A 105,895-nucleotide genomic window follows, 5' to 3' on the forward strand; every position below is an offset into this window, starting at 1 on the left:
GTGAGTTACTGCAGAATGAGGCAAGGTGTGAATGTGGAGCACTTTTCCCCTTGCATAGGCAAGCCTTTAATTTTTCTTCAAGAGCAGACTCTGGGATGTTCCATGTATTTTGTTCTCCCTAGTCTGAGGTCTGTAGTGGACTTATGGCTAAGTCTGTAGAAGCTAAAACCTGTATCTAGTTTATGTGAATAATCTAATTGATTTTAGTAGTCTGCTTTTGTAAAGAGAGTACACCACATGTTGGGTTGTGGCAGGACTGGAGGGCTTGCTTGTAAGTCTGTTGTGGGAGATACTGCCTGTCATAGATGTTCAAACAGAGCTAATTTTAACATTGTAACAAGGTCTCTTGATGCTACTGCATTGTACATTAAAATGAGAAGCGCTTTAAGGGAAAAGGAATTGGAAGAATATGGATGTTAGAGTGTTTCTTTGTAGTTTACACTGTAGAAGAATGCCTGAGTCTTGTCCATAAAACAGCATAATCAAATAATTAAAAACGGAAGGTTTACATTTCACAGCAGACATAAAAAAGGTCTTGAGATTAGAAGTGGGAAGGGTAGTATTTCTGCTTTGCCACATTCCTATGGGTGAGATTTCAGGAGACAGCTGAGCCAATCTAACAGTTTGTTGTGATTCAGAGGAGTGGTTTTCCTTCCTTCTGTACCAGCCATGAGATCCTGTTCTTTTTCCTGTGTTGTCTCTGTTGCTCATCTGACTCTGCAGCACAGAGAACACAGAAAACTGTAGCAGAAATACGCAGCTGACCCCTTTGACCATCTTGTAAAGACTTGTCCAGTATGACTTTGAGTAAACTGCTTTTTGTTCCTCTTAAATTAAATAGACATAAGAGTACTACCCTCCCTGCAGGCTGTTAGGAGCTGTAGTATGTTTTAAGATGCTCTGGGGAAGAAGAGGCAGTATATACAGATGCCTAGAGTACATTCTGATTCACCTGCCTTCTAGATCATGCAACTAAATGTTTAGTCTCTAGGCTAACAATTCTTGAGAATTGTTAAATTCTCAAATTCACTAGTTTATTTTATCCACTTGGATTACTGCTTTATGCTTTTCGTGTGTGTGTGTGTGTGTGTGTTCAATTGTGCTAATGTTTTCTGGACAATGATAACAGTCCTGGTATGTGTGAGCTTTGTGTCCTACTTATTCCTGCCTTTTAGGGTCATGTAGGAGTTGCATCTGGCTCCACGTTTTGTGGTTTTTGTTGTTTTGTTTTGGTGTTTTTTTTGTTTGTGTTTTTTTTTTTTTTTGAGAGGGTGCAAATATCTGTTTGGTAACCAATCAATTTAGGCAGTTGCATTTTTTGAAGGAAAGAACTCTGTCTGCATTGCATTTTTGATACAGGTTTCCAAGATCATCTTGTATGACTTGCCGTACTCGAGCAGGCGCGCTGGACAAGATGACGTCCAGAGGTCCCTTCCAACCTCTAGCATTCTGTTCCTCTACCATAATCAAAGAAGTCTTAATGACTGTGGTTACTTTTTGTCATCATGGATATTTCAAGCTGTTGTTGCACACATGCCAATCTACTTCTAGTAACTGAGGCTAGAAGATACATACCCTAATGAAGAAAGTAGCAGCATCAATTTTACACCAGATTAGTATATCTTAAAAATCACACTGAAACCTCCAAAAATGCTTACTTAATAATAGATATGTTTGTCTCTATTTTTAGGCCTGTGAAGCAGGAAGTATTTAATGTGTCCTTTGTATACCAAATTTGGATGGAGCTCTGCATTTGTTTTTGGCAAAAGTGAGTGACTGTGATTCCCAGCCATTTCAAGATAAGGTATTTTATGATTAGGGATTATAGAAAACATACTGTGCCAGGATTTCTAAGGATAGCTGACATGTAAAAAAAAAAAATAGACCAGAACATGCACCTGTATTGGGCATCAGTGTCTAAAATGAAGGCCTGTGGTGTTATGAGAAAATTAGTAGTAAAACAACAGCTTTTTTGAAAGAGGGGAAAATTTCATGAAAAAGCAGAGAAGGAAATCCTGAAGGTGTGTGAGGGTCCACAATGTCCAATTACACAAACGAAACTGCTTCCTTGCCACTTTGCATCACTTGGATGGGAGTGATGGTAATTAATGCTGTTGATGTCTTTGCTGTATAGTTTCCTTAATGTATTGGTAAAGTATCCAGGAATATACTTAGCTTTGGTTTAAATATGGGAGTGAAAGTTACACAGCCAGCACATGAGCTAAAAGATGATGTACCAGCGTGGACAAACTGAAGGGAGCTGTATTGCTGCCTCCTTCGCTTGTAGACTTGTTTCAGCCTTGTTTTCAAACTCCTGAGTGGACCAACTGTCAACTATCACAAAAATTTTCCTCTACTGAGAGACTTTCTTACCATCTGTGGTGATCTGCCCTGCTGATACCTGAAGACTGTGCGGCACTGGCTTTTGTCAGGCAGTGTATGGTGCCAGTATGTATCAGTACTCTGTAAATTCAGCAACATTTTGGCTGGTTCCCTTTCCTATTGTTGTATAGAGTAATTCTGTCAGGAAAACTGTCCATGCTTACTGTGAACTTGCTTCTCAGTGGATGAAAGATTGTGGAAGAAGCCTTCACTTCTAGACAAACATATTTTCATTTTATGTCCCACAATATTTTCCTTGAGTTGTATGCATCTATTAATTAAATACTGTCAGGTTTTGGTAGTGCCTGCTTTGGCTTCGTAGCAAATGATTTCATTTACCATTTGGAGGGAATTTGTTTGTCTTTTCTGAAAGGATCATCAGTCTGTTAAAGTCATTAGAACTCAGTGATTTTTTTATTCTGTTTTATTTTAAACAGTGTCATTTACTAATAAATAAAAATAATAAATAAAAATTAAACAGTTTTATTTATATGAAGTGGCACGGCTGCCAGACTAGCTACAGTAGATGCAGCAGGTGGCACTTGAGGTATACAGAAACATCCCCTCTCTAAAAGTGTGCCTGAAGACTGTCATGCTGCATGTTTATAAATAGTATAGTGGTAGAATCATCTCATTTTGAGCAAAGTTTCTTCACATGTGGAGCTGCCTCATGGTTTTTTTCCTTTGTTCTTGTTTTGGTTTGCTGGTTTGTTATGTGTAGCTTTGTAGACAAAAGAAACAAATATGGAAATCAGTGTTTATTGGACCACATGCTAGTTTAGTAGGTCTGGAGGAGACCTGTAGCATCAGATCACTTCGAAGTCACGTTTGTTTGTTTTTTGTTTTTTTTTTTATATTGCCTAGAGTACTGTTTTGAGAGCTGCCTCATCTTACCAGTGTACTCCACTGAAATTCTCAAGACATTGCTTTGGTCAGGCCTAACTTTCTTGGGGTTTTTAAATATTGAGGTTGAGAAAATCTCAGTTGGTGTTCTTTGAACTGAAAAGGAATAGAAGTGGCAGCTTTGCAGGCTCTGACTTCAAATACACATCTTAAATCTGAAAATAAGACTACGTACAGGCACGTTGATAGGTTTATGTAGGATATGATTTCTCATCTGCAGTTTTTGGTAAATTGAAAGCGTTAAGCAAGTTGAAAGTGTTTAGCCTAATAATTTCTTCTAATAAAGTATTTTATGAAATTAAATCCCTTTACATGAGATAACTTCCTTAAAGCCTTAAGGTGGTTGAAATATTTATTTGTTTCTCTATGTCAGCAATAGTCTAAAAGCCACAACCAACAAGCAGATGGTGGTTTGCCTATCTCAGCTGCAGTAGTTCATTTGCTAAGCTTATGGATTTTAGTGGCATTTAGTAAGTCTAGGAAAATTAAGTCATCGGTATTCAGCCTCACTGGGTGGACTGTATAATCTTCCCAGTAGTGATGTATGAAAGAAATGCAGTATTCACGTACTTGCCTACTGTATGATGGGAGAACTTGTCCATCCTTTGAGGGGAGTCTGATGGTATGACTTAAAGAAAACTGAGTTTTGGTTAAGCCAGTTCTCTCCTGGAATATAGTAGACAAATTCTGTGTATGCTGTCTGATGGGAAAACACTGACCATCTTAAAAAAAATGTCATGTACTGAAAATTGATAATAATTGAACTGTCATGATGTCATTTTGCTGTCTGCTAAATGAAATCTAGTGCTTTTCTCCTGTGGAGGAGAGTATAGGAATTGTATGTACAGCTGTAGGGGAGACAGTTTGTGAGTTCTAAAGCATAACAAATCCAATATGCCAGGTAGTGTTTCTTAATCAGCTGGTAGGATTGCGTTGCCATGCACAAGAAATGAGCCATCACTGGGCTCAGAATTTTCATGTGGTGAATACATCGCTCCTGATGCTGTAGGAGAAATTGTGTTCTTCCCTTTGCTGTAGCACAAAGAAGAGAGGATCCCTGATCAGAAATAGGTGTTACGTAGCCCTTTGAAAATTCTGCCCAAAATTATTACAGGTTTGATGTGTAGCCGATCAGTTTGGTACTATTATAGGAAGTTTGTAGGCTATCCTATAGTAATAAAGTTTTTTTGCAAAGTAGGTATTACTTCTGATACTGCTTGACTTTAACACTAAAAATATTAGTTACATCTAAATTGATTTCTTCTGCTTCTTCCCTCACTTAACTTTCTAGACCATAGTGATTCCTTAATAGTACATGTGGTTTCACAGGAGCTGGAGCAGCTTGCTTAAATACATATTGCAAAGACTAACCCATACAGGCTGCATGTTGAGCCTTTTTTAAAGACATGGGGGAACCTACAACTGTTCTAATGGCTATACTAGAAACTGTATAATGCCTGTCTAGTCCAGAGACCACAGTCTGTTAAAATGTTGGGTCAGTTATTGCAGATACTGATGTTCTGTCTTTCCCCATTTTCACTTTGCTAGATCATCTTGTCTTCAGTTTTCTGGGTCATGAAACAATGTCTGGAATTGCAGCAGTATGGAGGAAGCAGGTTTAAACTGATGTAGAGTGGTGGGATGAAGGAAAATGGTTTTGCCTGCTGAGTTGCGTGAACTGCAGCCTGTATAATGTGAGATGGAAGCATTCTGCATTACAGTTACTTTTGGCTGCTTGGAGTGAACCATGTTTTACAAGCAGCTTGCTGACATTCACCTGGAAATTAGGACAGTTGAGAAACGAGAGGTGCATTTTATTTCAGTACGCTTCATCTTCCATGCTTTCTGGAAAGGATGGTGCTGTCATACCTATAACATACAACTACTGGGTAACAGAAGATGTGATTACTATGAGTAATAGGGTTAGGATTTTGGTTAGTGTGGTTTTTTTTGTCTTCCTTGCATTTTCTGTGTGCTAGTAAAGCTGAAATAGCAGTTCCTGACCTAGTTTTCATACAGTTATAGGCTCTTGATTTTCTGCTGACATGGTGTGTGCAGGGTGTCACTTCTGCCAGCTGGAAGGTGGTGAGTTTTCTTGCCTACTGTTTTGCCCTTTAATAATCGATTTTGAAGCAGAGGGTTTATTGCTTTTCGTTTCTTAATATGGGAAGATGGAGAGAGATGGGATAAAAGTGGCCATTATGACAAAGGCAAGGAAAAATGTACTTATTTCATTTTCATTCATTAATTTAATTTCCATTTATATTTCATTTTCCTTTGCTTCCTCCTGCCTCAGTGCAAACTGGCTGTGATGCCCACTGGTTCTGGGGGATTGCTGGCTGGGATGCTCATGACTCTGTTTCCTCAGGACTTTTTTTGAACCCTGGTGACATTATTTCATTCCGGAATGCCCCTGCCTAGTGACCTGCCACTTAAAGGGAGGGCAGCTTTTTATATTTTCTGTTTTGTAACCTTTTTATGGAGGTGAGGATTGTTGCTGAAGACAAGCAGTCTTCCTCTTCCTACCTGTCATCATTCTGCTCTCACCACACCCACTGACCTCCTTTTGGCCCCTGAAGTAAAAACTTGTTTTGCTGCAGTCTATGCACACTGATCCCTTTCTTGCAAAGTTGGAGGAGAGATAATTCATTGGATTTAGGAATAAAAGGCAGTGGAATGATAGAATGTAATTTACTTCTGTGATAGCTAAAAATAAAACTGAAGGGAGAAAACAATCCTGGTGAAAGTGGAGTTTAGGCTAAATGAGATGAGACTGGAAGAGCACAGTGGATCTTTTGATCCTTTGAAGAATTTGACGGTGTCTTGTAAATGACAAGAGCTAGAGGGGTGAGGTTCAGAGAGAAGCCTAAATAGCAAGGATAAATAATTCAGTAGAGCTGAGAAGCAGAGTTTTTTCCTGGGTTTTGTCAGTTTGATTTGGATGTGGGGTTTGTTTTTTTTTTTTTTTTTTTGTCTCTTTCTGTTTTTCTTTTTTTGTAGCTCATAACTGAAGAAAGGGGAAGTTCTGTAGAAAATGATAGGAAGGTATGATCTTGGCATTTCTCTGGAGGGGCTTGGCTGAATGGGAGAAGAAAGGGACAAATAAATTTGTGTACAACCTCATCTGTAGTCAGATATTTTTCATATGAGAAACAGCTGCAAGTCTTTAAGATTTTATGGCTCCTCTGTTGACAACTGCTGCTGTTTTTCCCCAGCATGGACAGGCAAATGATTCAGCTGATGATTCTTTATCCATATCATTGCTGAATCATTCAGGTTAAACAGGTGCTTATGACCTTTGAAGTTAATATTTCTGGCTTGAGAATGTTCTTCATCTGCTTCAGTGCAAGATCAATTTCTTCAGTGCTTCAGGGTAGTAACAAGTAGCTGAAGAACGGTAATCTTTAAAACTGATAAACAGTAATTTCGCCAGTATCTGGCACCTGACCAAGAACATTTAGACAGCAGTCAAGTGAAGACACCAACCATCTTTTCCCCTGCATTGATAGTCCTTGGAGACACTGGCCAAAATAATCAGCAGTAGGGTAAAAGAGTAGTAGAGCAGAAGACTGGGTGGTTGCAGGATAGAATAGGTACTTCTGTGTCATCTGGGAAGTCAAATCTAGAACCAGACTGGTGGGAAAAAAGCTACCGCAAAAGCACATTCTAATAGCTTACGTGATAATGAGATCTTTCTCACGCTTCCTCATCTTTCACCTCTTTCATTGTATTTTAATAGTGCTTCAGGGCAGAATTCCACTATTTAGAAATGAACAGCAAATTGGAAACCTTGGTGTTCTTTTACAGTGTCCTGTTAAATTGATGCATAGCTTTCAGGAGTGTCAGATAAGAATGGGGGGAATATCTCACAGGTAAGATTAATAATAATTAGGTTATTGAATAAGGATCAAATGCCATATAGCTTGTCAATTCTATATCTGCATTGATCTCCCTACAAAAGAAAAGGGTAAAGACCATAATTGTAAAATAATTTCAATAACAGCTGGTTAACTTCAGTGAATTTGTTTGAATTTGGCTCAATACAGCCCATTGGAAGGATTAGTTTATTTGACCTCTCCAGAAGCGATTGATTCTTATGGCTGTATCTCTGAAAGTAACCCACTGTGATAGTAATGTGTCTAAAACATGCATGCTGGTAACCTCTGGGGAAGGTGGACAAAAAGTTAAGAATGGGAACAAAAGCTATGAATCATCTTGTTACTGATGTTAGTATCTGTTGGTAGTTGCCATACGTGGAAAATATTCTTATGCAAGGAAGTTGCTGAGTTTGAAGGGAGACTCACAGGCAAAGTGAAAATGTGGAGACATGTTTTCTTCTGTCTTCCTGCTTTTCAAAAGGTATTTTGTAGATAATGAAATACACAAAAGTTTACTTCATTCTTAATCTTTCACAAATTAAGTATGTCTATGCTCCCAGCAATTTACATAACTTGCCATTTGTATTTTATAAACCTGGTCCTCTTCTGGAGTCCCTCACTTATAAAAAAGCTGATCATAATGAAGTCTTAAATTGAAGGACTTCCTGCCCCTTCCCTTCATGCTCTGAGTATAAGGCAGTTGTATGAAATGTCGTGTGTGTCTGAAGGCGACAGTTGAACTGGTGGGACGGCAGCACCCATTTTAAAATGTATTTGACATGAGCTACGATGGGGGATCTGGTTTTGTAGGCAGCTACCATATTTTGATTGCATGAGCAAAAGCATGTTGAGGTATTTTCCTTCTTATGCAACATTATTGATACTGACCCTTGGATAACAAGTCCACATCTCATACCTTTGAAAAATGGAAATGACAGTTAAAGATTTTAAAATGCCTTGAAAACCTAACTGAACAACAAACAAGTGGTTTCAGGGGCAGAATTTAAAAACTGGAACTAAGAAAACCTAAAACTGAATTGTTTACCAAAGCAAAACAATTTCAGTAGCTGCAAACTTTTGAAATCTTAGTGAATGATTTTCTTTAAGCTTAGTTGTGGGGAAAGCAGAAATACAATGTGCTCAGAAAAGACAAAATGCCAGCGTTAACTGGAAAATACCTTACTAATACAAATATCTTTAAAACAAAACAAGATCCAGTATCCCATGTCTGTTTCAAGGGATGAGGAAGTATACAGTATTGCTGTTGTCCTGGGTTCAGCAGTAGCAGTCATTTTTTCTCCTTCTTAGTAGCTGATGCAGCGCTGTGGTTTTGACTTTCGGCCTGAGAACAGTGCTGATAACACCGATGTTTTTAGTTAGTGCTCAAATGTTTGGTTTGACCTAGGACTTTGTGAGTCTCATGCTCTGCCAGGGAGGAGCGAAAGCCGGGAGGAATCAGAGACAGGACACCTGACCCAAACTAGCCAAAGAGGTATTCCATAACACAGCATGTCATGCCCAGGATGTAAACTGGGAGTTACCCGGAAGGGCGAGTTCACTGCTTGGTCAGGCTGCGTATCGACGAGTGGTATTGTATTCTCTTCCCTTGTTATTTCCCTTATCATTATTATTATCGGTGGTAGCAGCAGTGGTTTGTGTTATACCTTAGTTACTGGACTGTTCTTATCTCAACCCGTGGGAGTTACATTCTTTTTGATTCTCCTCCCCGTCCCTCCGGGGGGCGTGGGGAAGAAAATGGGGGGAGTGAGCTGGAGGGCTGCTGGCTGACTTACGGCCTGGGTTTAAACCATGACAGTTCTTTTTGGCACCCAACGTGGGGCATGGAGGATTAAGATAACAACAGATCTGACCGGAGTGTATCTAATCGTATTTGTGATAAGCATTCATTGTTTCGTGTTAATAGTCCCTCATCACAATGCTGATTTATTGGCTCTCAAAGTTGTTGTTCCTGATCTCACAGTTTCAGTATGTTGTACCTTACTTACAGCTGGCGTGACCAGCAGGTCAAAGGAGGTGATCCTGCCCCTCTACTCTGCTCTCGTGAGACCTCACTTGGAGTATTGTGTGCAGTTCTGGTGTCCTCAACATAAAAAGGACATGGAACTGTTGGAACAAGTCTGAAGGAGGGCCACGAGGATGATCAGGGGGCTGAAGCACCTCCTGTATGAAGATAGGCTGAGAAAGTTGGGGCTGTTCAGCCTGGAGAAGAGAAGGCTGCATGGAGACCTCATAGCAGTCTTCCAGTAACTGAAGGGGGCCTACAAGGATGCTGAGGATGGACTCTTCATCAGGGACTGTAGTGATAGGAGAACGGGTAACAGGTTAAAACTTAAAGAGGGGAAGTTTAGATTGGATCTAAGGAAGAAACTCTTTACTGAGAGGGTGGTGAGGCACTGGAATGGGCTGCCCAGGGAGGTTGTGAATGCTCCACCCTTGGCAGTGTTCAAGGCCAGGTTGGATTAGGCCTTGGGTGACATGGTTTAGTGTGAGGTGTCCCTGCCCATGGCAGGGGGGTATAGAACTTGATGATCTTAAGGTCCTTTCCAACCCTAACTGTTCTATGATTCTGTCAAGTGGGGGTTTTGGGCTAAGGTTCTTGTCTCATTGTACTTTATGGTAATGACTTGTAATACAATAGAATCATTGATCATGGAACTGATCTGGCTTATGTTCCCAGTGTGGTCGCCACCTTTATACTTTGAGAGGTATATAATAGAAGTGCTTAGCAATTACACATTTTTTTTCTCCTTTTTGGGTGGTCAACCTGTGAAGGAGACATTCTCTTACCCCCTCCCCTTTTCTCCCCCCCCCCCTTCCCCTCCCCCCGCTGTTGAGCTCAATCAGTCTTCTCAAAGTGTTAAGGATGGGTATGAATAAATTTTTTATCTGAAGCTGAAATGCTTTTGAATACCTGTCCTAAAGCTTTACAGTTTGTGTAACTAAGTTTGGTGTTGGGCTTTTTGGTTTGGTTTGGTTATTTAAAAAAACACATAGCTTATTTGTAATGAGGATTTTGAAACTGTAATATTTGGTTCTTTTTCTAAATGGTTCAAGTACACATGTTTGTGGAATGTGAATGAATGTAGAAAAGCCTAAGGTACTGGCCTAAGGACAGTTTATTTTGTTGTATTTTTCTGCCTGCTGAGAGCCCTTAGGGCTTTGTCTCTCCTTGAGTGTAATTGATATACCAAAAGGTGAATTTCTTTGGAAGTGTTTTATCTTTCATTTTTGCATTTTATAGGGGAGAAAGCAGGAAATGTACTTTGCTTCCAGATAATGGGCAATTTTTGCATTGGCACAGTATGTGTCTCAATAAGCAACTGTCTCGCGTGCCATTTCTGTTCTGTAGTGGAACAGATCCTTGGAGAACCAACTGTCTGCACAGCAGGGAAGTTGTCCTCAATTCCAAAAAGAGAAAATCTAGGATGGAATTGTCCTTGATTCCTTTTGTTTGATCTCTTATTACCCCTAACCTGTATCCTAAGAACAGGAGTGATATATACTGTAAAATTTCAGTTCTGTATCAAGCCTCTTTGTTCTGCCTAATAGGAAATTTATACTTGCCATGTTTGCAAAATAAGAAAGTTAAATATAATGTGTTTGTATAAGTGTTCTGTCTCTTTTTTTTGTTTTTGTTTTTATTTGCCACTCTGATCTAGCTATGTAGAATATTGTACTCAGATTCTGAAATTCATTAACAACTCCAAATCTACCATTGCATAATGCAGACTTTCTAACATGGCACATGGTTAAAGTATGGAAAAGAAAAGAAAAATATTTGTATTTAAAAAGGAGAATGCAATAAATATATTTGGCCTTCTGTTTTCTTTGATGTCTTATCTCAGGAGGTAATCTGGGAGAGGGTGTTTGTGTATTTAGATGCTTAGAGATATTTTTCTTTCCTTTTGGAGTCTAATAATTATAATTTTTTGATCTTGTAGTACTGGGAGGCATATGCCATTTAAAGTAAGAGTGAGGGAGGTAGAATGTACTTTTTACTACACTACAGCTTCTGTAATGGTTTTATTCTAGTCCATGCTGTTCTCCTCAGAGGCAGAAAGTGTCCTCTCTGTAGCCCCTGAGCTGGTTTGTATGCTGCCTCTGCTAGGAGTTTGATCTGAGGTGAGTTTTGTTGGACAAAGGGAACATATTTGAACCAACCTAAGGGGTTTACTGTTGTATTTCCTGCTATTCCCATCCCCCTCCCTCAGTATGTTAGATACATTTCAAGGCAGTTCTCTTTTTTGGAGTGTGAGGGGGGGTTATCCTTTAAAAGCTGTACATGCAGTCTAATGGCCTACAGGATGTATAGGCTCAAAGGGAATAGTGCATTGTAAATGGTACAGTGTGAAATGCATGCAACACGTGGTCAGGGGTACAAAGGCTAAATAGAAGCCAGTAACTAGTGGTGCACCCTGTTTGTCAGTATTGACTCTAATCCCGCTCAACATCATCATTAATCACAGAAGGGCTGAGGTTGAAAGGGATTGCGGGAAATCACCTTGTCCAACTTCCCTTCTCAGGAAGGGTCACCTAAAGCCACTTGTCCAAGACCACATCCAGATGGTCCTTGAACACTTCCAAGGAGGACGGGAGGCCCTACAACCTGCCTGGGCAACCTGTGCCAGTGCTTAGGCACCTTTACAGTAAGAAGGTTTTCCTGATGTCCAGAGGGAACCTCCTGTGTTTCAGTTTGTGCTCATTGCCTCTTTGTTCATTGGATTACTCCTCACACCCATTACTTTTCCACTGGCTATTTTTAAGCTCACATTTCTCTTTGAGCTGCTAAGGAAGGTTTCTTTAGCACTGCACCTGTTCAAGATGCTTTAAATGCGGTTTACGATTACCATATTTTTCTTAAGAAAGATCCAGTTCTCTTGCATCAAGTGTTATTGTCTTCACTTGCAGTAGGCTCCCCCCATGATGATCAGCTCTGTGAAGCCAAACTCTTTAATAATTACGTTCTTGTATTTGGTTCCGGTTGCGTTACACCACTAAGCTGTATCACTTTTGGAAAGAAAGAAAAAAAAAACAACAAAAAACATGCCCGTATCTCTGTAGGGCAGACCTAGATGAGACATGCTCTGTGAACTTTAGCAGCACTTCAGGTGCTATTTCTTCCTTTTTTGTGTGGTGATACCAGTTGAATTTTAATAAAGTCACTACTGTTCAGCAAGACTTTAAAGATTTTAAAATATTTGTAAGTAAAATTTACCATACAGCATTGGGGTTTGGTACAATATACACTGAGTAATTGTAGAGGAACCATTAACATTTCAAACCCAGGCAGAAGTTGGGAAATGCCAAATTAAGAATGTCTCTGCAGCTCTAATTTGACTTCCCATTCTTCTACATACACTTTATGCTTCAGCCTTGAATTATATGATTGAACACTGTTTTCTTCACTAAATGGTCTAACAACCCATGAATGCTTACTAGTAACATTAAAAGCTACAATACCGTTGAGTACAATTACCTCAATTACAATGTACTGAAATGACCTGAGAAAATTTTAACTTAAGGGAACTGTCCAATTACATGTAAAGATGGGTTCCAAAGAATGCAAGACCTTCAAGTTGTAAGATTAAGGTGAAACTTGTATATCTAGGTTTTTGGACAAATGACCAGTGTTTAAATATGAAGCACAAAGTCTATGATCATTCCAAACTCATGCAAGGACCAGTATCTTAATGGTGTGAAGTGACTGGAAGGATTTGAGGTGAATCACAGCAGTTGCTTTCAGTTTTTGTGAGGTGGTTTTGTTTGGTGGTTTGGTTTTTTGTAGGTTTTTGTTTGTTTGTTTGTTTGTTTCTCTGTGGTTTTTCATAGAATCATAGAATCAGCTAGGTTGGAAAAGACCTTTAAGATCATCAAGTCCAACCTTTATGCCAGGACTGCCAAGACTACTACTAAACCATGTCACTGAGGGCCTCATCTGCATGGTTTTTGAACACTTCCAGCGACAGTGATTTCACCACTGTCCTGGGCAGCCTGTTCCAATACCTGATTATCCTCTCTCTGAAGAAATTTTTCCCAATATCCAGCCCAAACCTCCCCTAACGCAGCTTGAAGCTGTTGCCTCTTGTCGTAAACCTCTTGTGGGTTTTTTTCTTTCTTTTAAGACTTTTGTATTGAAATTAGAAAGACCCTTTTAAAAATGGTGATCAGGAAGGTAGGAAAGAGAATGCTGGTGCTGAGTTTGGCTGATAGGTAGGAAATGGCTATTACAGCTGTCCAGTAGCAGTGCTGTACTCAGCAGTACTTTTACACAGTTCTGTGATTTAGGAAGCATCAGAGAAGCCTGGTCTTTGAGCAAAGAACGTTCACTGCAGCACTTGTAGTAGTAAGTTGTACAGCTGAAGTATATGCAGTGCGCGCTGGATGTGCCTGTTTTTACAGCCACTGCTACCCACATGATGTGCACAAGGAGGAAGCTATTCTGAAAGAATACTTAATAAACTTGGGAAGTGAACCATTTGGATTTTAGAAAAAAATATGTTTAAGGTGTTTGAGTGGTCCTTTGCCTCTGTGTGTGATACTGGCCCTGTGGTGGAGCTAGGAATGAAGTGTAGCATTCCGGGGCCCAGGCAGTGTGCAAGGGCATTCCTAGGTTAAGCAAGGTCTTAGTTTGCATCTGGCTGTCCTTCGTACCAGGGGAGCAGACAGGACATGCTTACAGAATGGAAGATTCTAGCACAGTTTATGCATAAAAGAAGCACAAATTTTGATTGTGTGATCCAGCCTTTAAATTTCTAATTTCCTAACTTCTGTATTACTTGGTCTGTCAAGAGTTGATATATAGGATAGATTGTTCCCTTCTGTGTAACAGTCTTAAAATATATAACAGGCTAATGAGGTTAGGTCTCTCCTCAAGTCTTCTGCTCTTAAAAATACAATTGCAGTGTCTAGACTGATGATCTTTGGCATTATCTTCTACATTCCCTCCACCTGCTCCAGACCTGAATTCTGGAGCACGCAATGGGACAAAGGCTCCTCCAGAGGCCTCCTTAGTACGACACAGAGTGGAATAATGACTTTCTTTGTTTTAGGGGCTGTGCTGGTCTTCATACAACTTATGAAAGTGGTTTATTTTCTTGTATCATCAGGCTGTTTCCAGCTGACTGTGTCTGAGTCTCTCAGAAAATCCTTTTTTTTTTTTTCTTTTTTTTTTTGTAACTGTGTACCCGAGGCCATGACTTGTTTTTCCTTGTTACTGCTTTTTGTGAGAGCTGTTGTGTAAGGGAGGAGTGCTTCTTTTTGCCTTTGCAAAACTAGAAGAGATTAAGTACTGGGAAAGGGGAAGCGAGTGGGGAACACATGGTGAGTGAGAGTGGAGATACAGTACTTAGCTGTCTTTCTCATCCCCCAGTAATTAGCTGTTGGGGAACATGAAGTATATGGCATTTCAAAGGAAGTGACCAGAGCTGCAGCTAAATTTTGCTTTTGCTTTCTGTGTGCAGTCCTTAGATACTTTGCCCAAGACACCGCACAGAAGGTAGCGTGTTTGCTGCAGGCTTGCCATGTGATCATAGAATCAACTAGGTTAAAAAGACCTTTAAGATCATCAAGTCCGAACCCCATACCCCAGGACTGCCAAGTCCAGCACTAAACCATGTTACTAGTGGTGTGATGTGTGATCCTAAGGAGTGTAACTCATCATTACACCTTGCTTGAGGTGCTGCTCTGCCACACGAAAAACAGCCACCTGTGTGCATGGAACTGACCCAGGGATCTGGGCATTAAATACAATACAGGCTTGAGAAACCTCACAGCTTTCTAATGAGTATGTGTTGTATGTGCTTCAGGTTATTCGTAGAAGCTTAAGAACCGTGTTGTACCAATTTTTCTTTCTGCTTTATTTCATAAAGAGAAGTGAACTTTCTGAAGAACCCATATTTTTTGAATGGAAGACTCTTGCTTTTCCTGTTGATTCCATGTGGGTTTTATGGCGATCCATTATGTAAACCAGCATAGTCAGAATACTTTTTTTTTTTTTTTTCCTTCCTGTTGCATTTCCTATGCTGGAGGCTTTTTGGAATTTTTTTTTTTCTTTTTTTGATAGAGAAAACAAATGAAATTAGAATTTTACAGATGCACCAGAAAGCTTTTTGGGAAAGAAGTGGCCTTCATAATTCCTTTTATTCTGTTTTCCTAGCTTTGTGACTGAATATACTTATGTGAAGCAGCTTAACTGTCTGCCAGGTTTACATCCTGAATGTATTTTTTCTTAAAATTATTAATCCTCTGTAATTTGCAGCTGCTGCTCACTGTAAGTTGATTGTTAAATTTGAGATGTGGAAGGCAGAAATGTGTGTGCTCACAGGCATGGATAGATGGGCACAGGGGCATGTACATAGCAGGGCAGTGATGTAGGGAATTTATTCAGCTGTTTCTGTGTTGGTCAGCAGTGTGTTGCATATAGGTAAGGAACAGTTGTGTGGTGATACCATGTTCCATGTCACCCATCTGTTCCACACACCTGCAGTTTGGAGTCTCCAGCTGGCAGCAGGTTTCCAACATGCTGCTTGCTCCTCTGACGACACTGATAAACTCCCGTCAGGAGTTAGCCCTTTATTCTGCTTTATTTTCACCAGTGTCTTTCCCTATCTTACTCCGTGTTTAGCTTTATAGCCTTAATTATATGTGGAATGTGGAGAATGCTGTATTATTTTTCTGTATGAGAAGACAGTGAACTCTAATTGCTTAGTTCAAATATTGAAACATTCCTTGTGCATCAGGAATTTGCTTAATCAAGCTACGTTGTAAAAAATAAATGTAACTATCAGAAAGTTTCTTCTGATTGCCTCACTGTTTTGTTTGCATTGACCCTATCTTTACTTTGTTTGGTTTTGTGTGAATGCATGTTATTAATGTTACATTTATTTTTGTTTCTGTTTGTTATCCTTTAGGAGCAACATTTAAAATGTTAAAGGCAGTTTTAAAAAAGAGCCGAGAGGGTGGAAAAGGGAACAAGAAAGACTCAGGTATGAATATTAATAACATATTTCATGATGTAGATGAGTTGTGCGTTATAAATCCAGCAATTAAATGTATTCTGTCCCAGCAATGATGGCCTATCTCAAGGGCTGTGGGAGACTCCTGTGCTGACGCCAGTGGCAGGGAGGTCTGTCAGCCCTTGGCCCTCTGCTCAATTTTGCCTGCATTGCTCACATGCATAGCTTAGGAGCAGATCTGAAGCTTCCTGGAAGGTGTATCCAGTGCAGTCCTTCCCAAATCGCTGCCCAGAAGGGCAGATGGGAGCAGGTTGCTCTTGGTTCTTATCAAAGAATTACTGAGGGCTGTGTGTATTGTTCTGCCAGCTTAAATATGGTCCAAAGCCAGAGGTTCAGAACCCTGAACTGTGGAAATATATTTAAAACTACTTAATTATATCATAGAAAAAAGCCCATATGTGTTATGTGGGATAGAATTTTTATTATTCATTAATTTAGACAAAAATTTATTGACAACAAATTTAGTGAAAACATTTTAAGTTGGTTATCAAACTTCTGTCATATTCTAGTCTTTGATTTAACTACAGAGATTTTTGAAGGTTAAATCGTTAATAAATTTTACTTTAAAGCTTACTTTACTATTAATCATAAATTTAGAAAGCCACTACTTACCTGTATTGCTTTTCAGGAAAAAGGGTAACTAAGAGCTGTTTAATTGCCATTTTTGAGTGCAGCGAAGTAGCAGCAATATCCTTTGAAAAGGAACAATAGTTACAGAAGTGCAGGTGCTGGCAGTTGAGCATTAAAACTGCAGGCTCTGTGCAGGCCATGATGAAATCTTTGCTGCAGTAGCTAGAAGGCTGACGGACCTGAGGGACAGTTATCTCTTCTTCACAGTTAAATTTTTAACTTCAGACTGTTAATATTGGCTAATACATCTGATTTTCTGATAAGTTATAGCCTAAATTATCTGTAAAGAATGACTTTATGCTGTCTGGCAATACAAATTTATTACTCTCAGAATAAAAAAAAGAATAAGCCATATATTCCTTTAATATTGTAAGTAGAATATAGACTAACCCATTCATGCTTTTTAAGGCTTTTAAAACAATGCAGTCGTATTTTATTTGGCAAACAAGTTATATATGTAGGTTGCATTGCAGCTTTTAAAACTATACTGAGTTATTCTGAGCCCCACAAGGGGACGGCATTTTGAGTGTTCTTTTGCAAAAAGCAGTTGTGTTCATCTGGCAGGTAATGTGTTCTTCAGGAAATTCTTGTGGTCCTCTGAAGTTTACACTCAACCAGGGTTTCTTTCTGAGTGACTGAAGGATGAGAGCTATCCTGAAAAGAAAAACCATTGACACTAGATCAAAGATGCACAGAAGTGATCACAGAGCAAGACGAAAGGCATCCTGTTAATTTTGTGTATACTGCTGACTTGAAGTTACCAGCTGGAGTTGTTTAAACATTGTGGGCTAAAGATTCCTGTGGTGAGGCTTTCATTGGTACATTTTTCCTTAAAATGCTAGATGGAAATTGGTTTAAGCTCAAAAGGAAAATCAGGCTGTTTGGAACAGAGCTTCAACCAGGCTTTGATTAAAACCTGAAGCTTGAAAAAGCTTTTTCCTGTAGGTCAAAAAGCAAATATTCATTTTTTTTATTTTAGGATCTCATCACATCTGTCTGGATTAATGTGAGCAAAGAAAGGATTTTCTCCCGTTGTTTTTGGAAACACAGTGATGCTGTATTTCTGAACACTAAGGGGAGTGTTAGAGTGTGGGACTCCTTGGTTTCATTTTTGTGAGTTTTTTGGTTTGGTTTTTAAGCAAAGCTTTAGAGTTTCATGTATGAATTGAATGTTAAGGAATCCTAAGTATTGGCAATAATAATGCTTGACTGATGAAACCTGGAGTAAGAAGGAGTGCAGGACTCACTTTTTGAAAGGAAGTAATTTATACAGTATATTGCAGAGATTTTGGCTTATTTTGCATTTGAAGATGTTGTGAAAAGTTTGAGAAGAAATGTGTGCGTTCCATTCTGTTACATCCAGGACTTCCTGCAAAGTTGTATTCAGTTTAATAGTTTTCTCTTTTGTTCCAAAGGACCTTCCAACTCTTTCAGCTGTAAGACATTTCTCAGCTTTCAGAAAAGATGTGAAGCAAGCAAAGGAGCCATTAGGCTTTGCAGAACTTATTTTTTGCTTGCTCCTCTCCCTGGTCGTTAAACTCAACAATGAGAAATGGGATTTTTTTTAATTGTAGAGTTGTCCCATTTCATGGTCCTTCAGGTCTTCATTAACAGCAGCTGCTCTTAAAATTTACTAAAGAACTCTGAAGATAGTGCAAATGCATGCTAATGATGGAAGCTGACCTGAGAGACAGTTAATGTGGAAACATCCTCCCTTCTAGCTACCATTTAAGAGAGTAATGAAGTAGTAAGTTTAGATGCTTCTCTCAACTTTGTGGACACATAGGTTTGATTTTTTTGCTTATGAAGTTTTGAAGAAGTTTTCAGGTTTTTCAGAATGTAGTAGGAAGTAGATGAGTGAACACAGCTCAGCAGTGCCAGACTAAACTTGATCAGGAAGACTCCTGTGATCTGTTTTCACTATGTACCCAGTTTAGGAATAATGCTGAACAGCTGGAAGGTAGTAATATTTTAAGCTGCCACAGCTGTTCCAGAATTGACTGTGTGAGTGTGCTTGCAAAGTTCTGCTAAGGTGTTTTTAGTAAATCTCTCATACTTTGTATCCTAATAGACAGATGAGAGATGCTGAGGTGTTGAAGAACAGTAACTCCTGAAGTCTCTGGCCAGACCACTGGGATTGTTTCACTGTGACTGAAGTTGAATTGGAAGAGGTTTAAGCTAAACTGCAAAAGCTTGTTCTTAAACTGAAGTAAGCCCTGTTGTCCCATGGGTTTACTCGTGCATAAAAGGAATGCCTGGAAGTCTGTGTAATTCAAATCTGAGTGGGATGATTCCTGTTTTACTGAATAGAGCTTCCTGTTTGTGCATTAACTGTATCTTATTGGTTTTACATGTGTTAGCCTTGTGGAACCAGTGCAAATAGGAGTGGCATTTCTTTTCCTGGATTGAAGGCATAACTGTAGCATTGAAGTCTTTAAAAAGGTTGAAGAACAAAAAGAAATGAGGATTGTTTTTTTTTTAAATAGCTTGTATGGATTTTGATGTTGGAATTTCCTCATTTGCCCAGATGTAAGGGCTCAAGATCTGAAGTGTGCATATAATTTTTGAAATCTAGCTGCTGAGTATGTTAATTACAATTTTTAATAACTTTTTTAATTGAGGGTTATCTTGGAAAAAAAGGGATGCAAGACTTAGGGTTCCTGCTTTTTGGTGGAGACTGAAGTGCTATGCTAAAGACTGGTGGTTTTTATAAACAACTTCTGCCTAAATCAGATGGAAGACTGTCACGTGGAAATCTCACTTTTGGATAGAAAAATGGCACCATAGGCTGCTCCAGTAGCAGTATGTTAGTAACGCATAGTTGGGCTCAGACCCTGCAGTTTTTTCATGAGTAATTCTTCTTCTTTTATTGAAATGTGTTGATTTAGGTGTTGCTGGGAGGCCTTGATAGGTAGGTGGCTGTTGTAGGATTAGGTAAAACCCGAATGAAGCAAAATTTGTGTGTATCTGCAAACATAGATGAGCGTAGATGAAAAGAGGCCACTAGTGACAGTATATTGTGTATGCATAGAACAACTTTTCAACACAAAACTTACTAAACTTACCTCTAAACATGGATATGAAGAGAAGGTGGTTGATACTGTACTTGGGTAAGCTGATGTGCCAAAGGAACAGAATTTCAGAGAAAGGAGGTTTTTGACCCAGGCATCTAACTTTTACATCCAGCTTTTTTCAGGTTTTCTGCACTATAAAGCAACCTGTCTTTACACCCCTTCAGACAAATTACTTCTATTCTATGAAAATAAGTATCTGTAGATTGATTTTTATTTTGTCTTGTCTCCCTTCCTTCCATTGAAGTTATGTGTACATACTTAGTAAAGGACAGAACTCAAGGGGGAAAACCCTACAATCTGCACCTGTCAGATCGAACTAATTGAAAGCAAATCTTTTGTGAATGTTTGGAACCAACCAGGACGAGGGCAGACAGGAACATTAACTTTTGTGTCCTAGAAAGTAATCTCTGCTTTTATAATACCTCATGTACACTGAGCTGGAAATACACAGCAGTTACTCTCTCCATTTGTCTTTTGTTTCTCAAGGTTTTAATTCAGTCTCAAAAACAAAGTAAAAATTTGGTATTTTGTTCTCTTTGTCAGGTTGTAAACATCAAATAAATATTATCTCTTTAAACTCTGTAAGAGTTATCAAGTCCTTTAGAGATTCCTTCAAAGGTATCTTTCTATTAAGAAGTGGCAGAACTAGTATTTTTGATCAGGAGCCTACCAGAGTGACTCTCAGTAGTCCTTGTCATTTCTGCTTAGGGCACACCTTTTCTTCTTCGTTGCCTTTTGTCTGTCTTTGTTTAATTGACTTAATTTTCTAGATTTAAGATAATCTCATCTCTTTATTTCTACCCTGTGTTTCTTTCTATGTTGGAAATTTCTTTCTGCTCTCTTCTGTGGTGTTTTCATAGTTGAAAGTGGGTCATATTTTCCTGTTTATTTCCTTGATGTTTGAAAATTCACCTTTGTAGCCACTGAGAGATTCTCTGCCTCTGGCCTCTCTTGGAAGGAGGTGACTTTTTTTTTTTTAGTATAGCACAGAAACTTTGTATCTTAGTGTCACAATTCAAGAAATCAGGGCCAGAAGACTGTTGTTAGACCTCAAGTCCTGCAGGGCTACCTGCAAGCCTTGTCCGTGATGAGGTGACAGTATAAAGAATATACATGAGTTTCAGAATATACACAAACAATAGCTTTTAATTGTGATTCTCTTCATCGAAGTTCTACTCAACTACTTGTTCTTAAGTGCTTTAAAATGCGAAAGATAGGTCTGTATTAGTATTTCCTGTTGGTTTTATATGCTGCCAGCTCCTTTGCAGTCTGTAATTATGTTTGTTTTGTTTAACTGTCCTGAACTCAGCAACTTGCCTTTTTTTACTTACTAAGCAAAAGGCCATTCAATATAAAATACTTGTAATGTATTTCAACTTAAAAAGAAAAGAAAATTCCCTATATGAAATTCCTGCAGAACATGCCTAATTATTTCAGATGGCTTTTTAGTAACATGAGCATTGTCATTCTGTTGACCCAGTATCAGGCCTGAAGGAACACAAATAATGGAAGTATTGTGCTTAGTTTGCTGTATTCTTCGTGCACTAAATCCCATCAGAAATTTAACTTCAAATGGAGTACATGGTATGCATGGAAACTTTATTGATTTCAGTAGAAATTAATGCGGTAAGTAATTCAGACTTTCAGGTTTTCCAGTTTAAAGGCTTGTTATCCATTCACATGGTACTCAATTAACAAGGCACAAACTATAACATCAACAAAAAGATCATGTTTAGAGTGCAGTACTATAGTCCTTTAAAGGTAGGTAATCTGGAGAAATGAGATCAGTGGTTTTACTTTCTGGATGCTGAAATAAAAGGTATTGAAGTGCTTATGTATTCATATGCATCAGACTTTCAGTGATTGACTTCATATTCAGATTTTTTTAATTTGGGCTACAAAAAAGTTCCATATTAACAGATCTTTATTAGATCTTGTCTGATTCTCCTGTAGATCAGACTTAATTTTTTTACAATGCTCTTTTGAGACTTAGTTTCCTTTGCCTTTTCATTGTCTTGTATTCCAATATCTTTATGTAAGTATCTTTGACCTAAATATGAGTGTACAAAGTTTTTGAACATTAGGATAGAATGGGTGCTTTTATTTCTGCATTATGTTCTGTTGTAGATTAGGATACTCTTAGTTATTTTGTTTGTATGCCGTGCTCTTTATCAACATTATATACTAAACAAGCTGGATGCAATGTGTGAATTTGAAATGTCTTCCTTTTGACCTATGATCAGATACAATTAAGAAACTGAAATTATGCTAATATTCTTTTTGAAAAATAAAATGGCTCAGATGCGTGAACTTAGATCACTTGCAGAATGTTCTGCCAAAATGTGTTTTCTTTTTTTCCTGTTAGCATAGGCTTCTGTTACCAGCCTGACATAAATGTGCTCAAATTCTTTTCTTTTTGGTTTTTTTTTTTTTTTTTTGGTTATGGCAACTAAATTGCTACTTTAAAGTAAAAGTGAAGTTTCTGTGCAATCTTTTATTAAGACCTGCTACTTATTCAAGTGGTTTTGGAGTTATTTCCGTGTAGCAGTAAAGGTTTCCCTCTCAGCTGAACTTGTTAAGTTAAATGTGTATTTGAACCCACCTTTCTTGCTTTATGTTTTATTAAGGATTTCTGTCTGACTAATATACTTATATCCAAGCTGAGAGCATCAAGATACTCAGATTCGCTTCTGGGAGACTGAAAGGCTTGAAATGATTGAATAAAGTAAGTTTGCATTTTAAAACTAAATATGCAAATTCAGTTGGCTTTTTTGTCCAAAATCTCTATGTCCTAGGCTTTGAATTTTCAGTGCAAAGGGACTTTCTGGTGCATAAAATACACATCATCTAGCTGGAACATTGAACTTGTACTGGAATATTTTCAAGCTTCAGTTCGACTTTTGTTGTTACTCTAAAAATATCTTGTAACAGAAGAAGCGTTGTTTCATGCATAAAATATGGACCTGGTTTTGATTACCCTGTGTTGCTTTGCCCACTTTCTGTGGCTGTTGACAGTTATTTAAGAATTTAAACTCCTTTTTTTGCTGAGCAGTGAGGATTTAATGTGGTAAATGTCTTTTCCCAGAAGCTAATTCCAGTGATATATCCCATAAATGGGGAGAGGGGGAAAGGGGGAAAATCCTGCCCTTGAAACATATAAGAAGAAATTACTTCAGTATTTCTTAATAACCTCTGTTAATCTTTAAAAATTGGTTGGGTTTTCGTAAGTAAGCATTACAAGAGAACATTAGTATTTTGTGTACTGAAAAAGTAATTCAGAGTTCAGAAAGAAATGCCAGAAAGTGATCAAATAATGTCACGTACGAGCATAGTTGGCAAAGATTGTCCATTTGGACCTTTTATTCTGATCTTTTCTTGGTTTGTTTCGCACTCAATGCACTTCGCTTCTTCTGGTACTCAGGCTATAATGAGTTTTCTTCTCATTCCATGCCAGTTTCTCCCTTTCCCTGGTCTCTCCAGAGTCTCAAGAGTCAAAGAATGAAATGTGGATCTTTGCTAATGCATGATTTTACATGACAGAAGCCTATTTTCTCATCCCAGAACGCTAGCTGATGAACTCCTTCACTTACCATGAATTTTTCTTCAACTCCTGATCTACATTAGTAGTAGTGCGAGTGGTTACCTTGTCTGAACTGGAAAGCCCAAATCACTTGGCTCCTTCTGTCCTCCTAGACTGACTCACTATATTGAACTGGCTGTGTATGTACAAATACACAAACACATAAGCATTTTACTTTTGAAGGGCATAGATCCTTTAATGAGCAATTATCAGTGTTTTGCAGTTAATATAAAACACCTTATACACAGTCATTGAACCGTGCTGCAGAGTTCTGTCTGTAGTTGCCTCTAAATTCTGTTGAAAAATAGGATGGAACTTAGAAAAAAACATTTTTAAAATATCGAAACCACTGTGTTTTGTAATCCTTCAACAGTTTCTTACTACGTAGGCAGAGTGATGCCTCATCCTCGGAAGTGCTTTATGACTTTCCTCATGCCATATAACTAACTTCTGTTTCCCCACTCATTATTTCCTTCTGAACTTGTTTGTAAAGTCTTACCTTTATTCTGCTTCAAATAAAGACTGTCAGTAGTAACACGTGGGCACGTTTACACTGTGGATGTTTCTGTTTGCAGATACAGGCATCTGCTTGTAGACGGGAACAGTTTGCTCCTTGTGCTGTTCTTCACAACTCAGCGGTTTATGCAGAGGTACCATGGGGTGCTTGGTGTAAAGAAAACAGATGCCTTGTGTAATGCTGTTAAAATTATCAGCAGTAGGTACTGTTGTTAGTCTTTTGCACACTCCCTGTGTAAATGTTACTTAATTCTGTCTCAACTTGCACTGTAATGTCCTTTCTAAAATAGCAGAGCAATTGTACCTCTTAAGGTCACCTTTTCAGCATTTGATGGCAGAGATTCTCCACAGAGCTTTATGGGAATTTTTGGTGGCTGTGTATGCAGAAGTTATCACAGAACTGCAGCACTGTGATGACCCAGGACTCTGCTCAGCTTCTGAGAATCTCCAGAGATGGGGGCTGTACAGCCTCCCTGGACAACCTTTTCCACTGCTTTGCCACTCTCGCAAGTTTTAACAGCACACCAAATACACAAATACACAAAGGCTAACAAATAGAGTCATTCTCCATTCTGACAGAAGTGTCAGGGCAGTTTGCAGACAGAATATGGGCATGTAGATGGAGGCTGAGCCAGCGGCCAGGTTTAATGCTGATTGTATTCTCTGTGGAGAATACTGATTTACGTCTTGTCTTCACTGTGTATTGATCTCTGAGGAGTGTCAACAAAAGCCAGCAGTGGCCTTGGTCGACACACAGCCACAGACCAGTCCCATTAACATTCTCTCTTCCCAAGGAGAATGAGCAGTGGCTATAGCAGTATGTATAGCAGTGTTATAGAAGTGCAAAGTTTGCAGCTGCTACATGGCAAAGTGTGTTTATGGCTGCTTTGCTTTAAAGTTCATGCCAGAGTAATCTGATCAGAGCTGGGCTGTTACAGTCAAGTTCACATTAGTTTGGGAGGTGATGTCAGTAGACTTCACCCCAGGGTGCTTGCAAGGAGCCTTTTTCAGCAATAGGATCCTGTAGTGTTAACAGTTAACCTTTTTTCTTTTTTTTTTTCTTTAAACATCTTAAGCAGAACTGCAGAATTTTAAGATTGCCTCTGCTGTAGCACTATTTTATGTCAGATGCATTTTTTTAAGTGTCTTGAGAGTCTTTTGTTTCACCTTAGTAGAGAGCTTAAGGGGAAAAAGACATAATCGGATATCCCAGAAATCCATACTGAGAGAAGTCTGTGGAATGCTGTGGAATGCAGTCACTGTCAATATTCAGACTGAAGGAGTCTGCGTTCTCATTGGTCTAGCTTTTGCTAAACCTTTGTTTGGAAGGTTGCTGTCCTATTCCTTCATATTCAAATAATCCAAATTCCTAATCTGCACTAAGCTCCAGTTTACATGTATTTTGGTAGTTAGCATTCTTCTGATTTGTAAGCAATTTATACTGAATGAAGAATTACTGACATATCCACTGTAAAGGTTTTCATTTTAGTTATCCTCTCTATTCAATAGAAGGATTAGCTTAATCTTACAGTTCAAGTTCTCTTTCAGGATATTAGGCTCTACAAAATCATTACTTTAGTCAGCTGTCCTTGTATTTTTTTGTCTCTTAAGGAAGGGGGAAAAAAAAGTAGTTTGTTAATCAGATTATGCCTTTCAGTTACATCCTTAGGTGCAACTAAACTGGGATTTGATTTCCCTTCTCAAAGCTTTTTGTGTGTGGTTTTTGAAGCTATTAAGTTGTTTCCGTGGTTACTTTGACCTCTGGATAAGAACTCTGGTGTTGATTGATGCTTATGAAGAGTTTTTGCCCAGGGGCTGCTTGGCACTGGAAAATGTACAGCTTGGAGGTTTTAAAAATAAGAAAGTGGGATTTCACAGGACCTGTCCTTATGTTTTAGTTTGTTATTAAAAAACTTGTGAGAGGTCATCTTTCTCCTATTCCAGAACTGATGTTTGTTTGGTTTATGTTGGGATAGAGACTAAGAAATGTCATGTAAGTTTAAAGGATTTTTCTGGTAGCTAAAATATTAGAAATTACTAAGCTTTAAGTTAGTAACAAATAATTTTGGTTCTCTGTGTGCATCAGTGTGTGGCATCTGGCTGTAGTCAGTCATTGTAACAAGTTGCATTTTGACAGCTGTTACTCATGCATTTTCCTAGTATTGTGTCCCTAATATCAAGTGGAAAGTACCTTGTGGATCCCACAAGCTTGTTAATTTTGTGTCTGTCTTATCATACATGTAGATACAAGTATTTTACAGCAAAATTCCCATAAATTGAATAAAATGCGTGGATTTGCTCATCAGCCCAATTATACAAAATAGAAAATGCAGGATTAAATATAAAATTAAATATACAGGATAGACTCCGAGACTTAGGAAAGAATAGTTTTAAGCATATAAAAATGAAGCTTGCCATCCTACATTGCCACACGTGTAATTTAACTATAGCCAGCCATAAGTAACATTATTTATGTGGATATAGAACTTCCCTTCATGCTGTAGTGCAAGAATGATAAATTTTGTAGGTCCAATTAGAGAGCCCATAGGACAAAGAGATAGAGGTCATCTGCCTCTGTTAGGTTTTGTCCTGTCACTCTCACTGAGGTATGGACTCCTAAGCGTATTATGAAATTGCTTATGTCTGAGGCAAGTGCTTTAATATTCAGTTGAACTGGTTTGTCTCTGTGGGAATGTGGTACCTGGCAGTCTTAAGTTGGCATGAAACAGCTGTTCCTCTAGCTATGACTCCCGTCCTACATGATGAATAAAGGTGAGCCTCGTCCTAGCATCAGCTAGAAACAGGGTGTATTTCCAGATCTTCTTCACAGTTCTGCCTTCCTACTTACTTATTTCTTGGTTGCCTCCCCCCACATCTTCTTTATCTCTTTCTCCATTTTGGGGTACTTCTGTATGGGAGAAACCCAGGGGGAAGGATAGCCCTGAGTAGCTCTGTAGGGAAGAGGAAAGAAAACAAGCAGCTGTCCTGCTGAGCGTGTCACCAGTGGCTCTCCATGGACCTGGAGACTTCCTCAGCTGGGAGCAGCTTTTAGTTACTAGCAACAGTTTTATTCTCTGGAAACAGCCGCTTGCCATGTAAAGTTCAGCATCCCAGCGCCATAGGCTTCCATTTGCCATTTGTTAACTTTGTTACTTAATGAGTCTTTCTTGGATCATGGAGGTCTTGGGGAGTTGCTTTCCCTGGAGATCTGGTTTATGCCTATGGCTGGGACAGTATCTGGGGGTTGTGGTGTTTTTTCCCTTCTGCTCCTGCTGTTCCTGTTTTCTGAGGTCACAAATGTGGGGTTCGTCTGTTAGCTAGTGTTGCATTTAGTTAACAGCTTTTTAGAAACTCAGCTGTGCAGTTTCTGCTTTCTTGGAATGATTTGTGTCTAACAGCTGTCTGCTATTCCATAGTGTTCTCACCATTTTTCATGTGTAACAAGCTTTTTTCTGCTTCAGTAAAACACATGACTGTTTAAACATGTGCATATGCAATAGAGAATGATAAATTAAAATCAATTCAGAATTCAAAAGCCTACTAAGAAGACAATGAATTAAACATTGCTTTTTTGTGTCCTAGTAAAAGGAAAAATAGAAATGAGGGAATTGTAAGTGGAATTACTAATCCTGAAGGTGGAGGAGGTGATTTTTGTTTGTTGTTCTCTTGTCTCTTGCACCCCCTCACTAGCATTCCAGCTGGAATACTTAACAATTCCAAATTCCAACCTTGGCAATGTATCTAGTAAGAAACTCTAACAAGAATGCTAGTGTTTTCTATTTGTAGTTTGCTGCATTACTGTGCTGCTTCCTGGCTTTATGCTTACATTCAAAGATAAAAATGGAGTATCTGTGTGATTTTGAACAGTTTACAAAGCAAGCCTGCATGTACTATGTTGAATAGTAAATAATAACACACTGAATGTTAAACCTGTGTTTGAGAACAGCTACTGTGAAAGTTTAATTTCTAAAAGAACCGAGGAAGAAAATTCTTAGCCTCTGCATTTTCACTGAAAGTGAATGGGAACTCAGTAATTTAGATATCTTGGTGTTTCAAAAAAATCTCATCTATGTGATTATAGTGTTTAAAATAGTCTTTTTCTTCTAAATGCATGCTTAGACTGTACTTTTATTTAAGAATGGTGTGTTACAGCTAGCTTGCTAAAATACTGATTTTTAAACCAATAGTTACACTCCTATAATAATTGCAATGGACTTCAAAAAAAGAAGATAAAGTTACAGTTACTTAGTTTTTGATTTCCATCTTGACTTCATGAAACTAGAGTTGCTTCCTTAAAATCATTACCTGTTGCTATGAATTTTGTTTGAACAAAGAGGAGAGGAGGACTTCTGGAAGGTGGTGGTTTAGTTTGTTTCAGTGGAATAAGAAAGTAAGTTTTACGGTTACAAAATGTTAAAGAAAAGTTTGGATTTAGCATAGCGTTCTTCAAGGCCATTTGTCATATGTAGCCCTCCCATGTGGTTCTTTTGAGGAAACAAGTATGGCTAAGAGAAAACCCAAGTAATCTTAAATACAGCGGACTTCTGGAAATAGAGAAGTAGACTTATCATTCAAGCATGCTTGGCTTTCTTACCTTCTATGCATACCTCTAAAAGAAAGAGAGCTGTAGTTAAATAGACAAAACTATTTTGCTCTTCTCTGGAGGTTAGGTTTGGTTTTTTTTTTCCTTCTGACACACTGTGGAAGTTCACTGTATGTAGTTAGTGCTTCCAGTACTCGCATCTGGTAGGAGAACAGCTGTTAAAAATTGAAGACAACAATTGAACAACAATAAAGTGAACATGAGGTATGTCTTGTAGAGCCACATTTATCTGAAGTGTTTCTTTAGTGTAAGAAAATGAACCTGGTGTGAGGGATTCATATCTGAAAAGATAGTGCTTCTCCTTTGTTTGTCAGTCCTTCTAGTTGTACTTTGTGTTCCAGTGCGTACCCATGCTAGTTGTTGCACATGGACTTGTCTAAAAAATGTTCTGGCATTCTCTTTCCTTTTTGCATCAATCTTGTTTTGCTGTATTTTACCTTTGGCCATACTGGTTCAACAGTAGTTCATGTAAATAATTAAGCAATATCCTAATTTGGGTATAAAACCAGGCTGTATTTAATTGTTAACCTTTGTATTTCAGCTCTGTTTCTGTCATCTGAGTAGGAAAAACCTGGCACTTTCAACTTGTATTTCTCCTGTCTTTGAACCATTACTGTGAGCAAAATATTTCTCTGTTTTTTGAAAACGTATTCTTGATTTGGCTGAAATTGCATTTTCTGCACCAGCAAGAAATTTCTGGTTTGAGTGTGTTTCCCTGTTTTGATGTACCACTTAGTACATTTTGAACCAATAGCTTGTTTTTTCCTTAGATTAAAAAAAGTCACTGTTGCTGTCAAATTGCACGTAACTGGATCCTCTGTTTAAAAAAAAAAGATAAAAAACAACAGAAAACTAAAGCTTGGGCTGGCCATATATGAGTGTGCCTTTTAGCGATCTACCTTTTAATTGTGTGTAAGGGGCAACCGAGCAAAATTGCCCCTTTAATAAGTTAAATTATTTTCAGATGGTCTTGACTTTCAGATATCACAGTGATCCTAAAATAAGTTTTCAGCTGTAGAAATACTTTTATCTTATTAGAAAACTTAGTTTTACCTCTAAGGATGAAATCTGAAAAGTACTTTGTTGAAAATGAGTTTTTACTTCCAGCTTGTTGCCTCTATTACAGTAAAACAAAAGCTTGCATACTTGTGCATTTAATTTTTTCTGGATTCTGCAGTGGAGGGTGCACAGTAACATGAGTCATGCTGAATTGTTGCTGGCAAATACGTTTTCCTGTGTTAAATACTTGTATTTCAGTGCAACTGTCTGGTTTTTATTTTGGTATATCACATAATGGATGACAAAAATTTATTTTTAGCAGGTGACTCCAGCCCAGAGAATGCCTTGCAGGTTATAGCAGCATCTGGCCACAATGCAGATTTTCCCATTGGCAATCAGCCAGTCTCCGAGGACACTTATAGAATGAACTTGGCTAAAGGAGTCTCAATGTCACTGCCATCTTCACCTCTGCTGCCACGCCAGTCCTATTTGATGCAGTCAAGATCAAACAAAAAATCTCCAGGTAAAAGGAAGCTGATGAGCAACTAACAACACCTTCATGGCACTTAAACTCAGGTTTTGGTACAATTTATACATAAGTAACACAGTAAAATCATGTTAATCTTTTGCAATAAGACCAAGAGCAGTGAATGCTTTTTGCGTGTTCCCAGGGATTTGGTGATCAAATCAAATATATTATTTCATATGGCAAAGAATTATTCTAACTGGTATCATGAATACCTGTATTGAAATGTATGAATATGTTTAAAACTGGTTATTTACGATTAGTACAGAAGTTGGGTAGAAGACAACTGCAAAAACCTTTGTTTATGCATATATTAGTGACTGTAAGAGTGTTGTTTGTGGCTTATACAGTACATTTATTTGATTCGTATCTGCAAACATGAATGTATTAGTAGGCAAGTTGCTGCTGAAGTTGTGACAAGAAAGTTGTTAATTTTCAGTGGTTGGGTCCTTAGTAATGACTGCATACCTATGTGTGAGCTTTGCTAAATAAGGTACTCCATCTGGTTCCCCTTTTATCAGCATTGTGCACATATATATCATTCCGACACACTAGCATCACTTGGGTTCATCCAGGTCAGAGCTTGAGTGTCAGGTGAAATTGTCCATATTCCTATTACTTGTGGAGACACTCAACAGTTTTGGGTTCTTTGTTGTAAAGTTTATAAGCTCTAGGAACAAAAAGTGTTGAATGTTGGGTTTTGTCAGCGTTGAGAAATGTCTTGGTTAATGACCCATTTGACATAAAATTAAAGAAAAATGGTGCTCAAAGAATTTCCACAGGATAGTAAATACAATTTTAACAAGTATTCTTGGTTTAAGTTGCCTGTCAATATTTTTTTTTTCCTTTCAAAGTTTAAAAATAATAATCTCACTTCACTCTTAAGTAATTTGGGGTTGGTTTTGACAGTTCATGTAAAAATTTTGAGCCACTGAATGATATTTCATTATTTCTCTCTTACTGCAACTGACTGTCATCCTAAGCAATTTTAAAAGGTAGGGTGAAGTCCTTATAATGGGGAAGGAAATGGGATTTTGCCAAAGACTTAAGAGGTCGGGATCTAACTCTTAGTTTTGTTACTGGTGGGAAAACTTAACTGCATTCTTGGTACATTTGAGTACATGAGGTATAACCTCCCCACTCTATGATTTAGTTTAGTGACATACATTTTTAAAAGCAGAGTGTAGGTTGCTGTTTCTCTTGGAAACATTCTCTGCTGTTTCTTTGATTTTCAACAAACTATACCTGGTAGAAGATGACTTAATATAAATTACCTGTCCAGCATCTGGAGTGGGAGTAATAAAAAGAGAATATATTAATGTACTGATTTCAAAGCCCTCTGGTTAAGTAGCTTACAAATAGCAAGTTAAAGATTTTTCAGGAGATGGTGAATGAAGGAAGAAAAGATTGCACAGAAGGTGAACAGGGGATTCTGAATTTAAGATGTAGTAATGAAATTATCCGACTAGCGATAGAGTAAAATTCTAATTTTAGTCCTCTCAGTTAAGAGATAAAGACAAAAAAACTACTTAAAGATGTATTTTTCAATATAAACCATACCATTAAGATTTTTTTCAAGTCTTTGAAACTCTGTAATTGAGCAGAGGATGTACTGTGGGAAGCTTGGTGTTTTCTGTCCATTTAGACTAAGAGGATTTGTTCCATCATAGGCATATTTGTTCTGTGAATAATGTAATTATCAGATCTCAGATTTGGACTCATCTTGCTGAGAAGATCACTTGGGTACCTCACTGATTAGGGAGTTAGATTTATTTGTTCAGACCAGGTTTGGAAATTGCTGGTCTGGGGAACCCCTGGGCAAACACAAAACTTGCCGGTTTTGGTGGCTCTTTGAAACTGCTATCCTGATCTCTGGCACACCACATTCCATTTCCTTCCTGTCATCTGCTACCCTTCATGGTAGGGGTTCAGGCCTGAGATCAAGCTGATGAGTACTCATATACTAGGAGACCGCTATGTTGGCGGTGTTAGCTGTTTTATTGTTCCTATTGCTGTGGAAAGGCATGGTGACTCATGTACGCAACTGAGAGGGTGTCTTTGCTGCAGTGTGTGTGGTCATAGCTGCTTTTTGCCCATCATCTGAAAGCAGGTCAGCCACTAGAACCTCCTAACGCATAGGCAGGAAAATCCACTGGAGAGCAAGCTAATTTCTTCACTGGAACATGGAAAGCTGCACCATCCCGTTTGCACAATCTGCTATGAGTGACATTATGCTTCAATTATTTGCATAGGAGGAGCTTTTTCTTTGTGAGAAGAGCTTGGAAGAGTACCAGTGTTTCTGGCCCTGGTTCAATCCTCAACTCTAACTATAAAAGGAGGGAAGAGAGAAACTATATCTTAAATTACTAAGGAGCCTAAAATTATTGGCAGAACTAAAGTGACTGGTTCATTTGGACTCAAAAGCTTCCTTAATGAAATAGTTCATTGAGGAGGAGGTGGATAAAAGCAGAAACAAAAGAACAAGGAAAAAGTTGTCAGCAGGACAACTCTGGGAAGGGAAGCAGTAAATTAAAAACTGTCACAGTAAGTTGTATTTCTTATACTCATAAACCTGGAATGAGCATTGCTTTGACTGGTACTCTTACAGGTATGCAACAAACCAATATTTATGTTCTTAAAGGGGTAATAGTTGATTATGCACTGATTTAGGAGGATCAGCTAAAAGAATGAAAATACTGATTTGTAAAGGAGATGAAAAAAAGTTGGTTGTTGGAGTTTAAGGTGTGAATGAAAGATACTGCTACTGCCCTTGGAGCAAATGTTTGCTGACTTAATTACTAATACCATCATGCTTGAACAGAGAGGGAGGCAGCTTTCCTTTTAAAGACATCACTGAATGCCCAGGAGGCCTGCTGGAAGAGTCTTCCATAAATGTGCAGCAGAACTGTTAGTTATTTTTTAAATTAAACTGTAATTAAAACTTTTTATTAATAAACAAGTTAATCAGCATACCTGATACTTGAGACTAGACTAGACTAGGTAAGAGAACTGGTTTCACCTAAGGCTTCAGCTTTGTGCATTGATCTTGAGAATGTGGGAAAGCAGTTCCTCTTGCATGCAGTAAGTTATCCTAGTGGAAGGTCCTGCATGTGGGTCGGGCAGTCTGTCAGTACAGACACAGAATCAAATATTTAATGCTGATGTAAAGGAAAGCTGGTTCAAAGCACAAGTTACAGTAATTTCTTGGAAAGTCAGCTCTTCTGCAATCAGAAAAACATTAAAAATCAGGAAAGCAATAGATCATAAACAACGACAACAAAGTGTCATTATAGAATTCTATAAATCTGTAGTTCATCTACACCCGGAAGATACTGGGGTAGCTCTGGTGATACCAACTTGAAAAATGTACACTAAAGCTAGAGAAGGGCTGCAGGAGAGACTAAAGGTGTAGAATGGCTCTAAAATCACTTAAATAGATTCAATTGGTATTGTTCTGCTTGGAAGAAAGACAATTTTAGGGAAAAGGAGACAGTATGATTACTATTTCATGCAGTTCTGGGTTAACTTGTGGATAGTGCAGATTGTTCAAAGAAGGCAGGGATAAATTCTTGGAAGGAAAATCCATCTAGCACTGTTAAAATAGAAAGTGACCACTTACGACCTGGGAAATGATAAGCCACTTAACACAAGTCACAAAAAGTGGACCAAAAAGTATGTTTTTTCCTAACTTAGATTTTTCTCTGGCTTTTGCTGCTAATGAAACACTGTTCCAGATGAACCTTTTATCAGACCTGATTCAGTCATTTTATACTTTGAGAAGAGAGCTTCCATTGTGCAGATACAGTTCATCTTTAAATGGGTCCTTTTTCATCCATGGAATAATTCATGTCTCCTATTCTGGATTGGCGCATGAAAATTAACTTACTATGAATTTTCCTAGTTATTGCGATGTTGTGCACCAGATTTGCAAGTAGTGTAGGTTACTTCCACAGTAGTTTGTGAGACAGAAAATTCAGTACAGGGTCTCTTCCACAGCTTGAAGTGTGAGGGTTAAAAATATGTCCTGAAGATATTTCCATTCTGATCTATTTTTACATGGCTGATACATGTTGCTCTGGTTCTTCTGGAATGGTTGCTTTTTGGTCAGCTCTGACATATGTAATTGTACTTGTGCTTACAAATGACCAATTTGGACTATTGTCACCTTAAATTATGTGAGTTTTGTTTCAAAAGAATATATTTTTAGCTGCTTTCACCAGGGCCAATGCCCCATGTATTTGTTATGAAATAGCTTTGAAAGAGCACCCTCTGGTGATAGTTGGTAACTAAGCTATCTTTTAGTTTAGAAAATGTAATCATCCTATAGCCTTTAGGTAGAAACATAAAACTGTGTTCATGTATGACTTACATTCCCTGCCCAGTATTTCTTAACTAAGAAATGAGGTTATCACCATATTCCCATATTGCACTTTTAGGTGGAGATCTGAAAGAATAGGTCGGTCCCAAGAGGAAATGCGTCTGTGCTCCTGTAGAACCAGGTTGTACCTGGGGCAGAAGGTGCAGGCTGTGGTGTAGCAGGCAACGCTTCTCTTAGGCCAGCTGCAGTATGACAGGGCAGCATGTTGCTTTGGGGAGCTTGAGGCCAAAAAGGGGAGAATTGCAACTTGACTTTAAAAGCAGACCTCTGCCTCGAAGGACTTACGAAAATGAACAAAGATCAATGTAGTTTTTAGAGGCTTTATATAGCATCAGAGGCTGCTGCCAGAAGGATGTATGGGACACTATATGATTGCAAGTGTCATAGCCTAAATATACTGTGGTTTTTAATAAACAAAGTTTGGAATGTCTACCCAACATAGTAGTAGAAAACTACCTTATTGAGGGTGATGTGGTATAGTTAGCTTAGCATGCGTCCTGCAGTCTCTCTTCAGTGCACCCCTAATGGGATTTACTTTGTTAGCAGGGGAGATTGCAGACAGGAAAAGGAGCAAAAGTTAAAAGCCTGAAGTGCAGCCCTGAGTTACGTATTAGCAACAAGGAGGAGGGAAGCCAGCCTATTGGAGTTGTTCACAGTATGCAACTTGCACACCACATACTAAGAAGAATTGGCAAGCTAGTTATGTTTTATCCAGCTGTTGCAAGTACTTTCAAAGGAGGGAGAGAGGCAAGTCCTTCTTTTGTTACTAGTGGGAGGGAGGAAAGTGAGACCTGAGAAGCTGCCGTGGCGGAGTAGTGCTTAGCAAGGCAGCAGCACACCAAGCCAGTTACCCACTAGGTCTGAGGCTCAGTTTGTGCCTGTTCCGTTGTTTGTTGTTTTGAGGTCTTTCAATCATTTTTTCTGTGATTCCAGTACATTATATCCTATTCTATTTTAAAACTCTTCTTTTGTTATTGAGGATGTATTTTTGTTGTCATTGTTTAATGGGACATTCACCTCCTTGGTTTTGAAAACTGTACCTTTGGTTATATTTGTATATTTAACTTAAGGAAAGAAGCCAGCTCTGTCCTTCATTGTTTTCTTGAAATCTTACTGTAAAACTAATTAGAAGTCATCATTTGTCAAATGCTGCAGTAGCATGTGTGGATGCAATTAGCTCCTGTATACTAAAAGAGTTAGTAGCTGTACAGGTGCACTGAGGCATGTTCATGATTGACAAATGTTGGCTTCAGAAATAGTGAAATATTACTTTTACAGTTATTTGGGAATATACCAGTAGCCCTCTACTTTTATCTGCTGGAACTCTTCTGTGTCCTGAAACTTAAGCTTCTACTTGATAAGCATGTGAACTTCTGTCGGAATTAAAGATCTTGCTTAATAGCTTGATAACTAAGGCCCTTTCTCTGTTGGCTTTTTTTCCCCTTTTTTCAGCTTGGTGTCCATAAGAAATGAGAGAATTATGCTTGTTTCATATCTATCTATATATTTATTTTTTTTTTAAACTGAAAAGGTTATATTTTTAAAATCAGCTTTTCAATCTGGCACTTTATACATGGTATTATAGTTCCTACATAAAAGAGTATTTTTTTTTTCTCCTTTCTTTTAAAAACTGCATGATTTAAACACTATGAACTGTAATTTAAAAACCCTTTTTCTCTAAGTTTGAGTTTATGTAAAAACCAGTGTAAGCTACATTATGAATATTAAATGCTTCCATCAAAAACATTGCTATTTAAAGGTTCCTTTAAGATTGTAGCAGGCAAAACTCATGATGATGCATTGGTTAAAAATGGGCGTAAGCCTGTGAAATCACGGTGTGGGCTTATGAATCATTAGGACACAGTTTTCATTAACATTAATTTTGTGCTGACTCTGTGATTCTCTAACCAGATATCAATATACTACTGTGACTATAATAAGTAAGTCGGGAAAGTTTAAAAATGTGCACAAAAAATTTCAAAATGCCCACAATTTTGTCATCTTTACCAATGATACTCAAGTGCACAAAAGAGTGTGATAAAACGTGGACTTAGTGCATCTGTAAATAAGGAAAATATCCCCTATGTTACTGTGGTGTTCCTTCATAGCAGCCTGTAAAATGTCCTGTCTTTCTTCAGTGGATAGGCTTCCCAGGGCAGAGAGAAACAGATACTGTCAGAAGGGGTGTCTGAGCACAGCTGCTTACTTGTGAAAGTATTCCTGATCCAGGACATCCTGAGGGGATGAAGGACTAAATTCATTCAGCTGGTTTACCAGCAGCTCAGTTTAGAGGTGGGGATGGAACATAAAGGACATGTGCCCAGAAGTGTAACTAGCTGTTGCTCCACAGGCATGCTGCAAACTGCCCTTGGGTCACACGCAAGTGCATCTAGCTTTCTTGGAGCTTCCTGGCTTCTGCACCGTCTTTCTTTGGAGGCACTGATCAATGCTCAGATCCAAAGTGCTGGCATTCCGCAGTTAAAGTGTGGACACAGAGGTAACTGGAACTTGCATCCCAGATGTCAGCATTTCCTGGCCTGCTGCCATTTTGTTTCTCATAAACTGTAAGCTAAACTGTTAGCAAAAGACCTTCCACCACCAGTCACTAGTTCTGCAATGTGTGCAGAGTTGGGAAGTGAAACACCTTGAAAATTGCAGAGTTTGGTAATAATAAAATCCCTTTTCTGCGGCAGCGTTGTAGGTCTTCTGCTTCAGAGGCTTGGTGGTTTTGCCTGCTGTATGTTGTTTTATTAATTTTTTTCTGCTTTAAAAAAAATATACATATCTGTAACAAGGTAGTAGCCTACTGACAAGTTAGCCTTTTCAGGAGTTTATTACAGAGAGATATAAGAAATAATTAGTACTTGAATTCATCACCTGCTTTCAGTATGGGCTTACTGCTGATGAAAGATGGAGCTTGGAAACACACCTTTATTCGAGAGCTTCAGTTGCTTAACAGCATGTCAGTGCAAACTTAACCAGTCTGACTAGGGAGGACACATGGCTGAGATCTTAGGATTTTATTTTGTTTTCAAGTCTATCAAATTTTATTAAATAAAGGGTCTAAAAAGAATGCTTTTTGAAAACCAAGGACTGGCATGACTTTAAAGATGAAGTCACTGTAGCTTTAAACTTTCTTTTTGGTAAGTGCTTTTAAAAAAGACTTCTGAAAGTAGTTCTAATTCTGGGTTATAAACAAAGTACATAACTTGGAAACTAATGTATATGATCAGGTGAAGGATCTGGGGAAAAAAGCATGTATAGCATAGTGTTGATAATTATTAGCGCTTGAGGTTTTAAGTACAATTTAGATGCTTCTGATAAGACCAAGATCCTGGTGTGAGAAGGTCTTGTGTCTTTTCTGCTGAACTTAAACTGCAGACTGAAATATTCTGGGAAAGGGAGATAGCGATACAGTAGGAAACCAAGGGGCAAAGAGCTTCCTCAGAGGAGAGGAGTAGGGAAGTAAGAGAAACTGAGGCCTGGCTGGGGAAATCAAGTTGCACTGTGATTATGTGAGGAAGTACAGCTATGACAGGATGCCTTTGGGTTGGACCTGATCCTGTAAGGAGAGTTTGGAATGGGTGGTGTGAAACGAAAGTTTTTTTTGGAAACCTCACATTCCAGCATCTGGAAGTGCTTCACCAGAGAGGACAGTAGTCCTGACAGCTGGTATTTCAAACTGTCCAAGATTCCTTTTGTAGTGCTTAAATGCTGCTTAATTACGCTTACATTAATATTTTTCTACTCCTCTGGCTTCTTTTAGTTTGATGAGGACATATGAGGCTCATTTAGTAAGCACTTGTATTCAAGATTTTTTCTTCTTTTTATTGTTCAGTATGAGTTTCCGGTACCTTCTCTGCCTTAGAATCATGGAATATCTCAAGTCGGAAGGGATAATGAAGTCCAAGTCCCTGCTCCTTGCAGGATTGCCTAACTAAACCATATGACCAAGAGATAAGATACAGTACAGTATTTGAGCTGAGTTCTAGCATTTCAGCTTCTCCCATTTGAATTTGACAGAATTCAGCTTTGAGGTTCTTTGATGGAAATAAATAAATAAATGTGACCACAAGTAGTAGCACAAGAAACGTTTCACATGAAATATGCCAAGTTCTGCATGCTTGCATTTGAGGCTCTGATTTTGTTATTATGATGAACAAAATATTGAGAGTAATATATAAACGTGCAAGATGCAGAAATGGAATGCTGCCAGTAGCATGGTTTTCTCTTGTGCTTTGTCACTGTGGCCTAATGTACATATTTAAAAATAATATGGCTGCAGCGTGTTGGACATACTTGCAAGTGAGGAAACTTCCCTACTCTTACAATGATGTTATGTAACAGAGAAAACTTAAGATTATAGCTCTTTAGTTTAACAGGAGGTCGTATTTAAAGAAGAAGGGAAAAATTACTGTGTTGCCAAAGATGGTGAGATCCACAGAAATACCTTTGGTTTAATATTTTGTTAAGCCCAGCAACTAATAGTGTTTGTAGGCACTTCCAGCTAATAATTAGGTGGTTCTGGATGAAATACTTGAATTACTTATCATACCTTAAACTCACTAAAACTTTGAAAGTTTCGAGTGGCTTTTTACACACATGGCAAGAAATTGGGATTGTGTTAAGAAAAATTTAAGACAAAATTTGGGGTTGAGTTTTCAGTACCACTAATGACGATGTTTCCATTCTGCATGCCATTTACGTATCTTAGCTTTCCAGTGTGTAACTTGTCAAGTTTCACTGTTCATGCTTTTTCAAAACTCTTAGGTTGCAAATGCTTTTATTGATACAGAAGTCTTGCATGTGAGTAAATATATGATGGAGTTTGAGGTTTATGACAATACTGTGCGTTAGTGTAAGCAGTGTAGCTGCCTGTGCTATCTGTTGCTGACTTCAGAATTTCACCCTGTGTTTGTAGCTCAAAGTGTTGATTGAGTAGTACCCGTATACTTTTCCTGGTAAACCTTTAGAGGGCAGCACCTCTCCCTTTTGTTACTCAGGTTGCATACTTTACATTTTCTGTGGTTGCTACTAGACCATATTTAGCAAATAATAGGGACATAAACAGCCTGAAACCAAATCATGATGCTAAAAGTGAGAGGAAAGAGTGAATCAGACAAATTTTTTTAGAAGTGTGTGTGTGTGAATTCATCTTATTAATTCTTCTGAACGTGGTATGTTTGAACTTAGTATGTATGTCAACATTAAACTGCTGTTTAATGAAACCAGAAACCATTAGTAGCCACCGATGTTTTCTTTCGGTTTTTTGAACTCATCTTCACCATTCCTTATGATTGGGGCATGTGTCAGTATTTGGAGGAAGTACACTGTAATATAAAACATATTTGGTTTTAATTTGTGTCTTGGTGTTGCAGGCTGCCTAGTGGTAGTCTTTCTCTCTTGGCTTCAAAGATGCTGATAATAAAATTATTTTCCTGTTTCACTGGAAAATAAAAGCTATGATCTGAGGACGCCCACTGAAAGTTGTCTGAGTTTGAACTTGAAAAAGTCACTAAGTTCATATATACAGGATTTTTTTTCAGTCAAGCAGATTGGGTTTGTTTTCCAGCAGGATTCACATTCCAAAATGCCTGAAGAGTGTTATCTCACAAGAATGGAAGTGCAGCAGCTTCCTCATCTTTACAGTAGCAGCTGTGTATGTAAAAAATAATTCCTCTACTTATTTTGCAGAGGATAAGCAGTGTACCTGTGAAACTTGTGGTCCATCTGGAAAAAATTAGTTACACTCAGCTCATTCCCATTGCAGGTCCAATCAGGAAGCCCAAGTATGTGGAAAGTCCTAGAGTGCCAGGTGAGGCAGCTCTACCACTGAGGAAAGGATTGGAGCAAGGAGAACCCAGTCAAAATGGTAAGATGCAGTTCAGCGATACTTTATTTGGTAGAACAGCTGTTCATTTCAGACAGTGATACAAAGGGGCCCGCATAGTAAGGAAATAAGACTATTTGTAAGAATGCTTTGTAAATTTTAGCATGCTATTGTGAGGAGGAGATACTTGCCATTATACTTACGTAATCTGTGAAACTGTCTCAAGTGCTTGGACATCTGTGTGTACTGCAAGCAAAATGATGTCCGAGTGTTGTTGACTGCTGCATATGCATACTAGAACTTTTCTGAACTTGTTCTTAATGTAAATTGAGCCCAGGTGTGTAGCTCTGCACAGGGTACAATGCTTCATTTCAGAAATTTTGTAAAAGCTTGCTAAACAAGAAGGCAGAAACAGTAGTCTCTTGTGTTGGCTCTTAAAGGGAAAAGCTACCTCCCCAGGATTAATTGACATGTTCATTAAATTTGACTAGTGCAGCAGAGTGTGACTTTTGTTTTGACCATGACATTCACTGTCAAATGACCTGTTTGTTGGTATATGGCTATATGCACTGTAACACGGATTTCATATACTTTGTATTTTTAGATTAGTTTTTCAGTTTAGCTGGCCTTGTTGAAGTCATTGCATGTAACTGGCAAGGTTCCAGCTGAAAAATTGTTTTCATTTTGCTTCAATTTTAATGGAAACTGCAGTTTCAAACCCCAACGTTTTTCTTTTTTAAAAGCCCGTTATTTTTGATCTGTACTAGTGAAAATAGAACTCGTCGTAATTGTTTTCACTATCATCTTCCGTATTCCCTATTTGGTATGTTATAGTTTCCCTGGTCCCTCTTGTGCCTCCATCTTCACAGCTGTCTTGGTGCTGGCATTAAAGCTTTATGTGCAGCTGGGAGAGCATGTCCCTCATCTCCCTAATCTAAAGGTGACCATCTTACCATGATCCTCCTTTTCACAGCGCTGTACTCCTGTACAGTGAGACTGATGAAGGTCTCCAGAATTAAGGATTAAACAGTGGTTGCTGGGTTGAACACCTCAGACTTTTGGCTTTTATCTCTGCTCCTGAACTGAATTTGGTACTATGCCTGACAGTTACTCAGACTTGTCAAAGATTAATATTTTAATATAGCAATAATAGTGTTTTGTAACTTTTACAGGAGAATGAAGATGTTGATTTTGTGAGCTCTGTGATTTCCAGGATTGTAAGATTAATTGTAATCCTTGAAATGACAGTTTTACAGGGAAAATGTGTTTTCCAAATGTGTTTTCAAATATTCTAAGACCTGTAAATTTGCCAATTATTCTGAGATAAAAAACCTTTTGCTATCTGCTTTCAAAAAAGACACCATTTCATAAATTTCTTCCTTTGGGGATCAAGAGAGAATCAAGTAATTCCATCATCCAGAGTAAAACCTTAAGCTGTCCAGAGTATTAAGAAATATGAGCATTCAAGTAGGCATTGAGCTGGAGCGAAATGAAGATGGATGACCGACTAGTAAATGATGCATATTTGCCAACCATGGGGTTTATGTCACTCATAATATTGAAATATTGTTGAAGTAATTGTTGAAAAATTGTTGAAGTAATGCTTACTGGTCAAGCTGTTCACTTTAGATCATTGCTTTCTATGTTTTTCTTACAGTCTGCAGCTTGGGGAAAAATGTGCTGTTTATTGCAAATGCCACTGAATGTCACCTGTGTGTAATGTGGTTAGATGCCATGTGCTCTTTGTGAAAAGTAAACATTGTCATGACATTCATTTGGCTTAGTCAAGCCATGAAAGAAAGACCAAAGTAAAAGGGGCAGTTCAGCCTTTTTTAATTATTACTTCCTTTTCCTTCCCCTGGCTCTGCTTGTGTATAGTGTAGAAGGTAGTGCAGCTAAGAGGCTTTGTGGGCCTTTTAAACTTCATCAGCAAATCCATACACTGACATCTCTCTCCCCTTCTACATTCTTGTTCATTCTTCCTTATCCATTGGAACTTTTTGTTGCATGAAGCCTCCAAATTTTGAACTAATAAACCTGTTTGGATGTCCCTGGTGCTTCTAGTTGCAAGGTGCTGACATTCAGGAGTGTCATGCCCAGAAGTGTTGGTTGGGAAGCAGTAGCATAGGCTCCTGTGGTTTTCCCTCTTTTCAGGGTCAGACAGCAGCTACTGCAACCAGCATTGCTATAGCTGAGGATTCCTGCTGTTTCTCTGAGTGGCTAGATGATGCTCCTTAATTATTTGACTGAGGATGGGACAGGCCTACATATTATAGTGGACAAAATAAATGCTATACAAATGTTTCTGCTAGGGGAGATGATTAAAGGTTGGTAGGTAATGTCAGACTGTGGGCATCAAAGAAAGAAAATGGTAGAAGATGCGAGCTTGCCAGATTATATTAGCAATAGGTGTTTTCCCTAAGCAGATCATGATGAGCTGTGTTCGTTGGCAGTAGCCAACACGAACCGGTTGCACTGAACCTGTTTCTGGTTTGACTGGAAGGGTAGGTTTTTTTTCTCCCCTGGATTTGTGCAGATGTGTAGAAGACCCAAGACCTTGCCAACAATTTAAAGTCTGATTGTCAAAAAGTTTAAATGTCATTAGCTTCTCTGTTAGAAAAAGCACAGACAGAAGAACTGATGTTTACATTTGATTGTACTTTTTCTATTTCTTGTAACAGTTTCCAAATATTAGACTCTAATTTTCACCATCGTTTTTCTCCCCATTCCAAAGCAAAGCCTGATAGAGACTCAAGCTGTTCTCCTGCAGCACAAGAATTGATGACAAGATTGGGTTTTTTACTGGGAGAAGGGATCCCAACATCTGCTCATATAGAAGAGAAAAATGAAGTCATGGTAGGATAATGGAAAATAATATATTTAATGTTCATCCTGTTTCTGAGAGGACTAATGTTAATTCCTCTGTTTGCTGCTTGCAGTTACTTGATAACAAAACACAATCCATTTTAATAGGCATATGGTAGTAGAATTGTAAATTAATCGTAATGAGTGTGTCTGATTGTTTTGAAACTGTGAGTTGATTTTGCATTCTTAAAAAAAAAAGAAAGAATAGGCTTCTCATCATTTCTGGACATTAAACCTAATCTGCTATGAATGTGAACAGTTTCAGGGTTCTCTCTGCCTTTAGTATTTAGGAGGAACATTTTTTTTTTTTTTACCTTCTGTTCTCAGTGATTTATGAGAATTAAAAATGTCAGGGGTTTGTTAAAATAGGAGCATGCTTTTGGGGTAGTGTGTATTTGTTTTTCCCTGAGAAGTTCACTTCCATTTGACAGTCTGTCATTTGGGGGCAGAGGACTTGAGGAGAAGCAAGCAGCTACTATCCATAAGAATCTCATCTGCTAACCAAAGCTGCACAGTAACTACCAACCTTTCCTTCTTCCCCTTCCTCTCTGCACTTTTAGTCCCAGGCCTCATAAATCTTAGTGCATCAGTTTGGGTTTCAGTGAATAAGACTCCAGTTCTGATATTTTAACCCAAGGTTAAATAAATAAATACTGGAGGTGGAGGAGAAGGGTATCCAGGAAGATGTTTAATAGAGAAGAAATCTGCCTCACCGCAGCTCTTCCACTGAACTGTAAAATTCCTTTTTTTTTTTTCTTCAGAGGTCACTTTTTAAGATTAAGCTGAAAACACTGTCATTATGATTCTCAGTAAAGACAAAGCTGCTGCTTCTTGAAGTTTTTGCCTGAGAAATGGGCTCTTTGCTTTGTTCTTACTTTGTTCTTCACCTTGATGTTTCTGATTTTCCACATAGTAGTGTACTGGCTCCTGTGTAATGACTGTTCCTTTCTCTTCACATTGCAGTGTACAGTAGCCAGTCAAGGAGTGAGCCCATGTTCCACCCTCACAAGCAGCACTACATCACCTAGCACTGATAGTCCCTGCTCCACTCTCAATAGCTGTGTTGGCAAAACAGCCGCTAACAAGAGTAGTAGTCCCTGTGGAACCATTAGCAGCCCGAGCTCCACCCTGGAGAGCAAAGACAGTGGAATTATAGGTAAGGATCTTAACTAGGAAAGCAATTCATACAAATTAATCTTAATAATACAAATCTGAACAACTGCTTCCTATCATTGTGATAATTTTTATGCTGTCCATGGATCCTTTTTCAAATCCTCAGTTACTTGAAAGACTGAAATAATATTCTTTGTAACTGTTGCTGTTGTTAGGTGTGCATTTGTCTTCTTCTGTTTTCCTGGTGCAGTTCTAATTTCTACATGTTTTCCTTTAAAATAATTGACATCCTCGTTTCTCTCCATTTTTTATTTTCTTCTACTTCTCTCATTTTTCCATTATATATGTCTCTATGATGCATTTTGTGATGGTGAAGCCCAGCATAGCTTGAAGCTGGTTTAATTTCCAGCTGAGGAAAAAATAATTGATGTTACTTCATACAAAAATAACCTAAATCAAGCTGTTTAAGCTTAGTGCAGACTTTTGAGTAATGGGCATGAAAATTAAGCTAAAATGGGGCATCATGGAAGAGGTGAAATTGTGTGGTCCTCTGCAAAATAGAAGGCTGAACCAAGGCTATACATGCATCTCTTACAGGGACTGTTATTTTTAGAGAGGCAGCTGCCATCACAAACCAACTGTTACATAGCTGCTTGTACCAACTCACTGAATATTTCAGTAAGTCTCTTTGGTGCTAAAGGAAAGAGCTAAATTCTTTGCTGCCTCATTTGTGCCATCTTCCCTATTACTGCTCCCTGCTGTGGTGGGACTTTGTATTGCTGTCTGCCTGTACCTTCAGGCACCCAGGTGGCTGCTTTAACATTAGTTTCTGAAAGGTCAGACTGAGGTGTGAAAAGCATATTTTTCATGTTTTTATAAACTGTTGTAGGAAAGTTTCTGTATTGGTTTGGTCAAATTTTTTTTTTTTTTTTTTTTTTTTTTTTAAGTGCTGACTCCTTAACCAGTTGATCCCTTTTAAAATTGATTTTGTAACAGCTGTTAAGCTTACCAAGAAAAGCACAGAATGCCCCTAACCAGATGCTTTCTCAATATACAGAAGTGAGCTTTCAGTTTTATTTAATTCTGGACTTAAAGTGGACTAAATTTAGAGAGGCTGAAAAATGGAAGCAATTCTAAATCTCAGATGCCTAGATTTGGCAAAGTAACTTGAGACATGTCATTGTCTTTGTGAACTTGGTACATTTTTATTTACAACTTATAAGAGGAATTCCAAGTGAAAGTGGTCTCTGCCTGTCATTGTGAATACTACCATGACAATCATTGGCGTAGTGCTTGCTAAGTAGTGATAATATATGTTTTCATAACACAGTTGATAACACTTTGACTTTGTAGATATTCTAGCATTTTATTATGAAATGAATTGGTAGTCATAAACTATGACATAACATTGTTTTTACTGAGCAGCTGTCCTGAAAGAGGTATTCTTCATGGGTGAAAAGACTCATTGTATAACATTTAAGCACTTCAGTTTTAGAAAATGATTCTGTGAACCTTTTCCATAGAAGACTGATAAAACCCATTGTCCACAGTCAATTTTGTGTAAGATCTAGTTTTGAGCTAGTATTAATATTTTGATGTAAATGAAAGGGTATATCAGAGTTGTTGCTCTTGGATTTGTAGATTTTGGTCACTGCCTGACTTGAACAGAGTACATTAGTTGTAGGTTTTGTCAGAATTTAGGGTTCCCATTTTGCTTACACTCATGCAGGTATAAAACAAACTGAAATGATTGTACAAGTGAGTATATTGGTATAAAAATCGAGTGATGTATGACTAGAAGAAACAGTAATAGCTCTGGTTGCAAAAAATACCTGTCAATATACCTTAGTTATTTTCTTGTTTAAATATTTTATAGGGGTTCTGCTTTTTTAATAGAGTAATTTAAATCAGTTCTCCAAGTGACAAACTGATCTGAGAGAGTTGTGCCATTAAAACAAAACAGGCTTCCCAGATAGGATATGATTACGAAGATACTTCTATCTTTATAAATGCACCTATTTTAAGCTTTTACTAGTTCTGGAAGTGATGTGTAGATTAGCTATTAGACTATTCTGCTTAGGCATGTTTCTTAAATTTGAGACTTTTAAGGCTTTTCCAGGTGCTGAGTGTTGCCTTTTTATAAAAAGGGAAGTCATGTTGGTTTGGAATACTTAGCTGTTTGGAGATCGAAACCAGTGTGATTGTTCATTTGTTTAAAGTGGTGCTGCAGTGAAAAACTTCCTTGACTTTGCAAAAAAATCTCAAGTTTTAAGGACTGTCTCCTGTTTTGTATGCAATTTTTGTTTATATCAGTGAGAGGAACATCAGTGTGAATATAAATATTGGCATTACTAGTACACTAAATTGTTTCTCTGGTGTATGATACAGAAGGAGAAAAAGGTATCCTATTTCTCTGTTAATTACGTATTTTCAGCCTTACTGAGCTCCTCTGGGAGGTGCTGCAGCCTAGGGGAGGGAGGGACACATGCATGTTTTGTACACACAGCTTAATGTCACAGAAGATGCATTTCCTACGCAGATATTTTATGAAGTCTTGGCATAAACAAATGCACATTATCAATAATAAGACTCATAAAAGTTCATCCAGGACTAAACATCCAAGCAGCTGCTGGTTTTGGAGTGGAGTGGGTTCCTTCTTTCCTTATGGAAAGGAAGGTTAATAGGCTGGAGCTGTGTTCTTTAATCTTCTTTAAAACCTGTTCTTGAGTGAGAGCTTCCCTTCTCTCAAGTGGAAATTACAGATACTGATATGAACCTACTACCCATGACTTGCAAGCTTGAAATAGTCTGAATATGTCCATATTCTAAATGAGGTCAGAACTAGCTTCATATGTGTTTAAAATAGTATATTGGTATGGCAACTGTATAACTTTGTATACTAGTATAACATTGTATATATACTATAATATTGTATATATAATATATATTTATATATACTGTATATATAACATTGTATATGTACTATACATAGTAATATACTAGTATAAAATTTGTATAACATTGTATAACTTTTTTAATACTAGTATTTTTAAGAAAGTGTTTTTGAACCCAGTGATAAAATTTGATTATTGAACTAATTAAAAGGAAGGTTAAAAAACCAGGAGAAAGAAGAAAGTAAGTCCTTTATTATACAGGGAGAGGAGAGGATGGTGGACTTGTTAAGTGTACGAGTGTGAAAGCAGTGGAGGGAAACCTAGAGAAGATAAGAGGATGGGGAGGCCAACACCTGTATCAGTCCTTCAGTCAAGTATATATGGTTCATGATCATGGGACAGTATTAAAATCATCTGCCACAGCTCTGCAAAGCTGTCACGTCTCAAATTAAGGGAGAATTTGAACATGCCCTGTCCATTGGCAACTTATGGCAGCACCCCTTCCATCTATAACTCCAAGAAACCAAGGAGAGAAATAAGATGCATCTCTCTGACAAGTGCTTTTGTTTTTTTAAATACAAATATTTCTGTGCATTGAAATTTGTTATTAGTAGTAAATGTGCATTTTAAATTATGTTTAGCAAGTATATGTTTTCTAATGGCTTTGACAGAGTTCATCCAACCATGAAAATAGCCTGTGCTTTTGTGCTGCTTTTGTGGGCTTCCATTGTATTTCTACTCCCATTATGTTTTCTGGGCCAGCAGACTCTGATAGGAGATCCGTCTTTTGTGTCTTTCCCTCTTTTTACTTACGGTTCAGGTTTCCTTTAGTTTTCTAATGTTTTACTGCTGTAGTTGAATTCTTCCTTGCTTCTATTGAGTTTGACATAATAGTAGTGGAGGCAGGTTTTAATCTTCAGCAACGAGCTAAGTAGGAGAAAAAAACTGGGCTACGGGCCAAAATGTAGCCAGTAGCCACTATATGAGCCAGTGTTCAGTATGGAAGTCTTGAGCAGCGAGGTTTCTTCATGCTACATCTTTTCACTCCAGGAGGAATCATAGTTTTAAATATTTCATGCTTCAGGAGAAGACAGATTTTTTTGACACCATCATAAAAATGAAATAAATTTGTCATATGGAAGTACAGTGAGCTGTGTGCAAAGGTAAATGGGATGCCTCAAAGCTTTTTTCTTCTGTTGCCTGTAAAATGTACATCATATTATTGGTATTTCTTAGAATACGAGCTCTTGAATCTAAGCATCAGATCTTAAATTCTTATGAATGTGAGCCTAAGCTGGAAGAATGAAAAGTTGTGTGAGTACTTTTTCATCCTGCAGGGCTGAAGTTGCAGTTTAGTTGATGTGGAGGAACAGTTGGTGCTTATTCTGATGGGACAAGCCAGAGTTTTAAGGAGCAGTCTGCATTTGTATTTTGTTAGCAGTCTAATATGGTGGAATGTTGTACTTAATTGTTTAGTCAGTTGAATGTAGAATCACCACATCCATACTTCTAACATTTAAAATTTTAGCCTGAGAAGCACCCACAGTTCACATAGATGATATTTGAACTGGCATTGGGGTTGTTTGTTTGGGTTTTTTGTTTTTATAATCCTGATATTCTTTCATTCTATTTTGTATTTTCCTCTGTTGTGTTCAAGTGTTCAAAAAGCATTGAGTGTTGGCTTAACCTGTAATAGATATTTGTTGTTCAGGTATGTTGTGAAAGTTTAATGGAAGTGTTGAAAAAATTTTAAGTGAAACAGTAATTTCACTATTAAACATACAAACCCCAGTATATGTTTGCAGTGTTCTTATGCAAGCACATTAGCCTAATTTTATTGAACATTACTTAAGTAGGTCTTCAGGAGTATAAATTCTTCACACCTTCAGTTATTGCAGGAGGCCTTGATTAACTACAGTCTTGAGGAACCAAAGATGCACTCTAATAACCCCCAGCCACCAAACCGGAATATTTGGAGCACTCCAGATAGTGCAGTTAGTGTTGTTTTAGCTTTCATCTAGTGAATCACTACAGCAGCGGAAAACCACTGTTCTATAACACAGCATGCAAAACCACCTCTGTGGTTTTCAGGTGTATTTAAGCTGAGGCTCTGTCTAGCTCTGTTACTTATTTCACAACATCTGAAATTTTCATATCAAATAACCCCACATCTTACTGCCAAAAAGTTTCCCTTAGTATTGAGAAATAATTTGCAAATGTTTTCTGATTAATTTATCATGACATCAGAGACAAACAAATAAAAAGCTTTTATTTGAGCCTCTCGTTTACTTCATACTGCTGTACACTGAACTGCTTTAAAAGCCCAAATCAGTATGTTTAATGGAATCTGAAACCTTGTTCATATATTTTACAGGGTCTGATCAAACATGCATATAGCCTTGTGTGCTCTTTCTGACATTGAAATGTGTTAGGTACTTACTTCTACCAAGATAAGTTTGCCAGGTATGTGAGTGCAGGCAGATTGCCATCCTAATATAGCTACGCTATGTATGTGAGGTGAGCTGGGTCTCTGAACAGCAGTGAAGTTTTATCATGTGTTTCACAAACATACAGGACATTTGACCGTAAGAAGGCTTGTGGAAAGCTTCCCAGCTTTGGAAAAACTGTGCAAGTTTTTTCAAAGTATTGAATTTTGAATTATTTTTGTAAAATATTAGTCTTTAAAAATATGAATTTTCAAAAAGATGCATTTAAATTTTGCTCTTGCTCTAGATGCTATTCTTACTTCTTAGTAGGCTTTTGTTGTCTCCATGATTACAGAATGGTTTGAAAATTTGCAAGATCTGTTACAAAATTTGAATTTTTAAATGAAGTTGAGACGTGTTGGGGAAGTAATAGATTGTTTGTATAAAGTCATAACTGTTTTGGTGTTGGTTTTGTCTTGTTTATTCCTTCCATCGCAAATTACATAAGCTTAAGGATACACCTGGATTCTTCAGAACAATTTTCTTTTTGCTTCCTTTCTCAGATGTTTTTCCCAATCTGAGAAGCTGTGTTACTTGGCTCTTCTAGATAAGTAATATTCCTTAAAATTAACAAAATACCCAGTGAAGAAATACTTGAATATCTACTGGCCCCAAATGCTATATGAGTATGAAAATTAACATGAGTGTACTATTTTCCTCTGATGTGTTCTTTATTTGGGTTTGGGGTTTTTTTTCTCCTCTTTCAGCAACTATAACAAGTTCATCAGAAAATGATGATCGTAGTGGATCCAGTTTGGAATGGAGCAAGGATGGGAGTTTCAGAGCTGGGAAACATCAAGGGATTAGTCATGATCGAAGAACAGATAACTGTTCACCAGTTGCAGAAGAGGAAGCAGTTGGATCTGCTGAGAATTTGCCGAAGGAAGTACCAACAGGAGAGGGTCCCATTCCTTATGCTCAAAATACTGGCTCTTTAATAATGCCTCGACCAAACTCCGTTGCAGGTAAAATCCTGAGGTAGAATAAGTTATGTTTTTAATGATAGGACATTTCTGTTGAATCTTTCTGTTGTTAGTATGAAACTATTTTTATAGGAAAAAACGAAAAAAGCGTGTCCTAAACTGACTAGATGAGCATTACCTAAGTTGTTATAATTGTCGTACAGAGGGCTTTTATAGTGCTTTTTAGTAGGTATTGGGTAGGACTTTTGCAATACTTTAAAAGTCCATCAGTTATTCTGTGTCTAATGTCAGCTAATCCTTAAGGTGGTTGCACTCACATTTGCTAGATCCGTAAGTCTGACGTAGACCAAGACCAAAATCATACTTTGATCTCTGTTGAACAAGTGACATACATATTTTTTTAAAGCAGTATGTGAAATTTCGCTTTTAGTTGAACCATTCATTCACAAAATGTGAGTCTGTTCAGTTCTGATAGATTCGTATGTGACCTTATTATTGCTTATTCTAAGTGTTGTGAAATAAGCATACCTCTGAAAAAGCACTTCTGACTTGAAATCTATTTAGAGGAAGGAAGTATATAATGTGTTTATCCCAGAGCAGTCTAACAAATAGTAATATACTAGAACTGCCACAGGAAAAGATGCTAATGTGCAGCTCTGTAAATGTTAACAAGAACTTAAGATTTGTCAGTAACAACCAAATCCAATGCTTATACAAACAAACAAAAAAATCCCCATTCCTACATTTAGAATGCTTTGTGAAATGTTATGAAAGATACTGGAACACTCACTGCAGTCTTAGTAAAGGTAATTTGAGGCTTTAAAATACCATGAAAGTTAATAGCACATTATTTCAAAATTCTGTGGTTGAAGGATTATTTTACAGCAACATACTATATTATGAATACAATAATGCCCAGGTTCACAAGGGACTAAAAAAACTATGGTTTTATAGTGCTGAAAATTTAATGCTCTGTGTGGACTGTTGTATGTCAAAGGAAATGTACTATCCTGATTTTAGATGTTCCAGTCTCTGACAGTGCAGAGATGTTTGCTACAGATTTTTGTGAAATCTAACGTGCTTTGAGTGCCAGTGCTAATTCTCTCTCTTTAAAACTTGGATAATTGTGGTACATGTGCAAGAAATTAAATAATTAATCTGCAGTATCCTTGCAGATAAGGGTGACTGAAGAAACTTTTCCTAGATGAACATGGGATTGGAAATTGTCACACCTCCAGTCCCTGCTAGAGAAGCAGGAGTGTTGTTTTAGGAATCATTGAATTGTGTCTTGCTGTCACTCTTTCCCCTTTTACTGTGTTTCACTTCCTATTTTGGAGTTCTGTTATTCTCTTCCTGAAGAAAACTTGCTAGTTCATGAATGTGATGAAGATGATATTCTAGTTCTATGGCATATGTCAAGCTTATGTGTTTTGCTCTGATTATCATTTAGAGCATTTTTATTGCACGTGAATCATAATTTTCCCACATACTTGATGTGCATGTCTGTCTAAAACTGGAGATGGACACTAGTTTTGCTGGCCCTAGGATATGACATGGGAGGAAGCAGAAAATATCTGTTCATGGATAGAGCATCTTTCCTTTTTGGCTTCTTGCTGGCCTATGTCAGGAAGTTGTTGTCAGTGCACTCCAGAAATGTGAATTGCTTGTACCCTCCTGTGTTGTCCCCCCAACAGATGGAAGATTTTGGATTTGATATCAATTTGAAAACTGCTTTTTTAATGTGAATATTCATTTCTGGTGAAAAAGTATGTATCCATGATATAACTCAGCATATATATTCTCTGGATTTTCAGTTCTTCTTTTGTATAGCAGTCATTTTGGTTTAAGAAATTAAAAAAATAAAAAATGTTATCCAGAATTCTATAGCATTTAATACAAAAAGAATGTAAATGTTTCCTCACAGATAGTGTACCAGCAGCTAATATCTGAACATGCTCATAACACTTCTGACCTTACTGATATGGTGATTCTCATGGTAAAAAAAGGAAACTGTATTAACAGGAGAGCTGTTTACTATGTGAGGAAGTTAAGGCAGATGTGAGGGCCACCTAAAAGGGGAAGAATCCAACTAAATCTTTAGTGAACCGATTGAAAAGGATTTTGTAAATATTCTAAATGACTTCAACCACTGCCATTGTCTAGAAAAACTTATCTGTAAGTACTGTGTTGAGGAAGGAATGGTAATAAATAGAAATGCTCTTTGTAACTTATGCTGACAGAAAAATAAACTTCAGTCTTTTAATATTCTAGCAACAAGTTCAACCAAACTGGAAGATCTGAGTTATTTGGATGGACAAAGAAATACTCCCTTACGCACTTCAATTCGTTTACCTTGGCACAACACTGCTGGCGGGAGAGTGCAGCAGGAAAGTAAAGGTATGCATGTTTACATCTGCATCTGTCTTAAGTGCATCTTAAGATGTCATCTGTCTAAGATGCACTTACATCTGTGCATCTGGCACAGTCATACAATTCTTCAGTAGTTTTGTAACATGAATATTTTGTGATCTTTGTAAACTCCCCTGCCCTACAAAGTATTATTTTAGACTGCTCCTGACACATCATTCAGTATATCTGAAAATAAAATGCTTGCTTACACTTCTCCCTGCATAATGCTGATGTTAAAAATAAATTGTGTGGCTTTTAATAAGAAATCAGTATATTGTTTATCTAAGTGTGCATAGGCAGTATAGTGGTGGTCATGTGCATCTCCAGATTGAAATTGTGTAATACTAATTCAGGAACTACTGAGTATTTTCTTCACTGCTGCGTTTTATCATGTGACATTCAGGTAAGAGTGTACTGCAACTTAAGAAATACTATGCTGAATTTAAAATCTTCAGGAGGCTGTCATCAAAATTCTGTTTAGAAAAACACAGCTGATCTAATACCATTAGACTTATTTATGGCTAACACATATTTGATCTCTGAGAAGTCATGGCGATCAGGAGACATCCCAGAAGACTGGAAGAAGGCTAATGGTACCCTCGTCTACAAGAGCTTAAAGGAGGATCCAGAGAATTGTAGGCCCAATAGTCTTACTTCAGTCCCCGGGAAGGTTATGGAATCAATCCTCCTGGGGGTTGTCATAAGTCAAATGAAGCACACGACTGGGAAGAGTCAGCACGGATTCACCAAGGGCAAATTGGGCTTGACAAACTTGATTGCCTTCTGTAACAAAGCAACTTGCCTGGTTGATGTGGGGGGAATGGTGGACATTGTCTACCCAGGTTTCTCCCAGGGCTTTTGAAATGGTTTCCCACAACCTCCTCCTAGAGAAACTGATGCATTACAGTCCTGACATATGGTCTCTGTGGTGGTGGTGGAAACTGGCTGACTGGCTGCACCCTGATGTGGTGGTGAACAGCTCCTTTTCCAGCTGGGGACCTGTCACCTGTCCTCCAGGGATCAATACTGTGCCCAGTGGTGTTTGTAAGTAATCTGGAAGATGGGATTAAGTGTACCCTTATGAAGTTTGCCAATGATACCAAACTGAGTGGGGAAATGGACATTTAGAAGGGAGAGCCACACTGCAGAAAGACCTGGACAAGCTGGAATAGTGAGCTAACAAGAACCTTGTGAAGTTCAGCAAGGATAAATTTAAGGTTTTGCACCTGAGAAAACATAATCCAAGAGTGCCTCAACCAGACTACCACAGGTTTGGTCAAGGAGGCGAGTTCATCTGTCACAACCAATAAAACAGAACAATTTAAGCAAATTTCTAGTAAAACTGATCATATATAGGTGCTATGCTGTCCTCTTTCATTTGTGTTTTTTCATATGTGTAGATTAATGCTGAAACAGCATTTGTGTAACATTAGATTTGGTTAATGAATGCTCTTCAGAGCATTATATTAGTGCACATTATTATTTCTGTAAATTTCAATGTGTTTTATGCAACCAAAGCCAAATTGTTCCAAACTGTAGGTTTTCTGTTTGCCAAATGTGTAGATTAAAGTAATCAAACATGACTGCACTTTCAGCTGTGCTGTGTAATTTCTGTTCTTGTGGCTTCAAAAGTACAGAACTGCAGAGTAGTAATTTTTTTTTTTCACATTACTTTAAAAATACAAGGTTAAAACAGCAAAAAATATTTATTCTCTGTATCTTTTTCTTTTCTCTGTAAATGTCTACAGATCTGAAGACCTGACCCTGAGATGCTCAGCAGTGTAGCTCATTCTAACTGAGCAATGTTTGGCACTTCCCTTTGTATAGAATTGTTAATGCATTTTTAAGAAAACTTGTGGATTCTGTGACTTACTAACTTGCTTCAGTTGTAAAAAAACTCCTCAGATTTACACTTGTAGCTTCTCTTCTCTAGAATTTAATTCATGTAGGGATAATGGAGGTGACCTGAGCTGAGCAAATCGGTCTGTCAGGTTTTCATGATGAAAGCTCTAAGAAGTCTGAGTATGAACACTATTAATGAGGTCACTGAATGAAGTGATCTTCTGAAACAGTGCTGTTTTATTGCATGTCAAGTTTCTTCTAAGTAACTTTTCTCCCTGCCATCTCTTCTCAGCTCTTTTCATCCCCTATAAGCCTCAAGACATTTTGCTGAAGCCACTGTTGTTTGAAGTGCCAAGCATAACAACAGACTCAGTATTTGTTGGAAGAGAATGGCTGTTTCAAGCAATTGAAGAAAAATTGAAGAATACTGATCCATCAGAGATCAGGGGAGCAGTCATTACTGGAAATGTGGGATTTGGGAAGACTGCAGTTATTTCACGGTTGGTGGCACTGAGCTGCCATGGAAGTCGCATGAGGCAAATAGCTTCAAATAGCCCTAATTCATGCCCTAAAAGTATGTTCCTTTTCTGAGTAACTCTTTAGGTTATTGTACTGATAACAAGAGCTTGTTGTTTGGGTTTTTTGGCTTAAGGGCCTCATGAACTCCTTGGCAAATACTTGTTCCCTGCAGTGAGGAAAGGAAACTGTTAAAATTGCATGCTTTGACAAATACCTTCCAGATAATACAGTGGGGGCTCAGCCAAACAAAAGAGATTGTAGAATGAAGACTTTAGAATCTCTTCCTTCTGTCAGGCAGTGTGTACGCTAAACCCTGGTATAGTGACTCTAGTAGCTTGTTCTCCCATTAATATAGAAAGTAACAAGTGACATGTTTCTTCGCCACTGCAGACCATACGCGTTTCAGTACCATGCATTTTCCATAGCATTTCAGTAGAAGCAATAATAAAGCTATGGAGAAACCCATTCTGTCTTCTGCTAGGATCTGTAGGATTCTGTCACCTGAGCCATCCAGTGCCTACCTTAACTGGAAGGATGATGTGACTGTTGTTACTGCTACTTCCTCTACTGACACTTCAAGTAATAATAATCTTGTAATAATGATATATTGTTTATATGTCCCAACAATTCAGTCATATAATAACTATTGGTTTAAATGAGTCGTATGTACAGTTTTAATGAGGAAACTCTTCACATCAGTATGGTTTGCTTTCAGTAATTCTGAAATTTGATCTACAAATAGTTTTGATCTACAAGTCAGTGGAATTGTTTTAAAATTGTGACATTTACTATCCTGTATTTATCAGACTAGTTGCAGGCTGCCTTTAATGCTACTGTTCAGTTTTCATTTTTACTTTAGCAGTAAATATATTCTGTCATGTTTTCTTAGAAAACAGTCTGCCATCAGCAGATTTGGTCTCTCTTGTATTTGTTGTCTTTTAAAAATAGGTGGTGATTCCTGTCAGGAGATTCCCTTAAGTCAGTTATCCCCATCTGCTCCTCCAGCAAATGGTACCAGTACAATAAAGACGCTGAGTCGTCCTAGTACTCCTGAATACCAAAATCAAACAGGTGATCCTGTGAGACGCCTTGCTTCAAAGGTGAGTTTCACTTACTAATAGATTTTCAGTATGCTAGAAGGACTCTAACGTGGGGCAGACGGTCACCTGGACATGCTGTTAGTCAGTGGTGAGAGAACAGGCAGTAACCTTGGACACTTCCAAAAGATGTCTACATTTCACAAATGGTGAAATCAGCTACTGGCCTTTTTTACTGTTCAAGCTGTTGTTTGAATTCTGCTCGCTCTTAGAAAGAGTTAACATTAAAAATTTCACTTCTGTTTTACGTGTGTATGGGAGAGTAGGATCCTTTACTTCCAAAAAGGGCCATGTGTTCTGTACAAGTAGATGCTCAGCATACCTTCCAAAGGCAAAATTCTGGAGGGAAAAAAGATGATAAAATGTTTAGTCTGTGTATAATCCATCTATATTCTATGGTACAGGTTGAGTCTGAATGTAGTCTTTCTATTTTCCATGCTCTGAGAGTCTGAAGTAAGCAAAAGTTATTTTGCATTAGGTTATTATGATAATTGTGGGTTTTTTTGCCTAATTATTAAAAATTATTTATGTCTGAATTGCATGCTTTATGCCAGTAGTTGTGAGAAAAACATGACGAGGTTATTGTTGCAGTTTTTAAGGTGATGTGTATTATTTAGAAATGGTGTTATGAAAACACTGGAGTGCAGACTGTTTACTGTGAACACCGTGTTTTCCTTGGGGTTTGGTTCTTTTCAAAGAAATATGGCCTATGTTACATTTTAATTAACACACACATTTGTGATAAGCAGAATAAAGCCAGTTGGCCTCTTACCCTTGTTTGCTACATGAGTACGCCATTAATAGCTGTCTGTCATTTACTTTTGCCTTAATGATGATCAAGTGATTCCTTGGGTCACTATGTTGTGTGACCCAGTGCTGTTAAATTATAGCTAATAGGTTGCTTAGTCAGCCTCAAGTTATTCTTCTTAAAGTAGTTAGCTGTTTACTCACTGTATCCAAATCACATAAACTCTAATTACTATGTTTTCCTGCTAGAATCTGACATTTTGGTTTCACTTCCTCTTTGCATGTACTGCAAGGTCAAAATCCATTCCATTGCCTTCTTTTCTGTGTTTTTGACAGAGGCCATCTGAGACCAGTTGTGGAGTTGGATAATTATTCTAACCCTAAAAAGTATTTTGTAGCTGAGAGAGAAATTCACTTTTACAATAATCAGACTAACTAGTAACCAGTGTATGTATTGAAGGGGTAACACTTTATTTTCTTCGTTAAATTCTGCAGGTTGTTGCTTATCACTACTGTCAAGCTGACAACACATACACATGTCTTGTACCAGAATTTGTCCACAGTGTTGCAGCTTTACTTTGTCGTTCAAATCAACTAACAGCCTACAGAGATCTTCTAATAAAAGAGCCTCACTTACAAAGCATGCTTAGCCTGAGATCGTGTGTCCAAGATCCAGCAGCAGCTTTTAAAAGGGGAGTGTTGGAACCACTTTCAAACCTCAGGAAAGGTAGGTTAAGCAGGAAGTGGCTTGGAAACTGAATCTGAACTGCAGAAAAAGTGGAGAAAAAAATTAAGAATATGTATTTTGATGCCCTAAGGGAAATTAAGTAAAGCAAAACACTCCTGGAGAAAGGGATTCGTTAATGGTGGTAGTTGTAACAATAATGGGTAGCTTTGGAACAGTTTTGATGTTTTTTTTAAATAAAATTCTGTGAAACTTTAATATTAAAGATCATGGAAACTTTTTTTTCCCCCCAGAAAACTCAAGAATACCTTTGTACCCTGAAGTTAAGGTTGGCACATTTGCATTAAAGGATTTTGTTTTCAGAGGCGTTTGAGTTTTGTCACACTTCTTTGTTTTGTAATTTTCTGTGCCTAAACACCTGCAGAGTGGATGTGGGTTTTGCTTGCTTTTAAAACTGATATGGCAGTTTTCCAAGAAAGTGTGTAACAACATAATTTTTATATTAAAAAAAAAAATCTAGCAAACTCCTTAAAAACAGCAAGCTTCAGAGTATGTGCCAGCTTGAGCAGGTACTTGATATATGGCAAGATGGGGAGATTTGCCAATGTGTGAACAGAGCATGTGTCATTCTCATGAAAACTGGTTTGCAGTTCTTGAATTTTGTTGACAGTCAACAAAATTCCTGTGAAATCCATTGGTAAATCTTATGTTTACCCCTGGGATTTTCATCCTTATCAAGTGCTCAAAATGAATATTGCTCATTTCTTACGCTGTTGCAAAATAACTTCTTGTCAGAACTGGAAGTGTAAACCAATGCTGGATGATTTTTGCAAATTTTAAATTATTTTGTTTGTTTGGTAAGTCAAGTAAAGGATAAGTTTTTAAGTAAATAGCTAATAATCAAAAGCAGTATTAACTGATAGCTTAAATAACCTACATATGCCTTCTTCCCATATATGTGCATCTCTTTGGTTAACAGCCTTGCTTAATCTTTTAACTGATCCATAATAATAGTGCAGTAAAAAACGCTGTTGTGATTGCTTCTATTTTTAGTCATTTTATGGCAGTGTTGTTTTATATCTCTTAATGTTTATATTCTCCCAAATAACGTTTGAATACTTAAGACATATTGCTGCACGTAAAGATAGGTTTTTATTTCTTGAATGCTCAAAATCTGGGGATTAAAAATGCATCACTTTTAATGATGTAGGAAAATCTGTATTCATCCTTTCCTTTTCTCTTATTTTCATATTTCAGAGCGGAAAATTCCTGAGGAAGACTACATAATTTTGATAGATGGTTTAAATGATGCTGAATTTCATAAACCTGATTACGGTGACACAGTTTCTTCATTTATCTCAAGCATAATCTGTAAGTTTCCTCCTTGGCTGAAGCTCATTGTGACCATAAGAACTAATTTCCAGGTAAATACACCTTTTAACTCTTCTCTTACCGTCAAAGACTGAGTGATCTTTCATATTGGTGCAACTGCATTAATAGGAAGAATACTGAACCATAGAATACCAGGTCGGAAGGGACCTCAAGGATCAGCTGGTCCCACCTTTCTTGGTAAAAACACAGTCTAGGCTAGATGACCCAGCGCCATGTAAAGCTGAGTCTGTCTACCACTTCCCCAGGGATATTATTCCAGTGGCTGGTTTTATGGAATTCAGAGTAAAGTCTCTTGGTTTGGTTTGGTTTTTTCCTTCCTTCTTTTGTTGTTGCATGTTTATTTACAGTGCAAAAGTATGATATTGGAGGCCTCTTTTGTTTAGAACCACTTTCTTGAGTATGCCAGTAGAATTGATAATACAAGAAGTGTTGGAATCAGAGTAGCTTTGCTTTAGCAAAGCCATCACAGAGATACTGATTTTTTGGTAACCTGTCTTGTGCTCATTAAAGAAGAGAAATATAGCAGAGATGTGTTGTTGAGTTTTTAGTGCTGGAATACTGTAATGCCTGTGTGTTGGGTTGGTTGCTTTGGTTTTTAATTTCCTTCTTTTTTTCTCCTTCTCCTCCTCATAGGAAGTAGTAAGTTCACTGCCCTTTATTGCAATATCCCTGGACAATTTTCCAGACAACAAAGAAATTCATGAGGACTTGAATGCCTATATTCAGTACAGAATTAATAACAGCCAGGAAATTATAAACAACGTATCTTTAAATGGAAAAGCTGATGCAGCTATTATTGGAAAAGTGAGTAACCACCTGATCCTGAGAAGCCTGGGATCTTACCTCTATTTGAAACTCACTCTGGATCTTTTCCAAAAAGGTCACTTAGTAATCAAAAGTGCAAGCTACAAGGTTGTTCCAGTGTCTCTATCAGAGCTGTACTTACTTCAGTGCAATATGAAGTTCATGACAAACTCTGCTTTTGAGCGAGCCCTGCCAATATTAAATGTGGCACTGGCATCCCTACATCCCATGACAGATGACCAGATTTTCCAAGCTATTAATGCAGGACAGATAAATGGTGAACAGCAGTGGGAAGACTTCAGTCAAAGGATGGAAGCCCTTTCATGTTTTCTGATAAAAAGACGTGACAAAACACGTATGTTCTGCCATCCTTCCTTCAGAGAATGGCTTGTTTGGAGAGCAGATGGTGAAAATACTGACTTCTTATGTGAGCCAAGGTAAATGAAACCTGCACTAAATGATGTTCAAATAACTGCAGTTATCTTTTATGTAATCGTTTGAATTACTAAATACACATTTTATCTCAAATTTCAGAAGGATTCAGATCCTCTAGAATTGTGTTTTATCTGTGGTACCTGCAGTGTACTGTGAGATGAAACAAGACAAAAGGAGAGCAGTTTATGAATCAGTGTCGAACCTGCATTGGTTCTGACATAGACCCCTGGTGAGGTGACAGTAAAGAAATATTAGGAGTGTGTTTCAACTTTGAAATTTGCCTTTTCTGTCTTTGCATTATGGAAAGAATTTTGTTTAGATGGAGTTGTGTGTTTCAGTAGTCTGACAAAGAAAGCTGAGCTATTATGACAGGCATACAGATGTGTTAATATATTTACTGAAAGTATAAAAGCAGTTCCCTCTTAATCTTTTTTACTAGGAATGGACATGCTTTACTGGCTTTCATGTTTTCCCGACAAGAGGGAAAGTTAAACCGACAACAAACTATGGAACTTGGTCATCATATACTTAAAGCTCACATTTTTAAGGTAAAGTTTACAGCTTAATAGGTTTTATGACTTATTCATATGAATGAGTCATAGAGATTGTCCTCCATGTTGCTTTAATAATTTATTAGAAGCTTATATGAAGTACTGGGTAGTGCTAACAGACAAAATATTAACTTCTCTTTATGCTGGTGAGTTGTAGATTTGAATAGTATTTCTAATCCTATAGAGAGATTTCCTGTTATGTCTCTTCTGGTAGGGTCTCAGTAAAAGGACTGGAATTTCTTCCAGTCATCTTCAAGCCTTGTGGATTGGTTATAGCACTGATGGACTGTCTGCAGCCCTTGCTTCGCTGAGGAACATCTATACCCCCAATGTGAAGGTAAGACAATAAAGCACTTGTGTGCAATCAGTGCTTCAGCTGCTTCAGCAGCATTGGTGCTGTAACTATGTTGGTGAATGCTGAGATTAACCTTTTAGAAGAAAAAAGCCACCACTCTCTGCATCTGTAACTGAACTCTTTTATAACCAGTCTTCGTGAACTTTTTTTAAGCTGTTGTTAAAGTCCAGTTAAGTTTTCCTTGATAGTTTTGATGGAAAGAAGGGTTTGACCCTGATTTTGATGTAGCCACGCTCCATAGCATAGATAAACGTATAGATATGCTTTCAGGGGGTCAGATGTACCACCTGATTTGCTGGGCAGAGTTCAGCCGTGTTTTCTTGTAGGGGAGGGTATCAAGGGGAATTGTAAAAGGGGAGGTACTATGAGAGTGAAAGGATGCAAAATGTCAGAACTTTCCATTATTGTTTGAATCCCTGTATTATGGATAGGGAAATCTAACTTGGTAAGTTGCAATTCTAGCCGATCGCTAAGCCTTTTGGTTGGAACTTTGTGTGCGCATGCGCACACACACACATGCATGCTCTGATAATTCTTTTAGAATCATAGAATTTTAGAATGGTTTGGGTTGCAAGGAGCCTTAAAGATCATTCAGTTCCAACCCTTCTGCCAGTGGCAAGGACTCATATCATTAGACCAGGTTGCTCAAAGCCCTGTCCAACCTGACCTTGGGATGCCAGGGATGGGGCAGCCACAGCTTCTCTGGGCAGAGAGATTGCTTTTTATGCAATCTGGTTCTCTGTTAATGGAGTCAGTTACATAAATCTGCAGAGGAGCAGCATGGATGAAATTGTCATGAGAGAGTAGTGAGTTTCAGGGAAGAGGTAAGTTTTCTATTAGAAGTACACACTAATAGAATAATTATTTGCTAACAGACGATTTAAAACTTTCATATTGCTAGATATGTGATAAAGTCAATGTCTGCCAATAAAATCTCCATCAAAATTGGGAAGTAATGTATGAATATTTGAATCAAGATGTCAAAGTCTCTTAATAAATTCAGACAAATCTGAATAAAAAGTTGTTTAAATTGAATTTTAGGTGAGTCGGCTGCTGATCTTGGCAGGAGCAAATGTGAATTACCGGACTGAAGTCTTAAATAATGCTCCAGTGCTGTGTGTTCAGTCGCACCTTGGACATGAAGAAGTGGTCACTCTTTTACTAGAATTTGGAGCTGCTATTGATGGAACTTCAGAAAATGGGATGACAGCACTTAGTTATGCAGCTGCTGCAGGTCACATGAACATAGTTTCACTGCTGTGCAAAAAAGGTGCAAAGGTAAGCTCATGCACAAAGATTGCAATGTTTCCAGTAAAAAAATCATGTAAAGACCTAAGAAAATTGTTGATTATGTAAGTATATAATTAACTTGGGGCAGGATATGGGGGAGAACGTCTACACAGGCTTCTATGAAACATTTTCCATGTGCCACTGATCACAAGCCACTGGCCCCTCCATTCTGCCAGTTTTGGGTCCACCTCACTGTGTACTTACCTAAGTGTGTACTTCATTAGCTTGCCTATGACTATCTTATGAGAGACAGTGTCAGAAACCTTACTATAGTTGAGGTAGACAACATCCACAGCTTTTCCGTCATCCACAAAGCCAGTCACCTCATTGTACAAGGCTGACAGGTTGTTTAAGCGTGACTTCACCTTAGTAAGCCCATGCTGACTACTCCAAATCAGCTTTTTGTCCTTCATGTGTTTGGAAATGGTTTCCAAGATGTTTTTTCCATTGCCTTCCCAGCAACTAAGGTGAGGCTGTTTGGCCTATAATTCCCCAGATCTTCCTTCTTGTCCTTCTTGAAGATGGGAGTGACATTTACTGTCTTGCACTGCTTGGGAGCTCTTCTCATGGCCTTTCACTTGACTTTTTAACTTTGAACACCTTTTTTGCCTCCACCTACCATGCAGGCTGATTATGTAGACAAGAAGGGCCAATGTGCTTTGGTCCATAGCGCACTGAGAGGGCATTGTGATATCCTTGAATACTTGCTCAATGTTGCTTGGATAGCTCCATCCCAAGAACAGAATTCATTAAGAAGAAGCCAGGCATTGCAACAAGCTCTAACAGCAGCTTCCAGTATGGGACACTGTCAGGTAGGTTGGTAGTTCATATATGTCCAAATCTGTTTAAATTTGTCAGAGTTGTACAACACTGCTTGCAGCTACTTTTGAAAGAGGTCTAGAGAGCAGAAGTAGTGAAACTTCTGGTGTTTAAAGTAGTGTGCACTCTTAGCAGCAGTTGTAAATGCTGTAGTTAACTATCCAGTTACATTATTTGCTTCAGGATTTGTTTATATATAATTTCTGTGGGTTTTTTTCCTCTCTGTTCCTAACTGGTTTTCTGTTGTCCTAACTCTCTAGTGGTAATGATGATACTCTCTATCTGTGATCCGCTCTAGCATGTTTCTACTTTAGGGTGATTTCTGGATTGTTTGGGGTTTTTTTCATAGTATAACAAACTGCATATTGCACATACTTGGACATGCTTAGATTTTTAACCTGGTGCACATATCAGGCTATAGACTTCAGCTTTCTTCAGCTAAGTGTCACTTTAGACAGAAATTTGGGGTTGTATGTATGCATATGATAAGTGTTTGTCAGCATTACAGTACTATTCAGTAAAATGAACACTAAAAGTAAGCAAATAAGAAATACTTAAAATGGTTTAGATAATACAAGGTAATACAAGTATGTCTTCTGTTCACTGGAAAAATAAACCTTAACCTTGCTATAAAAGTAATTGGTAAGTAAAGATACTTGAGTAAAGATCACACTAGGCTGATGGGATTTCCTGTGTATGTATTGTGATGTGCCAAAAGTGGAAACTTAAAATCTCTTCACTAAAACCATTTCAGTATTAAGTTCTTTTTAATCTAGTCTTTAATTGCCGTAAGATCTGATCTTTAGAATTGTTTGCATGATTCAAATACAGAAATGCCTATGTGCAATTAATTTATTGTATAATATGTAAGCCATCACTGTCTCACAATATAAATTGGAGGATTCTGAACTATGGTTAACTTGAATTAATGGATAATTCCTTCACTTGTAAAAGTTGCTATCCATGACTCAAATGAAAGCAGTCAACTGCTGAATATCAGCAAAATAGGTCACATTAATCATAAATAGTTACTCTTACCTGAAAATGTCCATCTTTCCCTGGTTTTAGGAGTGGGATGCTTTATTTTTGTTTTTGGCATTGTTTGCCTTGATTGTTGTGGTATATTTTTAGGTCACACAGGAGCCCATTAAATCATAATGCAAAACATCCTGAACCAGTTAAGAGAAGGGCACTGGGCTTTTTTTCTAAACTACTTCCAATAACATTCAGTCATCCTCAGCTCATACTAAAAATCATACTGAGCTTGCTTTGATGGCTTATGAACAATATCTATTCATTTTCTTTAATTCATGTGCATTGCTTTAAATCTTTTATCCTTTGTTACGTCTTGCAAGTGATGGTTTAGTGACTCACATCTCTGCTAACTGATTTTGACAGGTGGTTTGTTACATCTTGACAATTGAAAAGGATCATGGAATAGACATCAATGACACTGATGCCTTGTGGGGAGAAACAGGTATTTCCTTTCTTCTGTTTTCCCTAGTTAGAGTTGCTCATTTAAAAAATAAGAGATTCTGATTTTTTGAACTTAATTCTCTGTGGTAGAAGTTGTGGGAAATACCAGTTTTAATAATAAAATGCAGTGTATAAGTGCAGAGTTTTTAACTTAATAAATCCACTCCTCTCATTTATTGGAAAGAAGAGTTATTTTGTATTAAAATTACTGAAAATTACTGACTTCCTAATTAAATTGGAAATTTTGTGTGGAAATACAGTGCTTCAAGCTGCAGTGTAAATTTCTTAGGATTATCTGAGAATTTTCTAATTTTATTTTCTTTTTGTTAAGTCTCATTTGTTTGCAAGAAATGTGAGGCAATTGACTCATTTATTTGAACGAGACCATGGATGAAAAGACATTCCTCTGTGTGGGAAATGCCAAATCTTTTTTTTTAAAGACAGGCTGTAAGGTGTGCAGCCTGCAGCTGGAAGGTTTCCTGGTTTACCATATGAGTAGCATCTCAATTTCTTTAAAAAAGCTGAGATTGCACAAGCAGGTGTGAAACCTGTCTCTTTTAATTATTGTCAGTAACCTCTTCACATACCGGAGAAGCAAACGTTCTTAATTCCTGTGCATATACAGAACTCTTGTTGCAAATACAGTGAATTCCAAACCCCATACATCTCTTTCCAAATTAATTTTCCTTTAATTTTTCTTGACAATGTTTTGTACTTAAGTTCTTAATGTATTGAGAATCTTTGCTCATTAAGTAAGTACTTCCTTATGCAGTGTGAAGGTGGTAAAGGTCTGAGTCCAGCTGTGAGCAGTTCCCTGCGGCATTTTTGTGCTCTCTGAAATACAGAGTAGTAAGTTTGGGACAAGAAGAACATGTAGAGTGAGTCAAGGTAGTCACAGGATTACCATTACATGGAATATTCGGTTAGTGACTGTACAAAATTTATGTGGAAAGAATTCTAATTTATATGCTGCTGGAATCTGCACAGTTTTGCATGTGTGGGTGAACTTACGTTTGCATTGTACTGAATGGTTCTTTGCAGTCTATTTTGCAAATGGGAGTGTGGTGTGGAACTGGATAGTGATAAAATTAGGATGAGGCAGATAGAGTGAGGAGCACAGTTTTGTGAGCAGCTGTTTTAAAAAGGAAAAATCCATCATACATTGAAATAGCATAGAACAAACTTTAAGATCATTCCTTTTCATGTAGTGACATGTTCCAGAACAGCTTGTTTCTATTCATGTATTTGTACTGCTGTTGCCTGCTTGCATCCTGAGTTGGTTCTGCTCATTGTGGAGGCTGTTTCAATAGCATTCTATATTGTGAGTCTTTAGAGGGAAGGACAGCTGGAGATCATCATTGCCATTCCCAGTATTTTATCCCATTAACAGTGCTGAAGGCCACGTTTGTATGAAGTACAGGTCCAAGGCAAATTAAATAGCAAATTAAAGTGGAACAGATAAAAAAGTCATGTAACAGGTGAAGTGTGAGCATGTTCAGTGGAAGACTTCTAAGTGCGTCATCTGCATTTCCCTAGTTTACCCTTTTCAAAATCTTAGGTGCAAAAAAATAATCTTAGGTTAAAGACATCTCTGAGATGTTTTCCAGCCTCATACGTTCTATACAGATTAGCTAAATTTGAGCATAATTTACTGTCTAGTAAAAATGATAGAAAATAACATCTCTTTGGTTGCTGTCAACTTTTGCAGAGTACCATTAGGCAGATCAGTCATATTCTGGAGTAGAATAGATGGTATTCTGAGCAGAGTTTAGCCCTAACATTGTTAAAGCCAACTGGAGGAATTGTTTAGTCATCTTATACCTGGGTTAGGTATAGGGAATTACATTGTTGCTGTAATGTTAGTTACACTGTAAGCTAAAATGCTGCTACTGACAGAATAAAAAATGTGAAGTTTTTGAATGAGATGGTTTGTTTTGCCTTTGATGTTGGTATCCCTAAGGGTTACCTTCCAGTTGTTCAGATCAAAACAGTTGATGTAAATGTAACATAGCAAAATACCAGTTGGTAAAGAGTGAATGGGTTAGATATTGTGGTTCTAAAAAAAGGAATGTGCTGCTTCCTGCAGTGTTTGTAATTTCATTCACTTTCAGCATTTGTTGCAGTTAAAAAAAAAAAAACTATCATGTTTGAAAATGCTGAAAAAGAATAACAAGAAATTCACAATTTGACCCACTTCTCATGGGAAACTCTGTGGTATTAGGATTTAGAAAATAGAGGGGCAAGTCCTTTGCTGAGTGTTGCAGAAGTCAGTGCGTGAACCCATTTTCTAAATACTGTTAACATTACTGATGATGCTTTAACACAACAACAAAAAAGGACACTTTAATTTCAAGCTCCATTTAAAACACACAATAAGTTGATGGGAAAAGGGGAAAAATCATGATGGGGAATATACTTTTATTTTCAACCTTCAGTGAGTGTCACAGTGAAAAGGTTTATGATAAGTTTTAGGAGAAGGTGGTGAGTTGTTTAAATGTGCAGCCTTACAGCAACACTTAAGCATTATGGTACTGATTAAAGTCCCACAGTATTAGTGCTGAACGTATGGAAGCCTGCTTTCTCATAAGCCATATATTGTGAACACAGATGTGCAGTAATTTATATCTTATGAATGTCTAAAAGATCAAAACAGTGGTTTTAATTCTGTGCTACGTGGACACATTTGCTACTACACTGTGTTGGGCTGTTCTGTCTCCAGTGTGTGTAGGTGTGTATATGCAGTTGTGATACTCCGGTGTTTTCAGACAGGGCTGAAAAAGTGTCTGCCCATAGTAATATCTGTGCTTAAAAGCTGCAAAGTTACTGCATTTTAGGTAGAGGTCAAGAGCACTCGCTTTTGACAACACTGTTCTGTTCAAAGAAAGATTTTTTTTTTTTTTTTTTTTTTTTTTTAAGGTGATTAGAATGTTGATGTCTCTTGTGTACTGGAAAATGTACAATAATCCCCTGAAGTCTAGAGCAAGGGTTAACACGCAGGAATTAGAATTATTAATTCATAACCTACTGTGCTTTTCACCATGAAAACCAGGGAAAACAGTTTTAACTAGTGCAGAATGAAGCTAAAGCTAAATTGTCCAAGGCACAGAGTTTCTGCAGGGATCTACATATCTGATGTTTTGTAATAAATCACGGCTAGGGATCAGGTAAAACGTACTTCCTGAAACTTGAGTTACAGTCCCTTTGCTGAATCCCAGAGCTGTTTCCATCTTCACCTTTAGGAAGGGCCAGATGGAAAGAGATGAAACTTTCTTGCCTTAAAAAAAATGATTAATGAAAAACAAACTAGGACAGGTGGGTTTATCCAAAATGCTCATAAAGATTCCTTTTAAGCTACAGCCTGTGCACATGATACAGCTCTTATCTTTGAGAATCATCTGCCTGCCCTCCTCCCCCCGTGGTTTATTAACTTAATCTGATTCTGACTAATTCACTTGAAGCTAGAAATGGTTACAGCAATACTACAGAGCAGCAGAGTTGAAAAGAGTGAGGCTTCAGTCACACTCACAAAATGTGCATGTGTTAAAAACTGTGGTAAAACAGGAAAGAGATGATGTTGATGAGAATGGTATGGGTTTTTTTGGTTGTTTTTTTTTTTTTTAGCCCTGACAGCTGCTGCAGGAAGAGGGAAACTGGAAGTCTGTGAATTACTTCTTGAACATGGAGCTGTTGTGACAAGAGCTAATAGGAGGGGGATTCCGCCACTTTTCTGTGCTGTGCGGCAGGGGCACTGGCAGGTCTGACACATCTTTGTGAACTAAATGGATTCCTTTGGGAAGCTGTCTTCGACTCCCCCCCATCTTTAGTCCTGTTATAAATTAGTGTAGATTTTCTAATATGTGTTTGCATCAACACCAAAGGAGCTCACTTTCAAAGTTATTTAAAATGACAGATAATGGTGAACAAAGAAGCTGTGGCTGCCCCATCCCTGGCAGTGTTCAAGGCCAGGTTGAGTGGGGCTTTGAGCAACCTGGTCTAGTGAAAGGTGTCCCTGCCTGTGACAGGGGGTTGGAACAAGGTGATCTTTAAGGTCCCTTCCGGCTCAAACCATTCTGTGATTTTATACAAAGGATTAAAAGGTATATCGACTGTATGACAACCTTGGTTATAATGTACTTGAAAAATAATACATGGGAGTTAAAACATTTTATTTCCTAGACCAAGAACAGAGGCAATTTCTCATCCTCCATACTGCTTCTCTGTTAATGGAGAGAGAACCTTAAGAGTCAGGAGCCTTCCTCATGCTGGCAATTCCTGTCTGGAGAAGGCTCTGAATTGCAAACAGGTTTCTCAATGATTGCTATAAATAACACCTTAGTCCTCTTCTTTAAAAGTTTGTTCTCGTAAGGATAAAATTTGCCTATTTTTTTTAAATTGCCTTTTCTATTTCAGATTGCTAAACTTCTAGTGGAGCATGGGTCTGATGTGAATTTAAGTGACAAGCAAGGCCGAACTCCACTTATGGTGGCTTCTTGTGAAGGACACTTGAGCACTGTGGAATTTCTGCTTTCTGAAGGTAGAAAATAAATAGTGGTTCAAGGCTGCACAGCTGTACCAGAGACTGCATCTCTGTGAGTTGGGTAGTTTTGCTTATTAAACAGGACATCTTCACAACAAACGTCATTTTCATTTTACAGGTGCAACTATTTCCTCTCTGGACAAAGAAGGACTGACAGCTTTGAGCTGGGCATGTCTGAAAGGCCACAGGGAAGTGGTTCAGTTTTTAGTTGAGAAAGGTGCAACAACTGATCAGACAGACAAAAACGGACGAACGCCCCTAGACCTGGCAGCCTTTTATGGAGATGCTGATATTGTGAGTAGAACTAACAGCAGGAAAACTAAGCTTCTGTTAAAACTTTCATAATACAGACCACAGCTCAGTAGAAGTATTGCCAACCAAACAGGAAGGAAATCTGAGGAAGTGGCAAAGATGTTTACACTGCTAGCAATTTGACTGTAGTACAAGCGTTTTCTCAGTGAGGTTTTGGTACAGAGGTAGTTGTGACAGAAGTCCAGCATTATGCCGTTATGTTTTACTGTTTGCTGTTGTATGTGAGTCTTTTAAATCTCAATAAAAAGGAGCATTTACAATTTCTGCTTTGGATGAACTGGAATTAAAAAAAAAAGGAGAAGGAGCTTTTTTTGGGGCATGAAAGGAAAATACATTTTTTTTTTTTTCAGGCTCTGCAAAGCCATCAGGTGACCTGGCAGGGTCAGCTGGGTGCCTTCATGGAACAGAGACTCCAAATGAGAGGTGTAGGAAGAATAATATTGCCAGAATAGATGAAATGCAGAAAGATTTTGCTTCTCCATCATGAGACATCATTAGTTGTCTTTGATAGGTATTTTTCATGCTTTCCATGACTGGGAAAAGAACTGTTAGAAATGTTGATGCTTTTCATCTTGCAAAGATGGCACTGAGCACATCTCAGTGTTACTGATAATGTGGAACTACAAGACCTGAGGTGAAAATTCACTTCACAATTTGTTCCACAGGTCATTTGAGAAATAGGACAACAACTGAAGTTCCTTTTCCAGTCCTGTACCTTTCCCACATACTACCTTCTTCCTCTGTAGTGAACATTAAAATGCAAAAATTTAAGGTGAATAAGGCATTTTAGGTGAAGTTTTTCTGAATGTGAAATGGACCATGACTGTAGCTGAGATCAAAAGGATACAGTAAGGTTAAAGTCTGTGATTTTGAATCCTCTGTATCTTTAAAACTATAGATTTTTTTTTTTTAAGTGAGTGTTTATTTTGTCCTTACTCTTCAAAACTTGGTAATAGTGTAGTGTTACACTGTACTTGAAGCTAAAGCCACAGGGCCTGCGCTGCTGCTCTGTTCTCACTGCGTTTGTTACCCTTGGGCTTGAGTTGCTGCCTCCGCATATTGGCACGCAGGCCATGACCAAAGGAGGAAATGGAGGGATTAGGTGGTAGCCTAACAATCCCACTGTTCTGCCTCTCCTACCAGAAATAATGTTACAAGGCCTGTCTTGTTTCTCTTCATAGGTGCAGTATTTGGTAGAGAAAGGAGCAATGATTGAGCATGTAGACCACAGCGGCATGCGGCCACTGGACAGAGCTATTGGATGTCGTAACACGGCTGTGGTGGTTACGCTGCTGAGAAAAGGAGCTAAACTAGGTTAGTAAGACTGGCCTGTACTCAAGAGAAGCAACTGAATATCTGCTTTGCTAGAATTACTGTCATTTCTGTAGAGTAAATAAATATATCTGGAAGTGCACACTAGCTTTTTGCAGGTTGTATGGTTTGCAGATGCCCGCACAAGAGAAATCTGTCTCTTAAAGGCAGACACTCAAGACTCACTTCAGAAGTGAAGAAATGAAAGTAGTTTTTTTGTATTTTCTTCGACATGTTGATGAAGAGGTTTGGAGGAGTCAGTCTTTACATGGTTACTCTATCATGATAAACAAGGAAATGATGATTGCACTATTAGTGATACTTAATTCTAGGAATTATTTAGATTAAGAAGTTTTACATTTAAATAACATTTTTAGTAGATTATAGAATTGCAAAGAGTGGTTAAAATTGTACATCCAAATGATGTATTATCAGTAGGCAAGTAGCTGGTGCATATGTGTATGTGGTAATTCTTGAATCTGTAATGCCTCTAAATCATCATTTATTATTGTTTGGGTACTATGGATGATCAAGTACAGATCCTTACTTAGGTCTGGACTTTACTGTGACTTTTATACTAGCCTATTCTGGTTTAATACCAAGGATGGAATGAATCAGACTGTTTAATACCTGGCTCTCTATCTATGTGTGGCAGCAGGGCATGTATGGATATATACCTCTCTATTTTAAATACATGTGCGCACAGTACTACTAGTACTAATAATAGTTCCATGCAGGTGGAATATCTGCTGAAGGAGGATTAGGCTTTCTAGGGTCAATAGGTATCAAAAACACACTTGCTTCCCTTTTGTCAGAGAGCCTTAAAATTTAACTTGCAGGAAATGCAGCATGGGCAATGGCCACCTCCAAACCCGATATTCTGCTTATTCTGCTGCAGAAGCTGATGGAAGAAGGAAATATACTGTACAAAGTAGGTAGATTTTTTTTTTTTTAATTATTTTTCTTTTCTGATAGCAGAACATTATAATTTCTGTCTGAATGTAGATTAAAGTTCTTTATACCTCCTTTTATGTTCAAACAAGATGTGTACTTGCACATCATTTTATGTTGGGAATGAGGCCAACAAATCTTGAGAACCCTGGGTAGGAATCACTGAAAACTCCTGTGTAAATGAAATAAGTAAATGAAAATTTCAAGATGGATGAGTACATTTTCTTTCTGTTGAGCAAGTCAGTCTGAACATTTGTAGCAGTCAGTTGCTGCTTAAGAGCAACTCAGAATATAAGGTGCTCGTTTGAAAGTGCCTTGTTGAATTAAGTGACATTTAGGCGTGTCCTTTTCTTCAGCATAATGTTCTTTTGTTCTTTTGTGTGATGTTTAAGTATATATTGAGGTGACGGCTCTTTTGATACGTTCTTTTTACTAATGGTGATACATTGCTTAGAAGAGGAACTGGCATTATTTGGTAAACTGAGACATCTGCTTTACTAGTGCAGCACAGTGCTGAATGGCTTTATAGAAGCATCATTCAAAGTCTGTTCTAGGTACCTGTAATTTGTAGGATCTTTTATAAGAGCCCTCAAATATCTGCCACCTTATCTCTGATCTTTTTTTCTGTATCAAATGGCTTTGCATAGTAAAGAAAGAGACCCTTCAGGCCTTGCTGTCATGAATTAGATTCTCCCAAAACCTAGGCCTTAAGAGTTATAATCAGTTACCTCATCAGGTACTGGACTGCTCTCTTTAAATAAGTAAATAATGAATTGTATTGTACCCGATTTTTTCTCGTACAAGTAGCATGTATTAATGCAGTATATTCTGCTGAAATACCATTAAGGGTATGAGTTCAGAAACAAACACAGACTTCAGTTAACATCCAAGTTCTCACCTGTGTCTGTCTGCAAGTTTAATTCATACTGTATATGTTTATTTTATTTAAATCTGGATCTGTGCTTTTACTTGAAGAGCATCTCTTGGTACATGTCAAGTATCAATGTGCTTTTCTGCAACAGTGACATTTAGAGTTCCTGAAAAGCTTCTTGTTTCCTACATTTGTAGAAAGGCAAGATGAAAGAAGCAGCACAGCGCTATCAGTATGCCTTGAGGAAGTTTCCGAGGGAAGGACTTGGAGAAGAAATGAAAGCATTCAATGAGCTGAGAGTTTCATTATACCTAAATTTATCACGATGTCGCCGAAAAACAAATGTAAGCTCTTACTGTTCATCTCTTGCCTCTCTGGCATAGGGAATCTTAGACTTCTGTTTTACTCCATTACTGAGTTTGTACCTGGGACATTTATTTCTGCTATTTTAGAATACTTTTCACTGTATCCTGCTTCTGAGCTTTGCTGTGTCAACAAATGGGGACAGTTCATAAGATGAGGGCATGTTGCTGTGGGGGATCTATTACAGCTGTTCTTAGGAAATCCAGTTATTTTGGAATGACGAACTGCTGGATGGTTTTGGTAGTTTTTGAAAAGACTAAATGGAAAATGCTGCTACCGCTACTACAACTAGTGTGTGTGTGTGTGTGTGCATTCCTTACCATATCCCACTGATAAACTCTCATTGCGTTTTGCTAACCCTGAAGCGCATCACTTTCCATCTAAAACTCAGTTTCATCATATTGCTCTGTTCTTGCATATCGTCTCAGGACAGGGTTTTTTGGTGTTAACACTTCCCAACCTCCTGTATCCTCATGCTCCATATAATTCAGTATTGTGAATGCCCTGCACCATGCATGGCTGTTAGAAAAATTAGGCTTGCTTCTGCCTTCAGCTTCCCCATAGCCATCTTTGCCCCTGTTTAAACCCTGCTTTTGTCAATTCCAGTCTAACCAAAAATTTACTAAACTCTTACTCTGTGTTCTTGTCAAATGAAGACCAAATAAATTATGTCCAGTGCAATTCTTCTTTCAAAATTTTACATACTTTGTCAGAGGCAGCTCTGGACTCAGCCAAGCCATTTCCTGAATTTTCTTGCTGTTCTCTAAATTCATAAGTCTTTAACTGGCCTTTTTTCAAAAGACATTTGAAAGCCTTGCTGTTTGGGGTTTATTTTCTTTTAAACATGAAGTCTCCTCTAGCATTGTTAACATCTTTGGGTTGAAGATAACCGTATCCTGCTTATATTAACACTGCTTTTAGCTACCTTGGAGTCAATTTCCCTTAGACACGAGAGGCAAGGCTAGCAAGATGAGGTCTGTTCTCAGTGTTTCAGAAAGTATCTGCTCTTGCTTTCTGATAAAGGGAACTCTTTGTACTGCGTAAGGTATCTGCACTACTGAAGCAGTACCATGAGTATAGGACATGCACTTTTCTTTTGTTGTCACTGTGTAACAAGTACATTTGTTGAAATTATTAGGACTTTGGTATGGCTGAAGAGTTCGCTACCAAAGCACTGGATCTGAAACCGAAGTCTTACGAAGCCTATTATGCTAGAGCAAGAGCTAAGAGGAACAGCAGGTACTGTTTGGTTCTGTGCATCTTCCTAACACTTTCAGTAGCTCCTTGTCTTTTCCACTAGTTGTATTTGGAATTTGCAAAGAAAAAGTTTTTTTCCTTGTGCACTTTCCATCTGTATTAGGTCTCAGTATCAGTTAAAGCCAACCCAGCCCCAAAAAGCAATACTGAATAATCTTTTAGGCAAACAGTAGGTAGTTCAGGAAGTAACAAATGGATGCGAAGAGGGACTAAGTGTAAGAGCAAACAGGACTGCTACTCCAAGTGATTCAGCAGAATGTTGGCAGCAGTGTGCCACCAAACTCCAGCACTGCATTACTTATTACCAGGTTTATTTATGATTTATTACTGGGTGCTTCTTGTAGGACAGGGTATGTTGAATCATCAGCAGTTCAAGATAAAAACAAGGGGAGCTTGAGAAACAGCAAACTGTAGTGTCATAGCTGAAGTCTAGGGAGAGGTGCCTTTTTGATTCACCATGTCTTTTCTAAGCAGAACAATAATCATGAAGCAGAGTTCAGCCAGCCACCTGCTCTGAAGGCAACAGTGAAGCATTTACAAGACAAAAGCGTCAGTTCCTAGTGTTAGCAGCAGACTGCTGCTGCCTTCCTCAAGAAGCTGTTGAGATACAAGGGGAGGGTTTAGGGCTGGGTCTGCGCTTCCACCATAGGAAAGAATTTCGTGCTTTGGAGAAGATCCAATTCTTATATTGTCACCAGCTACAGCAGGAGATGGCAGATCAGAATATATCTTTGAAAGTTTAGTGTATATAAATATATAAAGGGGGAGTGTCATGAGGATGGAGCCAGGCTCTTCTCAGTGGCAAACAATGATAGGACAAGGGGTAATGGGTATAAACTGGAACACAAGAGGTTCCACTTAAACTTGAGAAGAAACTTCTTCTCAGTGAGGGTGACGGAACACTGGAACAGGCTGCCCAGGGAGGTTGTGGAGTCTCCTTCTCTGGAGACATTCAAAACCCGCCTGGACACATTCCTATGTAACCTTATTTAGGTGTTCCTGCTCTGGCAGGGGGATTGGACTAGATGATCTTTTGAGGTCCCTTCCAATCTCTAACATACTGTGATACTGTGAAGTCAGGGGCGTGAATTAATTGTAGGCAATGCTGAGACTTACATTTGACCCTGGTTTTGATTGAGTTTAACTGTGGGTTGGTTTTTCTTTTTCCCTAAACAGAAAGCTACTTGCTGCTCTCGCTGACTTGCGTGAAGCCACACAGCTGTGTCCCAGCAATCAAGAGATAAAACGTCTCCTGGCTCGAGTAGAAGAGGAATGCAAACAGTTCCAGAGGACGCAGCAACAGAAGCATCAGTCTCCACAGCTACTACAGCAAATTAACAACTCTGATAATGAGGAAGAGGGCATTATACAAGGTGTGAATGACAATTTTAATCTTCAAGATGGGGAGGATGAACTACCACACCCTGAGGAATCTGTTTCCTGTTCACAAAGGCTGCAGTGTTCCTTAGCTGCTTCATCGTACAGCAGGACCCTTCAAGAAGGTGTTCAGCAGAAAGCTAGATCTGTGTCCCCTCAAAGCAGAACAGGCAGTAAATACCTGAGAGAGCCAGGCTTGATCATGCAGCCAACAAAGCAGGCACAGATTGTGAAAACTAATCAGCACCTGAGCTCCATCCAGCCTGGACCAAAACCAGGAAGCGGTCCATGTAATGCAAAGACACAATCATCTTTTCAGCATCTTCCCCAAAGTCCCTTGCCAGTCCGGCACTGTAAAATTCAGCATTCGGATGGGACAGGCACATTATCATCTGGAAGCGTTTCTGCAGGTCCTAGTTCTGAACTGTATAATGAGAAGTTTGTGTCCAGCCAGTGTTCCCATTCACAGCATAATGAGAATCTGTCCTCACATTCTTTTGCAAGTAAGTCTAAAACCACGGACAGGTTGACAGCCTCTACTCCAATGAATTTCAGTGAAGCAAGGCAGCAAAGTCCTGTCCCCTGTAGTTCTTCAGCCAGTAGTATGATTCTTGCCAGCTCAACCAGCAGCTTAAGTTCAGCGAGTAGTTTTTCAGATAGTATTAAGGGGCTGGGCCCAGACGTTCGACTCAAGGACAGTAACATCCATCAAGTTCAGGGTACTGCTGAACACAGACCTCGCAATACCCCATTTATGGGGATCATGGATAAGACTGCAAGGTTTCAGCAGCAAAATACTCAGTCCAGTCGTACTTGGCACTCTCAGGCATCGGAGGGATTATCAACACATGTTGCTTCTGGGGGCATTCAGCCCTCCAATTTTGAGCAGTTCTCAGTCAAGCACTACCAAACTAAAATCTCTACTGGTGCTGCCCCAGGTGACAGCAGCCAGAACGGTCTGCAAGCTAAAGAACGCGAGGAGCTCAAGTGCCAAATGTCAACCCACTGTCAAGACAGCAGATCACCTAAACAGGCATCGCATTTATACCCAGATGCGGTATCACAGCCTCACAGCAGTAAGGAAGGCCATCTGAGTCATGGCACGGCTGCAAAACCAAAGCGATCATTCATTGAATCAAATGTATAAATATTATTGTGTATATTTACAGGGTTGTAAAACTTGGTTCATGACATCATAGCGTATTACTTCTGTACAAAGTACTGATGGCTGGTCACTTGTGAGTATGCAGTCCATGTTGGCCAGTTTTCAATGGGCTACAACCACTTCAAACTGGTCCTACCATCACAGGACAGTTACAGTAACTGGAACAGCAAACCTGTGTGAAAAGAGTCCGTGATGATCACTACCCACCGCGCTAGGCCCTCGTGCAGACAAAGCCTTTCCATCCTATTTTACCATCAAGTAAGACTTTCCTTTTACATAGGGCTTTAATCTCTGGTTATATTACATCTCACCACTTACTTACATAATAATCGTGCCTCTCTAATGCTTAAGTAAGTGCTTACTTCTCAAAACAGTGTTAAGAAAAGATAATCTGCTGCATAATACTCAGATCTGTATATGTATGCTTTTTTTTTTTAAATCAAAGATAGTATTTTATCACTTTTCTAGTGGGATCTAATTTGGGTTGCATGATGTACATTTAGGAAGCATAAATAATTTGTGTCTGAGTACAATATAAGTGGCCATGTTTGGACATGTAAATATAACTATTTTTAGTAACTAGAAGAACTCAAGTAAAATAAACGGTGACATTTGCATGTGTATTGAAAGGCTTTGACCATATTGGTTATTGCACTGAAGAACACAATATTATGGCATATTAACAATAATCGCACTTTATATAGTTTATCTAATCACCTTTGGGTGCTATCTTAAAGCAAGATGATTTATTGTTTATTGTAGAAAAAGGTACAGCAGTGAAATCTTTAGGAATTGTTTTTATGAGAAACCTAAGAAATTGATGAAGATGAAAATTTGAGGAAAAGTGTACATGCATCTGTGTGACCCGATGAAGTTGCGAAGTTTCGCAGAGGAAATTCGGTTTTAAATTGGTGAGATCGTTCTGAAAACAAGGAGCTGTAGTGCCATCCTTGTGAGTGCAGGTAGGCTGGAGCGGTCAGTGTGACAGGCACAGTTCATGTCCTCTTTGTGGACAGTGTTGGACATTGTAAACAGACGTACCCCCTTTTACAACTTCTTTTTGAGTTTGCATCATTATGCTTTAGCTTATTTATTGTTTACTGTTTCTTTGATACTTTGTACAACTCCTATATTAGTCTTGTCCTGTAGTTCTATTTTTGCACAGCTACTGTATTTTTTCCATACAAAATAAAGACTATTAATACACCTGTGGGAGGAGATGCAGTCCCTGATGGTTACAGAGTAAACTCTCCAGCTTTTTTAGCTACATGTTCAGGAATAGGGAACAGACAAAGACTCATTTTTGGGTTTTAAATTAGAAAAAGAAATACAGCTTATATACTCTGCTATTTTTTACCTTCTGCAAGACTAACTTGGCAAAATCAAGGCTCAAAACTCATAAAAGTGATGAAATTTTTAAGAAAACTTTATTTGAAAACCAGAAAGACCACCAAGTGAAATTACCAATAACGGAAGTTTTTCAGTCATTTTCTGGGAGCTTCCAACAGTGAAGATTTTCCTTCTAACAAACATTTAAATGACAGCCACTGCTGAGAAAAGAAACACCATTTCCCCCCCCCCCCGTTGTTTCTGATGCAGTTTTTTCTTTCAGCTACATATAATTTCATTTCAACTGATTTGAACAAATTACTTCAGAACTTGGTGGTTTACACATGCTTCTGCTGAGTCTCCAGCCAGCGGCTGATTGCCATTTTTAGTGTCCTGTTTGGTGTAAGCATAGGAGAGGGGAGAGGAAGATTTGTCATGGGACTAGATCGTCTCTTACTGTTGATCCAGTTTTCTATTGCTTCCTTTTCATAGGAATAGCCATCTACAAAGAAACCATCATCAAAAGGTGGTATTACGGATGCTTGGGCACTGTCACATGGCACAGATTTTCACTATTTATATTTAAAAGGGGTGTAAGGGAATCAGTATTTCCAAACAGAACTGAGATACAGAAAAATTGCATGGTTTGTGAAAGCTTTACGATAGCCCGTATTTGCTTCCAATTACATAGTTAAATGTATTACAATAAAACTTTATACAGCAGTATTAAGATCAAAATCTGATTCAACTTTTTAAATGGCACTGTATTTGGCAACCTAACAAGTACAAGCTCTTAGAGAAAGCACCACAAATTTATCAGCCAGTTACAGCTCCATCAGCTCACGGATGCCTCTAAAGCAGTGAGATTCTTGCAGCTGGGCCTGAACCTTCCTCCAAAGAGCCAGGTCCGGCTGTGAGCATGGGGTGGGGGCAAGGACACACAAAATGTCAATGCCCTTTTCTGAACTGGAACACTGATGTTTTGCTGCTATGGTGATTTGGGTTGGCCTGGCATTTTGCCTCTCTATCTGTGGGCAGCAGAGGCAAATTTGTCATCCACAATTGCTAAACTGGCCCTTTACCACCCAAGGGAGTGTCTCTGACAAGATCATGGAATTCAGTCATGCCCATGCATGAATTTGTGACTAAGGTACGCAAGTGGTAAACAGGGTAGAGTTACATAAAGGCTTCCTGTGTCCTTATTTGTAGTTAAGGAATTATAGACAGTATAGATAAAGTTCATTACAAGGCTATAAAAATATCATCAGAGCTGCCTGCGAAGGGTCCTGTGCCTGTAGCCATGCATGTGTAAGTGAGAAGCCCTGGAATAGTGAGTTGAAGTAGCCAGAAATCTGCACTGGCAGTCAGCGTTTGTAACACTAGGGCTTGCTCAGCTCCTCTGAAAAAAGTTCCTTTTGAAGAAAGAAAATCTGCTCTTTAGTTCTAAATGATGCTGAAGCCATCACCTGTCAAGCCTCACCAGCAGTTGAAAGTGATGTTCTCCCTCTGTCCCAGTACCTACAGAAATATTATCACCAGCTTTGTGTCTGCTAGTTAGGGACAAAGGGAAAGGAAAGAGAAAGGGAACTGAACAATTACTGTACATGAAACAAGAGTTGGAAATAAAACCAGCCTCTGTTTAGAAAAAGAGTCCATAAGAGGGGGAGGGAGGGAAACACCCTGAAGTAAACATAAAACTGTGCTTTACCAAAAATGCAGAAATGGCATATTGGTGTTCAAGTGACTGTATGCCTTGGGCTAATAAAACTCTTAGATTTTGATCACAATTTAAACAAACATTTCCATTTTCCATTTAGCTGTAACTGATTCTTGAGTAACTTTCAAAGAGTCATTTTCACTTCAGGAACCCTTTATAGTAAACAAAAAGACACTGAAAGCTGACCATGAGTGCAAAGCACCAAGATACATCATGCATGTGTTCAGCCTTTTTACATTTAAATGCTCCGTGATGTGAGGTGAAAGCTCACTAACATCCATCTAATGCATCTGTACTGCTCCTGTGCAGTACTCAGCACAGAATGCAGCTGCACGCGGCCACCGAGCCCGAGCTGGGCACTCACTCAGCCCTCAGCACCTGCCCGTTTTCAGGACTTCAGCCCTTCCAGCCACATAGAAGCAACTGTTTGTTAGTAAAGAACAGGCAACTACGGACACGCTTGCCCAGAAACACCTCTGATTAAACACAAACCTGTGTCTTCCACCCTGCCACCAACACAGCGCCACACTCTTCTTTCCTTCTCCTTTATTGAATATGAGGCACTTAACATGGGAAAAAATTCTTTCTTAGCTGTGCTAGTCACCTGAGTGAAAGAAACATGCAGTTTGGCATTCTACCTTTTAACTTAATTTCCTTAACTTTTACACAGCACAGAGGCAAAGATATCTAAATTCCTTCAATTTCAATCTGCAAAACTGCCTACATCTTAAAGCCGGCTGTGTTCATACTACAGGTGCTTCAGTTCTACAGTGCTGGGCCACTATTTACTTCTCAGTGAAGTAGCCAAATAGTGAGTATCTGTATCTCACCTGTCCCGCCACAAACCAACCCTTCTCCTGCTGCATTTGCTAGCATTTCTGTTGTTATTCATCAGCTTCCATAAAACCAGTGTGTGGCACTCCCAGCTATGCCCATCCTGGGTTCAGAAAAGCAGAGGAATCCTCTGTCTCAAGATAGCAATCATACTGCTGACATGAATACTGAATGACACGCAGGCACTATTTATTAGTTAGTAAATACTAGAATTGATCAGACACTCTGAACATTTCACTTTAAAATGTCAACAGTTTCTCTTCAAAATGCCTATCTGATTTTCTAATATACATTGGAATAGTGTCTGGCAAAGATTTACAGCTTTTCAACAAACCTATCCTGCTCTAAAACTATGTATCCTTATCTCAAAATTATATTTAAAAAAGGATACTCAAGTCTGTCCTCTTTCTTCCTGCTACTGCTTAGGAGCTCAAGCACTGTTAATTGCAGTGCTTTATCACTCCAGCAGTTAGCAAATGTTTTCCTATCTTTACTGTTTTAAATTTCAAAAATCTGGCCTGAAACCTCAAAACAGTATGAAGTCAGCCACTACTTACAGAGCATCAAAAACATGTACTGGCCTTTTGATGATCATACACACACACACACACACCCCCCAAGGTCAGAGCTATACAACACTGCTTCTTCATACAATGTTTAACTACAGAACATGTTCCGCTCCTTGCATCTCTCAGCTCCAAGGTCCTGCTGAATTTAAATAAATCTCATTCTGTACAAATGCTGAAGTGCCATATACAGTGTACTACAAGTAGTATGAGCCTGGCTGTCGCTTCTACACCCCCACCCCCATGTGCACTATTCCATTTTGCACTTACCAAGACAATTCTGAAACAGAATTCCAAGCCCAATCACAAAGGCACATAGAGGACGGCACATTAAAAAAACCTGTTGTACAACCTCCTCAGTAGAGCTGACATGGAGCAAATTGCCTGATACAGTGTTTTTCACCATATTAAAAATCTAACACGGCAAATTAAACATTTACCACAGGTTTTTTTTGTTGCAACAGCTATTTAGAACAGTTTCTACAACTGGCAAGACAGACATGCCCATTTTTGTGTTCCCAGACCTATCTTTACCCTTACATAACTCATTTTCGCCAACATCATTTAAAGACATACCTGCTGCAATGACAGGATCCTTCATAAGCTCCCTTGTTATAGGACATAAGAACTCATCAGGGATTGTAATGGGAACAGAGATTGTTTTCATCCTCAGTTCTTCAATTTTCTGGAAGACTTTCCTGCGCAGGCCTAGAGACTCTGGAAAGTTATTGGTACATGAAGTGGACAACACAGACATGCAAGGCAAAATGCTCCTGAAATAACTGGCAGTTGTGCTACAGGAGACCCCACTCCACCTCACCAACTCCACCTAATACAGAAAAGTATACAGACACCCCTGTCCACCACTACAAACAGCTCACCTACAGAAGGTCACTCCTGCTGGCTCAAAATAATTCTGTGAGGTAATGGAAACAAACAGCAAAGTGAATGCAAGTGAAACATCACAGCAAAGATCAAGCTCCCAGGCAGAACTGCATTTTAGTGGATGTGTAACAGAATCACACACACTGCTGTATATGCAAAGCTAAACTGTAGGTAAAACTGAGACGGGACAGAAGGCAGCAGTATTTCTCGACACCCATAATCCTCTTCAAATAGAAGACAACCTACCACCAAACCACTGGTGTGAGGACTCATCACCCTTGGGCCAGTTTTGTCCTGCAGTGTGGCACAGGGTCATATTTATGTCACAAAGCACAAATCACACCTGGCTAATCTGGTGGCCTTCTATGACTCTGTTGGCAGGTAAGGGAAGAACTACTGATAGCGTCTACCTGGACTCCTGTAAGGCCTTTAGCACAGTACCACACAGCAGCCTTTTCTCTGAATTAGATATTTCAATGGATGCACTGTTAGAAGGGTAAGGAAATCTGAAAAAAGAGCTGTGCCCATGTTTGAGATAACGGCTAGTTTTTCCAACCTAATTGTGAGTGGAAGAGGAAAAAAGAAACGTGACAGTGAGAAAAGCAATTTTGTAGTTCTATAAACTGTCACATTACGATTTTAACCTGTCAAGATTGGAAATGCATCCCAGATACCAGCAATCTTCATCTTGCAGCAGCATGAAACATTCCTCCTTTTCAAAACTTTTATGCCAAAAAACCTGCAGATGTGATGTGTCACAACTTCCCAGCTAGTGGTGGTAAATACTAGTTCCTACTCTGGTTAATTTTCCATCTTCAGTACTAAAATAAAGAGTTGATACAACAGTCTTCCAACCAACTGCTCTGCTCTGCCTGCAGACTGCCAAGTGGGCTGGTCTTAACACATCAGTACTCCCAGTTTTACTGTGCAATTAATCAGCTGCCCCAAGTAATGTATGCAAAGGGATAAAACTCAGTCACACTGATATGCAAGTGTCCTGGGTTCAGCAGCAGCAGTCATTTTTTCTTCTTCTTAGTAGCTGGTGCAGCGCTGTGTTTTTGACTTTTGGCCTGGGAACGGAGCTGATAACACAGATGTTTAGACTGACCAAGGACTTTGTGAGTCTCATGCTCTGCCAGGGAGGAGGGGAAGCTGGGAGGAAGCAGAGACAGGACACCTGACCCAAACTAGCCAAAGAGGTGTTCCATACCACAGCACGTCATGCCGGGGGATGTAACTGGGAGCTACCCGGAAGGGCACGTTCTCTTTTCGGTCGGGCTCTTTTCCGGCGAGCGGTATCGTGTTCTCTTCCCTTGTTATTTCCCTTATCATTATTATTGTTGGTGGCAGCAGTAGTGATTTGTGTTATACCTGAGTTACTGGACTGTTTTTATCTCAACCCGTGGGAGTTACATTCTTTCGATTCTCCTCCCCATCCCTCTGGGGAGTGGGGGGGGAAGTAGACTGCGTGGTTCTAATTTACAGCCTGGGCTTAAACCACGACAGCAAGTCATTGTAATCAGCAACGACAAAAGATGTCACAGAGTAAGAAAAGTACATGCAAAAGAAAATAAATCAACCTATGTTTCTTAGGAAGAATTATGAAATATGTAAAGATAAAAACAATGTAGGGATTGAAATACAGTGCTGAAATAACAATGAAAGTTCAGGCTTATTCTTAGGAAAAGTCTGCATGGCAGTTTTGTAAAAATCTGTATGATCAGTTTGGAATCAAGAAAAAATAAGCATATAACCAAAGGAAAAAAAGGTGAAAAAGGAACCAAGTAATTCTGTAGTTATGACTGGATTTTGAGGGCATCTTCTGCAGTCTTCATCACATGGGCAACTTTCCTAAATTCCTCTTATGCAAACAGACTAAAGATAATTGCATCCCATTTACAGCTCAGTTAACTACCTCCTGCTTAATTCTCTAGTCAGGGATTAAAGAATTATCCAGGACACATTATCTTTTTAAAACTAGTTATAAAAGAACACTTAAAATAAGATTTTGTTGGTATAGGCAAAGTACGTGCAATTTTCTGTTTAACTGATACAGAGCAATTCCCCTAAAGTTTACTCCTACTTCAGAATACATGTAAGGCATGGGAAATCACGAGTGATTCACGTTCTGCTCCAAAATTTTGGTTTCAAGCTCATTCTCAGACCCAGCATTTCTTGATAAAGCTGTGAAACAGGAAAGAACTTACTCATACTTTTTGTATGTACAGAGAGTGAAACCTTAAAACCAAAAGAGGGAGATAAAGCCCCCACATTTTGATGGCACATTGCTGATGAAGAGAAGACAAATCAGCCTGATCAGAGATTTCAAAATTCAGTTTATGTGTACTCATCCTTGGCTTATGTTAGGGACACACTGCAGTAAGTGAGGAAGTGTTGAACTGTCTTTAAGATAATCTGTCCCCTTTACATACCTAACCTAAATTAGGATAGAGCAACATGAAAAGAAACCTTCCCAATGTGCTGCACAAGGGAAAGTATTTGGAATGCCTCCAACTTTGTTACAATTTGTGATATTACAGTACAGAATACTTTGTATGCCACTAACCCCTAAACTGAAGGTGTGGTTTTCCAAAAATTAGACCTGATCTCAGCTCCTGCCCCCACTCTGCAAACACAATGAAGTCAAGAATTACCTTACATTAACACATTCAGTTAGCCTGATAGGAAAAAGAGTAGACAGGCACGGAACAATGTACCTCCACCTTCTATTCTGAACTGGAAGAGCATATGTATTCCTTTTTTTCCTGATGCAGCTGCATCATGGAATTGCAATGTGTCACTGGGTCTGTTCAGAATTGGGAATCCTGAACTTTGTTGAATGTACACCAGCTTTTCAGCCAGAATGTATATAACTGTCACTTTACTTTTGCTCCACATCTTCCAGAGTTTAATGCAATGATATTGGAAAGAGGCTAATTCCATTTGCATGGTAATGCAGCATTCGCTCAAAAAGCTGTCAAAAACAATCAAAGAAACTAATGAAATGTTATGTGAACCAGTTGCTGACTGATTTCTCGTAGATTAAATGGCTTCGAAGGCATGAAGATACATGTGTTATTAAATGCAAATCAGAACTGGAGCAAAGACTAACACGACAAGAAATAAACAGCTAATAAAATAACAGCAGAAAAAGCTCCTCTCCTATCATTCATGAAGTAAAATGATCTAGAAAAAAAAAAAACCAAAACCAAAAAACCTCCTTTTGCAAAGATGATAAAAAAAACCTCAAGAGCTCTTTGGCAAGATCTTATGGAACTGGTAAATGCTGCATTTTTAGAGCAAAGAAAACAGGTTATCAAGGAGAGAAAGGACATGGTCATTCAAAATTTAGTTAAACTGCAATTTAAATAACACCAAAAAGCATGTAAATTTCAGGCAGATAGTATTTTCCTGCCTGTTTGTAAATGCTTGAGGCATGCAGATAGAGAGCAATTCTTCAACTCAAATGTATCAGGCTGTAATTTCTACTCTGTGTCAATTATAGTTGTAGAATGATACATAGAAGCAGAATCACAAGCATTTACCACTTCAGAACTGATTGATCTGAATGATTTGGTACCTTCGGCCAGTATATTTCATTATTTTTCTTAAAAAACACTTTTCATATAACCATTAATTAACCACCTCAAAGGACATGACTCTCCTTGTTTACTCCACTCTTGTGAGACCCCACCTGCAGTGCTGCATCCAGCTCTGGGGCCCCCAACATAAGAAGAATGTCAAACTGTTGGAGGAAATCCAGAGGAGGCCACAATGATGCTCTGAGGGCTGGAGCACCTCTCCTATGGAGACAGGCTGAGAGAGCTGGAGTTGTGCAGCCTGGAGAAGAGAAGGTTCTGGGGACAAGACCTTACAGCAGCCTTACAGTACCCTAAGGGGGGGCTACAAGAAAGCTGGAGAGGGGCTTTTTACAAGGGCATGTAGCGACAGAACAGGGGAGAATGGCTTAAAGCTGAAAGAGGGAAGGTTTAGATTAGATATTAAGGAGTTGTTCTTCACTGTGTGGGCGGTGAGGCACTCATACAGGTTGCGCACAGAGAAGCTGTGGCTGCCCCATCCCTGGCAGTGTTCAAGGCCAGGCTGGATGGGGATTTGAGCAAGCTGGTCTAGTGAAGGTGTCCCTGCCCATGGCATGGGGGTTGGAACTGGATTAGCTTTAAGGCCCTTTCCAACCCACACCATTTTAGGATTCTATGAGAGTAGAACTCATTGCTTCACACTGCACATATGCTGGTTCATATTTGTGAAGTAGCTTATGTTTATTAAGACAGTAAGTAATTTCAATCAGAACTTACAGCTGCCTGATACTTGTGAAAATCCAACTCTTTGTCTTATAACCTTATGATGGGTGTTAAAGCACCTACTGAAGAAAAGCATGGCAAAAGACCGAAGTCTTGAGAACAGAGACTGAACAGTGAGCATTTTACCTGGTAATAGGAAAGAATATACTGAAGCTACTTCAGCTCATATGCAGAATCAATCCTCACTGCATCCTTTTATAGCAAATGAAAGAGCCATAAAGCAACAGCTTCCCATAATCAGCCCATATTCTAGATGTGCTCTGCCTACAGCCACATCCATCCTTTGCATCTTATAGCTTGCCTCACGATGGGCTCTTACAACTCAGATTTTCTTATTTGAGGTTGAATTGCTCTTGATAGCATCATTACAAATCTATCAGGCGACACATGTTTTTGCTGATTTTTTTTCTCCATAGAGCATGCTGTATTCAGCAGCTCAGTTCTCATCACTGGTCACACTGCATTCAATTCTCACATGACCTTCTAGTCAGCATTACTTGATAAGCCCCAGCTGGTGACTGCTGCAACACAGTTTAAGTTACTCTAACGTTAAAGTAAATGCTTGCAGAAACTGATAAAGTCAAGTGCCTTTTGTGGATGACAATGCCTGAAAGATTCCCAGCATGTCCGTCGATTTCTAGAATGCAACAAAGCTAGCAGATACACAGCAATCCTATGATCTGATACAGACCGGTACCACACACACACACACACACACAAAAGGAACAGAGCGGTCTTCCTACAATGAAGAGTACTGACTTCTAAAAGTAAAACTGTGCTTTTTAAAAGGTTTCTTAACTTATTCAGCCTTTTGCTATACTTGATCTCACTTTGGAAAACATACCAGCACCTAATTTATGCCTAAATCTAGCAGTCAAAATGAATGGAGAACTAACATTCAGGAAGTTCCAGTGTAGTTCACCATCTTTAAATGTCTTATTTCAGAATTACTGCTGTGGAATCACTCATAATACAGCACTTCCTTGTGACTCATTTTAAAAAGTAATCACAGTTTTGCAATAAAGTGACAGGACAATGTACTAACACCTAAGGCTTTATAATGTGTCTAAGCTAGACAAGCTTTGCTCAATCCTTACTAAATGTCAGAATCAAATGCTTCATCTCCAAAAGAAGTAAAACTTAAAACACATCTTGTGTTCTTCCATTATGGTAACAGAACACTTCAGAATTTCACTGCTAAATTCTAAGTAGTTGACCACATGGTATTATAGACATGGCACTTCCACAAACTGATAGGAAAACCAACATTTCACACATACACTAAAGATTTAAAACTATTTGCATTCCTGTACTCTTACCAATTTTTAATTCATTAATCAGACTTTCTTTGGTAAGATTCAGTAGTTCCTTGCCATCAATGTTATTCCTTTTGAAAAGCCCAACAAAGTCTGCTAAATCTTGTGCACAAAGCCAGGCGGAAACATCATCCTCTGACCAGTCCTCAACAGCCACCTTAGATGCATTTTCTACGGTATTTCCTTTGGAAAGAAAAGATAAGATAGTTAAAAAAAACCCCAAACACCACCATTCCACAGCTCCCATGCCCCCAAAAAACCAAGAGTGAAAAAAAACCCCACCAGTTCTAGGAACAATGGCACTAATGAACACTGGTTTTCAAGTGTTCTCAGTACTATACATTCCTAAAGGTAATGCCTTTAGACATTATGTCAGGGAGAAACATTATTTTGGGTTTGTCTTTTATCTATCAATTTTCAAAATTTAGAGGAATTTAACTTCTCAGATGCCCACACTTCCACCAAATTTGAATTGAACTAGAAGACAAAAGAATCAGCAGACACTGAAACCAACTTTCACACCTCTTTAGAAAAGCAGACCAAAGTCCAGGCTTACTCCTGTGCTTTGAACAAAGGTCTAGGTACCCTTGTTCTACATACTTTAGGTGCTGATGTATTTGTAACATTCATTATCCTGGTATTTTCACCTGTAACAACTGGTAAACGGTATTTCTTTTTGATAGTTATGCTTGCAATTAGCGTATTTTCCCTTTAACTCATTGTCAATGATACTTGTCCACAAAATCAATTCAGCACTCTGGGAATAATATTCATCTCTTAAATGCTGTCCAAAGAGTAAGAAATAGTGAATATCAGAAGATATTGCAGATTACTCAAATACTCTAGTACATCTTTTCTAAAAATAATAATAATAAACCCCCACCCAAAACCCCAAAAATAATAAAAAAAAACCCACACAAAAAGCACACAAAAAAACCCCAAACCAAAACCAGAAAAAAAAAGAAGATAAAAAAGATAATACCTCTGTAGGACATTGGTAAAATCAATTCAGAGAAAGATACATAATGTGCACATAATCCTGAGATTACACATTAACTGCATGTGAGAAAAGATGGGTTTTTTGCATCTTCAGAAGGCAGTCACCAATATCGTGCTTTAAATTTAAAGAACTGATTACAAATACTTCACACTAACCTGCGCAGGGTTGCTTAAGGTCAAACTGCCATATGTTCACAGTTTTATCCATTGAACCTGTGGCAAGTAAGGGACTATTTGGTGCAAAAGCACAAGTTGTAACATATCTACAAATAAAAATGAATGTGTGAAAATTCACAAGAAAAAATCAAATTTCTTTTATTAACAGTAAAACAGAATAATTGTATGAATTCTTACCTGGTATGCTGAGACAAAGTATGAAGGGTATTGCCAGTACTCTGTAAAAGAACACTTGTGATTTTAAATCTTGAAGAATAAAAAGAATCTTTATTCATTTGTACATTTTCTTTCAAAATAAGGAATAATACTGCTTCTTGGAAGATAACAGAAGTTACCTTCAGAGAAGTTGCACAACCTTGCCAAAGGTATGAGCAGCAGCATCCAAAATTCAGTTTCAATCTCCTACTTGAAGCCCCCCGTGCAGTTCCTGGGAGCACTGCTATCCTTTAACAATCAGCCAACATGAGACTTAGAGCATACCAATGCCAGAAGTACCAACTGAATTATCTACATCCATATTGGCTGGTTGCTGATGTGGATAAAAACATTTTTTCTACAAATCTAGGATTATAAATGATCAAAAATGAAGAGGTAACTGAAATTTAAATAGATTTCATGCTACAATCCTTCAGTTGGGCCAGTCATAAATCACCCCTGCACTTCCCCTATTTGTCCACTAGATGCTACTAAACCCCAAATTTCTGAATCCAGCTTCACTTATGATTTGAAAGAAGTTCCTTCTTATGAAAAGATGCTTGGAAAGATGATTGGAAACGTGAAGATGACTGGAAAGGTGAAGAGCAAAGTTATTCTGAAACACTAATTGACTGGTCAGCATTCCAGTTTTCTGAGCCATCCATCATGGGTAAGATGCCCTATTTTAGACTGAAATCTCTCTCCCTCCCACAAATGTTTATTGGCACTGTATGAAATTAGTGATTTGGATGAAAAACTTTAACTGAAAAATTTCATCAGTACAGCAGTATGTGCAGAGCAAGCTGGAGAAGTTTAAAATTTGTTCATCCTCTGTTTTCAGCAAAATTATTATTATTTTTAATACCAAAGTATTTAAGTACTAAGTATTTAAAGTACCAAAGGTAAATATCACCTACAGGTGACCCATGAAGTATGTAATAACTGTATTATAGAAAATGCCTAAACAATATGCTTTAAAGAAAAGACATGGTATTTAACATAAAATTTTTCTTGATTTCTTTATTATTCTTATTGTTTATGTGCACTTTATATATAATCAATTAAAGAATTTATATGACCACCATTTCTGATTTTATGTCCAAAGCTACAGTCCTTCTTGCTTTGGAAGCTAAGATGAAGTTAGGATCACAAAAAATCCTCTACTTCAACATGAAGACAACATGCAAGTATGGAATCCAATACAGTACTGAATACTACTTTGCGTAGAGAAATCAAATAAAAAACCCCTCAAAGAAATGTAAATAAAAAGTGAGAAAGACTGATTAATTCTCAAGAGACATTTTTTCTCAAACTCCTTCCCCACTCCCCTCAAATGCACAGTAAATATTCTGGGTCTATATAGTTTCTAGTCTTTAGTATTTCTTTATGCTGATAAGACACTGAAGAAGCAGTGCTAATAATTTAAAGACAAGAATCCAGTGAATGATCTTGCAGTATGCTATACTTACAGTTTCATATATTATGACACACTTGTCCACAGACCTTAAAAAAAAAAAAAACAAAACACCAATACAGTGACATTACAATGATGCAGAGAGGAAAAAAGGAACCAATTTTTAAGTAATAGGAGGAAGAAAAAAACCTTTTCCACAAACAAAATAAGAGCAAACAGATTTCTTAACTCCCCTTTATGGAAAGCTTGGACCTCTAAATCCTCTTCACCCATGCCCACCTTAAAACACCACCACTGATGAGCTGTACCTCCAGCATAACGTAAAAATCAGTAAATACGAAAGCTCTGCACTTCCATGAGAATTTCTGATGTAGAGGATTTGCACAGTGCTTATGCAAACTGGCCCCCACTCCACTGCAGCCCTCCGTCTGTACCATAGCTACTTATATCTTTGCAAGCAGTATCTGTAAAGCAGATTCACAGAATCTGGCTATCCATGACCTGCTCTCAGCACTTCTAATTATTTTTGAAACCTTTCTACTTGCAAAGCAAGCTAGAGGAAGTAATGCAGTGCAATACATAAAGTGGCGCAATGCAATCAAAACATAAAAGATTGCATTAAATATAAATTGCGTAGTTATTCACCATGACAGCAGTGTTTCCTGAAAGACTTTATGGATAAGACATTTCATTTATGACAATATAAGCAAGAACAATAATCCATCTAATGCAAAATAAAATAACTCTAGATCACAAACATTCACAGTGACCTTCAAATTCTGAAAAATACTCCCTTGAAAAGAATGCAAAAGCAAAACATCAAAGCAAGCTGTTGTTTCCTGGGGTTTTAAGTTTATTTGCTGGCTACTTAGTCTTTCCTTTTTCCTTTGCAACATGAGTTCTTTCCATTTCAGTTTAGAAAGTCCTAGTTAAAAACTTCAGTTGAATTGTTTTTTTGTTTTTTTTCCAGTTGCCATTTAGACAGTTTAGAAGTGATTAAGCACTTTTCATGAGAAATGCAGAATAACAGTATGCAGTCATTAATATTCATAAAATCATACATTATTATACCTACCCGATTTATAATTTCCTCTTTCAATTCCTCAATCCCTGAGGAAAGCCAGTAGTAATAAGCTGCTAGTTTATCTTTGTGCTGCTGATCACCAACAACTATTTGAGCCTGACAGTCCCATCATTCTTCCACACAACTTATGATCCAATTTTCTGATCTCTATTCTCCCTCATCTGGCTATAAGACTACATTGGAAAACCATGTCAAAAGCCTTGCTAAAGTTAACTATTCCTTAATCATTGGAAACATATTTTGAAATCTCCAACTCTGTTCTGTTTTACACTATTGAAGCATGAACCTGGACAGTCATTTGCATGAAATTTAAACAAGTAAAAGATACTGCTTACCCTGAAACTAACATCTGCCCATCGTGAGAAAATGCACAAGCCAGAACTGGGGCAGAATGTCCATTCAATGTGCATTTATATTTTAATTCAACACCTAAAAACACAAAAAGTAAATTATTGCATATGGACACATTTGAAAAGGTGTAATGGAAGCTGCTTTCAGAAGCATAAAGCTGCAAAGACCTGACTCTGTGACATACTGCCTACAGAAAAGGGGATAAAATATCACAGAGACAACTTAATTACAACATCTCTGACTTCCTCACTTTATAGTCTTAGCATGTTTTATCAGTGGTTTAGAGAATTAAATGTGTACACATATATTCATCCTTAGAGTTTTATATATAAAACAGATTATTAAAAAATACATACTCAAGATGGTTTTGGCCATCTGCCTCGTCTCTATGTCGCTGTCACACATCTACACTGCAGTTTTAGCAGGAGCCAACACTGTTTTCATTTCTCCAGCTCTTGTTCAAGAGCCAAGATGTACTAAGAGATGAAAGGAAACCTCTTCCTGGCCTGAGAGATTAAGAGATTTCGACCTATCAACCTGCTCAAAGGTCACGGTAGAAATGTCACTGGTTATCAAAAGAGAAAAATGCTAATTAAAACCAAATGTTTATCACAACATTAAGAGAATTAGGAGGTTTTTTTGAAACCTTTACTTTTGCAATTATTGATAAATAGATCACTAAATAAAATCTAGAGGGCCAAATGTCACAAACTGATGCATGCCTTAGCTGCTCTCCTGCTAAACAATTAAAATACAACTTTAACTTGCGGTTAGTTTGGCTGCAAATCCAATTAAGACATTGGAATATAAAAAAAACCCAAAAACACATACAAATCAGTATACACACCTAGGAAATCTGCAAACAAAATAAGCCAGAGTTTGATCTGATTATCTTGACCACATGAAGCCATCTGGAAGTATCTGAATTCGTGTTCACCATCTGATAAAATTCAAATATATTAACGGGAATCAGAAGCACTGAAAATAAGAGCATATCAGTAAACCGTATCAGCATTCTTATACTGGAATTTGGTAGATTTCCTTAATCTCACTACTACTTTTAAGAAGTGTTAATTAAAAGAATTGCAGAAGTTCTAAAATCATTTAAAAGTAAGAAATAGGTGTCATTGTTACACTGTTTCCTGAACAAGTACATAAGGACCAGAACTGGACTGATGGCAAATGCTGGATTTCTTTATCTACTAAGTGCACCAATACAGTCTTTCAACTTAAATTATATAGTTATATCAATTTCCTCCACCATTCAGTAGTTCTCAAACTTAACCACATATGCATGTACAAAATTTGAGAACATCTGACAGGATATTTTCTAATTTTAGATGTTCAACTTTTCATTTTTATAAACTAAGTGATATTGCAGTCCAGTCAACCACTCAAGAAACACTGAAGGAATTAAAGATGAAATACAACAGTAATAACTTTTCCCTCTCTATTCAGGGAGGGAATGAATATTTCTGAATTATCACTTTCCACTCTAAATGCATTGTTTCAGCCCATTATCAATTATTTTTTTATTCTTAAGTCCTTCATCAATTTGAATCTGCTCTTTCACTCCATGGAGCCAGCACAGCAGCCTGACACAAGTCACTGTAAAAATACTTCAGTGGCATTACCTCTGCCAGTACCAAGTCTTAGAATTCCTATAAGAATCACCAGGATTAAAGTCAGAAATCAGAAAAACATAACAAACATTTTAAGGGCTCATCTTTCCATCTCTGTAGTTACTAGAATTGACAAAATATTTTTGTCAAGTGTCTTACAAAATAACCCGAGATGTATCTAATTTTTCCACCACATAGGGTATATTTTAATTCCATATGGTCTTCACAATAAAATCCTAGTATACATAGACCTGTTTGTTCACAGAAACAATCAAAGCTACTATGACTGTGGCAGATCTTAAGACTTAACCTGAAATCTGTGAAAGCATCAAAGTGCATCATTTTGCTAGGATTTTACACCGTAAGATTTGGGTCTTACAGATTGATGAGTAGCACACATTAGCTACGTTGTAAAAACACATTTCTTGGTAACTAAGAACATGTTACTTGGGAGCTTGGTCTGAATGCGAATCCTCTTATGATGCACAGACTTCAATGTTATTTTACAAGTTACCAACTTGCTAAAAGGGTATTACAGTGCTGTACATGCACAGCTCTTTGGGTAACTTGGAGGAGGACTACACAAGAAAATTTTAGCAAGATCTGCCAGTTTTTCACCAGTATCACAGCTCATGTGTACTCTAAAACCAGGTAATTTCACTAAAGTTTACTTATTCAGGAGGAAGACATAACTTTCCTGTCGGATGGGAAAGCATACACAGCATTATAACTGCTCTAGATGCGATAAACTTCTATGCAACTGTGACTGAATCCATTTTAAAAGTAGGAGAATCCTCTGTTACAAATAGTCTAAAGCACAAAGAACCAGTTAGAAACTCTAATTCTAATTTTGCTCTGAATTAAGCAGGTAAAGAGAATCTTGATCTAAAAACACCTTTACTTGTACTGGGTAAGCACTACTTGTGTGGATTTTGTAATGTGCTAATAATTCCAGAAGTTTTAATCCTTTGGTCATTAAACAGCAAAACACAAAAATGAAAACTATTGACTTCCAATAACGTATGTCTTAAATAAAATCAGGAATGATCATAAGTCACTTAAAAAAAACCCCACAAAACCACAGTGTAGGAGATACTTGCTTTCTTGCCTATTTCTCTCTATCTTGGCAGAAGGTTGAAAACTTGGTAATGTATTTTTTAAACCAAGAGAATAATCTCAACAGGAAAGGGAGCACTGGAAATTACACTCTGATGAGGTTCAGCTTCAACATGTTTCTTTGCCCTCAGATGCAGGTCTTAGTTCATGATGGACTTTTTCCAGCAGTATTTCCACCAGGAAAGATCCAGAGGTGTCATTTACAGATTAAACCCATTTCTATTGTGACTGATTAAATCAGTGCTGTCCCTACACCTTTCAATGGACTCGACTGCTTTGGTATTGTCAGCCACTAATTCTCTGTACTGAAGTACACACTCACATTCTATTTCCTCATCTTTCTAATACTTTTTCCCACTTCTGCTTTCTGCAGTGGCTGCTCAGTTATAATTTTTGGTACCTTTGAAAGAGCAGCTTGTATACTCTGAAAGAGAAGCCTACATTATCTTTACAGAAACCACTTTGTCTCCATAGTAGATTTGAAAAGCTCAAAAGTATACCAACAAGGCTGTCAAGTTACAGCATTACTTCCTAAATCTGACAATGAGGCTTCTGCTCAATTTCCCAACCTCCACCAAAAGTAGATGAATATGTGATTTTCTAATTCTTTATTAATTGCTTTTACCTGACAAAACTTTACACTAATGAACCTTTCAACTTTTCAGACTCTAATAAATATTTCAGAATTTCCAATATGTAGATATTCAGTTATGACACTTTCATGTAAATTAACTTCTAGCACAATATTTCAAATAGAAGTTCTTACTGTTCATGCAAAAGTTTCCCTCTGCCCTTCAATTCTCTCCCCATCCCACTGGGAGAGAGCGAGCGAGCAGCCACCTGGGCTGAGCTGCCACCAGGTTTATACCAAACAATAAATTTAAAAGCCTGTAGACAGAAATGCAAAGCTTTCCCTCAGAGGAAATTTAAATATGCAATTTTCAGTGTACGTTTTTTGGCAGGTAGAGAAATCTAGGTTCTAGTTATTTCAATTCCACAGGAAGCCTTACAAATGTAAAATGAATGAAAACTGAATATGCAATGCAGCAGCCCTGAGAAAGGCCTACAACCATGCCTGCCCTATGTTTTTGATCTCAATACTCGTAATACATACAAGAATATCAGATTTCATTCGCAAAAGAAAAAGAATAATTTCTTGCTTATCACAGCTGTGAAGAAGCACATAATGACAAAACTGCAATGCAACTTCTACAGATCAGCTAAATCAGCTGTAGGATATTTGAACAGTACCACATTTTATTGCGATACATTAGATTCTGGGCTCACTGCTCCCCTAAATTCCTCCAACTGAGAAAGTGAGGTGCAGGAAAAGTCTCCTATATTCACATCCCACAGCTCAAGCATTTGCTTAATAGATTTACAGTTCTCTGCACCACTTTAACCCAGCCCTGCTCCTTGGGGAACCAAAGTCTGAAAGAGTAAAGTGGGAATGGTAATAAGCACTACGTCTTCTAACACCCTCGTTAGCCCTGGGAGATAGGCTTCACTTACAGACACTGCCCAGACACTTTCCAGAACCCTGACAGGGTATTTGCTACTGAAAGCTGTCATGAGCATGCTGATCACCTTGTTTACTGACCTACTACATTCCTTGTCACCAACCTGACCACAACTTTTACTTAAGAATATTCTGAATATTCTAAAACATCAGCTCTACCCAACGCCATTTCTATCTTGAGCACTGATGACAAAAAGAGTATGCAAACAAGAGCTAGAGAGAAATTAATTTTTTTTCCATATTCCTTCCCTAAAGAGTCAATTAACTAACCCAAAACTGGCTGTGAAGAAATATCACAGCAGGTAACTCCAAGATCATGTGCTTTTTCATTACACAGGCATCTCATTTTGTCATCCCAAACGGTTAAATCACCACATGATGATCCAGTGACAAAGAAATTTCCATTAGGAGAAAATGCACAGGCCACCAGAGAACCATCTTTAACATTCCCAGATCTGAAAAGCAAGAGCACACGGAATGTGAATTTAGAGTAATGTTCTGAAGAAGTGATCTCTAAAATGCAATCTGATACAATAAGCCAAACTGTTTTGAGTTTTGCACTTTGGAACTCAGCAACAGAAGGGAGAGGAACTCACGACTGTGGAAAGAGATGCAAAATGAGCAAATAAGCATACTGCAGAGACTAGGACCAGCTTTTTGACTGCAGTAAGAAAAATGTGAGATGGCACCCCAGGGCAGTAATTTTAACAGAATGATAAAATAATTATCAAACTATAGATAATCTGCATGGACTTACCACTCGAAAGGCACAATGCACTGTTAAAGTTCAATGGGCAGCATAAATTTTAAAAGTCAAAATAAACACACAACTACCCTAACACAGATTTACATATACACAGACTCCCACAACTTCTCTATTCTGTTTTTAAAGACATAACAGAACACCTAGTAACCCATATGATAAACTATAGCTGAGCATAAGACTTTTCTGAGTTATGACATAGGGTTAATTCTGGACTACTTTTACACAGGTCTCTCTAACCAGACCCAGGACCTTGAAAAAAACATTGACTCCCTTGATTTTATCATGAAGAACACTATGAAATACACTTTCCAGTGTACAATTCTTTTTCCTTCCTGCAGCTTTTAAAACTTTCCTTCTTTCACACAAAAAGCTGCAGTCTACTCTGAAAATGAAACAGTAAAATGCATAGTACTATACATGTTCAGAGTATGCATTTCAGACTTCCAGGCTAGATGTCAGTATCCTAACTACTGAACAGGAAATAGAGAACACTTTAAGAAATACCCATAAATTAACTTGCTTTCATGGTGTTCACATCCATCATAGATATTTAAATAGCTGTCTGATTTCACAATTTGAACAGTCAATTGCAGCAGTTGAGCTGATGAGGAATAAGCGAATACCTTTGTAGTAATTACCGTCTGTATATTCAGTCAAGTAGCATAACAGTGTTGTAAAAGATATTCTCATTTTTAGCATGAACACAATGCACTGTTGCAAATGAAACAGAGGACCACAGAATGAAATTAGCTGGTTAACTAAAAGCCTCTGACATAATTTTTAAGTACCATGATAATTTCTAAGTAATACTGATCTCAGCTTTAAGAACATGGGACAGGTGTTCTTCATCTGCAATTAAAAATTACAGTAAGAATAAAAAAAATCATCAACTGAAAACATACATATACACATCCCAGAATATATACAATTAAAGTTAAGCTGACTACTCCTGGTGTGTTAACACTTTGAAATGAACTTTTACAAGTGAAGGGGTCAAGACAGGACTGGGATGTTCAAGTTCTTCCTTATTTCTTAATAGTGGTAACACCAACATAGAATAATTTGTGCTTAAAACAATATAGTTACTACATAGTCATTCTACATCCACCATTCAAGTAGGAGGAAATTAAGGATGTAGGCAGCATGTACTTGTAAGAAATTACTTTTTAATATTTCTGGTGTTTTTCCTGTTAGTTATAAGTACTCTGAATAAAAAAAGAATGTCATCACTAGTAACACCTTAAAATAGATAAACCCTTAGACTGTTTATTTTCTAAAAACAAAGCAACCATTTCAATGGTGTTTTTTGACAAGGTGGCAAAAAACTATTAAAATTCTGTTTACGGACAGGTTTCCAGATTTACGTGATTTCAGATAATTACACTCATTAATCTTGAGAAATTTTACAGTTCCCATTTGAATCACTGAGAGGAAGGCAAAGGCAGAGAGGCCACAAAAGCAGTAACATGTGCGAAGGGACTAACAAACCCAAAGAAGTCTGGCTTTCAGAAATGGAGGCTCCCTCATCCTGAGCAAAACATCCTACCAATTCTCTCAAACTATTAACTTCTCATCTAACTTCAGAGAGATATTGTGTAATTGCTACCCTAAAACCTAAGTAATGTCTTGCCTAAATACAGATTACAACTGACCTGAAGATTTTACTGAAATACAGAGATGTAGAAGAGGACTTTGAAGATCACCCTAAATTTCATACCTTTTAACTGTGCAATATCACTGAAAATGCTCATCTGCTTTGTTTCAAACATTTATTGGAAACCAATGTGAAACGTTAATTAAAAATCACTGTGTATAACGCAATACAAAGGCACACAGCACACTCAGGCTCCACTGACTAACTGTATATTACATTATTACAGTTTGTTGACAAAATACATGCAGTATGCAAGCATTCTCATTTCTTGTTAAACCAAGAAAAACACTTCCATGAACTTTAAAAAAAAAAAAAAAAAAAAAAAAAAAAAATCAAAAAAAAATCAGGGACACTCAGCACGTCTCTCTCTCCTACTGATAATCTTTTGGTCTTCCAAATCTTATTCCTGGTTCTTCATGATATCAATCAGTGGTGTGAGTTGCAAGCTTGTTCACAGAGCATACTACTACATAAATTATATATTCTTGTCATCGTAAACAAGGCTGTCAAAAAAATATTTGTCACTCACCTGTAGAGTTTCAATGACTGCACATTCCAAAGAACTACACTCCCATCTGCTGCCCCCGACACCAGATAGGTGGAGTCAGGAGAAAATCGGCAGACTCTAACAGGACTGCTGCTGGGCTGCTCCAGCACTGCCAGCATCCGACCATCCCGAGTGTCCCAAATCATTGTAGTGCCATCAGTTGAACATGAAGCTAAAATGTGTCCTGAAGGAGAGAAGCAGCAGCAGTGGACAGCGTATGTATGACCTTTTAAAGGCGAGTACGGAAGCTCAGTAAAGTTGTTTAAAGAATATACGCGAATTGTTTTGTCCAAGGAACACGTAGCCAAGCATGATGATGAGAAGGCACAGTAGTTGATATCATCACTATGATCTGCTAAAGTGTGTATTAATGTCGCCATTTTATCTACTTTCAACAAAAATACCTGGAAAAAAGTTTTAACAGTTAGACTTAGTTCTCTTATTTCAGCAGTGAAACATGCTACCTTAAGAACACACATTCTCCAGGAAAAAAAAAAAAAAAAAACAACACAAATTCATTTGCAAAGGCAGACTTTCCATCTAAGCATTGTTTTACCTTCAACTTAAGTCCGAGATTCATCACAGCAATGAGATGAGCGGTTTACAACTTGGTTAGAACAACATATCTAAAATTTTAATACAAAGCTGCAATTTTGTGGTACAAGATGCAAGATGACATAGTGGCTACTTGATCTTTGAGCAATGGCAAGACAAGTTACTTTGATTATTTAATTTACACTAAGAAGTTCACTGTTTAAATTTGTTTATATTTGCATCTGTACTAGAAAACAGTGGAATAAATGGACACTGTAGAAGACAGTCAAAGCATTAATTAAGGTTGCACCAGGAATCTTAGAATCCTAAAATGGTTTGAGTTCACAGGACCTTTAGAGATCATCCAGTCCAACCTCCCTATCATTGGCAGGGACATTTTCGACTAGACCAGGTTGCTCAAAGCCCCATCCAACACTTCCAGATAGGGGGCATCCACAGCTTCTCTGTTCCAGTGTTCACCATCTTATAGTTAAAAAACATTGTCTCTTGCTCTGTCACCGCAGGCCCTGGTAAAGTCTCTCTTCAACTTTCTTATGATCTGCCTTTACATATTAAAAGGCTGCAATCAGCCTTTCTTCAGAGGCTTCTACTCTCCAGACTGAACAAGGACCATGCTCTCATTCTTTCTTCGCAGGAGAAGTGGTCCAGCCCTCTGATCACCACTGTGGTCTTCTCTGGACCCACTATAACAGATCTGTGATTTTTTGTACTGGGGCTCCCACATCTGGATGCAGTGCTTCACCCACGGTCAGACGAGAGCTGAGTAGAGGGGTGCAATCACCTTCCTCAACCTGCTCGCCACAATTCTTTGGATACAGCCCAGATTATGACTGGATTTCTTGGCTGCAAGCACACATTGTCAGGTCATACCTAAATTTTCATCTACCCATATTCCCTGTCATCTGCCAACTTGCTAAGGGTGACCTCAATGCCACTACCAATAGCACTGAAGATATTAAACAGTACTGGTCAGTGTACGGACCCTTGAGGGACACCCCTTGTTACTGGTTTCCATTTGGACATTAAGCCATTGACTGCAACCCTTTGGACATAGCCAGCCAGTCAACTCCTTACTTTTCTAACAGTGCATCCATCAAACCCATCTCTAATTTAGAGACAAGGATGTTATAAGGTGCCTTATTAAAGGCCTTACAAAAATCCAGGTAGACATTGCTAGTTCTTCCCTTGTCCACTGATGCAGTTACTCCAATTGTAGAAGGCCACTACCTTATTATACCAATTATTAGAAGTATACCAATTACTAGATTATTAAAGCAATATATTTTTATTAAATATGATCTAAATTAAAAAAGCCTGGTAAGTTTTCCTACTGATGTAGGCTGAAAGTTACGAGGTGTCCCTGTACTTGCTTTCAAATCATTCTTCTCTAACTGAAAGTTAGATCCATTTCCAAGCCATCCACATCAACAAAATGTGAAAGTGTGGAATTAGCAGAAACATGTCACATCATACCTATAAACCTAAGCCCATTAGACAGATTGCTAAATATCCAGCTAGGAGCAGGCCACAAACATATGCTACGAATGAAACACAAATTACAGACAATTTCACTTCATCTTTGCTTAGAAAGACTAAGAGCTATTTTGAACTAATAGCTATGGGAAGCAAGAAAGAGCAATGAATAAAAGCTAACCTAAGGTATAGTTTGGGGATGTGACAGCTACTAATTTGCTGGAAAAGAGCCACTGCACCTTCCTTTCTATTATCTTCCCTGTTCTTCTGAAAACAAGTTACTATATGTATCACAACTGGCTATACTTCTTCTGGAGAGATCTGGTTAGGTAACTACATGTGGGACCCCTGTCAGAGGGAGGAAGAGACAATTTATCTTCTCATCTCTGCAATATCCAAATATTAAAAAGAACATTTAGATCCTCTCTCAGCAATGCTGTGCCTTTGCTTATACAGCAGCGAATGCAAAAAGGCAGGCTTTGGAGCACTCAGTGTAAGTAAGGGTCAGGAGTAGGAGCGCCTCACTGGAAGTCAGAGGGCTGGTCTAGGGATAAGTGACGGAGCCACAGTTGCTTTACTAGAAGTTGAAAAGACACTGCTTTTGGTTCCTCTTAATCCCCGACACCTTCTCTTTTTTCTTGGTGGTAACGAGTGAAAAAGAAAACAAGCAATATTAATTCTTATGCACAGGGAGAAGAATGATCCAGAAACAGAGAGCAGCAGGACAGAGACACATACAGAGATGGGAATCTAAACTATTGATTAGGGGGCAGGGGGGGAACAGAGCTGATCAGAGTACTGCAGAAGACTACAAACATTATGACAGAAAACATCAACTGACAGCTGGAGAAAATTTCAGTTGGGTATGCGCACAGTGCTTTCCTTGTACTGCCGAGAAGCAATGTCATTTTTATCTTTGCTATTCTTTAACATTTGTGTGCTATAGGTCACAGAGGATGCAACCAGGATAAGGCCCCACTGTTTTGAATGTAGTACAGAAAAAAGGTTAAGTCTTGTACTAACAAACTTACAAAGTCACCTAAAAAGAAGCAAATGAAGATAACAAAAATAGAGTAACTGAGCACAAAATCAAGGGGTGCCTGTTCAGAATATTTTACAGAAAAATGTAAACATTAGGAGAGTCTTGCAGAAACAGTCAAAGATACTGTTCACTATTTGTTTAATTCATTATTATGAGAAATGTCTTCAATTATCCATTGCTCTAGTATAAATCATCTGGAAATCAATTAGATTCAAGAGCAATGCATAGGCTATACCAAGAATATAGAAAAAATAATCTCACACTTCTGTATAAACTCTTTTAGCAACTATACAATACTACATATACACGTATTCACTTCCCACTTACAACTCAAAAAAAGTACACTTTCATGTCATCATAGGCTCCCCAAAAAAGTTATCAGGATGCAGCACCAAAAAGGTTTCTGGAAATTATTCCGATCAGGAGCTTGCTGAAATACATCCCAATGAATTACACCTCACAGTTTCATACACTCCTTTTAAAAGCATCACATTAAGAGCACTTGTTAGAGCACAACTGAGCAGACAATTGTATATATTCTTTAGAATAAAACTGCTGATGTCCAGGAAAGCCTCTAAAAGGTACATTCCTCCCTATGCTGCAGATCAATCAAGCTTCCTGAAAATAAGGAAGTACACACCCTACAACTCTTGAAAGTTGATTATGCTGAACAGAAGCAGTAATACTATTTATACTGAGTTAACATACCTGAAACAGTAGGCTATTATTTAAGTGCTTTATTCTGAGCAATAATTTCAGAGTAAAGATGCAATCGCAAACAGGTGTGTTTTGATATATAAGCACACACACATTTGGGTTTATATATAAATATATACATACACATGTTCATATATATGTGGACATATAAATATGCATATGCATAAATGCATACACACATACACACATAGACACAAAGGTACCTGTAAGTGCAAAGTAACTGTTCCCTTACAGGCAGGTGGCAGCATCTAGCAGCATAGGGCATACCAGTTGAGTTAGAGATCACATCTTTGAATACTATATTAGCATCAGGATGCTCCCACTTTTATTACTTTTTCTTTAAAAACATTAAACAGATTAAGTAATGTCAACAACATCTGCAGAAAGAAAACTAACATACTTCAATTATAAGAAACAGAAGAGTCAGACAAACTTTGACATCCAGAAAGGTGAGGCTGAAAAGGCACCTTAACCTCGTTGTTACAAGATTTTCGGGAGCTCCCTATGGAAAAGCAAACCTAGGAATGTGAGGTTCCAGGTGTCAATCGTGTAAACTAGGTGAAGGAGGAAAGAGACCCTGGAACATTTGCCACCAGAGGGATGTTCAGCACTGCAGCATTACTTTCTCCAGCAATTATAATTTTCTGCTAACCCATGAGTGACCAGCAGTTATTCTCACACACACACACGCAAAAAAAAAAAAAAAAAAAAAAGCTACAGGAACATTACTGACAGCCCTTTTTCTGTCACCGTCGCGTAAACCCTACCACCAACTAACGCCACTCCACCGGAGGCGCAGCCCGGAAATCGGCGGGTACCTCACCCCGGATTCTCACGGCGGGCTGCAGGTACACGCTCGGGAGGGCCCTGCCTCAGCTGCGTGGGCGGCCACGGCGGCCCTTCCGCAGGGGCAAGGGCAGAAGCAGAACCCGCCCAGATTGAGGGGACACTGGGCCGCGGCCTCTCAGGCCGTCATTCTCAGGCCTGCCTCGAAAACCTTTTCAGGCCCGTTCTCGGAGGACCCTTCGCCGGCTGCCCCGGAGCTCTCCGGCTACACTGCCCCGCCACAGCCCAGCGCAGCTGCGCACGCGCAGCACACTCCCCAGCCCTCTGCCCCACCCCCGCCCACTCAGTATGGTGCGGCCTGAGCTGCTGTCGCTGCCCTGGGCTGCACCACGGCTCGAGAGCCGGAGGAGGAGAAGGCGTGGCCGCGTTACCCGACTCCTCGCTGCCTCCGCCATAGCCCGCACAGGAGGAGCCTCGGCGGGGATGCTGCTTTTACCTCACTGCGCCCACAGCTCTTGTCCAAACCTTTTCCACTTCGGTGGCCTGGATTCACGTAACACCTGCAGCCATTTTATCTGCTGAGGTGCATTACACTGCTGTGTGACACAGGCCCCTTCGCATGTGCCAGTACCTTGATGAGGGCAGCAGGCTGAGGAGGAGGGAATGGGGCACAGCAGGAAGGCAGCTGGTGGGGATGGCCTCGGTGCAGTTGAGCTCCGGGGTGCTGCTGCATCTTCAGAGCCGAACAACTTTGCACAGTGCCACGCACTGCAGGGCCACAGGCTTCCAAGCAGAAGTGATGGCTGGTTTTAGCAAGGGTACAGGACTCATTCACAGCTGGCGGAACGGAAGGCCATCCGTGCTCCTCCACGGCTGCCACCAGTGCACCTGCACAGCCCTCTCTCTGGTCCAGAGCGCAAGGCCAGGGCTGGCCTCCTGCTTGCTGCTCCAACCAGTGAATGAAGATCGAGAATGCAAGTGAACATGGGGAGTTACCTGCTATTAACAGCTTAATTAACGGGGTTTCATATACAGCTTCCCCAACCCCAGCATACATCATGAAGTTTACATCATTGCCATTTTCTGATCCAGATACATCTTTAGCAACTCATGCAAAATAAATGGTTTATCATGATACCTACATTTCTTGAGGGAAATGAAGTCATTTCCTTGGAGTCACTCTTTGCCCAAAAACATTCCCTTCAAGTAAATGCTCCACCTTCCGTGTTGGAACCTGTACAATCTCACATTCTGTTTTATAGGTGTTACATGACTGCTTGCTGTTTGATCCACTGGCTGATGACTGCCCACTAATTACTCTGAATCCTAGGTGATGGCTAGCACTCAAGTCTATTTCATATGTGCTGCATTGATTTAGAAATCTGTAAGATTAAACATTACTAAATAAAAACACTTCATTACCTTAAAAGAATTGTGTATCAATTGTTAAGAGACTTACTGAAGGGGAAGGTAGACAATTGATCATGAATACCACAAGCATAAATGTGGATTGTGAATACCACACATACGCCCTTAAAGACTTCAATAATATTTTACAGATGGGAAACCTGAAATTACTTGCTAAGTAAGACACTGTGAATCAGTAACATGCCCAGGAATCTAGCTTCTATCACATCTAGTAATGATGGTTAGTTTGGACAACACAAGCAAGAGAAATTTGTGTCATGAAAGATAAAACAATTTTTCTGAACATACATACCAGCTATAA

At 38.4% G+C, this 105,895-nt stretch overlaps 2 protein-coding genes across 2 annotated transcripts; one reads left to right on the forward strand and one right to left on the reverse strand.

Moving 5' to 3' along the window:
- Positions 1 to 16,107: 16,107 nt before the first annotated feature.
- Positions 16,108 to 77,868, forward strand: TANC1 (tetratricopeptide repeat, ankyrin repeat and coiled-coil containing 1; the record flags this gene model as incomplete). The annotated part of the gene is made up of 25 exons (XM_080621850.1): positions 16,108 to 16,168; positions 29,920 to 30,123; positions 40,275 to 40,376; positions 43,069 to 43,190; positions 44,163 to 44,355; positions 50,400 to 50,657; positions 52,887 to 53,006; positions 55,159 to 55,440; positions 56,334 to 56,485; positions 57,725 to 57,956; positions 59,172 to 59,338; positions 59,940 to 60,547; positions 60,985 to 61,093; positions 61,311 to 61,433; positions 62,493 to 62,729; positions 63,368 to 63,553; positions 64,959 to 65,037; positions 68,658 to 68,791; positions 69,447 to 69,570; positions 69,692 to 69,867; positions 71,067 to 71,199; positions 72,036 to 72,127; positions 73,216 to 73,362; positions 74,520 to 74,620; positions 75,815 to 77,868. The coding sequence occupies 25 exons, from the start codon at positions 16,108 to 16,110 to the stop codon at positions 77,160 to 77,162; spliced, it is 5,490 nt and encodes a 1,829-aa protein (XP_080477976.1). The 3' UTR covers positions 77,163 to 77,868.
- A 979-nt stretch (positions 77,869 to 78,847) lies between these two features.
- WDSUB1 (WD repeat, sterile alpha motif and U-box domain containing 1) lies at positions 78,848 to 99,978 on the reverse strand (the record flags this gene model as incomplete). Its single annotated transcript, XM_080621998.1, has 10 exons — positions 99,576 to 99,978; positions 96,897 to 97,081; positions 93,217 to 93,309; positions 92,354 to 92,447; positions 90,990 to 91,023; positions 89,503 to 89,543; positions 89,305 to 89,411; positions 88,153 to 88,332; positions 82,203 to 82,343; positions 78,848 to 79,011 (listed from the first exon to the last, which is right to left on the reverse strand). The coding sequence occupies exons 1-10, from the start codon at positions 99,971 to 99,973 to the stop codon at positions 78,848 to 78,850; spliced, it is 1,437 nt and encodes a 478-aa protein (XP_080478124.1). The 5' UTR covers positions 99,974 to 99,978.
- Positions 99,979 to 105,895: the final 5,917 nt, after the last annotated feature.

The sequence above is a fragment of the Psittacula echo genome (assembly GCF_963264785.1).
Source record: "Psittacula echo genome assembly, chromosome: 6".
Taxonomy (NCBI): Eukaryota; Metazoa; Chordata; class Aves; order Psittaciformes; family Psittacidae; genus Psittacula; species Psittacula echo.